We start from the raw sequence: 144,179 nt of genomic DNA, 5'->3' as shown, positions 1-144,179 counted from the left end.
CACTTATTAAAGCCCATGTGAAAAAGAAAGTCCTTAAGCAAATGTCCCAGGTAGGGCTGGATTCGTGGGAAAGTAATTGGAGCGGTTGTCTGAGACTCATGCTCAAGGTGCTTTGCTTGAGTTTCACACAAGATGTTGCTGCGGTCTTGCATTTCTTAATTCATCTCTGTTTTTGTGTTTTATAAGTGAAGTCTGATGGGACAATGGCACTCAGCTCACCTGTGGTCCTCCACCCCACCTCCAGCCACTGGTGACCCAGACCTTACCTGACTGGTGCCTGGAGGTGCATTTCATTTAATTTCATTTCATTTCCCCACACCACAATTCTGTAGCCAGACCAAACACACTCCAGCGACTCCCTGCTGTACACAGTCCAAGAAGGTCTTGAATCGCCATAATTAAAAAAGCCAATCCTGACTTCCTACCAGTTCAATTATGGCAAATTAGATTCTGTTCCCATTTAAACCGTAACCCATTTAAACCATAAAAATACCAAAACTAATTATAAAAGTGAAATGTGAGTCCTATGAGGTCACCTCATAAGTACATTTAATATATTTGAGATTTGTAATATATCTCAAATGTATGATCTTATTATATGATGTGTATAAAATGAGTTCCACATCCTAAACGCTTACAAGCCCTTGTTTATTATGGAAAATCAAGCGCAATGTACAATTGACATCATACGTGTGCCTTGTGGGAGATTTTCCTGCAGAGACTGGACTGACTGAAGCTTTGTTCTCAAAACTTGGGCAGACATTTTAAGTGTTGAAAAGTGTCATTTTGATGACGATTTCTTTCAACACTCTTCTGGCTTTGGAAAGGAAGAGTTACAAATAAGGCATAAGATTCTCCTCAGAGGTATATTTTTAGCAAAATAACACCTTGTAAATTTTCCTCTTGTGCTCAACAGCTGGGCGGCTGTATAGAAGGTCTGTCCAAGCTGACACATGCTCACTGGGAATCTGCTGTGATAGGAGTCCAACCCCAGGCTATGGGCAATGAGGAGGAAGTAGAGAAAAGTAAGAGGGTCCTTGCCTCTAAGAAGTGTATCAGCTGGGGAAGACACATAAATTTGTAGCTGTGGAAGGGAGCTGGCCTAGATCTTATGGGTGGTTGGCAGGCCCTACTTAGCAGCTTCCTCCACCCTGAGCCCCATATTGTCAGCAGAAGCCTCCTGGCCCAGGCTGACTGTGGATAGGGCTTGATCACTTACAGGCCATTGGGAGTTGCTGTCCACAGCCTGACACATAGAGAGCCTTCTTTTCTGTTCTCTCTCCAACATCGACATTGCTTTTGGAAAAGCACCATTGCTTGGGTCAACATGAAGATTACCCTGTGGAAGACCCTGGAAATATTAGCTATAAGTAATATCTTTGAGGGCTTGCTACATGTGAGGCACCACGCTGCAGTCCAAAAATATAGTCCTTCCTTTCAAGGTGTCAATTAGAGGAGGTGTATAGGTAAGCAAATGACAAAATAAAATATGCATTGAAATCAGGCATGGGAGAGTGACAGTCAAAAGACCTAATCTTAAATCTCAGCACTAATGAGCTGGCTCAGTGGCTCTAGTTAAGCCCCACAATGTCTCTGAGCTTTGGTTTATTTGTAAATAGGTTTATGGTTGAGGGGAGAGAGGTTGTCTATTTGGTTTCCTGTTTTAAAATTGTTTGTCTTTTTGAACCTCCCAGAAAAAATCTGTGTTCATAGGCAAGATTCTCTTTGACCTGTGTATGAGTTTTGTAGGGCTTCTGTGACAAAGTATGACAAACTGAGTAGACTAAACAGAAATGTATTATCTCACAATTCTAGAGGCAAGAAGTCTGAGATCAAGGTGTTGGCAGGTTGGCTCCTTCTGAGGGCTGTGATAGAGTCTGCTCCGTGTTTCTTCTCTTGTTTCTGGTGGTTTGTTGGTAATCTCTGACCTTACTTGGCTTATACAGCTCTATCTTCATGTTCTTATGGTGTTTTCCTGAGTGTCTCTATGTGCAAATTTGTTTTTTTTTATAAGGTTACTAGTCTTTTTTTTTTTTTTAAAGATTTTGTTTATTTATTTGACAGAGAGAGATCACAAGCAGGCAGAGAGGAAGGCAGCGAGAGAGGAGGAAGCAGGCTCCCTGCTGAGCAGGGAGTCCGATGCAGGGCTTGATCCCAGGACCCTGAGATCATGACCCGAGCAGAAGGCAGTGGCTTAACCCACTGAGCCACCCAGGCGCCCCTAAGGTTACTAGTCTTAATAGAGGAGGTCATATACTTCAGTATAAACTCATCATAACTAAATAACCTCATCTTGACTAGTTGTTTTTGCAATAAGCTTATTTTCAAATAAAGTTTCATTTTAAGGGCAAGGACTTCAACCTATAAATTTGTAGGGGACACAATTCAACCCATAGTAATAGCCTGTTTTACCTTTTCTACCTTAGAATCCTTGGTCCATCCTTACTCAATATGATAAATCTTTTTCATTTCGGTTGTCAGCTCTAATCAATGGGAGTGATTGCCCAGAGTGTTGCACAGAAAAGGGTTGTGAGTTGACATCCAAGATTAATGGGAAAGATGATTGGAATTGGACCAGGTTTTTTTTGAAGGGTACAGGATGTAAGAAATAGGGGCTTGTCATGTGTCTGTTCAACCAAGGAACAGAAGACTTTAAAATCCTGCTGTTCATTCCTAAAGAAGAAACCTCATCAAAGGGTGAAAAACCTGCCAAAAAAACAAAAAAACCCTGCTTTTTTCAGATCTCTCTAATTGAGATGATCCCTAAAAGGTGGTTGCCAGCTTTCAATCTTGATATGTTCAATAATCCTTGTAAGGCATTTTAGTCTAGCCCATGAAAATGGATCAAATCTGCAGTAGGACTTGGCTAGTTGAAGATGGGAGTAAAGGGAGTTTAACTTTCAGCCAGGCATAATCAGTCTAGGATTCCTGAATGTTTTCCCTGTTGAGATTGAGAAGTTGCTTTGGCTAAAGAGTTGCCACTGGAACCAGATAGGAAATGAGCTTCTGGAAGCACCAAAAAATGAGTCCTCACCCCCACTCTTGACACCTACTACATCCAAACCACCAGATGATGACAGCTGCTGTAGAAATCTAAACAAGTGGAAGGATGCCCATCTTGGTACAAAAGCCAAGGGATGGGGAGCAATAGGAAGCTGGTTTTCTGTGCCATGTGGATATAAAGGAAGTACTTTCAGGACACAGAAGGGAAGTGATTGGGGACCCTTGACTCTCCATTGAAGTCTTTTATTTTTACTTCATCTTTTGAGGTCCTTGAGGGAAATCTAGCAGACCAATCAAGGCCAAAGCCTGCTCAACACCAGAGGGTGTTTCAGTTGAGGTCTTTGTTCCTAAGATATTCATCTGAAGTATGACTGTCACTGATTTGAAACTTTTCCCATCATGCAAAGGAATAAGGATTACATCCAGGCACTATTTCGAATATTTCCCACTGGTGAAGGCTACATCCTCTTCCATAGTGTGGTAGGATTGATGCATTCATGACCCATTTTCATGCCTCCCTGCATCTTCCCCTTTATTAGTGTCCCCTCACACTGATTCTTGGTTTGGTCATGTAATCAACTTTGACCCTAACAGAGGCTTGAAAAGCACTGGTTCATTTCTGCTTACCCTCTTTGACCCTGGCCCTCGTAATGAGAACATACCCAGGCTAATCTACTGGAAGTGAGTCAGGAATACATGGAAGAGAGCCAAGTCATTCAGCTAAGACCATCCTAGACCAGATACCCCCAGTCACCTAACAAACTATCCACAGGTACATGAGTGAGCCTAGCCCACATCAGCCAAGCCCACCCCAGACCAATAGAACCACCCAGCTGACATGTAGACTTGTGAGGAGTAAGGAATGATTATTTAAAGCTGCCAAATTTGGGGGTGGTTTGTTATGTAGCAATAACTAACTGTTACATATGATCTCCCACATGCAGCGCTAAAGGACAGGAAAAGATTAGGTATAAGCTATTGGAATTCAGTTGTGACTAGGAAACTTTGAGGAACTAACAGGGCAGGTCTGTTCAAAGATTATTTGCATGAAGTACCTCCCAGGGGGGAATTCATCCCAAGGGAAGAACAAGTCAAGCAGAGAAGCTTGGCCTGGGAACAAAGGCTTAGTCATCAGAGGCTGAGAAAATCCACCCCAGTATCTATTATCTTACTGGGTCTTCTGGTTTAAGCTCAACGGAGTCTTGTCTGATTTATATGGTGGAGGGTACATGGAAGGTGTAGGCAAAGGATTATTTCACTAACACATCCTAGGACACTGAAGTACAAGCTCCCCAGCTTTGGGCTCAGCGTGGAATATTGTAGAACTAAAGTAGCAGGAGAGGATCTACGTGAACAAAGCACAAGTCTGGTACCCAGAAAACTCTAGCACCTCCATCAAAGATAGGGTACACTGAAGAGGACTAAGTCACATCTTTCTAAATAGCTACCTTAATTCACTATTTCATTCATTTATGCATTCAACAAACACTGAAGGCTATCTGGACTATACCAATCAGGTTACATCGAAGGAGATGAATGCATTCGTAAAGTAGGGTCCCTCCCCGTAAGGAACACGCAGACTGGTTTACATTTAAAACTAGGCCTTCCCTTGTGTGCTCTGATTGATTCATAATGGCTGCTAAGAGCATTCTCTTGAGCATTTGAGGGGTCACATCCTGATTCCAAGGAGTGCTGTGATTGCCTAGCAGTTTCTGCTTTGGCCTGGTATTGGTCATCCCATTGTTTGAGTTTTCTGTCCTGGCTCCATAGTCACATTTAGCCATCAACCCAGAACGAGGCCTCTTGCTTGTATTATGTGAAAAATCCTTCTGTCGCTTCCTGTTCCTGCTTTAGCTGGGTGACAAGGGGCTGAACGGATACCGAGGACATGGTGAGCCAGCTTTCTTCTTTTACAAAAAAAAAGGGGGCATGATATTTTCTCTCTTATCTGTTTCTGCTCCTCCCTGCAAGTCAGAAATGTAATCCCCCGGGCGCCTGGGTGGCTCAGTGGTTAAGCCGCTGCCTTCGGCTCAGGTCATGATCTCAGGATCCTGGGATTGAGTCCCGCATCGGGCTCTCTGCTCAGCAGGGATCCTGCTTCCTCCTCTCTCTCTCTCTGCCTGCCTCTCTGCCTACTTGTGATTTCTCTCTGTCAAATAAATAAATAAAATCTTAAAAAAAAAATAAAAAAGAAATGTAATCCCCCAAATGGGGATGAGGTGGCATGAATTATGGAGTGAACACCTATGCACAGTGTCAAAAATTATGCTACCTTCCTCCAGCGGAGTGATAAAGGCTTTGTAGATGTCAGAGACTGTAACCTAGCCTTGAAAATAAGCACTGAAATATTACCAGCCCATACTGACTTGGTGTCATATGGGCAACAAAATAAAGAACATCCTAGAGTCAAGTCTTTTGTATTTACTCAGTATGAATGTGGTTAATCTCTTGACATCATTGGAAAGCTGCAGGAACAGGAGAGTGCCAGCCAGAGCTCTCAGTGGGCATTTCATGAACACTGTGGAAGAGTCCCAGTAGCTTAGCTGAGCAGCTCAGCCTGGATTTGGATGTACAATCCTTAGATAACTGTAAGGGAGACAAAAGGTTTATAAGTTACTACTAAATTCACTGTTCCTACAGGTCTGTTTGTTTTGTGAGCCATCTAGAACTCAAAAGGCCAGGTACTTAATGAGTGTATAATTGAGTATGGCTTTCATAGTCTGCAAGACTTGTCCTCAAATCTCTGTTCTGCTTAACTTTGGGTAAGTCCCTTAACCCATTTTTGTCTGAAAAACAGGGATAATAATAATAATATCTATTTCAGGGTTTCTGTTCAAATAGAATGAGTATGGGAAGGGCTCAGTAGAATGACTGGCATATACTAGGTACTCAGAAAATGATAGCCATAATTATTAGCAGTGAAGTTCTGGGCTCTTTTGGATGTCTCCTGCACCCCCTTTATGCCTTCTCCTTTCTACTCACAAGTGGGATTGGACTCCAAACTCCATGTGACCTGAAGCTCTGGGAAAGGGCCCTCAGTGGGCCTGGATCTCCCCTCTTCTTCTCAGCCTTGCCTCAAGTCATCCTGCCAACACAAGCCTTGGGGCTGTGTGCATGTTTCCAGAAGGAGATGCTGTCTCTCGGAGGCCCAGTTCCCATTTCCAGGCCTCTTTTGGCATGTGTCACATCGGACAAAGCCATGTGTCTGCAAGGCCCAGGCCATTGTGACACTGCATAATGAGGGGGATTGCAGGGGACGAAGAAACAGAGCTTCTACTCCAGTCAAAGCCAAGAGCACCCTGGAAGCCACAGGGACTATTTACACTCCCTGAGGACAGTGCCTGCTGCCCAGAGCAGGATTCCAGTACCCGAAGCCACAGTGCCCAGGCAGAGCCACGACCACCAGACTGCCTCTCTGGGCCACCATGATCTGGTCACCTGGCACAGACAGGGTGTTGGGGGACATGCTTTAGAGAGAAAGGTTGTGGGAGAGAAGGGTAGGAAAGATGCCTTCTGGCTTTACTTTCCTTTACTGTTGAGGAAAACAGGACAGGGAAACAGAGTATCTTGCCCTTTGTGTGGCTGAGTGGGAAAAGCACAGGATTTGGTGAACAAGTCCCTCCTTCAACACTTGCTTCTGCTGCCTTCTGCCTAATATTCTTGGGCAAATCCCATAGTCTCTCTGAGTAGCCTCAGCTTCCATATCTGTAAAATGGGGACCATCACAAGGGTGATGGGCAGAACATACAGGGTAGTGTATGTCTCAGTGTTTTTAAGGCAGGCAATTATATACACAAATATTTCTTTTGCTTATTTGTCTTTCTGTGCCTCATTTTTCCTCTCTACTGCCTCCTTCCCACCTCTCATTTCTTTCCTTTTTTCCCCATACTTTACCTTAGGCTAGGGATTTTCAAGTCATTTCCACCAAAATGCCCCTAACTGCCAAAAAGAATAAAAAGGATTTAGCCTCAAATGCTCCATACAAGTGTGAGATATCATTGGCATTGGATGGTGAACTTGTGCTCAGCTCCATGAACTGTGCATGTGCAGCAGTGCCCTTTCTTGGCTGAAACAGCAGAGCCCATTTTGCTAGCTACAGCAGAACCAGACATTGAGGGCAACTATGAATTGGGAAGGCAGATCAGAACGTCATGCTCTCCTTACATGGGAAACCTCCTCAAACCAGCTGGCTGGGGCTGCCCCAGTGAATCCCCAGTGGCATCAGCCTTGAACACAAACACCACAGCTCATTCCAGATGGGGCTTCTCTTTCTGATTGCACTGTAGAAGACACCAAATACCCAGCACTCCCCATGTGGAAAAGGATGCCTCTGCCACCGTGTTGCCCAAAGGTGGATTCCTCAAGACCCCTTCCTTGGATGGCTTTCTGCCAAATTGAAATCTTGTGTGAGTGTCAGGGCCCAAAACACAGACCATAACCTTGCTACAAGAGAAGATGGAAGAGTGAACTCCAGTGGGACTCTCAGTAGAGGACATTGTCCCAATTGAGAAAGACTGTCAGAACATAGGAAATGGTCATCAGTGGGCCTCATTGATGCATAACATTATTTAACATTATTTTAATGCATAACATTATTTATACATACATAATGCATAACATTATTTGTAACATTTCACATTATTTTTTAGTTGCTGATCTGCAAGTAAAAACAATGTTCCAGAAACATATGCCCTGTTTTCCTAAACCTCGTGTACTAGTCATTGTCCCAAGGAACAGGTACTCCAGTTTGAGAAGCTCTGGGTCCTCCCAGAGGCACTGCCCAGTCTCATTGAGTGTACTGTCAGTTAAAAATGAGTCACCCTGCCTGGAAAGAAAGGCCAGTTTCCATCTCCTAAAAGTGGAAGCACTTTTGAAACATTTTGAATAATGCCAGCTATGTCACTGTCCTATTGGACCAACAGAGCTGACTTCTCTTGATTGTCCCTGTCTCACTGCGAAGATCTTCTAGTGTTTCAGTTGATGCTGGTTTCTGTGGCTCCCTCCCATCCACCCTTGCCTGGGCAGGCTGAGATCCTCTCTAGTCCATGCAGCACATCTTATGCTCAGTGTTGTTTACAGTAAAGCATGAAATCCCTCCTCTGTCACGGTCCATGATTCCTCCCGGAAATGGAACCAACTGGGAGAAAGTCACAAAAGGGCTGAGATTCTTCTTGGAGCTCTGATTTTGCCTACTTATGCATTCTAAAGTTGCATCATCTTCATCAGCAGAAAGCCCCAAGGCCATAGTTGAATCTCTTTGAGAAACAAAATACAGATTCAAATTTCCCATGGCGGAAGGTAGTAGTGTTGGCGCTAGGAAGGTTAAGGTCTTCTGGGAAAATACAGGCTGACATTCTCCTAAAAGCATGGCCCCGTCATTGTTTGGAATGGATTCTCTCTTGCAAACTCTCTCCAGGGAGTGGACTCTGAAACCACTGGCCAGATTTCAAATATGTACATGCAGAATGAGAGAAATTTTTCCAGTGGGTCACTAGAAATAGAGCCCAGGCAAGAGCCCTAAAATTGGAAAGTACATTTCATTGCAGTTTTTTCCCCTAAAAATAGAAAGTTAGCTTTGCCATTGAAGAGGCAGAACTTGAGGCCCAAGCCTGGGGAAAACAGGAAAGTAACCCCTGCCTAGCAGGCCATCAGGGTCTGAACCTGGTGAGACCTTGCTTCCCTGTTTGTGGGGTAGCCCCATCTCTTGAGAGCTGACTCCAAGACCCTGAGCATGGCCCTCCTGTTGCCCCGCCTGGCTGTATTTCACAGGAAATATATGACCCTTCTGTCTCTCATAGTCCCGCCCAGACCAGCGTGCCAGGTTGCCAAAGCTTGCTGTTGGCACAGGTCTGGGGTCATTAATACCATGTGGACTCACTCCAAGACAAACCAATATTTTGGAAGAGGCAGTAGATAGATATTTAAGGTGGTGCCATGTATTTGCTGAATGAACAAGGGTATGGGTATATATATTCTCAGTCGAATTTGAAACATGACACGTGTTTCCTGAGAGCACACCAGACACGGTGATAAAAAGGGGATGCAGTTGATAGCAATAAATCATGTTTCACTGGCCTCACCTGCCAATACATACTTTGCTCTTCTCAGAGGGTCACTGAGGAATTTCTGTGCTCTCTTAGTGCTTTATTAAAGGCTCTAATAACCAAGCCCTCATCACTTCCATTTGGTGCCTGCTACTGTCCTCTTGTCCAGCTCTGGCCCCATGCACTAGAGTCCCATGTCCATGACTCTTCAGCCAGCAGGCACTGGAAGAACAAGCGTGCCCAAGGCCACGTCCGCTCAGTCAAGACAGCTGTTTGGCTTCATAACACCAGGCAATCTTCGCTGCTCATAGCTTATGTCTCTACAGAACTCTTACACTGAAGTCCATGTGGGGCTGGGCTCACTCATCTGGCCAAGTGACATCACCATCTTGGATCCAGAATCATTCTGCCCTTCCTACAACGAATGCTTTGTTATCAGGCCAAGCTTCTCTGCTGATATTCTCTCTCTTTAGGGTCCATGGCCCGGTTCTGCCGCTGACTTGCTGAGTGATCTTGGGCAAAGTGTTTAACCTCTCTGGGCTCCAGTTCACTCGTCTCTAAAATATGGGAGATGTGCTAGCTGGGTTCCCGTGGTCCCATCCATTCCTGAATTTGATGGCTTTGGAGGCACAGTGCCTTATCAACCGATACACAAGAAGGTATTACACACCGCCGTGAGCTAAACACTGTCCAGCTTCTCTGTAAATAAGAAATCACTATTCTCTTTCTTGTCTCTGACAAGAAACAGACCTCTCTGATCATCACTTTCCATAAAACCCTTCAGTGGATTCCCGTCATACTTGGAAGAACTCCAGACTCAGTGGCCTCGTACCTTGGCGACATCACCTCAAACGTCTTCTGCTCTGGTTTAACACACTCCAGACACACCAGCCTTCATTCTGTCCTGGGAACATGCTACGTCCTCTACCCCTGGGCTTTTGCAATTGCTCATTGTCATATCTGGACAGCTTTTCTCCCGGGCCACCCAGGACTGGCCCTTTTGATTATTATTATTGTTATTTTGAAGATTTTATTTATTTACTTGACACAGAGAGAGAGAGAAGGAAAGAGAGAGCACAAGCAGGAGGAGGGCCAGAGGGAGAGGGAGAAGCAGGCTCCCTGCTCAGCAGGAAGCCTGATGTGGGGTTGGATCTCAGGATCCCAGGGATCATGACCTGGGATTAAGCAGATGCTTAACTGACTGACCCATCTAGAGGTGGTCCCCTCTATTATTATTATTATTATTGTTGTAGTTGTTGTTGTTGTTGTTGTTATCATGGTTGTTATTGCTATCCAGGTCCCCAGGTGCCTTGTTTAACATCTTTCCCAAGCCTCCCAGCTTTTTTATCCCAGGGCTTGGCAAATTATGGCCGAAGGGTCAGATCTGTTCACTGATGTACATACTGCCCGTGGCTACCTTTGTACCACAGCAGTAGGGGTGAGTACTACGCTCGAGAAGTAGCAACAGAGACCAGATGGAGCTACCATCTGACCCTTCATGGGAAGTTCGCCAGCCCCTGCCCATCCCTTAGCCTCTTTATTCACAGTGCCTGTCAGTATCCGAATTGATGAATCCGTCTGCTTCCTTGCTTTCTGTTCTTCTCCCCCAGATCGACAGACGTAAGTGCCAGGCAAGCCAGTAGAGTCCTCTGTCTTGATCTGGGTGCTGCCCTCATCCCTTCGATGGCTCAGCCGGTGGAGTGGAGGACTGCAGTGACTCCTTAGTTCTTAGCACACAGCCTGACTCCGAGCCAATAAACAACGGCAACCCAGATGGATGTAGGTCTATTTCCTTTTGCTTTATTGCAGCAACAATGAAGTTTAGCACGAGTCCTAAGATAAGTCCCACCACCTCCGTGGTCACATCCATACCCTCAGTGCCTACTGCCCAGCTCATCTCTGCTGCCACCTCTCACCCCCACTGTCCCTTTCTTATTCCACGGCGACACCCAGGGCTGCCAGTGTCCGCTTACCATTGCCCCTGCATTTTCTTTCTTTCTTTCTTTCTTTCTTTCTTTCTTTCTTTCTTTCTTTTAAACTCAGCTCTTGCCCTCCGTGAAGCCAGCAGCCCTCCAGGGAACGTTGCTCATCACTAAGAGGTCAATCCAAGGGTGGCACTGCATTCCACTCAAGATATTTTGGGGTGGGGCTGAGGTGTGATGGGCTCACGAACTCGAATGCATTCTTGAGAGCGCTTCACGCCTTCTCATACCTGAGCTTTTCCATTTGGGGCTATGTGAAAACTGAATCCGGGCTCGAAGGGAGGGGAGCTCAGGGGCCGGGAGAAGTCTGAACCTGAGGAACTGTGGTGGTGAGATATGGAGGTGTTCATGAGGATCTTTTAGTGCTTCCTGGATGTTTCCCCCAAAGCCCACCTGGCGGCAGGTGGGAACGATGCCTTTCCTCCACAGAGAAACCTCACCTCCCTAAATTCGCTGTAGTTCAACAATACATTAGACACACTGTGCTCTATTTCATAATACATTTTTAAAGAAATAATTATTTGTTTTTCCAACCTTCAAGCATAGTTTCATCCATCCCTGGCCCACCTCCCCTGGTACCAGGACAGCTTGGCGAGCACGCAGACTCCTCCTTTGGCAGGTGGGACACCAAAGAATTGACAGAGACGATCATAGAAGAGGAGCCTCCTGACATTTAGGCCAACTCCATTCTGACCTTCTCAGGAGGATGGACTACTCGGCAGTGGGATGAGGCATGGGCTGAGTGGTCTCTTTGGGACCCTCCGGATCCACCTGCCACCCTTGCCCCCGTGCTCTGTGATTCTGGAGGCTGACACATAGGCAGCTTCAGCAGTCTCTCTTGCCCTCTGGCTTGGGGTTGATGGCCAATGGCGGACAAGGCCAGGGACATGGAGTGCAAGATGACAGAGTGTTTCTTCCCCAGCACCCCCTCTCAACCAGGCCTCAACAATAGCTGTGCTCATCTGTGGAAGCCAGCTGTCTCTTCCAGCTAGAGGCCCCGCTAGATCCTGGGAATGACTCCATTCTTCTCTGTCTCAGATGGAGGAGCAGTGATGGCTTCCACATTCGTAACCCCAGAGCGCTTCACATTCCCGGCCACACATGGGTGACTAGTGCCCCCACTGAATTCTCTTCAGTGAGGACTCTGACAAGTCCCCTTGTCAGAGTGCCATTTGTATTGTGCCAGGACCATGGTAATAAACGGCACCAGATGCAGCCCACAGAAACAGCCCCTTGAAACAGGATTCCGGGATCAAGTGGCTCACACATTTATTAAGCAGACATACAGCTACCTTGTGGGAGGAAGGGCATTGTTTATTGTGGTTTGCTGTGGCCTTATAAATACTTACATCATTTCCACAGTGGCAGTGGAAGCAGTGAAATGCAGGTGGAAGGTACTGTTTTGAGATCAATGACTGGGGTTCTTAGTCACTTAAGAGTAACTAAGCTGACCAAGCTGACTAAGGTCACTTTGATAACAATGGTGATTATAAAGATTAAAATGCAGGCTGACTAATGTTGGAGACCCTAAGAGTATTCACAAGGTAAAGAACAAGTTCAAATCTTTCAATATCTGAGTGAGAATGCACAAAGAAAATCGCCAAGCCTGTGTAGTCTGAAAGGCACAAGAGCTCTGTAAAAGCAAGTAGCTCAGACCCCCACGGCACTTCCTTTCTTCTCCTCCTTGCAACCCTATGTATGATTTCATGGAAATTTGTCATGTTAGTTAAAGAAGAAAAGACAATGATGGACCAAGTTTATGGACAGGTCTACATAAGATCCTGGCGCCAACAGAAATGGATGGCCACTATTACAGACATACTCAAGGGTGGCCCTAAGAGACAGAGGTGACGAGCAACACCCTGAGTAGAACTTTTTGATAGGTCAGGGACTTAGCAAGAGCAGGATTGGAAGACTGGGGTCAAGGAGGTTGGGGAGAAGTATGTGGATGGGTCTCTGGGAACAGGCACACAGTGGGGGGATAGCTGTCCTGTATATACTCACTGAAGGGCATTTACTGCAGTTGAGGCTCCCAGTAATCAAATGGGCAAAATGACCAGTCGGGGGGATGTCAGTCTTTCTTCCAGATGACCCTGTGCTTGCTCCATGTGAGAAGGGGTCATGGCAGCAGGAGCGGGTGACATACATGGGCCCAATAACATTAATGTCCCCTTACCAAGGCTGGGATAACTACCACCACTGCCAAGACTGCTCTGTCCAAAAAAGAAACCCTTATAAGCCTGTAATGTGGTTCCATTCTCCAGGGACCAGCCTGGTGGCAGGATGATTATATCGAGTCCCATTTATTATGGAGAAGACTGGGCTTTGTCCTCATAGGAAAAGATACCCATTTCATTTACAGAATTTTCCTTCCTTACCCTCAATACTTGGCTCACACTGTCTTTTGGGATTGTGTAGAGAGCTTTATTTATGAGAGTGGTGTTCCCATATAACATTGGCTCCAAGCAAAGGGATCATTTTAAAACAAAAGTATAGCATGGAGCGTAACAAATAACATGGAGGACAAGGGGAGGTGGAGAGGAGAAGGGAGTTGGGGGAAATTGGAAGGGGAGGTGAACCATGAGAGACTATGGACTCTGAAAAACAATCTGAGGGGTTTGAAGAGGGGGTGGGTGGGAGGTTGAGGGAAACCAGGTGGTGGGTATTAGAGAGGGCACGGATTGCATGGAGCACTGGGTATGGTGCAAAAACAAGGAATACTGTTATGCTGAAAATAAAAATAAATAAATTAATCCTAAAAATAAATAAATAAATAAATAAATAAGAAAGTATAGCATGGCATTCATGATTATAGAATTTACTGGTGTTCCCACATACCCCAACATCCAGAAGGAGCTGGCTGGATATATTATCTGTTGCTGCTTAACAAATTCCCTCTAAACTTAGCATCTTAAAACAACAAATATTATGTCCAAGATTCCATAGATTAGGAATATGGGCATGGTTTAGTTGAGTACTTAGGGTTGCTTACAAAGCTAGAATCAAGATACTGGGCAAGACCGTAGTCATCTCAAGACTTGACTAGGGGAGGAGTCTCATCCACATGGCTGTTGGCAGGCTGCAGATTCTGGCTGACCATTGGCTGGAGATACCAGTTTCTTGCCACGCAGACCTCCCCAGAGAGCAGCTCACAACAGAACAGCTGGATTCCATCAGAAAAAGCAAACAGGAAAGCGAGAGAGAGAGAGAGAGAGAGAGAAAGGAAGACAGAAGCCAGAATCTTTGTGTAACCTAATCTTAGAAGGGATATCCCATCCCTTTTTCAATATTCTATTCATCAGAAACAAATCACCAGGTCCAGCCCACATTCAAGGGGAAGGGAATACACAAGGGCATGAATACCTACAAGCAGGGATCATTGGGAGCCCCTTTAGAAGCTACCTCTTACACTGGAAATAATGACAAGATAACCCGCTGAAGCTTCAGTTATGGGGTTATCTGGCAGGTAATATGCTGTAAGGTTAGGGGTGCTATCCCACAATCAGCAGCATATGACTTAAGAGTCAGCATGTGGTCCCCGCCTGGAGAATGCACAGATCTGGAAACCCAGGGTGGAGGTAAAATGTGTCCCCTCTTACTATTATAAGGAATAACCTACTTAGAAGAACTTTTGGCTCCTTTCCCTGTGTCCTTGAGCTTAATAGGATTGCAGATCCTAGAGTCCAAGGGTAGAGTGCTTCCCCCAGGGACCACAACTATCATTCTAATAAATTATAAACTTGAGCTTGCTGGTGCCAGTATGGGAACCTTATACACCTGAACCAAAAGAGAAGAGAGTCCCTGTATTAGTAAGGAAAAACTGGGCTAATGCTACACAAGAGGGTCAAGAATGACTATGCTTGAAACTTGGGGAATTTCAGACACAGAAGACAAGAGGCATCTCCCAGCACTCTTTGTGTTTTAGTCCTGATCATTGACTAACTGTGGCATCCAAATGAAGAGAATCCCAACCAGGTTGGACAACGAAGGTTTGGTAAAGGTAAAGGACTTCATGCAAACATGATGCTGGCAGAAGGCATAGAAAACATAGAATGGTGGTAGAAGGAAACTATAGTCATTACCTTAGACTTAATGGCTAGGTATAGAATTGGGGTCTGTAGACGCTAATTTTATATCAATTGTTTCTTTGCTTCTACTTTCCTGCACTACCTTATAAGAAAAATTCTGGTGGGGGCCTAAACTTTTAGATCTCAGGTGATAGTGTGACATAATTCATCACCTGAAATGATACAAATTATTGAGGGACTTTGAAGGTGCTAAGGGATAACAGGGTTGAGTTGAATAGTTTTGATCTGTTTCTGTAATCACGTCTACCTTTCTCCACCTATCTGTCTCTGTGCCCTGTGAGACTGATGTCTACAGACCACATCAACTGGGTTTTCTCACCTCTGGCTTCCAAGAGACCTTGGCTTCACCCACCTCTGGTAGGGTGGAGAGAGATCAATATCCTTATTTATTCCCTAAGGTCTCTTCATGTTAGCTTGCAGATTGGTAGTAATCATGCTTTCCACCCAAGATTGGCTTTCTGCATCTCAGTTTGGGTTCCCTTGAAAGCAGCACCTGAGAAAAGAACTTGAGTGTTGGTGATTTACTTGGGAGTTGGTCCCAGAGAGCATAAGGAAGGGAGAAAAGCCAGTAGAGTGTTTATTCATAATTGGGTAATCGCCATGGATGACTAGAGTTCAGTCACCGCGGGGGCTCCCTAAGGAGCTGCTAGCATGTGCCTCGAAATGATTTTCACAGAGGTCAAGGGGTTTGGCCATTTATCCATTGAATCCTGTTTGTTTGTTACTGATTGAAATTGCTCCTAGGAACACAAACTTCATGAATTTCTGTTTCCATGTACCTGTGTTGACTAAGTGACCTTGGAGAAAGCCAAAAGCAGTGAAGCAGAGATATTCTTTGAATAGTTTCTCTTTGCTCTTGAGGTGGGACCCTGGTAAAGTGCATGGACCCGCCCACCACGTGGTGCTAAAGCCTAGTGGACTGAGTGCCTGGGGTGTAGTAGGTCACCTCTCACTCTCACAGCTGCAGGACCCCGCCCTGGGCTGCCTTCTTCCCTTTCCCCCTTCAGACCTAATCATCCTCACACCTTCTTGCCCTTATAGCCCTGGGGTGTTTCACTATCCCTTGTTTGTTTCCACTTAAGTGGCCTACACCTTTGTAAATAGCACTTCCTGAAACTCTTCAATCATCCTTTTGAGCGGCCATCCCTTTTGTGCCAAAAATCCAGCAGGTAGAATGAATGAGTCTCCAGAAGTGAACATACAACAAGCCAAAATCCAGACAACTAGTCTAGACAAGGTCTAGTATTTCTACACCCACCATGAACAAACTCATTCCTTACTGAAATGTTCAGAGCCACAGAATCCATTTTCTGGATCCTTAAAATCCAGAGACCTTGAGAAAGCATTTTTCATAAAAAGAAAACACATGCTTTCTTTCAGAGAACTAACATGCCAATTCATTATTTAAAAATAAATTTCTGTATGACTTTGAAATATTCAAGAATAAAATTTTTAAGGAAATGAAAGTTATAAAATGTTCAACATCCTAACACCAGCTAAATGGACCTCTATTGCTCTGTGACTATCTAGCATCTCAGCCTCTTTGCTGCATTTGGAGAATTTTCCATCTTACAACTCTCGGTGAAACAGAGAGACGACTTCCCAGGCTCCTCTGCAGCAAAAGCATTTGCATGTGACCTAAGCTCAGCTGAGCAGGCACACTCTTACCATACTTTGAGCAGAGACGGGGCCAGTGAGCCCAGCAAATAGGAATCCTTGTGGCAACAATGGAGGGACTAGGGGCAGCTTCATCAGTCTCTTCAAATTGCTGCCCCAATTAGCAGCATTGCCCATGCCCAGCAATGGAGGCAGAAGCAACCAAGTGCCCATCACCGGCAAGGGAAGTGTCTGGTTGAGACCAGTCTGGGCATGATTTTGTATGTTGTCCTTGGCCATGTAGAGTTTAATCCTAGTTTTTTGGCAGTTGGAGTGTTTTGTGAGCTGATGGATGCTTTTAAAATTACCCCCTTCCCCCTTTTTTTCTTTCTCCTCTTTCTTTCTCTTTTTCTTTCTCTCTTTCTTTCTTTCTTTCTTTCTTTCTTTCTTTCTTTCTTTCTTTCTTTCTTTCTCTCCCTTTCTCTTTCCTTCTTTCTTTTTCTTCCTTCCTTCCTTCCTTCTTTCCTTCTTTTTCTATACTACCCAGAATCAATGTCTGTGTTTTGCAAATAAGTAATCTCAAGTAAGAAAGAGGTTTTCATTGATAGCTCTTTGCAGGTATATAATGCCTTATCAAAGTAATTATCAGATTGAGTAGTGGAGCTGATAAGTATAAAACAAATAGTGATAGCAATGCTAAGTGCAAAGTCATCCCTTCCACTCAATTTAAAAAGCTTTATTACCATGAGGATCATTTATATCATATGTGTGCCTCTTTCTATAGGTATGTATATACATATGTATATAAATCACAACCAGATAATTATAGGCTAGTGAGGTCTATCTGCGTGGAAGACTGTAGGCTATGGCACGTGTTCCATTTAGACCACTGATAGGGTTCTCATTTCCTTTTTGGAGAAAAACAGGAGCTTCAGATGATCAAGGAGTTACAAAAGGTCATCAGGCTTCCTTACTTCAACTACCATTTATTCTGTGCCTCTTGAGATACCAAATCTGATTCTCCCACTTCCCCTAAAAATTGAATGTGTGTGTATGTGTGTGTGTGTTTGTTGATACTGTAGGTCATTCCTCCTGCAGACACTCCTTCCTCCATCTTCTCCTACTGCTCACAGTCACGGATGTCTAGAAGCCCTCCCTCTTCTCGAAATCTCCTGTAACTAAAGGAAAAAAATAGGGAGAGATCGACATGGTGCCTATATGTCTATAGAAGGTACTTACATATTCACTTCCACATACCAGCTCAAACCCAAGCATTACAGTCCCTCTTCCTGTCCTGTACAGGGTTCCGGTTGGATTGCACGACTAAGCAAACAAACTCAGTCTATTGAAACCCAAAGTAAGAAGGGTCACCATATCAAGTATAAAGGCCTGCATGTCTTCATCTTCAAATGAATCATACACTCAACTACTAGCAGCCAGCTTTTGCTAAGTGTTGATGGTTGTTATTGATGAGGATTTACGAATCTATACCGGTAGTTCTCAGAGTGGAGTCCCTGAACCAGCAGCATCCACCTCATGCAGGAATGCATTAGAAATGAAAATTCCCAGGCTGTACCCCAGGCCTGCTGGATCAGAAACCTGGGGGGCAGGTAGTGAGCCCAGAAAGCAGTGTTTGCACAAGTCTTGGGTGTGTTCTGATGCATACTCAAGTTTGAGAACCCCTATTCTAGAACTGTGGTTCTTAACTCTGGCTATCCTTTAGAATCAGCTGGGATGCTCTTTCAAAATAGCAAAGGCTGAGTCCCCCCACCAACAAATTGAATCACAGCCTCTTTGGGGAGGCCTAAGTACTGGGAGATTTCAAAAGCTCCCCCGTTACTTCTGTTGAGAACCATTGACATTCAGTAGGGCCATGGATTTTAAGTAGCTTTAGTACAAAGTAAACTGAGACAGCATTTTAGCACACAGACACAGAAAAGGGGTAACTGATAAGTAAAGAGTAATATATAAATAATGCTGGCTGTTATAATAGATGCAGTTCCAAAGCACCCGTTTGGTATCATTAAATTTATTTCATGTTTGTGATAGCCTAGTGCAGATCTGCAGCTCTCTACTTCACATGGCCATTCAAGAGGCTCAAGCTTCTTCCATTTATGGCTTCATCCTCCTCCAAGTCTTTGGAGCTCTTCCCATTCATCTGGTCAATGAAGAAGAGTGAGGATCCCAGGTTATGCGGCCCCCTGCCCTTCCTGGGAGGGTGTGAACACAGAAAGAGGAAACCAAGAGGTCATTGGCAGGCAGCCCTGTTGCATCATCTGTAATTTTCTTGGAGTGACTGTCAGCAAACATCTTGAACTGATGAACTCCAAGTTTGGAAATAGATGGACTTTGTATTCTCATTATTAATATATGGACTTTCCATGCTTTTCTTTCTTTTTTTTATTTTTTATTTTTAAAGATTGTATTTATTTATTTATTTGACAGAGAGACAGGGAGAGAGGGAACTCAAGCAGGGGATGTGGGAAAGGGAGAAGCAGGCTTCCTGCTGAGCAGGGAGCCCCATGTGGCACTCGATCCCAGAACCCTGGGATCATGACCTGAGCCAAAGTCAGACACTTAACAACTGAGCCACCCAGGCGCCCCCTCCCTGCTTTTCAAAAAGAAGGAAGATGAAGAAGTTATACAGTTGGATATTTAAGTTGGATAACTTGGATACAGAAAAAGTGTGAATGTTTTAGAGACATAGTAAAAATAGCAGGTTTTGAAGAGAGAGTCATAATAAAGGAAAGAGGAGGAGGAAACTGTCAGAACCTTCCGGAAGTCATGGAGAAAGTAACCGTACATACAAGTCTAGAAATAACCGAGATGTTTAAGATAGGAAAGCAACCTGACGAGTATGTCTGTGAAGGTTTTCATATACACATTTATGTACATTCAGTCAAACTCTCAAACTCTCTGTATGTTGTGGGGGGTGGTGGGGTGCTGCTTCTCAGCTGTGATAATCATTTGGCCTCAGAATCTGCCAGAGCATTTGTGTGAGTTGCCTTCTGGGTCATATAATGGCAAGTTGGGGGCAGACATGCGGGGCTGAGGGTGGTTAGGAAAAGCAATGGTTCTGTGGGAGGCTGGGAGTTTTTTATGAAGCTTTCGGTATTTTAGGCAAACCATTTTAAGAGCTGACTTTTTCAAAGATGTGTCAACAGAGGTTTCAAAACTGACCAGGCATAACGGTTCCTAGGTCTAAGGCAAGTAAGCTACATCTCCTGGAATCAGAATTACAGAGTTCTTTTATTCACGGATTTAAGAAAACCATATAAAGAACCTAACATTTGCCAAGAATTGTCATGTTCTGGAGATACACTCATGATCAACACAGAGTGGGGGGCCCTGTCTTCCCTGAGCTTGCAGTTTGGTGGTGGTTGCATATGAGTAACTGGGTCTCACAGTTAAGTCTTTTGTGAAGTCTTAGAAATTGCCTGAGGTGGCCCTGACCTAGTCTTTGGAAGGAAGGGTGTATTGGTTATAAGAGTGCTTGTCTACAGATTGAAGACTCCACTCACCGACCTTAACCTCTTTTCAGGGGAAGAAAACAGCAGCCTCAATAACTGGGAAGGTTATATTTCCGGAAGTAAGTGGTCCAGGATTATATGGCGGTTCCAAGATGCCACCAAGGCCTTACTCTTTCATTCTTATCATATGGATCATGTCCTTATGGTTCCAAAATGGTTCTTAAAGTTCCAATATCAATTCTACATTCTAGGCAGTAAGAAGATGAAGGACAGATGGCAAAACACCAGATGAACCTGTTGGATGTTTTACAGAATCGCAATCCAACACCTTATCTTTTTGGCCACAACTGTGTCCCATGGCTATTCTAGATACAGGGGTGGTAAGAAATGTAGCTTTTGGCTTCACCAACTCAGACTAAACTGGACTTCTGTCAGTCCAAGAGAAGGCAAAGTGACTATAGGGAGTCAATTATGACAGCTGGTTGGTGGGGGGCTGGGCGCAGTGTACATGGAGGAAGAGGGCACCATGTTCCTTGTAACTGTGTTGTTGCCCCAGGGATTCCTCTGGTAGTTTTTGAAGGTGCAGGTGATCACAAGGTTGGAGCAGGTTGGGGGGAAGCCTGAAACACTTCCCTTTCAGTCCTGCTGTTTCAAGCAGAACCACCCCCAAACATGTTAGGTGCACTCAATGTCGGGACGCAACAGTGAGCCAGAAAAATTCCTCACCCCCCAGGGACTTCACACTCAGGGAAGGAGTCAGAAAACACAATCCTTCACAATTAAAGCCCTTCAACGTGTTTTCACGTCGTTCTTCCCAGCAAACTCTAAGGGAAAGCAAGTATATGGTCTCATGATTTGGATACAGAAACAGAAGGCCAGAGAGGGCAGAAAGTTGCCCAGGGCCAGACTGTTGGCTAAGGGCGAAGACTGGACTAGGGGCCAGGGCTTCTGCTTCCCAGGAGAGAGCTCTCTCCTCTCCAGGGCCATGTCCTGCCCTGGGTGTGGAGACCTGCTGGCTGCCGGGGTTCAGCAGCACTGAACCGAAGCCTCACCGGGGTGGGAGGAGGAGAGGAGAGGAGGCTGGATGGCAGGCATCGGAGCAGCCATACGTGTTCTCTCCCGGCGAGCTGATGAGGCCCGCTGCCTGTTCTCTCCAGCTTATATGAGAGCCAAGAGCGCTGTTTTCCCCCATGATCAGAGGTTTCAGGAAGGAATTTCCAGGCCAAGACCTTCAGGGATGGCACCTCCCTGGACTAGTTCTCTTTTTGCCTCCATCAAGCCCATCTGGTTCCTTTCCCTCTGTGAGCCATTTGGGAAGGTTGGCCTTATGACTGGAAGGTTGGCCTTTTAGCTCTCTTGGGGCCTCCTTGACCTTCAGTAGCCTGTCCCCTGGGTTCAGGGTGGAGTCGCTCTGAAGCAACCCTTGGGGAAGTGAGGCCTGGCCTTACCCCCCATCCCCACCCCCACTTTCGCTTTCCCTTCATTCCCTCCCAGCTGGGGCATTTGCAGGGTTTCCCTCTTCCTGCCCAGTCCTGGCAGCCATGGCTTCAATGTCAGATACTAAAAGGAACTTTCATGTTTCCCCCATGGATCAAGGTCTAGGTACTTCTTGGCACCATGGTGGGTCTTTAAGGAGGCTGGTGAAGGTGGCTGCATGGACAGGGTGTGCTAGGCCCTGTCTTTCTGCCACTGTTTCTGCTGCCTGCAGTAGTCTTCTGGCTCCTCCTGGTCCTGTGCATAACTCAGGACAGGGTTCAAGTTTATCTCCTTTGGTGGGTCTTCCCTGCCCCCTTGCTTGCCCCCTCCACCACTACACAGCCCTGGAGTGGAAAGATCCCTCCCCACTGCCCACAGGTCTCAAAGCACTCAAACCCTGACTCAGTACAGCGCACAGATCTGTCTATGTGTCTGTCTACGGGTCAGGCTGCCCTTGACTCTGAGATCCTTGCACTCTCCAGGACTAGACAAGTGCCCAGCACTTAGTAGGTCCTCGATACATACCGGGACACATTATGGTGCAGACATTCTAGAAGCATGTGAAAAGGCCTTTGTCGTGCTGTTAAGGTAACTTAAGCTAAAGCAGCTGCCAGGTGGCAGAGAAATAATAATGACCACTGATAATACATGCTAAGCCCTTAATAGACGCCAGGCACTACCTTAAGCTTTTTGCATGCCTCACCCCACTGAGTGCTCACAATAGCTCTATGACCTATGTGCTTGCCCCACTTTGATCACAAGGTAAGAGATGCGCAGAAAAGCTGAGTGACTTGCTTAAGGCCCCACAGGCAGGAAGTGGTGGAGGGATTTTGACCATGGGAGCTCCAGCCATTGACCCTGACATTGGAAGCTGCTTCTCTATGTGCCTGCCTCCCTGCCGCCCGAAAGCCTGTACGTAGCATGGGCAAGATATCCTCATGTGGATCAATTAGACAAAAAGGCAAGAGCCAGCCTGCCCCAACCCTCCACACTCGATCCTTGTCCAAATCGAACGTGGGCGTGAGAGGCGGGAAGAAGCGCTGAGACCGGGAACCGAGGGCGAGGGCGGGCCTCAAAAGCCTTCCACAGAGAAAGCGGGCCCTCACCCAGCCTGGAGGGGCAGAGGGACAGGCCCCGCACTCCTGGGTGACCCACGGGCAGTCCCTCAAAGATCTGCCCGAGGTGGGAGACTCGCCACCAGCTGCCAGCCTCCAAAGGAGCAAGGCGACTCCTGTTTCTCAGTCATGGGTCGACTGAGGTCCACTCTGAATAAGGCATCTCTGTGACCTTTGGAGCAGCGTGGTCGTCTCTCTCCCTGGTGAGAGAGCTGGGAAACATGAGCCATCCGGGAAGGGCTTGCTGTCACCCACAAATGTCTCCTTGCCACCATTCTAGTGCCACCATGCTCTCCCATCGGGGAGAGATTTGGAAATTTTACCCCTTCCTCTTCTTCAAGATGGAAAGGGTTTACGGTCTCATAAAACCCTAAAAGTGTCAGGTTCTTATCTCAGTGGAATTTCCCCAGACACCAGGGAAGCACGCAGGGCCCTGTTAAGTCGTGCTTCAAACGCCCAGTGACGAGGCTATTTGAATCCCACCTCTGACCGGCTACAAAATCTGAGATGACTCAACCTCCGGTTGCCTCAGCTTTTTTTTTTTGCTAGAAAGCGGGGTGATGACAGTACCCATCTCCTAGAACTGTTAGGATTGAATAAGTGACTGACGAGATGGGAACTATGCTTCACCTGTGGCAAGTACTGTGTAAACACTGTTACCAGGATCCCATTTTACAGAGGAGGGAAACTGAGGCTCAGAGAGAGAGGAAGTGGTCTTCCCCAGGTCACACAGCTGGTTGGTGGCAGAATGAAGATCCAGTCTCTGTGACATGGCCTTCCAGCTTCAGGGAGCCTGACAATCCCCAGTGAGGACAGAGCTTCTTCTTTTACCCTCCTCCCCAAACACTGGTACTCCTTATCTTTTGGACAAGAAAAACAGGTACCTGGCAGAGAGAAGTGAGAAGAAGATCATGAGAAAGGAGTGTCCCGCTTGCTAACACTCTGCCATGCACTAGACCGTCGGGTCGGGGCTCAGCAAACTTGTTTCTAGAAAGAACCAGCTAGTAACTGTTTGAGGCTTTGGGGGCCATCTGGTCTCTGTTTTGACTGCTCACCTCCTAGGCTTGTGGAACAGAGGCAGCAGCAGGAATATGTAAATAAAAGGGCCTGGCCCATGGCTGTGATCCAGTAAACTTCATTTCCGGACTCTGAAATTTGCATTTCATATAATATTCATGTATTGTGAGGTAGGGCTCTTCTTTTTATTTTTTAGAGCCGTTTCAAAATGTAAAAAATCCCTTCTCACCATACAAAAACAAGTGGCGGGCCAGGTACCTGAGGACAGTAACCTGCTGACCCCAGATGCAGAGATAAGAGTCGGTTCATCCCGCCTGCAGCTCTGAGACGCATTTTACACACGAGGAAACTGAAGCTTGGGGGAGACTTGGGGGGCGGGAGGGCAGTGGTCCATAACCAGCCCAGGTGACAGCAGATGGGAGAGCAGAGCTGGAATTCAGGTCCTCTGCTCTGCCCGTCTGCTCCGTGATGCCCTCAGAGCTAGAGGCTTGGGTTCTCTCTGCATTTGTCACCACAGTGTAAGACCCACCCTTACTGGGACAAGGAGGCACTGTCCTAATGGAGGTGCCCCTTCAACGTGTGGTGGCCCTTTGGGGAAGCAGCGTCTCCCAGCCCATGTTCCAGCCAGGACACCAGGCCGCCACCATAGTCCCAACTTGGTATGAGATGTGGGGCTGTGCTTCTGTCTAAACATACCCGCTCTGAGCTCTGTGGCACTGGTAACAGGCTCCCTGTTCCCAGGGCTGTACTCAGCAAGAGGCTTGGGAGGTCCCCATGGCATCATGGAATAATCCAGAAAAGTGACTTGGTCTTGAGGACATCACAGTGGGCAAGTGGCAGAAACTGTGAGTGAGATGGGCATGTCTTCAAGGTGACACTGGACCACGAGGTTTCCTGGAGGGTGTGGCCCGGGGCTGGGAGAGCTCCTCAGAGGGCCCTCTGACCTTCATCTTGCCCTTCCTCATTCTCCACACATCAGACCCCAGGCTGGCGTCTGCCTCAGCCCGCCAGCCACGCTCAGCTGAGCCAGCTGTGAGGCTGTGAGGAAGGTCTGGCCCTTCCTCCCCAGGGCACCCCGGACAGCCAGGGGTGCCCTGAACCCGAGCTGCGGCTCCCAGTCTGCCACAGAACCGCAGCTGGGGCTGCCTGTGTTCAGGTCTGATCTTGTTGAGGATTCGCCGGAAAGGAAAGCACCACGCCTTGTGCAATGGGTGCAGTCTGTTCTGGGAGCTTCTCCGAGCCGGCTCGAGGGAGGGTGACTGGGGACCCGGGCGTTTGTCTGTTTAGTTTGTGTCTTTTTAAAACAGTAGTTACAGAAATAAACATTCTCAAAGTAGAAAACTTAGGAACTCTGGGCAAGACAAAAGAAGGGACACATAAAAAACCACCCATAAGCCGCCCTCCCAGAAGTAACTTTGTTTTACTAGTCCTTCCAGTCTTTTTTCTGTGTGTGTGTGTGTGTGTGTGTGTGTGTGTGTGTGAACTCCTTACCCAAACAGGATTGAGGGTCAATTCTGCTTGGGAACCTCTTGTTTCTTCTTCATTTCACACTGTAGGGTGAGCACGTTTCCTTGTCAAAATACATTTTTCTTTCCTCTCATTTTTCCCCACATCCGTTTTTGGCAAGTCTTCTTTCAAAGGTGTGTAGCCCATAGATTGGGGTCACAGGTCCCAACCAGATCTCAGGATCCAGACCTTTTTAGGTAAGAATGCTGGGGCGGGCTCTGTGGTTTCGCGTCATGGAAAAGCCCCAGGCTTGCTGCCCTTCGCAGCCAGAGTTCCTGCCCCAGCCGCACCCTAACTCATAGAGCCGTCTTCAACGAGTCACTTCACCCCTCTGGGCCTCAGTTTCTTTACCTATAAAACGGGATGGTTGAATTAAGGGCTTTGCCAGCCTTAATGCTCCATGACTAAGCACTTGTGGACTCACGGGATTCTAGATGCTTCTGGAAAATGTTAGCTGCTGAGAGGAAGTTGCTTCTCCCCTAGTTCTAGACTCGCCAAGCTGAGAGTCATGGTCCAAAAGATCTGAAAACCCCTCTGCGGTAGCCAGTGCCCTCTGCTGTGGGTCCCAGAGCCTCCGGGGGCCACCGGGTCCTCTCCACCCTCCTGCTCCCCACCGGCGTGGAGAGGGAAGCGACTGCTCGAGGGCCAGCACTGATCTCCCAGCTCTGCTGCTCTGGGTCATGGCAGTAACAGCTGGAACCAGTGGCTACCGGCTGTCAGCTACATTTTGAAACACAAACGATGTGTCTGGGTGGAAAGCACAGCCTGGGTGAGGCCTGGGGTCATGCTTGGGAGCTGGTGTGATCTGGGAAGATCCTTGGGTGGGCAGGCCTTCTCCACCCCCTCATCGCATCACCCCACCCCTGCCCTGCTCTTTGTCCTCCTTCCCTCCAGAGTTGCAGCTGGCTTCTGTCCGTCTGGTTTGGAGAGATCCCGCCATGACGCTTGGAAGGCAAGGCAGCTGCTGTGTGGAGCCTTCAAAGGCGCAGGAAGGCCATCAAACAAGCAGCAGACTCCGTCCCCGCGGAGGCTCCGACTGTGGGCCTCCCACGTTCTCTTGCAAACATCACCATCGCAACAACCATCACGGCGACATGGCTACCCTGTCATACACATTTGCTCTATGCTCGGCAACGAGCCCAGCATTTCCCTTGCTTCATCTTCAGTCCCCGTTACGCAGCTCCCCAGGGTGGGGTCTGGCTATTAATACCCCCATTCTACAGATGAGGACATTGGAGCTCAGAGGTGGAACCCTTGGCCCCAGAGTTCCCCAGCCCACTGAGTTACAGGACTGCAACTGGGCTTTGGACCGTAAGCACCCAAGCCTGCCCCGTAAGCACACTGCCCTTCCAGCTCCCCCAGTTCCATGCCTCAGTTGGTCGGGATTCTCCCACTGCAGCTGCAGCTTTTTCCGGAGTGCAGACATGCCCAGAGACCTCACAAGTCTATTGGTTCCAGGCAGCTCTGTGCCAGGTCCCCTCCAGGAGTGTGCCCCAAATGTGGAAGACTTGGTCCCCATGCTGGAAGTGTAAAATTTCACCGATGAGACGAGGGATGTAGATCCTGGGGTCCTAGGCTGCATTTCTCTTTCTCACAGTATCGGAGGCAGAGTGCATGTCTTTGAGCTCCCCTTACGGCAGTTGGAATGCCACCTTTGCTGTTTACTAGCTGTGTGGCTCTGGTCAAACCTCTTACCATCAGGCTGCACTTCGTTACAAGAGGGATAATACTACCCCTTTTAACTGTTGACTCAAGGATTAAAGAGAATGGATAGAAAGTACAGTCACAAAGTAGGTGCTTAATAAATGTTAGCTACTCTTATAATGATTGAAAGAACAAGGTCCAAAGTCAGATGGCCTGGGTTTGATTCCCCCTTACGTACTTACCAGTTATGTGATCTTGGATTATTTAGTTTTACCACTTCAAGCTTCAGTTTCCTCCTCTGCTAAGTGGGGATATGGGATTGTTGTAAGAAATAAACGAATTCATACATGTATCAGAGGAAGAAATGTTCACTAATTATCTGCTAGGTGCCTGACATATACTGATGGCTCGAGAATACTAATTTTATTACTAATTAGCATCACATTATTATTATCACTGCGATTCGTCACGCATCTGATTTATGGATTCAAGATCACCTCACTGCCTCTCCTAGATGATCGTATTTCTACTCGCCATCTTTTTAAGTCATCAATTCACAACCTCAGAATAGTTTTTAATTTTTCTTTCCCCGCCTACAATCATCCTGTCCTGTCTGAAATGTTTCTTCCATTAAAATCGTCTTGTCCATCCCCACTGATGTGGTACCTTCTTAGTCTCTCATACCTGATGTGAATGAGTGCAGCAGCTTCTTTCCCATAGAGATCTCATCCCTTTCTGCCTTACAAAGCAATGATTATTTTTGTTACCATCATCGGAGAATGGGTTATCATTTGTACTGAACTACATCATGATGTCTCACTTATGTGATGTCACATACTTAAGTGATGTCTCCCTTATCACCACTCTCCCTTTAGGTATCCAGACACCACCTCTGATTCGGGGAACATAAGTGTTCTCGGTTGTTGTGAAGAAGTTTGTCAACACATTGGGTTATATTCACCAATGATCTCATCTTCTTTGCGGTTGCACGAGAAAACTCCACTTCTTGGATGTCTTGCATCTAAGGGCTGCCATGTGACCATATCTTGCCAGTAGGATGCGGGTGTGATGATGGATGTCACTTCCAAGCCCAGCTCCTAAAACAGCCTGTGCAATTCTCCCTGTTCTCTCTAGGCTTGCTCTCTGGCTGAATGCAGAGCTCCGCTCCAGGGGAGACTCTGAGGAGGGCTTAGGACATAACAAATCCACCAGATGGAAGAAACTTGCATCCCTAGCTTGGATGAGATCTGCTCCAAAAAAAAAAAAAAAAATCTGTATTGAACTTTCTATAAAAAAAGAAATAAAGCTCTATTGTGTTAAGCCACTAAAATGTTAAGGGTTTTGTTTTGTTTTTGTTTTGATTTTGCTGTTTAGCCATCTCTGCCTAATATGGGTGGTGAAGAGAGGGCTCGGCAAAATCTCTGGGCCTAGGTAGAAGGCAGTATTACCAAGATGACCCGTAAATCACAAGAAAGAGACCTTTACCTGATGGCCAGGAGAAAGACACTGAGTAGAAGCTCTCACCACTCGGAAGGTTCAGTGTGCCGTCGACTGGCAAGGGGCAGTTTTCCCAGTTTCCTGATGTTGACTGCAGATGGTCCTCACTAGGCAGAGCCTAGGCAGCAGTCTGGAAGCTGACTCTGCTCCTCTTAGGGTCCTATTATACTCTGATCCTTCCTGCAGGCCTCATGGACCTCCACCCTGATAACGTCCCCCCCCCAACCTCTCCCTCCTCTGCCTTCCATTGCGGTGGGTAATTCCAAACCACCATCCACAAAAAATAAACCCACTGAAAGTCCCACTGACTGTTTATATGGTGTGGGTAAGTGCCTATTTCTCGATGTACTATTCAGCATTGTGTATTACCAAACTTTAATGTAAGAAATGGTAAAAAAAAAAAATACACAACATAAAATTTTCCATCTCAACCATTTCTAAGTGTTCAGGCCAGTGCATTAAGTATATACACATTGTGGTATGGCCAATCTCTAGAACTTTCCTATCTTGTAAAACTTAAACTCTTCACCCACTGAATAATTTCTCATCCCCCGGCGCCCCCGGCAACCATTACTTTTCTTCTGTTTCTATGAATTTGACTACTCCCTAGAGACCTCACAGGAGTGGAATCATACAGTATTTATCTTCCCATGACTGGCTTATTTTGCTTCGCATGATGTACCCCAGGTTCGTCCATGTTGTAGCTTGGGTCAACTTTCCTTTCTTTTAAGGCTGAATAATGCCCATTGTATGTATATTCCACATCTGGCGTATTCATTTATTTGTCAATGAACTTTTGCGTTGCTTCCACCTTTCAGCTCATGCTGCTATGAACATGGGTGTGCAAATATTTCTTCGAGATTCTGCTTTCACTTCTTGTGTCTATATACTTACAAGGAAAATGGCTAGAGCAGATGATAATTCTATTTTGAATTTTTTAAGGAACCACCATACTGTTTTACATAATGGCCTCACCATTTTACCTTCCCACCAGTGGTGTCACAAGCGTTGCGGGTGTCCTCACAGCCTTGCCAGCAATTGTGATGGTAGCCATCCTAACAGCTGTTAGGTGACATTTCCCTGTAGCTTGAATTTGCATTTCCCTAACGATGAGGGAGTGGTACTGAACATCTTCTCAGGCTTGTTGGTTTAATCTCCTTAGGTTTGCATTTACATCGTTTCGCTCTGTTTGGAGGCCAAAGAGGAGCTCTTAAGGCAGTGGTGAGATGTTTCCACTCTCTAGTCTTGTAAGGACTTCCCCAGCTTGGCAAACAACTAGTCAGTTCTGGAAGGAGTCACATCTCAGGGATGGCAGGAAAGGCTCACGTTCCGATGGTCATGCTCGTGGCAGGCCAGGTTTACCAGCGCTCTGTCGTCATGCACACTATCTCATCCAACATAGCAGCCTTGTCCCGTGCAGAAGGTAGAGGAGATAGAAGTTCAGAGCTGAGAACACAGAAATAGGAGACTGTGTCTTTAAAATCACAACCACTGAGGGGCGCCTGGGTGGCTCAGCGGGTTAAAGCCTTTGCCTTTGGCTCAGGTCATGATCCTGGGGTCCTGGGATCAAGCCCCACATCAAGCTCTCTGCTCAGTGGGGAGCCTGCTTCCTCCTCTCTCTCTCTGCCTACCTTTCTGCCTACTTGTGATCTCTGTCAAATAAGTAAATAAATAATCTTTAAAAAATAAAATTTAAAAAAATGACAACCACTGATACAAATACCTAGTAATACGCATGAGACACGGCAGGCTGTCCACCCAATATCCATTCTCCCCTTTTCAGAGCCTTGATTTTCTTGGAATGTCCACCCCATCTAGCTATTAGGTCAGAGACAATAATGGGGGCTCTATCCTCTTGCTTAGAGATTGGTTTGGTAATGACCAGCGCAGCGTGGAGGGCATTTTCAGGAAGAGTTCCTCATTGAAAATTGTAAATCAGAGAAGGCATGGTTCCTTTACTTTTTCTGGATGAGGTAATTCGCAGAGGGGATGCCTGGAATGGCAGCACCTATCTTAGGATCCCAAGCAGGACCAGTGTTAGGATGAGGTCAACGGGAACTTGACAGAGCAGAAAAAGAGAAAGACCCTGAGTTCATGATCACTGAGTAATAGCGGTAATACCACCCTCTTGTCGTGTGAAATAATCAATCTCTAGTGCTTGAGCCTGTTTGAACAAGGAAATTTGGTTTTTGTTTGAGGATTCCTGTTGTTGTTGTGATTACTGATGTAATCTGACTGAATAACAGATGGAATCACAAACTGACAGAAAACCAATGTGAAAACATGAGGCAAGAGCCGCGATGCCAGAGCTGCACCCCTAATCTTGGGGGTGCCAACTGTGGGCCCACACAGGCCCCCGGGGCGGGGATTGTTCTGGGCGGGGGTTGTGTGTGGCCATGGGGAAGGTCAAGAGAGCAGGAGGGAGAGAGTGGGTCCAGCCATAGCTGCGAGACAGCAGTACAGGTCCAAACAGGGAGAATAAACCTGTTGTCACCATGCCCAGCAGGTCAGTATGGGATCAGATAGGGGGTCCAAAAGGAAACCTGTTGTTCCCTGCCCTGACAGTCCCATGCGGAGGCGCCGGAGCTAAAACACTCTTGGCCTCTCTGAGCATCCTTTGTGTTCTCCTTTCAGACAGTGAGTTTGGAGAAAGACAGAAACGTTTGCCACGTGGCTCGTTCCCAGCTCCTCCTTCCCCTCTCTTCTGGAAGTGCCCACCCACTGTGGTGGTGTCCCCTCCAGGCTCCCATGCACTCCCCAGCAGGTGGGGGAAGGAAGCCTGAGGGTATTTGGGTGGTGGTGGGGGTGGGAAGAGCTGCAAGTTCATTCCCTGAGCAGTGTTGGAAAGTCCCTGTGGCTGCGAGGTGAAACCTTATTCTTTTCTTCCACTGCTCTTGTGAATAAAGCCGGTCCCTTCACTTCCATCTACCTGACTTCCGAGTATATTTCCGGTTTGGTTCTGAACTCAGGAAGAAAGGTGAAGGCACTCTTCATCGGACCCAAACCACACAATTAGTGAGTAGTTAATTTTTAAAAAAAAGATCTTATTTAATTATTTGAGTGGGGGGGGGGCAGAGGGAAAAGGAAAGAGAGAGAGAATCTCCAGCAAATTCCCCACTGAGCACAGAACCCGATGTGGGGCTCAATCTCATGACCCATGGGATCATGACCTGCACTGAAACCAAGAGTCAGACACTTAACTGACTGAGCCACCCAGGCGCCCCAGTATGTACTTAATTTGATACAGAAGCTCACATTACATTCACTAGTCTCCTGTTCCATCTAATTATATGTCCAGCAAGATAGGGAAGGGGGGGGTTTAATATAGCTTTGGTCAGCTGGGGCCAGGGTCCCACAAAGGCCTTGAAAGAGATCAAGCAAAGACAGGTTTGAACAAGTCTCAGACTCAGGATGGACACATTTGTGACGGGAGCAAGTGGCACAGTAAGAGTTATTGGTGAAGCAAGAAGATCTAAAGTAATTTGACCTGCTCAATTATTGCAAACCAGGTTGAGTTTGCCTCTAGAAAACCTTTTCACTTTCAGCCCCATGGTCTTAAGTCAGCTTAGTCTAAAGGAACAGAAAAATAGTGTGAATACAAGGATAGTCACAGCAACCATGGGGTACTTCCTCGTAATAGCCAAAATATATGGAATACATGGTATTTTATTTAAGTCAGCCCTCCCTACAACCATATAGATTAGGGACTATGCTTGCCTTATTTTACATCTGAGAAAACTGAGGCAGAGAGATAGTTTGTCCAAAATTACTCAGCTAGCAAGGACCAAACCTGGGTTTTTAACCCTATGGGGAAGCCTCTCTTAATACTAACTCCATATTGCAATCAAATCATTCCAACCATTTTTATTCCTGATAACTTTTTAAAGAAATAATTCAATGGAAGCAAAAAGTTACACGCTTAAAAATGCCCATTAGAATGTTCTATATAATTGTGACCAGAGGAAGCAATTTAAACATACACCAGCAAAGAAATATATTTTTTAAAGATATTATTTATTTGACAGAGAGAGACACAGCGAGAGAGGGAATACAAGCAGAGGGAGTGTGAGAGGGAGAAGCAGGCTTCCCGCTAAGCAGGGAGCTCAATGTGGGGCTCCATCCCAGGACCCTGGGATTTGACCTGAGCCGGAGGCAGACGTTCAATGACTGAGCCACTCACGCACCCAGCAAAGAAATATTTTAACACACTAAGCTGTATTGGATCAATGAAATGCTGGACATAATTTTGAAATCACAATTTTGGAGGTGCCTGGGTGGCACAGTCGGTTAAGTGTCTGACTCTTGGCTTGGGCTCAGGTTGTGAAATCCAGCCACAGTGGGGCCCAATGCTCTGTGTGGAGTCTGCTTGAGACTCTCTCTCTCTCCCTCTGCCTCTACCCACCAACCAAATAAATAAATAAATCTTTAAAAAATAATAAAATGGTAATTCTGGAATGTGTGTTGAAAAATGAACACTACAGAATAAATGCTAGGGTAACAAAGCAGGAAGGAGAATGCTGTGTATACCACAATGGCAATAGGTAGGAAAAAACCTTAATGTGCCCATATGTGATCCAAAAACTGAAAAGAAAATACACAAGAGCAAAATAACTTTTAATAACAAGTGGAATCTGGGTGACTTTTTTTCTTCCAAAAGTATTTTCAGCATTGCAGAGGCACTACCTTGTCAATAAAAGCAGAACAGATCTGCATGGGACACTGAAGTAGAATCACACTGGAGGGGAGAGGGGTCACTGGGCATATCTTGGGGAGTTTAATTCGGCTCAGCCTCCATCCAGCCTGCACTTATTAGCCTGCCCTTGAGAAGGTCAGTTGCGTAGGATTCTCCTCTCCTGCTCCCAGGTCTCCTTTACCTTGAAGCAGACCCCGAAGTCACCCGTGCAGGTTGCTGTAAGCATCCCACAAGGACAGGAAACTTTGGCCCTGACTCCAGACAGCTTGAACCCTGAAGCTCCACAAAGTAGAGAGGTTCTCTGGAATTGGCCCACGGGGCTGGTGACATCACAGAGACGTGGGCAGAGAAGCGGGTAGGGCAGGACAGCGGAGGAGGCAAAGACATAGACACCATAAACTTTTCTAGAGGAAATGAGATGCAAATCAGTAAAGGGCAGGAAAGAGAAAAACAAATGCTCAGGTGCTGGATGATGGTGAGAGACTTTCTCAGATGGTTCAGAGGGGAAAAAGCAGTCCGTCAGCAGGGCTCTACAGTCTGCGGCAGCCCTTAGTGTAGTAGACAAAACAAGGGCTTGACATGAGGCCACGTTTTTGTGCTAGCTCCACTGCTGTATGACTATGAGCAAGTCACTTAACCTCTCTGATTCTCAGATTTTCTAACTTTCCCTGACAACAGCCGTTCCTACAGCATGGAGTTCAGAGAGATGCCCTGAAGAAACCCTTCTCCTGATAACTGGTACTTTCCTTGTTCTCACATCTCTCCTGTGGGGAGGGGGCTCTGTAATCACTGAGTCACCAATGCATTCCCCGTGCCCTCCATGCCCACCCCACGTGATAACTTCCTGCCATTCTGGCTTTCTCTCTAACAAAGGACTAGAGAAGCCTGTCACTGCTTCTTAGCGGAAGAGAGAGGTGTGAAGAGGAGCCATCCTCCTGCTCTGAAGGTGAGTTTCCAGATTGCGTGTGATGAGAATGGAAACACGAGAGAAGTCTAAGCCGGGCCGCCAGGCACTAACACTCCGTGGGTGGGGAAGAGAGAAGGGACAAACCCTGGTTGAGGAGGTGGCAGGTGGGCTGACCAAGGTGAGGGGAGAGAGATCGAAGTTTTAAGGAAGAGAATGTATATGGCCGGTGGGGGGCGAAGCCAGTCAAGAGGCAGGAATGAAGGGAGGCAGGGGAGAGAGGTCGAGCAGCAGGAAAAGGGAAGTTAAAAGGAGACGGAGAGAATGGGGGCTGAGAAACACGAAAAAAAGCATCGAGAAGCTGATAGGATTCCCAACAACCCCCTGTGCATTCTGCTCACATCCCCACCCCACGCACCGTGCCCAGCGCTGGTGATTATGAACGCAGCTCTAAGAGGAGCGGGCATCGGCTGCTGGACATGGGGCTCTTTCCCCACGAGATGAGGCAGCAGAAGTGCCATTGCTGGTGGGTTTATCTGTGGAGATCCAGGCCCCCTGTCCTGGGAGTCCCCCAGCCCCACGAGCCTGGGCCAGAATAAATAAATTTTTCCATCCTCGAACAAGTGTAAGCCAAGGCTTGAAAAGTGCCAACCGTCCTTGGCATTGCACCCCTCTAGACTGGGAAAGGGGACAATGGTTGCTTCTGAGGCCAGATCAGGTACAATGAGCACCAAAGCCAAATACATCTTCGGTCCATCCTCTCTCTGGGGTCTCCTTCTGGCTTTTCCTGAATGCTCAGAGTTCCCGTGCTCCTGCCCACACCGACTACCACTGGGCCAAACTCACTCGTGAGGAATGGTCTTCAAAATGTATTGATGCAGAGGCTAAAGTGACCGAGAAGGCTGTAGAAGGTCAGATGGTAGACACTGGAGCATCAGCTGGCTGGCGGAAGAAAGACTGATAAAAACTTGTCTGAACAATGTCATATTGTGGCCCTGCCTCCAACTGCCCAGATTTGGTCACCCTCCCCCATGTCACTTGTCAGAGGCCACCTGACAGCACTTGTAAGAAGGGACCACATCCCCCTCACCCCCATTTCCCATAGGACTGGGGTCCGTGAGGATGGGCAGAACTTCCTTCCCAGCTCTACTGCCAGCAGAACGGGTCCACCCAGTGTGTGGTGGAGACTGCCCTCAGGACTAAGGTGTTTCCTTGGAGATGATGTCACAGCTACTCCGGGTGTGCATGTGTGTGACTGCGCATGTGCGTGTGCACACACGCCCATGCACCTCAATACGCCAGTTACGTAGATTGCATCTTAATGTATTTTTCAAACATTACATATAAAAACTTCTGGAGAAAATTTGAAATCACCAATGACATAATAGTATTTTACTTACTTTACATCAAAGAGCCCTTATCTTTTAGAGATACATATTGAAATATTTACATATAAATAAGATATGATGTCTGGGATATGTTTCAAAATAATCAGGTAGTGGGGAAGGAAGTAGGAGGTGCAGATAGATAAAATGGGCCCTGAGTTGGTCATTGTTGAAACTGGGTGATGGGTGTATGGGAATTTATTATACTCTTTACTTAAAAAAAAAAAAAGTGTCTGTGGTCAAATAATTTTGGGAAAAGCTGAATAACATGGCCCCCTCTTGGAGAACTACAGTGTGTATTAGTGTTAGGTTTTATGTTGCTAGAGGATAGGGATTACATGGGCGTGTTGACCACGGATCCGCAGTGCCTAGCACGGTGCCCAATGCTAGCAAGTGCTCAAAAAATGGGTGATGCAGGAATAAACAAGGAAGAACACTTACAGTGAGGAGACCTAGTCCCCTGTTTCAACCTAGTGTTTCCCAAACGTATTTGCTTATGAAAAGCCTTTTATTGAGGAGCACCCTTGAAATTAATATTTTGGGAAATGGTCTCAGAGCAGTTTATGAATAGTATTAAAACCAGTCTCACAATGTCCCAACGAGTTGGCAGAGGAAGCCACAGGTTTATAGCCCAGGACTACATGGACCATTTCCTGCCTATAAACTGTGCTCAAGGTCCCAGATAGCTGGGTTTGGAATCAAGACAACCCATGTGGGCAGCCCATTCTCTTTCTTTTTGCCCCAAGCCTTCTCCTGATGTCTGCAGTTGAACTTACCCAATGTTCGAGGGGAAGACGAGAAGAAAAGTGTGCAGGGCTCTTGGAAGATGGTGGCGTGTTCAGTGAGTGAGGTCAGCGTGGTGTCTTCTTTCTCATGGCCGTGGCCTCGTGGGTGAAGTAAGCCTTGCGAAAAAGTGAAGAAGCAGATACAAACCTAGGCATCTACTTGAGGGTGTCTGCATCAGGAGAAGGAATGCAGGAAAGAGCTCACAGGAAGAGCCAGGGCGCAATTCAACTCCACTTTCTCCCCCTTCCCTGGACCCACAGGGGGAGTCCATTTCCCAGCTTACCTTGCGATTAGGCGTGGCTAGAACCCAGTTCAGTGAGTCCTGAATGAAAGTGATGGTCCCACACCCGGCCTGGCTCATAAAACCCCCACAAATAGTGCTCCTCCATTCTCTTTTTCCTTCCACTGAGTGAATGAGGAATGCCCCAGCAGATTTGGAACTCATGTGTTGAGAATTACAGAGCCTCCATCACCCTGAATCCTCCATCCTCCCCACACTATCCTATCTATCCAGAAACCCCTATCTTATGAGTATTAGATGATTCAAAAATAAGTTTCTATGTATTTGAGCCATGATGTATTTCTGAGTTGATTTGTCAGTAGCTAAAATTAGACTACAAGGTACAAAAAGAGAAATCTGTCTGAAACATAGAACGAAAAATGGGCTAGGGCAGTATCTATAAAGCCAAGAAAGGATAGAATTTAAAGGAAGGGAGGGTGAAAATAATTGTTAACTACATCTGGGTTTGAAAACCCAGAACCTGAGACATGAAGAGGTTGGCTGGGGGATGATGAGATTTTAAGGATAATTTTTCTCTTTGAATAAAAGAGAAAACCTGTGATGAAAGATCTTTTTCTTCTTGCCTACCTTTTTTCTTCAGCCTTGGACATTGACAAGTGAGGATATAATGCCTGGATCTGCAGCAACTATTTTGTGACATGAGGCAAAAAATCATTGAGAGAGGGAGCTGGTATGTTGAGAGTGGTACAGAAAAATGAACAGATTTTGTGTCTATAATACTATTATGCTATGACTGAGCTACTGAACAAACCCTTGAACTACTTTTTTTTCTGTGTTTTTTTGTTAATAAAAATTAAAGGCTTTCTTTTTAAAAATAATAGTAACTACAATTTTTTGGACCCTGCCCTATTCCAAACCCTAAGTTAAGATAAACAAATACATCATTACATTATATACTTCAATTCTCACAATAATTATATAAAGCATTAAATGAGTAATGAACTCTAGGAACCTGAGTGAATTTTCCAAGGTTACATAGCAAATGAATAACACTCTTTAGCATCCTACGTTATTGCATCCAAAGTGATAAGTTTAAAGAGTCAGATAAGTGCAAAGACTCTCTTGTAGACTAGCGGATGGGGTTGGACCAAGAAAAGGGTGGGATCTAATGGGTTTGGAGTGGGTAAGATGGAGCCGGAGGGTGACCTTCTAACAAGACTATATATTTAGTTGAAAGATTCTCTATAGAAACTTTTGGAACAAGACCTGGTCACTCTCACTACTTTGTAAACTCCTTTTTTATTGACGGTTCCTGAGCCAGTTCGTGTCAAACTGCATCGGAGGGTTACTGGACTTTCTTTAAAGTTGACTTACGTGCTAGATTTTTACTCCTTGCTTATGCTCAGTTCTTCTGCACCTTTGCGCTCCTGGGCGAATTACCCTCCCTCAGCTCCCTTGCAGTTAGGTGGGGTCATGTCACTGGTTTTAGCCAATGGCATATGAGCAGAAATGGCACGTATTATTTCTGTGCCAAAGTGTTTAATTGCTGGTGTCAGATCCTCTACTGTTCTCTTTCCCTGATGCAGCGATTCTGTTAATGTGGAGATGCCGTAAAATCAAACCACTCAGAATCACTGAGTTACTGCCTGGAAGACAGCTGCCTTGAAGAAGTGCCTGGACCCACAGGAGATTTCGCATGGCAAGAAGTCACTTGGAGGATTGCCTTGATTCACAGAGATTTTAGTGATGTTGTTCCTGCAGCATAACCTGGGACTAGCCTGACAGATACAACTTAATATTCCATCCAGATCCGAGATGGGGAATGTTGATCATTCAACCATTGAATGCCTCATCTCAAACATGCGACATATATTCTTAACCCATCACTGAACTCTTACCCACTGAGTTGTCAAACCTCAGAATCCTCGTCATCACAGTGACCTAAGCAGTCCCGGCTAGTTAATCAGAGCTGGAAAGTGAAGGAAAACCCACGGGAATCATACCACTGAAATCAGCACAGAATCTGACTTCTCCCTGTGGTTTGCAAAGCCACGCAAGAGCGACAGCTCAGCTTCCTTTACAGTCTCCTTTCTGATCCCTTGACTGGCTGGCTCGCTCTCTCCCTCCAGCCTCACTGGTCCTCTCTCTTCTTCAAACACACCAAGAGTATTCTCATCTCAAACCTTTACATCTGCTGTGCCTTTTTCTTTGAAAGCATTTCTCTAATATTTTTATGTGACTCAAATGTCCCACCCTCAGACAGACTATCCTGTCAACCATATTAAATGTACCCTCCCCCAGCTGCTCCCTCCCCCAGCTGCTCCCTCCCCCAGCTGCCTCAGTGACAATAAAACACTGGACTTTTTTTTTTTTTTTTTTCCTGTTGGATTCCTACCACTTAGAATAGAATTTGGTGCAAAGAAGTGACTGGCCAGTCCCTATCTAGACCTCAATCATTCTGAGAAGAGAGGTCAGGTCCTGTTCCTCTTTGCTTTTTCCGTGGTTCTAGTCCATGTAATGTATACAGTAGAGGTCCATTAAATTCCTGGTGGATGGTTAGAAGACTTTTATTTCCCTTCATTTTTTTTGAAAGTTTGTTATAACTTTATTATTATGCCCAAATTATAATTGCCCCAAAGCAGAAGTGACACAAAAGTCCAGTAACAGATGAATGTATAAACAAATATGACACCCTCGAAATCCTGCCCAGCAATAAAAATGTCATGAGATATTGATGCAGGTAGGAATATGGATGAATTTATTTTCTTTTAAGATTCTATTCATTTATTTGACAGAGAGAGAGAGCACAAGCAGGGGGAGCGGCAGAGGGAGAGGGAGACGCAGGCTTATTTCCCTTCATGTCATGGTGGGTTTATGTCTGTATCTTTTGTCCTTCCTCTACCACTCACAGACTCAAGATGTCTCTCCTTTCTCTTTTCCCTTCCCTTGCTGGTTCCTCCCCCAATTAAGTTCAAGTTTCTTTCTCACCCACGCCATGCCTTGCAAAGCCGCGGTCGACTGTGGCTGAGCAACAGTATCCACCAATCAAACGGGTTTTGGCCTGGCCTCACATCCAAGTTCAGTACCTATATCCTTTCCTTCAGGAGTTAACACTGAGCCCCATCCAGACTTGGCCAGCATGTTATGCCCTGACATCGGAGCCCAGAAGTTTTACCCTTTGGGTGTTTTGAAGAGAAGCAGCTGTTACCGTTTGCCAGCAGAAAGGTTTTGCTTTTGAAATCGTCTATGAGGCAAGTTCAGGCAGAAAGGGGCTTTCTGGAGAAAGCCTGAGGAGACCCACCACTCGTTGGAATTGCCATGCAACTGTGGGCAGATCATGAGGGATGCCTAGTTTCTGTAACAGTGAAGGAGAAACAGTGGCATTCTTTGGATATAAGTGGATGATAAAGGGGAGGGTTCGTAGGTGAGGTCAGGTAGAGAAAAGAGCATGGAACTTAGAATCAGAAGACCTGAGATTTAGATGCGGAGTCCTGAGTTCAAGACCCAGTGGTAGGCACAGTCCCCAGCCCTCTGAGCCTCTGCTTACTCTCTTGTAAAACAGAGTGATGCCCTCCTACATTCCTCAAGTCTCTTTGGTTGCAACAGAAACCAGCTTAAGTGAACACAAGGAAACAAAAGGGGCATATTATGAGGACATCAGAGTAGGTCAGAAAAGTCGCAGGCAAGAATGCAGTCAAGTGTTAAGAATGGACAAGGCTCTGGGGCGCCTGGGTGGCTCAGTGGGTTAAAGCCTCTGCCTTTGGCTCAGGTCATGGTCTCAGGGTCCTGGGATCGAGCCCTGCATCAAGCTCTCTGCTAAGCAGGGAACTTGCTTCCTCCTCTCTCTCTGCCTGCCTCTCTGACTACTTGTGATCTCTGTCTATCAAATACATTAATAAAATTAAAAAAAAAAAAAGAATGGATGAGGCACCTATATAAAGTCTCACACTACTAATTCAAATTTCATCTTTAAAAATTCATGTTAGCTACCACCAAACTGTGGGACTTGACCTATTAGCATACTATCTTAGCTTCAAAAGTTCTGTAGAAGACCATTTTGTACCTGACATGGACCTTTCTAGAATCCAGAGGCACCTTGGCCTCCTTGGCGATTCTAGGGTGCACCAGCCACATGGGCTCCCTTATTTGCCATAATTTGAAAGCCTTAGTTATGCAAAAGGCTCGGCTCTGTAATCACACCTGGTTAGCTCTAGACTAATGAGTCGTTCAATGTCATTTATGTGTCATGAAGATTGTTTCCCAAATTACCAGTTTATTTCGACTTCACTAATAATTATTTCACAGGAGCTTTTTAAACCACTGTTCATTTGCATGTGTAGAACTCACATGTTGAGAGTAAACTAAGAAGGGATTTTTTTTTCTTAAGTTAAAGTCAAACTGGAATGGCACTTCACTGTACCTTGGCGGCTCGCCCCTCCTGCGGTAAGCAGCCCCATGCAAGAATTGACTGTTGTCCCTTTAAAAGCGTCTGGTGGCCGGCTGTGTTTATAATCCTGGAATCTCATGATTTGGTCCCACCTCCCGGCCTTGCTCACACACTCCTGCTCACATTTGGTCTAGATTTGACTTTTCCTTGCTTAAGAAGAACAAGATTTATTGCCAGTCAGAAGCCAGCAGGCCCCCACATTTAGGAAAAATAAATAAATGAATCCTAGTCTGCCAGAGCGAACCGCACTCCGGTTCCCCTGGGTCTTCTGAAAACAGTCACGCAGATCAGATCCTGCTGCGTGTCTGCGTCTAGAAAGTGTCAAGTCGTCCCAATGCTTCTGTCTTTTGGCTCATGGGATTCCTGAAGTTACCCTCTGAGGTGTTTGGGGAGGAAAAGGAACAGGTCGTTCATACATTATTTAATGCTTTTTTATTGAGAAATGTGTACCTGCCAGAGATGGGGTATCCCCAGGAACTGAGGCGGTGCACACCCTGTCTAAGACAGGGAAGTCCCCGTCCTCAGGTAGCTTAGTGGTTGAGGGGTTGCTGAGCCCTGCCATGAGTCTCGATGCCTTCTTTCCCTTACTAGTCATAGCAGGCTATGAGACAAGCCTTATTAACCTCACTTTGTAGATGAGATAAGTAAAACTCCCAGAGGTCAAGTGACCTGAGTAAGGTCACCCGGCTGATGAGAGGGTGAGCCACAGCTCAAATGTGGGCTTCCTTAACCCACAGGCTATGGATTGGGTCCTGGATTCTTACCTAATTGTGTGACCTCAGGTCAACTCAGATCAACTCAAGCTCTCTTTTCCAGTCTCCCACAGCCCTGGGTTGGGCTTAGAAAGGTAACCCATGCAACACACAACAGATACTGGGCATCTCAACTTAGTAACTTCAGGGATTTAAAGTTTATAGAGGCTCCAAGGGGAGGAGGGAATGTCTTTGTGAGACTGGGGGCTTAGGGGTGGGGTGTCAGAGACGTCTGGGCTGGATAGATGATGACAGGATTCTCTCAGAGAGGTGGTCCAGGAATTCCCAAAGGTTGGCCTTGACTCAGGCAATCGCTCTGTCAGTCTGAAATGAGTCACTTGTGGCATGGGGGCGAGCAACCTCAGTCCCTCGCTAAACTACCGGGAAGACGGCCCGAAATGTATTTCCTTCTGGGAGAGAAGAGTAAGTGAGAGAAGAGTCCTAATTACAACCCCTAGAATTTGCATGGCCCTCCAGAGTTTGTAAAGCACGTTCACACCAGTTACCTCATCTGCTAATTGTTAACAGTCCAGAGAGGCCGAGGGGACCAGGGTTCGAGAAGACTGAGTCAAGTGGTCTTCATATATTTTTTTCCAAAATCAACTACTTTGTCAGAATGAAATATCACTCAGAAGTCTAGGGTCTACAGTTGATGAGACTGGATGTCACCATTGGGATAGGGATAGGATTGGGGGGGGGCAGGGCACAGCCTATGCTGAAACCTTTGCTTGGGCCCCTAAGTCTGTTCCTGAAGGGTCTCCCCAGAATCTGCAACTTCCGTGAAACCCAACGAGAAACATTATTGCAGTGAACACCCATTCCATTTTATTTGCCTCTCCTGAGAAAAGAGAGCTGAAGGCCGGGGAGCTAACCAGAGAAGTCCAAGGTCACTCTTGAGCCAGTGCCCGCTCCTTGCAACTCACCAGGGCTGCTTCCTCAGGTGGTTAGAGTCTGAAGATCTTCCTGGGGGGTCACTGGGCACCCAGGTGTCTCAGAAAGGTGTCCTCTTGGTGACAGACATCTCTGCTATGACTGGGAACATGGTTCAAAGTGCCTGCTTTGCAGGTGGGGCTCAGAGGCATCGTCTTCTTTTCAGGAATCATGGGGCCGGCGGGATAGTGGTTGAGAGTAGGTCCAGTAATTTTTCAGTCCCCAACACTCTCCCTGGGAATGCAAGAGGCGCAGCCTGCTGTCAAGCAGGCTTTCCCCAGCTCTAAACCTTACGCAGAACTAGAGAGTGGTCGTTATTGGCTGAATGTTTTTCCCAAAATTATATTTTAGACTCTTAACCCCGAATGGAATGATACTTGGAGGTAGGGACTTTGAGAGATTATTAGGTCAGGAGGGTGGAGCCCTTATGAATGGGATTAGTGCCTTTTTGAGAAGGACCTGGGAGCAGGCTTGCCCCCTCCCCTGCCCCTGCAATCTCGGTCTCTGTCTCTTCCTCCCTCTCACCCTCTCCCTTCCTGTCTCTCACTCTATCCCCTCTGGGTCTCCCGCCCTCTCGGTCTCGCTCCATCATCATGTGAGGATAGAAGACAGACATCTGCAATCCAGGAAGAGTGTTGTCAGCAGAATCCAGCCCCGCTGGCCCCCTGATCTGGGACTTCCCAGCTTCCCAAACCATGAGAAATAACTATCTGTTGTTTAAGCACCCCGTTTGTGGCATTCAACTGTAGCAGCCAGAACTGGTCAAGAATGTCCTGGAATGGTTGAAATGGTAAATCTTACATTAGGTGTGTCTTAGCATAATAATAATAATAACAACAACAACAGCAGCAGCAGCAGCAACCACAATAATTAAACTTATATTGGCTCCCTATTTCCTAAGGGTCAAGTTCAAAGTCCCTGAAACAGTCTGTGACCTGAGCCGGGCCTCCTGTTTGCTATCCTCTTCTCAACATCTTCGTCTCGCTGAATCTTCAAGGCACACTAAACTGCTCTCCATTGCCCGAACAAGTCATGTGCTTTCACTTTTCCACACTCACTCACAAGTTTGCTTTTAGTCATAATAACAAACACTTCTACGGCACTTACTGCATGCATATTTATGCATATATCTAGTGCTTAATATGTACAGGACATCTGAGTCATTTAATCTTCCCCAAGTCTATGAAGTAGATACCGTTATTAACCCCATGTTAGATGTGAGAAAATTGAGGCACAGAGAGGCTAATGTGCTTGCTTGCACTATGACCTTGTGGTCACCAAGGCAAGTAGGAAGCTAGGCATTCCGACTCCTGAATCCTTGCTTTTAGTCGCTATGGAGTACTGCCAGTGGGTGGATGCCTTGTCCTGAAGAATTCCCCCTCCTTTAAGACCTGGCTTATATACCACCTCCACCAAGAAGTCCCCCTGGGGTTCCCCCAGGAAAAGGTGGGACTCTCTTCTCTAGGATGGATAGCACTCTGCCCACAGGGATTCTGCACTATATTTCCTATTGCATGCTAATAGCCAGCTTGTAAGTCTGATTCTCTACCAAATTGTGGGGCCCCTGAAGGTAGGGCAGATCTTACTTATCTTGATATCCCTGAGCACTCACTACAGGTTTGGTGAATCAGGGACAGCTGCATACGCTTTTTCCCAATTTTTCAATTTCTTCGCAAAAATAACAAAATCAAAGAGGAATTGCTTTGGTCAGAAATCCTGGCACGGCACCTTCAGGATCATGTCAAGGTCACGGACAGCATTATCTTTTTCTGTGTACCCCACCGGGCAAGAAGGCCATTCAGTTACACTTCTGGTGGTCCACATCAACAATAAATACTGCTCTTGATTTTCAAATACGAAACCACTGTCATGCTATAGGTAGATATGAAATTATAATGCGAAGGGTGATTTTTTTTTTTTTAACTCAAAATGCCTCTCTTGAAGAACAGGACAATCTTCCTTCTCTTCCTGAAATGTACAGGGTAGGACGGAGGAGGGAAAGTAGATGAATGTTTGCATCATTGGAGCCTAAACAGGAGCAAGAGAGGATGGGTGGATGTATGGATGTTTGTGTGGTGGCTGGATTTGTGGACGATGGGTGGATGGCAATGGACAGATACACTGATGAACAAATGTGACTGGCTGGAGAAGAGGATAGTATATAGATGGATGGATGGAGGTTTATGAAGACACTTGGAAAGGGATGTATGGGAAGGTGGAGAAGCTGTATAAGAGAGTGATCGGAAGAATAAGTGGATGGATGGTTGGATGGATGGAAGGAAGAATGTGTGGTTGGATAAGTAGATGGAAGGGATGGATAACTGGGTAGACAGGTGGGTCGAAGGACGTTTGGGAAGATGAATGAGTATGGGTGACTGGATGGATGAGTGGCTGGATGGATCCACGTGCCAGTCTGAGGCTGGAAGATGACTTGTGGGTTGGAAGAGGGAAGTAGCAGTCCCAAGACTGGTCCTCTTTTGTTTTCTCTGAGCAGCCCTGATAAAAAGCAAAACTCCACCTGAGCCAGGAGAACTTGGCTTCTCTTTCACTGGGAAGAAGAAGGAGCTCATCCTCTTCCCCTGGGAAGAATCACAAGCTCCAGACCCCTCCAGTCCAACATAAGCACCGGAACTCAGCTCTCCAAGCAGGACCTCCTTGCCATGAGGCCATCCCCCCTCCCAGAATATCCAGCTGTCTGCGAAACCCAGAGACACCACTCCCCAGCCCGATTCCCAGAGAAACTCAGCGGAGAGGAGGGGTCGGAGGCTGAACCCAAGGCAGCTGGGTTTGGGGATCCAGTCAATCCCTTGCGGGTCCTGAGGCCGCCCTCCCGGCGGGCCCGGAGAAGACCCCGGCGCGTCCCGGGGCGCACAGGCACCCCGGCCCTCCCGGCGCCCGCCCAGGCCGCCCGGATTTACGGTCTCCCCAGAGCATGGGGCGGGGGCGGAAGGGCCAGCGCAGGGGAAGGCTGCTACGTCTTTAAACCTCTGTCGGCTGCTTAGTCACAGCCCCCTCGCTTGGGTGTGCCCTGCGCTCGCTCCCTCCTCCCTCTTAGGTCACTCTTTCAGCCCTTGAATAAAAACTGCACCCAACTTCCCAGGCGCCCTCATTGCCCAGCCGGACCCCAGCCCCTGATAGGTTCCGTCCGGCCCGCTCGCCCCGTGTTCCGCCGGCCCCTGCCCAGTGCCCCCGACCCTCCGGCGCCCCGCGCTCACTCTCTCGGTTCGCTCACACCATGGACAAGTTTTGGGGGCGCTTTGCCTGGGGACTGTGCCTCCTGCAGCTGAGCCTGGCGCAGATCGGTGAGTGCCGCGGGGGGGGGGGGGGGGGGCAGCGGTAGGGAGTGGCCTGGGTGGCCCGGAGGGACCCGGTAGCCACCTGGCTTAATTGGTCCCGGGGACCGGGGACCGGAGGCAAGTGGGAGGCGGACCGCGTGGATTTGGTTCCGGAGAGTGGAGCTAGGATTTGCGCTAAGCCGTTGGAGAGTGTGCTGGAGGGAAGCACCGTTGGATTGAAAGGAAAAGAGAAAGAGCGAGGAAAGTTGGCCGGGCAGGCTGCCGGCGCGCGGTTTTGGGTGAGGTCGCTGGTGCCGCAGCACAAGGCAGAAAGTAACTGTACTCCTGGGTGCGCGCAACCGGTGTCTGGACCAACAGGCTCGTGTGCCCACGGGCGTTGGAAGCCTGGCTGCGCTGCGGCCGGGCAGGGCAGAGCTAGGCGGGGCCGGGGCTGTTGGCCAGGTGGCCCTAGAGATGGTGGTGTGAGGACTGATGGCCAGGAGCTTTCCAGAAAGGGGTGCGGGCGCCCTGGAGCTCCCCACTGGGCCTGGGTTCCAACGCTCTTGGAGCTGGCTCCAGTCACTGCCTATCTAGCGCTTGTGGGAACTTGAACCAGCTCTGTGAGGTTCTGGGTTTCCATGAGGTGCCAGCCTGGGGCAGGGAGTGTGAGGAGGAAGGGCAGTGACTGAGCCAGCTACTGGATCCTTGCGAGCCTCCTGCTTCTGCCAATCAGTTAGGGAAAATCCAGACAGTACTGTGCCTCACATTCCCTGCCTGGCAGCCTCAGAGCAGGGAGGGGAGCCTGGGCATCGGGGTCGTGTTAGGGACCCTGGAGCTGGGGCTGCCCTGCCCCATCCAAACAGGGTCTGTATCTTCAGTGGCTTTGGAGTGCAAGATGGCTGGTGGGCTATTCTGGTGAGACTGAACTCCAGGAGTTCTTTCTTTTTGTCTGTATGTGTACAGATAATTACATGGCTGATTTGCTTATTGCTAGCAAAATTAATTTTTCTTTTAAGAAGTGCCAGCTGGGTCATTAAGACAGCTCAGCCTATGGTTCATTCTACTCAGCAAGTCTTTATTAAACCCAGCTCTGGGGGGAACAAGAAAGTAAAGACACAGTCTTACCTGGGTATTTTGGGCTGGGGATGAGTGAGGATTGAAGAGTTAGATTGGTGAAACAGAAGTAGTAATAGCGATGATAATCATACTAATAGAAGAAATGCCAGCTCCGGCTGCCGTTTGCTACATGCTTTCAGGGGGCCAGATGCCGTGCTAAATCTTCATAAGCGTTAACTTTCTTTATGCTCACGGTGGCCCAGGGAGAAGTGTCCTGTTACTAGCCCTGTTTTACAGGACGGAAATAAACAGAGAGGTTAAGTAACTTGTCAGTTTTCACATAGCCAGGAGGATTGGTGCACGTGTGAACCCAGGTCCATGAGCCTGTGCTTAGTGGGAACATGTTAGACTGTATGGATAGTCCAAACATCCTTGGAAGGAGTTTGGGGACAGAGGGCTCAGGTGGATCAGAGGCCATTGAGGAGGACTTTAAGGTGAACTGAGCTCCAGCAAGCCCTTGAAAGGCAAAAACGCTCCAGGTGCCAGAGAAGAGAAAAACTGGAGTGCAGGGAGAGCCCTGGCCCAGCCTTCTCTGGGACCTCCCGAGACATCTCTCTGTGTATTACCTTCCAGCATTTCTAATGCTTTTTTTCTGAAGATCCTGATTACTGACTCCTTCCAGCTGGTCTCCCTGATTCTTCTGAAGGGCCCTGTCCCCAAATATTTGGGGCTGTCCTAACCCTTGAGGTTCTCCCAGAGACCAGAAGCCTCACTCCCTGCCCCGCATTTTCATGGTCCTTATGGGCAGCATCATTTGGAGGAAGCACGATAAAGTGCCAGTAGCAATAACTGTCAGAGCTTTGACTTTCATGAGCTTGTAACGTTGTTTGGAAGGAACTGAGACTTGGAGACGTGACTTAACAGCAGCTCGCCTGGGCAGGCAGAGGGGGAAAGAGGAAGAGGAGCTGGGGTGGGGGTGTGGGCAGTACCTTTGCCCCAGTTACCCCCCCCCACACACACACACAGTGTGGGTGGATTAGTAAGGAGGGACGCCTCCAAAAGACAACGAGGAAACTTTGGAGAGGAACAAAGCTTTGGGGAGGAAGAAGGTCTCCATCCTCCGTGTCAGAAAGCAAAAAGTATAGAAACGGCCAACACGGGACCCAAAAATTAAGTTGGAGAATAGACACTTTGAACTCAGTGTCATAAGCAGGGGAAAGAAAGTGGCCCCGGGTAGAGGGCAAGGGGGTCGAGCCCTCCCCTATCTCCTCTCCTCACTGCTTGGGAATTGCGCCCCTGGTGTTGAGAAAAAGGGGTGCATCTAAGGGCTCTGGAGCTTGGGGGCCCTTCTGCTCCCTTTGGAGGTTAGAGACCCCTCTTCCTGGGAATTAAGGCTTTGGCTGAGTTTTCCCAGGTGCAGAAGCAAGAAATCCATCGTTGCTGAGATTAGCATCAGTCAGTTCGGTTGCTCCCCAGATACGCATTGGACATCTTATTTCTTGCAAAGGCGCAGGGCCAAGTAGGTGTGTCTGAAGCTGGCAGCCAGTAAGAAAAGGTTCCATTTTCTTTCAAATCACCCCACGCAGAAGCAGCACAGGCAGCATGAAATTCTTAACTTATGACAGATCCTCTTCCATTCATTCAAGAAATATTTCTTGACTCATTGTCATAGACTCAGCAATGGGGACTCCAAGGACCATTTAGAAAAATCCTTTTTTCCCATGGAGGAAACAGATCCTGAAAAGGAGGGAGGAGTGACTTTTTCTCTTGCAGATGGACTGAGGGCTGGGCATTTTCCATCCACGGGTCTCTGAAACACCTGTACCATCCAGGACAGTGATGAGCCCCAGCCTCTTGTCCCTGCAGTGGGCACAACAGTTGTTTTACACCTTAAATGCTATATGAAACACCCACTACATTTAAAAAATTTTACTCTACAATATATCCTCTTTGAGCTTAATAGAAGAATAATGATATATATTTCTTCTCGAAGCCTCACGCTGCTACTGCAAAGAAGAATGCTAAGTCCCAAGGAAGTGCCGTTTACTGAGCACCAGCTCTGCACTAGGCACTCAGCCGGGGGATTTGAATAGGTTATTCCGTATAAGCCTCATGACCGTCCTGTATATGTTTAGCACTTTCTTAACCCCATTTTGTAGACCAAGAAACTGAGGCTCAGGGAGGAGGCGTGACTTTCCCAAGGACACACAGCTGGTAAACGGTGGGGATGGGGTTTCCCATTGTCTAACATTAGAGTGTTAGACTCCAATGCTTATGCTCCTTTGATTCGTTACTTGGGAAATTGTGTGTGTATGTGATTCTCCTCCCTTCCCTGTCCCATGTGACCAACTAACGTGAAGCCTGGTGTGAATGGCTTCTCCCCCCTGGCAGGCTCTGTGGACTCTTGGCTGCCCTACCCTGCCCTACCCTGGACTGTTTCTCCCCAGGGTTGGCCACAGCTGTCAAGAGATGCCAACCTAGTTATTTGTTACTAAAATAAGTCAATTGCCTTATCAGAGTTCAGCTGCCCTTCTAGACATGCTCTCATTTGCAGGCTTGGAAAAAAGGGAGAGGCTCTGCTTCTCGTCTAAGAAACAAGTTAGGGCAATTCCCTCCTGCCTGAAAATTAAAGAAGAGCCCCTGCAGAGTCCCTCACCCTAACCCTGTAAGCATTTTAGATGCATTAACCTAGCAAGGCCCTCATCACATGCTCCGCGGAGGCCCCCGGTGTTTAGCAGGTTGTATGTGGCCCAGCGAGGGCAAGCCTTAAGGACTTAGGTGGTGGGCTGACATGGTCTTCTACAAAAGTCAAGGATCTTGAACTGAAAGCCGTATGGAACTCGAGGTGACAGGCAGCCACCCAAGTGAGATTTCAGATCTGTCTACGGCTTCTGGGCTGATGGTTCTAAGTTGGGGTTCCCTGACAGAGAAGAGATGGTGGGAGGCAAGCTGGGCTTCCCCAGCAGGGGTCTTGCCTAGGGCTGGGGCAGGGCTGGGGCAGGGCTGGGCTGGGCTGGGCTGGGGGCTGTCCTGGGATTGGGGCTAGGTTGTGTTGGGCTGGGTCTGGGCCAGGGCTGGGGCTTGGTCTCGGTCTTGGCTAGGACTGAGACACAGGCTGGCGAGTTATGTCTTTCTAGCACCTCGATTCAGCCAGCTCCACCCAGAGCCTGAAAAGGAAGTGGCTCTTGTGCAAGGGTGAGCAGAAGCAGGTGGCAGATGCTGTCGGACAAAGCATGGTTCTCGGAGGGGATCTTTTCTGCTTCAGAAAGAAATTCTGGGGGATTGCACAGCAAGAGGCTGATGACTCAATTTCCTTTGTGTCTCTGCTTGACTAGGAAGTACACGAATGTTCTTTAGAATGATCAGGGTAGCCTGGTGCCTCCTACTTTAAATTCGAACCCCACTATCCACTCACTTGGCAAGTTCAAATTTTTCTTAAAATATGTCCTCCCCCCTGGGCGCCTGGGTGGCTCAGTGGGTTAAGCCTCTGCCTTCAGCTCAGGTCATGATCTCAGGGTCCTGGGATCGAGTCCCACGTCAGGCTCTCTGCTCAGCGGAGAGCCTGCTTCCCCCCCTCTCTCTGCCTGCCTCTCTGCCTACTTGCGATTTCTCTCTCTGTGTGTCAAATAAATAAATAAAATCTTTAAAAAAAAAACAAAAAAACCATGTCCTCCCCCAAAGCTGGTCATCCAGGGTATAGGAAGCCAGACCAACCTGACAGAGTTAGGAAGGAGTGTTTTCTAGTCTGTGGTTGTGGAATCTGGCTTGGTATGGATAAAGTGATTGTGTATGCCAAATTTCCCAGGAGAGTCAGGATTTCAAATGTGCAAACACTCTACCACTTCACGCATAGTATATATTTTGTCTAAGGGTCTCTATTTTTCTACCAATAAATGTATGGCTTCGTGTGATTAGGAGTCAAAACCTTTGCAAAGCGTTTTGCATAAATGAATTCACAGCTTGACAATGCCTTCTTCAGTTTAGGGTCCGATTAAATTGATATTTGGTTCTGAAAACAGGAGAAGTATAGGGGAGAAACATTTCATATGCCTCTGCTCTCCACGTCCTGATCACCCCATATGTGAACTACCAAGACAAGCTACATATTTGATTCTTTCTGGCTGTGTGTGGGCACACATGTGGGTGTCGGTATGTGTCTGAGCCCATGCCTTTACCCCTCATGTGGGTATCGCTCACCCCTCCTTAAGCATGTATCCGGTGTCTTCTATGGGCCCCACACTGTGCTGGGTACCACGGGGGAATTAGGTGTATGAGATCGGCACCTCTGGCCAAAAACTTTGTGGTTCTGTGTGTAGAATATGGTGCACCCAACTGACAGGCTAATGACATTGTTGAGCTGACACATGATAAGCAGGGCTGGAGAGATCCACAGAGAGGAGGTGGCAGTAGGGACCAGATAGGATTTGAATCTACGAAAGAGCGGGACTGAAAGCAGGGCGTGTCTCTCTATCACCCTGCTACTTATCTACCCACTGTGGAATACGTTAGTGAACCAGCCCACAGTGTCAACAAACATTTATCCCATCCCTGCTGGCTGTTGCTGCCAGTTAGGCACTGAGGGTGGGGGGGGGGGATTCGTGGTCAGAAGATCACCGTCCTCACCCCTAAGTCGCCAGCGCGTGGTGTGGTATGGGGTTTCCTGGGTAATGGCTGGCTGTGTGTCTCTGGCTTCCACATACTAGATTCAGGTCTTGCACGGTCCCCCTCAAGTCATGAAAACCCATAATGCCTCCAGACATTGTCAAATTGGTGGTGGTGGTGATGGGTAAAGTCACCTCGCGTTGAGAAGCTGGGGTCGTAGGATGGCAGCCATTCCAGGAAGCTCACTTCTGACAAGGCAGGATCTGCTTCTCATAGGGCCCCACTGGGCTAAAATTAATTAGCCTTGAAGCTGCACAGTAAAATCATGCAGAGGGAGGCCTTTTTCCCTTTGTGGGCCAAGGGATGCTAATGACTTTCTCACTTCTCCCGCGGGGGGAAACCCCAAACCGGACATGCTCTGTCTTATCTATCTTCTGCAGAATGGTGGGAGCCCCCTGACGTCAGGGATCATGTCACATTCATTGTATGCATGTGTGGCCCCAGATCCAGGCATTGGCCCTGGTTACCAGTAACTGATGAACTCAAGTGAATATCCAGAATCCAGAGTTAACCTGGCCCTCTACACGCTGCTGGACAGCATACGTAACACAGCAGATACGTCTGTGCGTGTATATAACAGTTGGTGATGGCTGTTTTGCTGAGGGCAGGGGTAAGAAGGGCGCTGGGCTGGTCAGCTGCCCAGCACAGGGCTCATGTTTGGTCTGCCCAAACAGGGAGGTCACCCGTCTATTTGTGGTTTTGGTGGCTGCTTGCTGTGGCTTGGGACGTCTGTTTCAGGACAGGGTTACTACCTTCTTGGGCCAAGAAGGGGGTGGGAGCCACGCAGGATGGTGACACTAACCCCCAAATTTAAGCCTCAAAATAAAACCCTCCCCAGCAGCAGCCCACTTGGAGGTCTGGTTATTTGGGAGATGCTGATCTGAGGTTGGACTCCTTGAGCACCCTTCTGATTCTCCTCCTCCCACCATGCCTGCTTCTGGAAGGTGGTGGCAGCTGGGAGAGAAGCAGAAGAGCTTCACAGAAGCGTCTCACCTTCTCTGCGGGTCTCCTGCAGCTCAGGAAAGAATAAGTCTCCAGGGAAGCCTGCTGTCTGCGGGGGAACCCCACGGGCAACAGCAAACTCTGTCTCCTCTCCCTAGAAGCTTGCCGAGTCTGGAGTTGCCCATAACTGGGGCAGGTCCTGCCTCCCTAGCCCAGGGATCATCTGCCCGGTGACGCTTGGACACAGGGAGTCAAATGGGGAATGAAGGGACAGGTGTCGCAGGGGAAAAGACCATCCCGAAGCCAGATCTTCCTGAGCGTGGTGTGCTCCGGCTGCCTGGGTGTGTCCACCCGAGGCAAGTGGCTCTTGTGAGTGCAAGTGTGGACCAACTGGCCTGGGGGTGGGAGGGGGCTGACTAACCAGAAGGCGATTTGCAAAACTGAGGCCCCAGAAATCTTCTTCGAGGAAGACTTTGGAGTTTTGGAGTTGCGGAACTCCAGTGGGGAGATATTTTCCACATTTGCTCTGGTGTCTCGGCCAGTGTCCTCTGGAGGTGCCTGTCGGTTCACCTTCCTTCCCCACAACCTTCCTTGACAGTTAGAGAGAGCGCCTGTACCTTGTGCACTTGTTTCTTTGCAGTTGGCTGGATATTTTTGAGGTGACGATCGCCACAATCAGTAACAATAGTGAATACTTACACAGCGCTACCTCTACACCAGCCTTCTAACGTACACCAGCCTTCTGAGTAGTGTGAGTGTTTGCCCTGTTTTACACATGAGAACGTTGAGCCATGGGGAATTTGAGTAACTTGTCCAAGGCCACAGAGCTGGTACATGATGGAACTGGGATTCCAACCTAGGTGATCCGGCTACTGGGTCCAAGCTCTTAGGCACTGCCTTAGTGTGCTTCTCTTAGTGTATCAAGCGGTCAGAGCCCCCAGAAACCCCAGTGGTGATGCCTGGTGGTACTCTGGTTGTTTCCATAAACTCCATCTGGGAATCAGGTGTGGGTTAGGTCATAAGGTCCACAGAGCTGGTCTTGCCCTCCCTTTCTCCTTATGATGCCAAAGGAAGGGGATGGAATTGCAAATATGAAGGAGAAAGAAGTTGTCATGGAAACTTCTCCCCATTCATACTCTGAGTGTCTTGTTCATTCCAATTCCTGGAGAGAAGTTCTCCTCTCTTCTATATGGTGGGAAGTTGGGGGCAGGGAGTAGAATTGAAAAGGATGGTGGATTGAGTTGTTTGTTCATCATCACTTCATTACTTGTCCCCTGGAGGAGAGGTGGAGGTTGCTGATGGGGGATTCTCCACCATCTAGGGCTTTGGCTGGTGAACGGACAAAGCTAGGAAAGGGGTCAGTCAAATAGCAAGAATGTGCTTGCCCTCAGTGCAAGGGTCCTTGGCCCCAGGGCCTTCTCTCTACCAGCTAGAATTGATGAGGGAAGAGAGAACTGAGAGATGAGGCCATGAGGAGTCAGGCTACACTCTCTGGCTGGCGTAAGGACCTGAGCAAATACTACAAGTGGGCCCTTCTTCCTGAGCCTAGCCTACACCTAAAAGTGACCTGGCTTCTGTGTGGCCCAGCAGGTGACTTGTGCAAGGGGAGGTGGGGGAGATGGGCAGTGTTTCCTCTGGGTGCTTTGCTTGAGAAACAAGCCACCAAGGAAGTGTAGAAACAGAGCCCCCTGGGGACATCTGCCTTGTCTGTGTGTGTTTGGCCTGGGCTCAGAGACTCATCACAGATTCCTTACCCATTTGAATTTCACTTGAGCAGGTCTGCAGGGCCTTCTAGGACCCACACATTAGTCATGGATCTAGGCAGCATCTTTTACTACTCCTCTCTCAAAGACAACCTGCTGAGGTATTAAGGTGATGACAATAAAGCCTTGTAGGTGTTCGTCATTATGCAAATTGAGATGCCAAGGAGAAATTCACAATGCCCTGCAACCCATACCTGGTCTCCTGCCTCGGGTCTAGAGGGTGGTTTCTGTGCAAGTCCCTGGCCCCAGCCTTCACACAGTCCAGAAGTAATAAGTGAGGATCTCTTATCTGCCCATCACAAAATGTGACGGAAGGAAGCAGAGTCCAGCAGAGCTGTGCACTGTCTTACAGCAGGCGGGAGACCAGGTGAGGTCACTGAGCCAGCCTCCCGAGACCCCAGCTGGTTGCACGGTCACGTTTTCCTGCAAGGAGAAGACAAGTATTCAGGTACTGACCAGAGCACTGGTCACACAGAGGTAGACCAGAGAAGTGATGCTGGCATAGAAATCTCTTACCTGAAGTTCATCTTCTCTGTGGACCTTCTGTGGTTGGACAAGTTGTCTTCCCAATGTCAGCCTTAGAGGTCAAGTACATCCCTCCAGTCTCCCCTGAGTGACTTTTATTCGCCTCTATTGTCTTGTTTCTCCCTGATAATTCGTAACCCCCCCAGGAGGGTTAGATGAAGTTTAAGGGATGCTTCTGAGCTGTGTGTGGCCATCTGTTCTCTTTCATTGGTGAGCAGAGGAGCTCCTTAAGGAAAAGTTCATGCTTTATGTGCATTGTGTACATTTTTGTATTGCGGTAGCCCCCAATTTTCAGTTCCCCAATTATAGTAGATGCTCAATAAATTTTGGATGACTGAATGGGTGAAATTTCTAGATTTGGCAAAGCAATCTTTATCACTTACCTTTGGTGATTTTTTATAGATTCTGGCTAATTCTTTTTTATCCTTTTTTTTTTTTTACTCGTCTATAGAAACATTTTACTTTTATTTATTCTAGTGTCGCTTTTAGTGATCCTCAAACCTCCTTGAAATTGCTTTTCTCTGCATTCTCCCTAATGTGAGTATCTTTCTTGAAGTTTGACGTGTCAGGCAAGGCAGGGGAAGTTCAGAGCTCATTAGGTTTTGTCCAATAGGACAGGGATCATGATTTCCTATAAATCTGTCTGCCTCTATGCCCTAGCACTTCCTTCCAAATCTGGTCTCCTGCACAAAAAACCCCAAGCCTCAAAATCGTATTCCCGATGACACTTAGAGAAAAGATGTTGTCTTTTGGTCACTCTGTTAAAAGAAAAAAAGAGGAAGTTGTTTTTTTCAATGGTTTAAAAACCTCCTATTCCAAAGATCACTTGTGGGAAATCAGAGGTTTCTTGTGGTTCCCTGGGAATGAGGAGGTTTGGCTTTGGAGGAGGGCTGTGTAGAAGGAGCAGAGGCTGTGAAAAGAGCCAGACCTGAGGCTGATTTCCCTCTTTTCCACTTCGGAGCTGCGTGAGCTCAGACAGTGCATACGTTAAATGTCTTGGACAATGTTTAGCATGTGGTATCTTGTGCTAAGTGTCTAGCACATAGAGGTGCCTCAAGAATAAAAATGTCTATTACTTATTATATTTTAGTTTGCTGAAAAAATCATTTCACCCCTATTTACCTCCAATTTTCCATATATAAAATGAGAGGATTGGATTCTAGTTGATCTGTAAAATCTCTTCCAGACCTCACGTTCTATAAATCCACCACTCTGTAGGCCACGAACACCTAAGCCTCATAAAACTTAATGGAAAGAATAACATGACTATAATGCAGGGCCAAAAAAAAAAGTGATGCCTGGTTTGTATTAAATGTCAGAGGTGAATTATTAATCCATGCCAGAAACAAGTCTGTTGACTCGGTTGTACTCTAAATCCCAATGGCAGGGAAGCATGACTCTTAGGAACAAGGTGCTTTGTTCAGAGAACTCAACTGAATCCTCTCAACCACCTTGGAATGGGCAGATGCAGAAGCTGGGGCCAGAGAAGTTAGGAACATGTCTGAGTCACACGGCTAAAACTGCAGGAAACCAGTCCCGAGATTACTTATAGGATCTGAATGCAATACCCTTTTCCTTAAACTGTACATTGGAAGAGACATTGCTTCAAGTGATCAAAAAAGCCAAGCTATTAAGAAAAGATTATGTCCTTTACTCTCAAAGCTCCATGAGTAACTTGGATTGTTCCACTTCCCTTAAGGGAATGCTGCAGTATGTTGGTACAAAATGAACCACACTACTCAGCCAAAGCAGTGTGTAGAGGGTGAGCTGTAGCATCCTATGGAAAAAACTAGGGTGACCGTGAGGGGGGAAAAAAGCAAATAAGACAAACAAATATATTATTTTATTATTTATGTATTATATACATTACATAATTAATATATATAAACTATATAATCGACCTATATTAAATATATTATATAATTAACATATGAAAATATCACATAATTAATATTGTATAATTATATAACAAATACTAATATATGATTAATAATAAATACATAAATATGCATGTATTTATTATAGCTATTATAAACACACACACACACACACACACCCCTACCAAGGCATTGGGCACGACAGACCTTTTAGATGGCAAGTTGCTTCTTTTACTGAGAACCTTCCAGATTCCTGCTAAGATACTTCTTTTTCATAAACCCAGAGAAGCTCTTTTTGTTGAGGAAAAGAAAAAAGGAAGGATGGGAGGGAGAGGGAGAGAGAGAAAAAATAGGAAAAAGGAAGTCCTAAAGATGGCACTACTTAAGAGTTTGCCCAAGTGGGTCAAGGACTAAATGCCCCGCCAGGGTCCTGACCTTCCACCAGTCTCTCAAAATCCTTACTGAGATCACATCCACCCTGGGTGTGCCCCTCTCATATCCATCTGGGATCCACCAACCAGAAACCGAAATAAAATACCAGATGCGTTCTGTTCCCTTGTCACATGCAATACCCTCCATTATGGCTTGGTCACCGTGCCTCCAGCTCGCCACGCAGACATGGCATTCTAGGACAAAGGACAACCGCGTGCAGCCCACGGATGTCAGCCCTTCTCCCCTTGGTCACAGGACTGTGGGCCAGATTCGCCCCTTACAGTTTGCCGGCTTCCCCAGTTGTAACACGGTGATCAATTCCCTAATTCAGTTCACTAAAGAGTGTAGTGTGGCTGGCACGGTGAGAAGTAGTGAGGGAAGAGGAAGATCTAGATTCTGTCCTTGGAGAGTTTATGGTTTGGGGGGAGAACAAGCAGGTGACAGGGCTCCAGGAGATGACCTATCACCAAGCGCCGGAAGGTGAGGAAAGGCGGACAGCTCTGTGAGCCGCAACCCTGCGGGCTTCCTGCAAGGGGCGGGATTTGAGGACAAGGGGGACGAGCACATGGAAGAGAAGATGGACAGAGAGGGAGAGAGTAGGGGGCAACCTACGCAAGTGCAGAGCTTGGGCTGGAAGTTTCCAAGGGGCTCAAGGAAGTGTGGCCTGAGGGGCTCAGGAGAGGGCGCAGGCTGTCTGAGGAGGAGGCCGAGCTGCGGACGGGTGAGGGATGACATCGGGCAGATTCCAGGCGATCAAGTGTCAGTGGCACGGGCGGCAAGATCCAGTTCTTCTGCCCCAGGGAAGTTCCCACGACACCCTCTTCGGAGGCTGCTGGACAGAGTTCAGAAGTGAGGCAGCTGCTCCTGCCCTTCTTGGGATAGATCTTGAGCAGCTCTGGCTGGGTTGGAGAGTGGCAATGGAAAAGAACCCCAGGCAAGCCCTGCGGCCCCGGTAGCAAATAGATTTCGGCTCACGTACCATTTCCCATTGATTGCTAGAGGCTGCCTGGAGGGCTGTGCTAAGGAGCCAAACCTTGGCTCAGCCACAGAGGGTGCTGTGATCCATTAGTGATGTCTGCCACAGCATGGTCTGGAAGACTCAGCTCCTGTCTCACTACAGCAGAGCAGCAGGCTTTTCTGGTTTTCCATTCTGGTGGCTGCCTGTCACTAGGATGTTAGCCACTCCAATCAAGTGAGCAAGTCATTCTGTAGACTCCACCTCCTTCCAGAAGAGTATAAATTCAGTCTCCCACCCAGAGGAGTTTGGTGGCTTGAGCCTCTAGGATTCCTTTGCACTGTTTTCCTGTCACCCCAAGGGAGGTTAGATGCTGGGAGCCAGGAATCTCCTCTGTTTGAACCAGAGCCAGGCTCCTTGGCAAAGGGCCCCTTCTGCACATCGGCTTCTCTGTCTGCGAACTGAGAAGACAAAAATGACGCCTCACCCATGGGAGTGATAGGAGGAATAACTAGCTAATGGGAGTAAAGCCTTTGAAGATGAAAGGGTTGTATGTGCACGTTAATTACAACTTTTATCAGCCCTGGAGCCTCTGTGTTCTCAGCTGCCACTCGGGGCTCTTCGGTGCCTCCCAAGTGCAAACGGCAACAGCATTCCACAGACTGGCCCCTCTGGGTCCAGCTTGTAGCCTGCAAGTCACGTAGGCTGGATTCTGAGCTCAGGCCGGCAAGCCCATCCTGGGACACTCAAGTTTCCCACTAGTTACGCCCAAGAGAGAAAGCCAGCTCACTACCTGGACAGGTAAGATAAGATAGAACCAAGGTATAAACAAAAGGCTCCACCAGGAGTCTACTAGAAATAGCCCCCAGGTGAGATTAGGACACTGTGCTCTAATTCCCACCATGTCAAAGCCTAATTGTGTGACCTTGGGCTACTGGCTTTATCTGTCTAATGCTTCAATACACTGTGTGAACCACCTGGGGATAATAATCCCTCTGCCTCCCCGGGACCTCTCCACCTTGGCCTGCTGGTGTGAAAGTGTTTTGTGCTGGTTGGTAGAAGCACATGGTGTGGAACTACAAGGTCCTATTATTACCGGAGGTAACTTTTGCCTTTATCTCTGTCTCCCGTTGCTGGTTGACCCCAATCGTTGAAATTGTATTCTTCGGAATGTTTACCCATCTCTTCCGAGCTGCCATCCCCTCCTGGGCAGTGCTTATCTAAGAAGACCTGGTATGTGCTCAGGCTTCATGGTCGTGCCATTGCCTGAGGTGTGCAGATACAGTTGGGTTGGCAGGGGACTGGGGTGCCCTGTCAAGGTGAATCACAGTACCCTCGCTAGGGTAACTCAGTAAAAGCACTGGAGGCAGGGGTAGGAGAGTTTTCAGAGGCTTTGCGGGGGCCTAGAAAGTGCCAGCTGGCCTGGACCCTTACAGCAGCACCAAAATGTGGATCCAAGGAGGAAGAAGAGGAGAAAGGGAGAGAGGACCCTCAATGAGAACTTGCCATGGGCTGGTGACTCAAATCCAAAGACAATGGCATGTCAGAATGGGAAAGGATGCTAGAAACTCTGTAAAGCACATGTTTATTGGACAGGTGAGGGAATGGCAGCTCAAAGACTGCAAGTGACTTGCCCCAGGTCACGGAACTAGTTAAGATCAAAACCCTGGTCTTCCAATGTTCAGTCCAGTGCCCTTTCCATTTCGTGCTTTGAGATGATAGGGGGAAGGCATTAAACAAGATGAGGCTGGCAAGAAGACTTGGGGGGACAAAGAGAGGAGGCTAAAAGGGTACTGGGTTTTGTGGCACAATGGGAAATAGTGTAGGTGTTTACACGCTGTTACTGTACTTGGACCCGGTTTCCTGTGACATACCATGTATAGCCATATTTGGAGTTCATCTCGATCTTTTTTGACTTAATGAGCGTTTGGAAACCAGAAAGCCCAATGCAACCCAGCCTGGCTTTTGCCCAACCTCCCCGAGCAGTTCTGTGAGCTGAGTCAATAATTGGTGGTTTTCAAATGATTCATTTGTTCATACAACACATGTGTATTGACATATAACATGTGCCTTGTGTTCTCCCAGGCACTGGGGACACAGTTTCTACTCATGGAGCAACATGTCTTCCCAGTCTATCTGGGAGGATGGAGAGTAAATACATAGCAATGACCTTAGTGAATGACAGGGAAGAATGCTGTGATAGGAAAGCAAAGGGTCTTTGAGGCCACATCACGGGGAGATCTCTTCTGATCTGGAGCATCAGGGGCATCCAGGGGGATGAAGAGCAGGAACTGTGTTTACAGGATGTCCCCAGTTCCTTGGTGGCCCTTGTTGTTGAACTTCTCAACCCCACCAGTGCTCAGGACCAAGAAGCATTCTGATGAGTGGGCTCAAAGCCCCTCAGCAACTCCAGCCAAAGCAGCCCCTCTTCTGCTGCCTCACACTTGGTTTACTGAGGAAGAGAGCAAGAAAAGAAAGTTCTACTCCTCACAATTCTGAAAGCAGCTGGTTTATCATGTCTTCCTAGAAATAGTGGTGAAAAGGGAGCCACGGGATTCTCCAAGCTGGTTGAGACATTTTAGTTAATTAATTAATTAATTAGTTTATTTATTTATTTTACTGGATGAGATCTTAGGAAGTATGTGTTGGAAGAGCAAAGAAACCCAAATTCTGGGAAACAAGTAGTGTCATTTGATGTCAGAGTTATTTTAAGCCATGGGAAAAAATTCATAATTAGGAATCTCGGTTGTTAAGCTTGGTTGAGGGTCAGATCTCATTGATTTTATTAGAGGTTTCTTGGTCTTTTGGGGAGAGCACTTTGTTGATTGGAGCTTAGCCTCCAGGTACGTATATAGGGAAGATTTGCAGGATAACCTCCAGCAGTCATGCCAGTATGTCTCTTGGGTCTGGGCAGCAGGAACAGGCAAGAACCCTGGGAAACAGATGTCCAACCATGTGGCTACAAGGGCCTCACTCCTTTATCTCCTTTGTTGCTGGGAACTACTTGGAGATGACCTGATGAAGTGTCCCCCCATGTAATTACTATCTGTCACATATTTCTTGGTGTACTCATATCAGTGCACCTGAACATCTGAAAATCTCTGAATAGCTGAATATCTCTGGAAGGAATAGAACAGTGAAACAGAAACCCTCATAAAATGCTATCTCCCAACAAGAAGTATGGAGGTAGGATGATTTTAGGAGCTCACTGATGTTGTCAAAAACCCAGTTTTTTCCTAATTTTCCTGTCCACCATGCCCATCACCTTCTTATAGGTTAGCCCTCTTCATAGTCTGACACTAACTCCCAGAGTTCCAAGCATCCTTTGAAAAAAATAATAGTATCCAGAAGCAGAAGGAGGAATGCTTATTTACAAGTGTCTCTTCTAGAAAATTGGAGGAATGGCTTTTCCAGAAGTCCTTAATTGACTTCCCTTTACTTCTCATTGGAAGGATGGGGTCACATTCCATGAAATGCTCATGCAGAGCCAATCATTGGCTAGGAGACCTTTGACCACAGTCCTTGATTTAGACCGGTCGTGATTCACCCACTGGAGGTGGGAGTTAGGACCTCACACCCCCTGAAGCACAACTTAGGGATTTTGAACAAAATCAAGATTCAATTAGGAGAACTTTGTTGCACTAATAACAATGTCTGTTACAATGAGTAAGGCCCGGGAGGGTGTCCACCTACCTGGTAGAGTTATGGTCTGAGACCATACATTGAGTAAAGAAAAAAAGCAAAGCTAAGTTCTTGTGTTCCTAAGCCACACCCTCAGCCTTTTCTTGGGAAGACACACCTAATGGTTAGAGTTCATGTGGGGGACACACTGCATTTAGAGACTTAGATGGACTGCAGCTTACACTCAATCATAATAGCTGTAACCTTATCCTTTTCTCTCTCCCCCCAAAATAATATCGGGGAGTAACCTTAACACTGTTATAATTTACAAGAGGTAATCAGTTGTGTGCGTCCTTGAGCACTTTACTATTAGAAACTCGTGACTGCAAGATATCCCAGGACTGCTGGAGCCACACCATGCATGAGGACCACTAGTCTGTAGTGATCCCTTTTAAAAGAATGACTATGACCTTGAATGAGTATCTCTTCCTGTAAATTATGAGACGATCACCCCCAAGGGAGATGGTTGGCTTTCCTTTTCTATAACTACACTCCTCAAGTGTTTTAATGTGTGTGAAGTGTTTTCAGCTCCATTATATAACCTGGCCCTCACACTAACTTCATGGTAAGTATTATTATCCTCCTGTAGAGGAGATAAGTTTAATGACTTTCTGAAGGTCGGATAACTAATTAATGCAGGTTTGGGATTTGAACCCTAATTTCCTACTCCTGGAGCTGATGTCCATGCACCACATGGTGTTGGCTTCCGATGGACCTGAGTTCCTTTCAAGGAGTCTGAAATCGACTCTTGCATTTTACATTAATAATGCTCTTTCATAAGCAGGAATGAAATGGCTATTTCATTCCTAATATAGCTTCTTTGAGTCTGAAGTTCAAGGTCTAACATCTTAACATTTTAATAAGCCCAACGATGAACAGGAGGGCTTTCTGGGACAGTACTTTGTCTCCATGCAGCTGGCTCATGAACATAGTGGTATGTATGGGAGGGAAACTTTGGGAATTTGTTTGTTTGTTTTCCATTCTTTTTTTTCCATGTAAATATCATTAAAGAATTTATGATGACTGCATCCAGGGAAGAGGAGCTCAAGGGATGTCTAATGTGGACCTCAAGGATATGGTCCTTTCTTACACAGGAAGGGGACCACTTGTTTTTGTTATCTAATGATGAAGGAGCTAGAGGAAATGGATTCTATTAAACCAAATGATTTATGGCTTATTCTGAGGGTGAATTTCCTGACCCTGAGGTTTGCTGACCATGAGACTGGCTGGCTAGTTCCAATCCACCTTTAGTTCTCGGCTGAAATGGCATTTCCTTAGAGAGACATCCCTTGGGGACAGCAAAGACCTTGGAGAAGAGGAGCTTCCTTTTGGACTAATCACTCAGCACCTTATACTTGTGTTACAACATTTATTGTATCATGTTGTTGACTTGTTTAATGTCTGTCTTCTTCTCTGGGCCATAACTTCCACTGGAACAGTGACCTTGCCTACCTTGCTCAGTGCCCTGGTTCCTGTGCCTAGCACATGGGCGCTGAATGATACTTTGTTGAATGAATGAAGTTGGGGCTGGAATTCTCTTTTCTGAAGGCCTGTATCCACTTCCCTGTTGGGTGGTTTTGTGGGATTATGGTTTACCATCATGGATTCAGCTGTAATCTCTAAATTCAACTTAAACAACAACACTCTGTATCTGTCTATCATCGATATACCTATCTATCTGTGTATCTATCTGTCTACTTACCTACCTATCTGTGCATCAATTTATGTATCTGTCACTTATCTATTTACATCTCTATCATCTATCTATCATCTATTGAAATAACTTTCTATTAGAATAAGAGACAAGTGCTTAAAAGCAAAGGAGGGTCATCAAGTAGGTCACATTTCTCATTCTCTCCTACATACTCATTCATGGTACACACCACCCCAATTACCACTCTCCCTCCTTGGCTGGCATCATCCAGTCTTGACCATGATTTTCTGCAAGGGCACCAAAGGGAAGCCGAGTGTGTGGGTTGTCTGGCCACTCAAGGTAGATGTGAAAGACGAAGGAGAAACATTTTCCATTTAGACAGGAAAAATGAAGCAAGGCTTGGGGGAAGCAAGCCTTGGGTCCTCTAGATTCTTCTCTCTGCACTCCCTCTGGGACATATCTGGGGAGGCTCTCTCAAACAAGTGGTACCAGATAAAGCCCAGCCTTCCTAAAGGATTGTTTCTCGGGAATCAGGAAATGTACCCTATTATCTGTTTGAGCTTCCTGTTCTTTATATTGTTTGGGAGGCAAAAGTCAACAACCACGTTTATATTCTGCATTGTTTGCATTGTTAAAAACTGGAAAATTAATTTGGTTTCTTCTCCAAATGAGCTTCCCATACCTTCTGGAAGACATTCAGAAACAGACCTCACTTCAGACAGGCCAGCAGGAAACATTGTGTCTTAAAGCCAGGTTTCTGACCTGCTTCTAAAGGCTGCCTTTGAGGATGTTTGCTCCAGTTCCCAAGGTTCAGGGCCCGGGGCAAGGGCCAGCTGTCAGGGATGCCCAGGGAGAAGCTGAGTCTGGTGTCCTGCGGCTCAGAAAGCAGTATGGATGCTAGAGGTAGACCTCCGTTGGAGTCCTACTGCTCATTAATTATGTGGCCTTAAGCAATTTACATAATGTGTCTAAGCCTCAGTCTTCTCATCTTTACAACGGAATAACAATACCTACTTGACCAGTGGTGTCAGGACTAAGACAATCATTTGCACAAAGCCCTTGACAGAACCACTGGCATGGAGGGAGCGCTCAGCAGTAATCCTTGTGATCATTGTTAGGATTAGACCTGGAACCCCTCCACCATGCAGCCCTCACTTCGTTCCTGCTGCTACCTTTGGGAAATACATCCAGCTGCCTTTGGAAGGTTTTCATTCCATTTCTGGGCAAAACATCGGCCAGGGGACTCACATTGACTTTGGTGAGGAGGGCACCCCAGAGATCTGGCCCCCATGTGAACTGACTGCAACAGCCATGACTGAGTCGATCCAGCCCCATGGGATGTTCCGGGAACCTTGGCTAGTACGGTAGCTGGTGAAAGTGAATGGGGAAATGCACCGCAGGTCTGGTCTTGCCTCTCGAAATGACAGCCAGTCTCCCAGGCTGCATGTCTCAGCAGGATCGGCCTCTTCCTGCCTTAGGTCCTGGGAGCTGGTGGTGGAACCGGAGGAGGAGGGAGTATTTTCCTCCTTCTCAGGTCCAAGCATCTTGCAGGGCTGTTCTCCAGCCTCACAGTAGAGAAGGGCCCTTTGGGGCGGTTTAATGCAGGAGCTTCCTTCTCGTTCTGGAAATTTTGGAGTTTCCCAGTTTCCTTCCTCCCTAGAAGCCCAAGCTTGGAATTTCCTGGTTGTGGTTGGGGGGAAAATTCAAATGCATGGAGGGAAAATTCTAGGTGCATAGAGTGTCTGGCCATCAGTCCCGGGGGGGGGGGGGGTAAGAATGGTGGGGGCTTGCTTCTCTCATCTCCAAAAAGGCCTTTAATTACCTTTAACTGCTTAATTCTGCTATCCTCTAAAGAAAAGAAGATTTGGCCACTCCCAACCACACCTGAGGAGTGACTAAGGCTCTTGCACCTTTTAATAGGAGTATTTGCATTTTTGTTGGGTTCTCATTTTGCTTTTAATTTCATGAGAGTATGGCCATGGACTGTTGTTCAGGCTGAAACAGAAGATTATAAAAGCACAAATGGTTTTTCTTGGTGTCAGGACATCATAGTTTACAGCCTAGGAATGTCCACGGTACTGGGGAAAGCTGTGGCCAGTCGTCCAAGATTTATATCCCTGTGGGAAAAGTAAAAAGATTGACATTTACTAAGCACCTGTTAGGAACCAAACCCACACCTGTTAGGAACCAAACCCAAGGCTGCTGCTTCATGCATATTTATTATATAACTCCCACAGACTCCTTTTTGAGGTATATACATAGCAAATAGCCACTGAATAAATGATCGACTGGTTTTCATCAGAGCCATTTTATAGGCTGAGAAACTGAGGCTCATCAAAGTAAAGGAACTTGCCTAAGATGGCTCAGCTCTTATGTGGTGGGGCTGGAATTCAGTCCAGAGCTCTCCTCTCCCTTTCAACCTTACACCACGAGCTTCCACTCCGCTTTATGGGGAGTTAATCCTGTTCTTCCATCCCCGTAAGTGGAGGTCTTGAAAATTCAAAGCATCTGCTTTTCCTGAGAGTCTGGGTTTTTCTGGCTCCTTAGGAAGGGCCTTGAAACAATTTAGACCTACTGGGAGCTATCTTCAGGAAAGGAGGTGGTGGGAACTTCCCTCCCTTCCCTCTTGGCGGGGTAGTGGGACCTCCGAGACCACCAAAGATCGGGGAGTGCCTCGTCTCCCTCTTGCAGAGGTGGGGCTGCTGAGAGTGCCTTGCTTGAGGATTGTCTCACGACTGAAGAATGGTTTGAATTGGCCCTTGACACTGAAATTCACAGTAGGGAGCACTGGGGCTGTTTGTAGTAATTTGGGAGGAGTGTCTCTAAGGAAATCAGTAATTCTGCTGTTTCTCTTAATTGAAACCATTCTTTCCCTCCAGCTTCGATCGGGGAGGCTCTAATCTCTGAGTGCTCAAAGGCATTTATTTGGTGTAATTGGAGAGCAGGATGCTGGTGACACTCTCTTGTGTTGTCTATTGTCTCTTTCTGCCGGCCGATGTACCTTGCCTGACACATTACTGTCAGCAGCTCGGTCACACCACTGCTGCCTGGATTCCAGGATGCAGAGACATGGTCCTGCAGGCAAGAAGGAGCCACTCAGGTTCTGGGGGTCGGGGAGGAGAAAGGTCAGGGGAGCAGGGGAGTGAGTTAGAAAGAAGCATAGACTTCTCCTAGAGACGGGACTGGGTCAGCTGGGGAGCTAGAGGTCACCAGATCCAAACTCTTACTTGTCTGATAAAGAAACTAAGGCCCAGGGAAATAAAGTAATTTCTCCCAGGACTGACAGTGTATCAGGAAGAAGTCTGGCTCCAGACCCCAGGTCACTGGATTCTCAGCCTCATGCTTCTCCCACTGAAACCAAAGGGACATTTGTCAGACACCACACTGTATATCAGACACTGGGGATACAGAGATGAATTGGGGGTCATCCCAGTGGAACCCACTTCAAGGCAGGCTCCTTCCTAAGATGAAGATTTATAGACAGACTCTCTGTCAGATAGCACACGATTATGTAGAGCAAGAGACATGTGGCTGGAGAATTAGGCTCCTGGTTCCTGGTTAACTGGAGGTCCTGAGTGGTTGTCACCAAGGATGCAATGGGTGGTTGACCAGCTAATCAAGAATGAAGCCAGAGTAAGAGGGACCTTATATTGGAACTACCTTATGATTGGATAATATTGACAAGTACCAGGCACTTGCTAGGTGTCAATTCTGTTGCTAAGTGTTTGGTGCTTTCCCTTATTTAATTCTTAAATCACCCTGAGGTAGGCATTACCTTCACTTCACTAGCAAAGTAACTGAGGTTTAAAGATTAAGAAACTGTGGGGTGCCTGGGTGGCTCAGTCAGTTGAGCGGCTGCTTTTGGTTCAGTTCATGATCCCAGGATTCTGGGCTCATGCATCCCCTTCTTCCAGCTCTGTCCCCAGCTTAGGACCACAGTGGAACTCTCATCTCAGAAACTAAATCATTCAGTTGCCGGAGACTGGAACTTCCAAGCTTCTCTTGTCTTCCTTCGAAAGCCCAAATCCTAGGGATGTCTTGTGTGGACCCTGGAAGACAAAGATGAATTCTGTATCTAATTTTATCTGTGTGTGTGTGTTGTGGGGGAGTAATTTCCTTTGGCTGGATATCTGATCACACCCAAAGCCCCATAAAAATGAGTAAAATACATCCATAAGTTTATAGAAATGTCAGACCACACAGACTGCCTGACAAAGTGGCCCCACATCACTATTTTAGAACCCCCTTTTATTTTCTAAGAGGCACTATTAGTACCCCAAATTGCCTTATTATTAATCATTTACCCATATACTGTCTGCCTTCCCACATTAAAAGCTAAGGTCTTATGATGACATGGACCTTGTATGTCTCCCTAGCTCCTAGCTATCGGGTACGTAACACTTGTACCTTCTAGAAGGTGTTTTGAATTCATACCTTGCACCATGCCCTGGGGATACTAATGGTGATTTGGAAGGCCAAGATCTCATAGGAAGAGGCTCAGTTATCCTCCCCCTGATGTTTCTAGAGCACTTCTCGAGCTTTCGCTTTCACCAGGTATGGTCTCTTGCCATGTCCGACGGTCATTTATTTTGAGGAAAATCAAGTCCTATTTCTTTTAGCAACTTCACAGAAGAGTCATTTGTTACTTCCTCTACTTTCAAGGCTCCTGGTTCTGTGCGTGGGCCCTGTTCCTTAAAAGCAGGAAGTTGTCTTTGGCCCACCAGAGTTGAACATGAAGTGGTAAGATTTTGGTCCAAACCCCGTGGCTTGAGTCAGATTTAAAAGCTTGTCAGCAGTAAGTTCTCTGGAGCCTGGCATTCAAGACTGGCATCTGTGGTTACAGATGAGATTTCACAGATGGAAAGCCCAGGAAGAGGTGTGAATTACAAGCTATTAGCTCACGGGGCAATTGCAACTATACCGATCCTGGAAATCTGTTTGGCGCAGATTTTTAAAAATATCCTACCATCCAGCCTCTCCCTCCATAGGGCTTCTGCTCTGTGACATTTGTGTTACTCTTAAAAGCATGTGAAGAATTAACAGGAGTGGGGTTCTTGGACTGGGAAGGAGAGCCTGCGTCTTGTGCGTGCATCCCAACAATGCCCACAGCTTCTCACTTTAGCACCTGAGAGGGAGACAGAGCCAGTGGGAATGAGAGGAGAGAGAGAAAGAGTTAATAAAATGGTTAGGTTAAAGCCTAGCAGTCGAAGGGGTGTGTGAACTGTCACGGGAAGAGTGGCGGTAATGACCTACCCTCACAGCCAGGTGGAAAGCCAGGCCGCTCATCAAGCTTATCTTGGTCCTGGGGTGGTCAGCTCTGTTTAGGACATGGGCTCCCTAAGTCCCAGGGCAGGGCCAATTTTTCTGTGAAATCCTCCCCAGCTCATTTGGTCCGTGAGTTACCCCCTTTGGAGGAGCCAGTAGTAGGAGCCTCCATCCACCTGCTCTATCTTCCTGGTACTAATAAATATGAGCCCAGTGGCCTGCAGACTCTCTGGCGAGGGGTTTTAACTGGAAACTGGCCTGGAAGCTCCTCGAGTCAAGCAGTGCAGTGGCAAAGAGACGAGGGGCCAGGCTGCTGAATCTGCTGCCCATACAAACATTTCCCAACCTCACCCTACAGCACACTTGCGTTTCAGGCCCCCAGTGTGGTTCAAGAATACTGACTCATGTCAAAGACCAGGTGTCATCCCCGGGCTTGACTACTGCCCCTGCCACTCAGGTGGGTCGGTTGTGCTCTGAATCTCACTTATTTCATCTGCAAAATGGGGATGATAATTTGACTTCTTGAAGATGGTCTGGGGAGGTCATAGGTGTAAAGTCTCTTATGTCTCCTGGACTAAGGTGTGACTCAGACTAGCAGCTCTGTAAACTCCAGAACCTGTCCTTCAACACTTGTGAAGATGCTCAAAGAGATAGGCCAGAGGAAATCAAATCCAAGTTGGAGAGGCACCAGGCTGTGTGGTGAGGTTGGGTTCCCGAGGGACTGGTGGCCATCTTGTTCCCCTCTATCTGAATGGCGCTCTCTTGAAGGACAACAGTTCACCCTCATGTCTGACTCTAGAAATCTTGTGGAGTACACTGTAGACCAATCCCATCCTTGTAAAATAGCATTGGAAAATCAGACTGTGCTGTCTCCTCGCTACTGGGGGAGGAGATGAGGGTGGCTTGGGACAATCTCTGCCGAACTTTAAAAAGCAAAGTAATTTTATTCTTGAGACTGAGGGGGAAAAAATACAAAAATAGTCATACTAAGCCTATATCACTTGTAAAGCATTTTGACACAATTGCGTTTCACTTGGGCTGCAGCCTTTGAGCTGTGAGCCTGTGCTAATTACTTAGCGCTCCGACTCTGTGTTTCCATAGCTATCACGAGGAGTGACTAACCCTCTTAGGGCTCCAAATGCTTTGGAGCTGCTGGCACATTGCTGGCCTTACCGATTGGTTAACATTGCTATGAGTGGTTTCCAGAGAATTCCAGAGTGAGCCTCCCAGAGCGTTGTGGAGGGCGTCAGGGCCACTGGTAGGGTGGCAGGGGGGCTGGGCAAGAATAAACAGCTGGTGGGTCAAGGATCTGGGGTCTGCCCCTCCGCCTTCACTCCCGCTGCCCCTGGAATAGGTCTGGTTTCACCTGTCCTAAATACTGTGGCTCTGCCTAAGACTTCATGGTAAGGGACAGTCTGAAAACGATTGTTTCTCTCTAGCACTCACCTTTTCCCTTTGCTTGTTGACAATCTGAGATGGAAAGGTGAGCCCTGCCAAGAATGGGGGGAAACCGGAAGAAGTTGACAATCTGAGTCAAGGTCTGGGTGTTACTCAGGCTCTGTAAGACTTGGAGTCTCTGAATCTCTTGTTCCTTAGTTTCTTCATCTGGAAAATGGATCCGTGGCATTTACCTGCTGGGCCTCACAGAACTGCTTTGGGAAGTGGAATTGGAGAATGAAGCCACCCACATGGCAAGATCACTAAGGCTGGCTTATACACTTCTATCTGTCTGTTCCCCAGGGCTTGGAGCCCAAATGCGCCCGAAACTAATATTGGATTTTTGAGAAGATATCTGAGATTTCAGTACTGTCCCTGGAGTGCGTACCAGCCCCCCCCCCCACCTTTTATCCCACAGGCGCCAAGTGTTCCCTAAGTCCTTATTTGGTCCTGGGAGGGAGGAAGGTGAGGTGTGAACCTGGAAGCTAGCGTGAGTTACTCAAGGTCATGCAGCTTATAACTAACAGGATTTAAGCTAAAACCAGTTCCTCCTCCCAGGTGGGGGCCCTGGGGCTCAGAAGCGCATCAGCGACCCTCGAACCCCCTGAATGCAGCTCCCACCTGTGTGTGACAGCCTTGGTCTGCCTCGGCATTCATGAAGGGCCTCCCTTGAACTAAGTACAGTCAACCAGTTCCTCAAAGTACGGGCAGCAGACCGAGCAAAAGCTGAACCAGAACGAGGTGATATAGCCAGAATCATAACTACACCAGGACAAGCAAATGTAGTTACCAGAGTGGGACCCCTTTTTTCCCCTCCTTGCATCAGGAAAAACCCCGTGTGGGTCCCAGAGAGGCTTTCTCGTTTCATTTTACCACATCCTGGCTTTGTGTTAGTCAATCTGCTAAAACTGATATGATCAAAAAAAGAAGAAAACAAAGGTTTCAAGGCCAGACCTGAGTGTTTCCTGATCGCCATGGCAACATGCAGGTGTACACACTGTGGTTTCTCTCCCTCTCTCTTCCTGGAGACTCACTCACTCACTCACTGAAGACTGCTTGACCTTCAGAATTGTGTACTGAAATGACAGTGTTGGGACACACACTCTCCTTTGCCGGAAAGATTCTTTTGGATCCAGGATCCAGGCTTTCTCCACCCTGTCCCCTTCCCTTTTTTCCATCACTCTACAAGGAGGCAGGGGTGGGGTCTTTCTTCAGACTGCAAAACAACTCCAGAGCTCCGCGGGGTCAGACCTGTGGAGGCCTCCATGGAAAGGCCAGGATAGTGACTGAGAAATCCCTTTGGACTCTCATCTGAGAGGGCAGAGGTAATGGGCCCCTGCTGGTTTGGTGTTGGCGGCCATGACAGGCTCTATGGTCCATGGACAAGAGGCTGAAAGGTCAGGGGGTATAACCAAGCGCCAAGAAGTTGGGGTACATTTCCTTTCTAAGTGCCAAGAGATGAATAGCTCAGTTGAAAGCAACCCAGGACACATTTCTGGAGGAAATTCTCTGGGTATGATAGTGTATGACTATTTTCTCTGCTCATTAAACCCTCACCCACCTCCGGGGGCAATTCCGGGAGAGACTGAGTCACCCAAGACTCATGGTCTGCACTGGGCAGCCAAAGGCGATTCGGCCACTGAGTGTGATTTTGGCCTCATTCAGAAGTGGATCCTGAACAATAGATCCTTTCACCAGGCTCTCATCACATGGGCGTCAGGGGATGGGGGCGAGTGACGTGGGGGCAGCAGGAAGGCTGCCAGCCTTCTGGCCTGGCGGGCCTGGGTGGCAGCAGGGGCCCTAAGAGCTAGGAAGGCTCCTGGATAGAAACTGGGGGTCTTTAAAGACAATGACGGAAACAAAGAATAGAATGGTTTCTTCGTGTCCTGTTAAGACAGTAGATTGTGGCTTTATTGGGAACAGCTTGCTCAGGCCTTTTATAAGAGCAGTTCAAGAGTGAGAGCACTGAACAAGGAGTCAGGATTCTAGCAGTTATGGACCTCGAAGGCCCTGCTTTTCTCACAACGGGCTGGGGAACGATGCTCAGTTATTCTGGATTTTCTCTTAGAAACTGCCATTGCCCCACCTGGCTTTAAACATAGATGATCCAAATAACCATTATGCTTGGGGAAAAAAAACTGGCCTTTTTCCTCCCTGCTTCTAATCAGAATCAGTTCGGTTAGGTTTGTGAGTTGTGTAATCTTTTTTTAGACATGAGCTCAGCAAATCAGAAGACAGAAACAGAATCCTGGCTACTTCAAGATAAACACTATGAAAATGAAAAATGTGGGGGAATCCACCAGCGCTTCCGGCTGCCACTACCCGAGAAGCTTGCCTGCCACCTCCTCCCAGGAGCTCATGGTGTTAGACACAGTTAGCCTGAAGGGCCATCCCTGGCTTGATTGGCTTGACATTTTAGCTTGATCTGTTGAGATTTCTGGGCTGGGCAGAAAACATCTCAAAATGTCACAGGGACAGCCTGTGGTCTGGTGTCCCAGCCCTGAGCCAGCCCTAAGTCCCAAGATCCTCTCTTCATTTGCCCTGCCTGATGGGCCAGAGGCTGTAAAGGGCAGGGGAAGCCTGAGGCTGTAGCTCAGGTTGAATTCTCAGCCCCCAAGGGGATCACAAGACCAGCACAGGTAGAATCAGTAAGAGGTAGGCAGCCCACAGTTGGGGCAAGCCAGTGAACAGGGAGACCTCCGAATCTCCTCCTGATGGAGAGGGTGGACGTTCCTTGGGGAGGGCCTCCACTGAAGCCTTACCTGTTCTTGAGCAAACAGGTTCTTGAAGAACCTGTTTTTGAGCAAAGGCCCTGACCTCTTGAGTCTCATGGCCCAGAATCAAGGGACCTCTGATCTTACAGTAATATTCAGGAAGCTCCAATTCCTCTTTCCAGAGCTCTCTTATAGAGCTCACCTCTCTGCACTTGAGAAACCTCATGGAGGATAAGTGACTTCCTATAGTTCTAGCATCTTCTTCACACAGAGGGTGCTGTTCTCACCTCAGTGTGACTGGCTGGACTGCCCAGTCTGAAACATAGCCCCTGCTTACAAGCTCCGGTTCCTCCTGTCTTCTCTGTGAATCACTTACCTCCTGCCTAAAAGGGGAAAATGAAGGTGCCGACCACATGGAATGGTGGCAAGAATGAAATGAATTCTGAGGTGCAGAAGCTGAAAAGCTCACACGGCTCTGTGTTGGCAATGGGGGAGTCATGACGCTTGTCTTTGTGGTCGTGGGAACTATTCCAGGCACCAGGTCCCAGGAGCTGGCCCTATTGCCAACTTCAGGAAAAATCCACTTCCCCCAGACACATAGCCGACTCTGAGACCAAATTAGTAGGAAAAAAAAAAATCCTATTCTGCCTTATCCCTCTTGGGGAGATGTCAAATAGGGATGAGGCACATCTGGGGGACTCATGATGGAGAAGCAACGAATTCATTTAGGACTATCTGGCGAAGTCTGTTTCAGAGGACCAGGAGGCTCTGGGCATAGGATGACTATGTGTCATCTTCTGCTGGCCTTCACCTGCCATGAAGCATGACTGTCATCCTCTCCCAGACCTGACTGCAGGAATGGTCCTATGACAGGATGCCCATTGCAGAGATGACAGCCAGAATTCAGACCGATAAAGCCACTTCCAACACTGAAAGTGGCTCTCTGAGACCCTTCCAGGGAAAACGGGAGAGATTCTCAGAAGCAGGTGCTTCAGGGGAAAGACGTTTTAAACGTCTGACAGGGAATTCTCAACAAGGCCCAGCTGGTGATTTTCTAGATGTCACTTGGGGACTGGGCCTGAGATGTGTTCTTTGCACCTCCCAAGTCTGCCTGTCCTGAGTTTTGGGGAGCAGGCTAGAGTATCTCCATATTCATTTATTCATTCACTCATTTAGTCATTCGTTTGTTCAGCCTGTGCCTACTCTAGGCAGTACTGTGCTGAGTACTGGGGACACAGTGTGGAGGGAGACATACAGCCTGGGCTGTCACAAGGCCATGAGGAAGTTCTGAAATTCCAGAATCCTGGAATCTCTCATTACTGAAGAAACCTGGGATGATCCTAATTCCTTGTAATTCTTTACCTGTTCATTTCACAGACCTTTTTGAGAAACCAGTGAAACCTAGGGAGTCTGTCCCACCCAAACCCCTCTACAGGTACACAAGTGCACACCAAAATGTACATACACACATAGGCTTGCACACAACATCGCAGGCTTATGGACACCCCCTTAAGACCAACTGGTGGATTCAAGGTGGAAAACCTCTTGTCACCTAGCACCATTGCTAGTCAACTGTGAGACCACCCCTGCTCCACTCACCTCTCAGGAAGGTTTGCAGGCATATAGATAATGGCATGTTAGGGAAAAATTACACAGTGCTCTATTCTCAGCAGATGGTGTGATTTTCTCCCACTTGGGGGGAGTGACTTGGGTAAACCATTCTTCGGTCTTGCAATCTTGCTTGGCAAGGTTTTGAAATGTGCTGGGCCGATTTTACTAGAGAGACCTATTTTCCTTGATCTGTGGCTTAGTGGAAAATATAGGTAAGATTAATGGTATTATATGGGTCAGCTAGGATTTATCCAAGTAAGAATGAGTTTACCCCAGAACCCTGCATAGTTAATTGGCAGCCCAGCACTGAAGTTAGATCCCTGCCTCTCCCACCTGGATGACTGGAGTCAAGTTATTGAATCTATTTGTGCCTCTGTTCCCTTGTCTCTAAAAGGGTTTGGCCGAAGTGCCTCCTTCATAGCACTTTTTGTGGGAATTAAATTAGCTGGAGTATATAAGCTGCCTAATAGGTATGCAACCATTGACTTTAATTAATTGCCAATCACCTATCAAACCGGAATCCGGGGGGGTGCCTGGATGGCTCAGTGGTTAAGCCTTGCCTTCAGTTCAGGTCATGATCTCAGGGTCCTGGGATGGAGCCCCGCCTTGGGCGCTCTGCTCAGTGGGGAGTCTGCTTCCCCCCGTCTCTCTGCCTACTTGTGATTACTCTCTTTCTCTGTGTCAGATAAAAATAATTTTTTAAAAAACCGGGATCAGTTGGTATCATCATCCATTGAGAAAATTGAGTGTCAGAGAGGGGAAGGAACTACCTAGCTGTGTAGCCTAAAGCAAGGGGCTGTGTCAAGATTCGAACCCAGATGTGGGAGGTCCTCAGTATGCCAAAGTCTGGTGCCAGGGATTAGGTTAGACTCTTGGAGAGCACCTTGTTCTAGACTTCCTGACAGGTCCCTGGCAAACCTCTTGTTGAGAAACCCTGAACACTGGACCCCATGACCCCTCTGTCCCTCCTATAGTCATAAGCACTCCAATGGCTTGGGTGGCCCTTCTCCCTGCGGAGAGACTCCTCCCTGAATGCGAAAGTGGCTTTGAACAGTTAATGTTGCCTGTTGGGTCTCTCAGAGGGAGGGACTTGGGACCGTTTCTTTGTTACATGACGCAGGAGATTTATGGGAGACCAGAGGGCTCAACGGAAAACATTCTTGACTTACTTTCAGCTGGAAATGCTTGTGTGAGACATGCAGTTGGCCATGCTGTATTAGCCCTCTTGAGTCACCACAGATCCTGAATCACAGAAGCCTCTGTTTCTCAGGAGAAAGACACACACGTGTTAAGCCCTGCTTCTCTGGAAGGGGTTCGTGGCGTGGCCCTGGCCGGAGATGCTGGTGTCTGTCCAGTCATCTGTGGTCCACAGCTACTCACACCTCGATCTTGTTCTAACTTTCCCTGAACCTTGGAAATATTCTGGAAAGACTATGCATCGGGGAGGCTGGGAAGTCATTAAAAGTTACTTCAGTTGGAGTTGGCCGTATTAGCCCAGTGGGTAAGTGTGTTGCATGCATGGCGGCAGACTGACTGGATTTGAATCCTGGCTTCATCATCACTAGTTCTGTGAACCTGGGCATGTTTCTTCCCTTCTCTGTACCTCGGTTTCTGTATCTGTAAAGTGGGGATAATAATATCACCTACCTCATAGGGTTGTTTTAAGGATAAAATGAGTGAGTACTTGTGAAGTGTGTAGAGGGGTGTCTGCCTGGTCTGTATTTGCTATTATTATTGCTGCTGGTATCATTAGTAGCCTTTGGAGTCATAATTCGGGTTTGCGTCAGTGTGAAGGAAGCGTGTTGGAAAGTCTTCATAAATTATGAAAGGCTACACAGCCTTGAAGGCTTGGTCCCTCTCAAAGGCAAGAGGGAGGCAGAGGGAGGAACTCAGAAGGCTCGTGAGGAGAGCTGACTGGCAGCAAGTTTCGGGCGCCATCTTTGCATATGCCCTGGTGGCGAACTTCCATCTGGCCTCGTTCGCTGAATGAAGCTTAACGTGAACCGTGGGGCTTCCCCTCTGCCCAGAACTGCGCATTCCCTGGGCAGCCCCTGCCAGCTACCTGCCATGTCGCAGGCCCTGAGTAAGCCGCCCCACGGAGGGCGGCCGCAGGTTGAGGTCCCCTGGTCCTTGCTGTCCCGGCTGACCGCAGGCACGCGCAGCCACGCACGCGCAGCCACGCACGCACGCACGCACGCACTCCCGCCGCTCACGCGGGCTGGCGTGCTCACACGGCACATGCGCGTCGGGTCTCTGCAGTCACGCAGGCGGCTGCCTATGGAACTCAAGGCATTTTATTCAAACGTCTCGGTTCCTTCTGCATTTGCATGTTCTGGGTGCCAGCTGGTAAACGAGAATGAATTTTAATACGACAGAAACTGCCGTTCGGCTCCAAACCACCGTCTGGGCCTCAGACTTTATTTTTAACCCGGGAGTGACAGCGGCCACCTGGCCACACAGTGACAGGCCGATCACCCCGCTCCCGCGGCCTCCCCTGAGCAGCCTCGCCTCCGAGAAGCTGCCTGCGAGGCTGTTTTCCTTTTGTATGCTGGCCGAGGAAAGCCGCCGGAAGGGCCGTCACCCGGCCTGACAGTTTTCCCACCGCGTGAAGACTGGCTGACAAAGGCCAAAACTGAAAATGTCAGTGAGAACAAACAGTATTTCAAAAGAGCCTTGTGCAGTTCCCTCCTGGCTGTCCTCCTCCCTCATCAGCCAGGCATTGTGTGAGCTGCTGGAGGACACCCCCAAAAGGAATGAATCAGGCAAAAACACGCGCTCCCCAGGCCCCTCAGGACTGCTGCTTTTAAATATTTTTTTTTTTTTAAAGATTTTATTTATTTATTTGGCAGAGAGAGATCACAAGTAGGCAGAGAGGCAGGCAGAGAGAGAGAGAGGAGGAAGCAGGCTCCCCACTGAGCAGAGAGCCTGATGCGGGACTCGATCCCAGGACCCTGAGATCATGACCTGAGCCGAAGGCAGCGGCTTAACCCACTGAGTCACCCAGGCGCCCCTGCTGCTTTTAAAATGCACCTACGTGCTAATGACACAAAAAGAGAAGCAACTGATGGAGGCTTCTGTCTTATCGAAGCTCCCTTTCTTCTTCTTCATTTAGTATTTTCCGAGGCGAGGAAGATCATACAGAAGTTTCACAGTTCTCTCATCATCTTATTTTGTAAATCATCAGACACCGCTTCCTGGTGGTTAGAACCTGCTTCCTGCGCGGAAAGGAGAAAGCGGTTGTTGTCGATTCAGTTCAGCAGCACCAGCCGAGTGTTTGTCCTTCTATGGCCCTTGTTTTGGAGCGCTTCTCCCCTTTAGAGCCGATGCTTGCTCTAATGACCTGGAAGGATCCCAGTCCACAGCAAAGTGGTTTGGAGTGGTTTGAGTTTCAGTGCTATGCAGACCGGAGATGGGATTCCAGCTCTGCCATTGGCTGACTTGGGGAAATTAATTTTTCTGAGCTTCCGTTTCTTTGCCTATAAATAACACATACACACATTCATACATTCACTGCTTGGCATTCGTGGAAGATGGGGTTCCACAGAACCCCAGAGGTGCTGGGGACCCAAGGACATTGCAGTAACAGGCCTCCCCTCCCCTGGCTATCAGCTCAGAACTGAGGAACAAAGCAGCTGAGATTCAGGAAATCAACTACAGGTTCTAGATAGAAGTGCTCACTTCCTGGGGTAACTCATTTTTCTGAGCTTCAGTTTTCTCACTGATTCATAAGCAAGATCTTCTGACTTTATTTGGACCTGCCCCATTGAGGGATAGAGTCAGTTAAAGCCAGTTCTGTCTGAATCCAGAGCTGGCTTCTAACTACCAACATGGTGCCCGGCCTGGCCCGTGGTCCACCGTATGGTAGGCCCAGCAGAAACGTCAGTGAGCTTCTTTGTCAGCCAAGGACTGCACTTGAGGCTCAAGGACGTGGTCAGGAGAAATCACACTCCTCCAGGACAGTTTCAATGACATCACCTTTCCATTTTGGAGTTCACTGGAGTGCCAACTAGGGATGATAACCCAGCCCCAGAAAAAGAAGGAGTTTTCTAGTAATGGTTTAGAAGCCTTGTGAGATGGTGTCACAGAATCAGGTAGAAGCAGATAATTCTTCAGCTCCTTATTGAGATTTTAGATTCATGTCTGCAAAATTGACAAGAGCCCTTGGATTAAATCATGCTTTAGGCAGTTGATAGCCATTAGGCTTCGTTTTAAATGCCATTAACTCTTGGGAGCCAACCACTGATCTTGGCTCTATCTGTCAATATGTGGAAGGTGTGTTTTGTAGGAAATTTTAAGGAGCCATTTATTCATTCAGTAAATATTTATTGAACATCTACTGTCCATCACACTATTTTAAGAATTAGAGAAACCAAATAAACAGGTAAAGGGTCCTTGCTTTTCTTGGAGCTTCTATGACAGGAAGGGCAGATGGATAATAACTGAATGCACAAATAAATAAACAAGTTGTTGTGGGGACACCAAAGCAGGGTGAGTGAGGGAGATGCGTGGGTTGGGTAACAATGTTCAGGGAAGACCTCTAAGAGGGAGTGATGTGGAGCTAAAACACAAAACGTGATGATCTGAGAACAGAACACTCTAGACAGAGGGCATGGTAGATAATGTGTTCTAAGGTGGCAAAGTGCTCAGAATGTCCGAAGGAACTGAAGGCAAGTTTATGCCTGGAGCAGAGTGAGCTGCTGAGGGTTCAAGAGGGAGATAGGAGCCAGCTCCTGTAGGTCTTGTCAGCCATGAAGAGGACATTTATTCTGGGTGCAACCAGAAGCATTAGAGGTTACAAGTAAGGGAGGGATAGCACATGATTGTGGGAAAATGCTCATGGTATAAGATAAAGTAGAAAAAAGGATGCCCAAATCTAAAACTGTACATTTAATACTGTTTTAACTATATAAGTACAGAAGTATACACACACACACACACACACACACACACACACATTCAGAAAACTGAAAGAAGATAAAACAAAATGTTTCAAGTATTGGCAGTAGTAATAACCTTGTTTTCCTTCATTATTTCCCTGAATTTTGTCAGTTTTCTACAAGTTGTATTACTTTAGGAATCAGAAAAAAGTCATATGCTTTTAAAAAAACTTGTTTATAGGGATGCCAGGGTGGCTCAGTCAGTTAAATGTCTGCCTTCAACTCAGGTCATGATCCCAGCGTCCTAGGATCAAGCCCCACATGGGGGCTCTCTGCTCTGTAGAAGTCTCCTTCTCCCTCTCCCTCTGTCTGCCAATCCCCCTGCTTGTGCGGTCACTCTCTCTTTTTCTCTCTCTCTCTCTGTTAAAGAAATAAACAAAATCTTAAAAATTGTTTGTAGAGCACCCAATGGAGACAATGCCAGAGTGATGCTCCTTTACTGTGTCTTAGCTCAGAGTTGAGCTTAGTGTGTAGTGCTTTGGAATGCTGGAGTGAATGTTGAAGGCTCTGGCCAATGGAGATGTTCTGTTTTGTTCTTTTCTTTTCTTTTTTTAAAGATTTATTTATTTATACCTTTTAAAAAATTAACATACACTGTATTATTAGCCCCATGGGCTGTTTTTGTTTTTAATGAATTTACCATCAGACAGACTTCTTAATCCTTCCCAAATAAGTTATGCAAAAGTATGTACCATTTCTGTTTCATCCCACAGATTTGAATATAACCTGCCGATATGCAGGTGTGTTCCACGTGGAGAAGAATGGTCGTTACAGCATCTCCAAGACGGAGGCTCCTGACCTCTGCAAGGCTTTCAACAGCAGCCTGCCCACCATGGACCAGATGGAGAAAGCCCTGAAAGTCGGGTTTGAGACCTGCAGGTAGGAGGAGAAAAGCTGGGGGTGGGGCATTGGGGGCGGGGCCTAGGCCTCAGAGGCTCCTCCCTGACAGCTGATGGATGGTTGCCTGAAGGGTGGGCCCCACCTATCAATTTGGCCAAGTCAACCTGGAACCTGTAGGACAACAGGAATTTAAAGCCAGCTAAAGACACGTTTGTGAATCATAGTGGGGTTGCCCAGAGGAGGCCCTTAAGGGTCAGCAGCTGGAATCCTCTTGCCTAAAGTGCTTCCACAGCGCTCTCCCAGCTTTGAAGCAGCATGCAATATCATTGTCGGAACCACAAGAAAACATAAACCAAATAACAGTGTTTAAAATAAATATGTGCCTGGTGGAGTCTTGGCTGAGCAGACTTGGCTCAAAGCAGCGTTTTCGAACAACTCCCTCTCTCTGTCTCTCTGTCTCGCGTGTGTTTGTTTCTCTTCTGTGTTTCTCTGGCTTGACCAGAAATAAAAGGACATGAAAATTATTAAGATGTGTTATTCTAAGCGAGAGGGAAGTGGTCAGAGGGACCCAGGAGACCTCCTGAGAGACCTTGCATGGGACATCACAGAGCTCCCTGGACCCCAGTTCATGCCATGCTGCTCAGGGCACTCACAGCAGGCAGCGGCCCTGTGTGTTTAAATTTCCTCCGACCCTGTGGTGAGCGGGAGACACTAAGACCTAGTAGTGGTGACAGCCACGGCAAAGTGGTTTGGTTGGTTTGTTTTCACTAGAAGAGCTCTGGGTAATCCGAGCAACTGCTCTGAAGTTTCCAGCCTGCTGGCAGCTCCCCCCTGTTTTTGCAATGTAATGTCATTAGATAAAGTGGTTCCCCTTCCTCTTAAACATACACACACACATGCAAAAACAGGCTGCTCTTTCTTTCTTTTTTTTTTTTTTTTAAGATTTTATTTATTTATTTGACAGACAGAGATTATAAGTAGGCAGAGAGGCAGAGAGAGGGAGGAGGAAGCAGGCTCCCTGCTGAGCAGAGAGCCCAATGTGGGGCTTGATCCCAGGACCCTGAGATCATGACCTGAGCCGAAGGCAGAGGCTTAACCCACTGAGCCACCCAGGCGCCCCACAGGCTGCTCTTTCAAAGTCAAATCAGGGAAGGCTTTATTCAGACCATGAAATGTAATGTCAACATGCCTACCCTGGCCCTTGCTTGCAGAGGACGCACACACGTCAGGAGTGGCAGCGGGGTCTCTCTGCCTGAAAACGGAAAGAAAAATCTTTACTCCCACACGGCACTGAGAAGGTAGCCACTAGCCCCATGTGGCAATTTGCACTAAATGACAAAGAAAATTCAGCTTTGGTTCTTCGGTAACACTGTTGACATTTGGTTGCTCCGCAAGCCCCAGGTGATGAGTGGCTGCCAGATTGGAGGGCGTAGATTCTAGACAGAACATTTCCATTCCTGTAGAACAATCTACTCAGCGGTACTGCTCTGAAAAAAAGGGCCGACGTGCACGCACATCCGCGTGCGTTCAGAGCTAGGTCTGGGAGAACCCGAGAGCAGCAGAGGGAGAAGCTCTGTCCGCTGCTCCCAGCGCGGGCCAGGGAGCAGATCCATGCATCCCCTTCCCAAGGGTAATTGCTTAAATATGGCCCTGACTCGGCCAATAGTCTAAGAAAGTAGACTTACTAGACTGAATTTGGGTTGTGAAATACAGACAAGACATACTTAGGAAACACAGAAATGTTCCCATCTGCTGAAAGCAAGGGGAGTTCCTCAGACTCCCACGGGCTAAGCTCCGTGCACTTAGAGGTGGGACACGCCCTGCTGTCCACTTGCCCACGTCCCCTCTATCCTTGGACGCACCTGGCATTGATCTGATTTCTGCACTTCATGGATGAAGCAACTGAAGCTTGCAGACATGCCAGAGCTCCCCCAGGGCCATGTCGCTTGCACCAGGAGGGGTCCAGAGGCTAATCCCGCTTCATCTGAGCCCAGGGCAAGAATTTCATGACCCTCCCGAGGGTCTGAGGGCGAGGAGGAGACAGAAGCATGATGCGTGGATTTGCTCAGCGTTTCCTTCCTCCCTGTGAACAGCAACTTGCTGGGGCAGTATATACACATATATAAATTTTAATATCCCAACTCACGTGTGGTGGGACATCGACAAGCGGCAGTTGGCTCATGGTGGCAACAACTTGGGCATAACTTAAAAAGGGAATGTAGATTCTAGAATGTCAGTGTGACACAGATCTCCCAGTGTGATGCAGGCGGGGTAGGGAGTAGGCTCACCAAAGAGTGTTGCCATTAAAAAAAAAAAGAAGAAAGAAAGAAAGAAAAAGAAAAATGGTGCCAAAGAAATCTATCGTTCCACCCATAGCGGGCGTTAAGTGTTGCAAAACGCATTTCCATAATTTCACTCAGGCGGCTGTGAATCAGATCTCTGCCAGAAGACAGGTGGCTGAGGCTTGTAGGCCCCAGGAAAACCCTAGCAGCCACTCTCTTCTGTCTGCCCCACCCTGATTAGTAGCATTTCCCAGATAGATGGAAACTTATTAACATTTAATTGCTCTCTCTCTCTCCCCACCAAATTAAGGAGTCTTTGGAGAAACCAGTCTGTCCTTTCAGAGGAGGAATTAGTCATGGGAGCTACAGTTGCGACACAGACCTGATGAGTTCCCTGTGCTTAGAAATTTCAAACTCACAGCCATTTCCGTGGGTCTTGCAGGATGATGAACTGTGAACTGTTACCTCTGGTAGCAAAGATTAAAAAGGCTCTCCGCCATGCATTTTAGCCAGCATTGCATTTTCAGAAACTTGCTGGTCCTCTAAACAAACTTTAGCTTGCTCCTCTCTACCGTACCCCTGCCACCAACCCCTTCACCGCACATATCTTATTTTTGGAGGCATTTTATATTCAGGAGACATGGTGCAGTGAGTGAGTACTTAGCTTCCGAGATGCGGACTGAAGAGGTTGGGCACTCTCTGTTGTATCCCACAGGGCCTCAGGCTCCATCATGCTCCCAGAAACATCTTGGTGAGGGCAGAGGGGGCTTACACACTTCGCCGACTGAGCTGCCTCTGGAAAATTCCTGAGCTAAATGAGGCACCGCTATCTACTTACTTAATCACTATTACTCCCATTTTAATGACAGTCAATTTACTTCCACTGGTAATGAAATTATGCCTGCGATGCTCATGAAGAAAATATACTGTGTTTCTAGCATATAAACAAGGCTTCGTGTTTATAGTAATGGAGTCAGGAGAGAGGGAATCACAGGGAAAGGTGACACAAAAAAGGAAGAGTAGAGGATGGGAAATAGGCAGGTCAGACCTGTGTGGACTGAAAGGAAGAGCCACCTAGCCCTAGCTTATGGGAACTGGTCGTCTGATGTATTTTCTGGAAAATGTGAAGGTGATAGAGAGCCAGAGTGGATCTCACCTCAGTGACTCAGGCTTCCCTCCACATGTTCAAACTGACTTGACACTGCTGCCCACATAATTTATTTGAAACCAGTTTTCTTCTCCTGGAGCACCTGGCTGCCTCGGTCAGTAGAGTGTGCGACTCTTGATCTCGGGGTTGTAAGTTTGAGCCTCACGCTGGGTATAGAGATTATTTAAATAAAACTTTTTTATTTTTAAAAAGCCAGTTTTTTCTTCCATGAATTTTTTTTTTCTTTTAAAGCTCTTTACAGAGCTCTAAATAAAATCACCTTGCCACCCTCAGTGTTGATCCCTTTCCTTCTCTCTCTCAGCTCTTATTTCTGGATTTCATGTAACGAGTTGTTCAAACCTGTATCATCCCCAGAGGTGAACCAATGACCCCGGGTGCTATGTGAGATGTCATCTGATGGCATGTCACACAGTCCCCATCACAGCCTCACAGGGCGATAACCTCTCGCTTTCATTTTGCAGGTACGGGTTCATAGAAGGGCATGTGGTGATCCCCCGTATCCACCCTAACTCCATCTGTGCGGCCAACAACACAGGGGTGTACATCCTCACATCCAACACCTCCCAGTATGACACGTACTGCTTCAATGCTTCAGGTTGGTTCCAAGGGGATGGTCTTTGCATCTGGGGTGGCCTTGGACATGCATCAGTCTTGGCTTAAGTAGGGAGTCATGCAGCTTCCATTCACATAACAGATGCTCACTGAATATCTCCACAGCTGCAGCAGAGACAGGCTTCCTCTCTCCGGAGTGCTTACTTGCAAGGCAGGGAGGCCAACAGGAAAGAAAGAGTCAATACCTCATATGAAGTCAGAAAGTGATGAGTGCTATAAAAAAGAAAGCCAAAGAAGAAGCTTCTGAGCGCTAGGGAAGCTTTTCTCTGAGAAGGTGGCCGGCGAGGCTGCCTGTGAGCAGGTCCATTTGAGACAGAGCCCCAACCGGTGTCAGGGAGAACAGCCATGGGCAGAGAGGACAGCAGTGCCAAGCCAGGCATGGAGGAGCACTGCGACTTATTCTGAGGACACCGAGGAGGCCAGGGTGGATAAAGCCCAGTGATCAGAAGGGGGAATGCCGAGGAATGACGACGTCAGAGACGTGAGCAGGACCCGGGTCCCATAGGGCCTTGTAGGCCATGGTAGAGAGTGTGGATTTTATTCTCAGTGGGATGGGAAGTCACTGCAGGGTTTTGAATCAGGAAGTGACATGAACCTAATGATGGTATTGGGGTACAAGCCAAGTGGCTTGGCTTAGAAGTATTTATTCTATGTTGGGCCTGGAGAGAAAGCTGGGAGGATATACAGTAGGCCTTTGACCTTCTTGAGTTTCCTTTCCCAACAATTGAGAGCCTTGACAACCAGAGAACAAGAAAACCAAGTTAAAATGTGTGTGCTTGGCTGCAGGCCAGGCCCCTCTGCCTGTCAGAGGACTTGTTTCCAACCACTGCCCTAGAAACTCATGTTTATTAGTCTAATTCAGGCTCCAGCAGAATTCAAGAATTCTCCACGTTGTGTATCTTCAGGGTCTCTTGAGAAGGGTCAGACACACAAATGTCAGGCTTTTGAATGCCAACAATCAAATGTTGTTTGACTACTTCCTTCTCAAACTGGGGCTTCTGTTCCTCAGGAAGGTCTGAGATTGTGTGAAGGGAAGATGGAACCACAAGGTAAATTGGACACGTCTTCCTGGCATATCTCTTTTCCTTAGAGATGGGAAGGAGGGTATTAAATTAGCTGAAAGGTGGTTAAAGAATGTTGTATGAGACCAACACAGATGTTATTCAGTGATGACTTAAGGCATTGTTTGCATGAGAAAAACACAGATATCACATGTGGGAGAGTATGAAATCTGCACGGGGTTTTCAGTGCAAGTGGAGGCATCAAAGTAATTGCGAGATTACGTCAGTAGCTTTCGGCTATGCCGGCCACCCACTGTGGCATGAGAAGTAGGGGTGGAAGTAGGAAGTTGGAAGAGAAATCTAGAGATGAGGAGAAAGAGAAAGTTTCAGGGTTGATAGTTGAAATGGTGTGTTTTGAAGCCAATACATTATGTCAAATATAGGCAAGTCCCTAAACCTCTGGGGGGAAGCTCACAACAAAGAGAAGAAAACTATAGATTATTTCTTAGTCCCTGGTATATGAGCAAGGAATGCAAATGGAATTTAGCCAAAAAGAGGAGAATCCCCATGAGGCAAAATGGTACATGGCCCCCATCCAGTTCCCATACCCATATACCCAGAATGTCTGTTCTAAGGACACGATATTGAGGAAGACCACATGCAAATAAAGGAGAAGTAGACATAGAGCAGCATGTGGTTTCAATAGCTTATCTTAGTGCCAGAGGTCAGAGGGGGTATTTGGGAAGTCTTTGTGTTTTAGAGGAAGGGGCTGGTCTCATGAGACTGGGCTAGTGTGGGACGCACACTTGAGATTGTCTGGGTACTACCCCTTTCTTCCCCCACTGAATCTTGCTGAGGGCATGGATACAATAAATTATGTTGTTGTGAATCCACATTGTCTCCCCTCTTTTAAAAGTTAGTATCACTTCCTGGAAAGAACTTTAACTCCAAAAACTAGAAGCTCCCACCGTTTTACCGGGAATGGCAACCATGTGGACAAGTTACTACTGAGACTTGTCTCCCTACCTCTTAGTTGTCCCTGCAGGGTCGGGTCTAGCCTCAGAGAAGGAAGTGAATCCTCCTGATTAACTTTCCTCTTCTTTGCGGGGAGGTGTTAAAGCAGCTGAAAAGCTGGAGAATTTCTGGGGGGGGTGTGTTCATACCCAAATGGCTTAAAGTAGTTTAAGGAGAAGATTTTTACCTTTTCTTTTATTCAAGTTTACTTAATGGAGATAAACTGCTTTTATAAGTTTTTCTTTAAGTCTTAAAAAGAGTACTTTTGGATCAATTATATGCAGTCAGGGCTCTGCTGGGGAAGTAGGGTGAGAAAGAACCAGTGGCCATATTTCTTGTCTTGGGAGGTAATCTCATTGAAATGATGAAACAAAAGAATAAAGAAGCTGGAGAAGAGTGTTTATCTAAGGATAAATAAATTCTGAATGTCTTGGTGATGAGAGAGGTGCTAAGCAAACTATGGATCTGGATAACCTTCTGTTCCAGGCAGAGCATCCCATCGGAAAGATCCAACTGAGAGTTGCAGGCAGGTGGTCAAGACCCAATGATGTGACCCCCTCCAAATCCTTTTGGTCTACAGGGACCAAAGCCAGCACAATCTTAGCAGATAGGTTCCATATGCTTACAGTTTCAGCAGTAACAGGTGGCTTATAGATGAAAATAAGGCAGACCCTGGAAAGGCCCCATGATTTTTATTTTGATTGCCTCATGTCTCAGGCCCAGCACGAGCCTGGTGACTTCTGTGTTAAGAGCCCAGAGAACTGGCTTGAATTAGTTCATTTTTGGAGTTTGCCTCCAGTAAAATGCCTCATTCTTTTTTGAAGGTGGAATTTAGGAGAAGATGTTACATTCATTTGTCTACTCATTTGCTCATTTACTCGACAAATATTTATTGGATACCTAGAATACACAGGCATTGAGGAAGATGTCTTTCTATCTGGCACAGAGTCACTGGCTAGACTGAGTAATTAACATTGCTCCTGGCTATTTTGGGGCAATGGAGTTACAATTTAGAGGTGCAGCCCACTAGGAAGCCCACCTCAGAGGCTTTCTAACAATTCCTTAGGCTCAGGAAAAGCTCACCAGGCCCTATGCTCCCAGCAGTGCTGTGTTCATTAAACATTAAATCATTAAAATAAAAGATTGTCAGTGAGGCCCTGCTGTCTGACATGGGAGCCTGAATATATTAATTGCACAATTGGGTCACCATTCATCATATTGTTCTTGCCAGGTTTGGTGTTCTTTTTAAAAGTTAAGGGGAACTGGAGCATGAAGAAGGTCCATTTGAACAAAGGCTCTAATGATTTCCAAAACTGTCTTAGTGTTTTTACATTGTATCCCATTCTATTACAACCTAACCCTTAGAAATTTCTTCCCAGGGCACTACTGTTGCCTGAATTCAGGGAAAGTGGTTCCACCCCTGCCACGAAGAAGTCATAATCCAAGGCCTGTTTTGGGGCCTGTGCAACATAAAGTATCGGAAGCTTTTCATGGATCAGGCGGGTTTCTGGTGGTGTTACCAAGCAGACAGTATAGATACTCTTCACGATCTCCCAGGGAGGCAGGCTATCTACCCTGCTTTTCAAATGAGGAAATTATTGGGAACACTTTTTGAAAACTGTAAAAATCTAAAGAAATATTAATTGTTATTGTCATCCATGACCTTGTGAATTCCTTAAAAGTAGAAACAGGAACATGTTCATCTTTTTTGCTCCTTTTTAAAAAATCTGTCTCATGAGTAATGCTTAAAATGAATAAATGAACTGATATATCTTAAACTTTTTAAAACAGAATTTCTTATGGCATTTCCATTCATGGTTCATCTAAACATTTCTTGACCTATTCATCACTGTAGACCATTTTGGGGAGGTGGTTAACATCATAGGTATGTTTCCTGGAAGCATGGGCCTGTGGGAATCATATCGGAACTTCCTCTTTCATTCATTCGACAAATATTTGTCGAGTGTTTTTCTGACCCCATCACACATAAATGTTCTGGCCAAGATGAATAAGGTCACTATTCATCGCTACTCAACTTCTATAGCTCTTTGGAGGTGAGGGGGTTGGGTAGCAGGGGTTAAGGGTTGAGAGATGCCATGAACAGCCATCATGTAAAATGAACAAGATAGTGTGAGGTAGCAGTAAGTCAGAAGGAGAACTGTAAGCAAAGATGTGATGGTGATATGTGTGGGGGATTGGTAAGGGGCTGGTTGAGATTGGTTGGTGAGGAGAGGACTTACTGAGGAGGTGACTTTCTCTGAGACTCTCTTCTGGGATGTCTTTTACTTAGCCTTTGCAAGAATGGCTTTTCTTAAGACCTGGTTTTCTCCAGGTGAATAAATAAAGCTGCCGGTTGTTTTCACAATGAGTCAAAGAAATAGGCAGGTCAAGGGACATGCCCTTTACCTGTAGGAAAGATGCTTCTGGGACCTGGGAAGCAACAAAGCCCTGTTTTGTTGAACTGATGTTTCTGTCCAATGTTATGAGGACCTCGCGATTTATGGCAGAACACCTAAAATGCTTGTGGTAACAGCCTTCCTTGTGATAGCCGTCTGCCGACCTGCCTCGATCCATCCATCCATCCATCCATCCATCCATTCATCCATTCATTCATCCATCCCTTTCTCCCTTCCTCTTTGACAAGAAGCAACAATAAGAGAAATCAGTCTAAGAAATAAGTTGCCATCTTGCGCAGAGACACAGGAGTGCATGCACATACACGCACACACACGGTATAAAAGTTATCCACAAATGGATCCATTCTCCCTGCAACAGCAAAGCCAGTTGAAAGCTCTCTGAGTGTCTAGATCTCAATACAAGGTCTAGTTACCAAATAGAGCTTTAATAAAACCCCATGCTGACTAATACAAGTGGACATCAGTTTTGCTCCTATGTTTTTAAAGTTCTCATGGTTTTTCTCTTTGCTGCTCCACAGCTCCACCCGAAGAAGATTGTACATCGGTCACACACCTGCCCAATGCCTTTGAAGGACCAATTACCATAAGTACGTATCTCTTCTGACTTCAGTGGGGTGTTCCCATTCTTGGGAAGGGAATCAGGTGTACTTTCTGTGTTTCATACTTGAGTAGAAGAGCAGTCATTTCCCCCAGGCGAGGGACATTGGGTGTGATTCCCTGTCCCTTCCCCTTTTCCTGCAGTGGCTTGAAACTGCTATTCCGTTGACCACAACACATTGTTCCTCAAACTGCAGTCATTTGAAAACCTCTTTCATCTTTTTGGGCACCTCTGTGTACACAGCACAATCATTTACTTGATATTTTTCACTTAATTGGCCTATTCTTTTCCGCTTTAAATAAGTTTATTTAAAAAAAAAAAAAAAAAAAAAGCCTGCAGCAGTGCCTGGGTGGCACAGTTGGTTGAGTGACTCTTGATTTCAGCTCAGGTCGTGATCTCAGGGTTGTGGGATCGAGCCCTATGTCAGGCTCCATGATCACCGGAGAGTCTGCTTGGGATTCTCCCTCCTTCTCTGCCCCTATTGCTCATGCTCTCTCTCTCTCTCTCTCAAATAAATAAATCTTCAAAAAACAAAACAAAATAAAATAAACCAACAATCCCCTACAAATGGAGAACAAAACCCCCAGTCATAAGCAGAGGGTATCCTTAAAAATACACTTACATGTAGGACAAATTAAATAGTCTTCTTAAACTCTAGCTGCTGGAAGGTTCTGAGTCTGAGCCATGTTCTCCCTCATGGAGAGGGATTAATAAGGGTGAGGGGGAGATGCATTCCAGCCCCCTAAATTTTCTGTTTGATTATTTGTGTCCTGGAAGAGAATTCTATTTTAATTCTAATTCTAATTTAATTCTAATTCTAATTCTAATTTCAACATTACTTATACCGCGTCCACCTGAAATCATCTTGATGATCCCAAGATGTAGGCGTCTGGCACTATATGAGAACAAAAATCTCAACAAAAATTTTCACTCTTGTTTTTTTTTTTTTTTTTTATAAAGATTTTATTTATTTATTTGATAGAGAGAGATCACAAGTAGACGGAGAGGCAGACAGAGAGAGAGAGGGAAGCAGGCTCCCTGCTGAGCAGAGAGCCCGATGCGGGACTCAATCCCAGGACTCTGAGATCATGACCTGAGCCGAAGGCAGTGGCTTAACCCACTGAGCCACCCAGGTGCCCCTCAACCAAAATTTTCAAAGAGGTCAACTTATTAACCCTGATCTTATGGCCTCTGAACCTCACCTTTTTTGAGAAGTATCATAATGTTGAGGAGGCTTGACTTCTGCCTCCTAAAGACAGACCCCTTACTATGCAAGGGAACAGAGGTGGCAGGCAACAGAAGGATGAGAATCATCCTGGCCACGCAAATCCAGCCCCATAGTGTTAGGCCAAAAATTGTCCCCGACCTGTGCCTCATGGAAAGGGAGGCTCACAAGTTCAGATATGCTGTCTCAGTCAGGCTTGGTTTGAATCCTAGTCCCTTGCCACCTGGGTGATCTCAAAAGAGTGACTTTGTCTCTCTGAGCCTCAGTTTTCTCATCTGGATAATGGAAAACCTGTGAAATGAAAATGAAGAAAAATAGTATGTCCAATGCATGTCAGGACCATAGTCATGTTCAATAACTTCCCATTTCCTTGGTCCTCACCAATACCTTTCAAAGTACAGATCTGTACAAATTTGGTCATATATATATATTTTTTTCATTTATTTATTTTCAACATAACAGTATCATTATTTTTTCACCACACCCAGTGCTCCATGCAATCCGTGCCCTCTATAATACCCACCACCTGGTACCCTCACCTCCCACCCCCCCTGCCACTTCAAACCCCTTAGATTGTTTTTCAGAGTCCATAGTCTCTCATGATTCACCTCCCCTTCCAATTTACCCCAACCCCCTTCTCTCTTTAAATCAGATCTACATCTGGAGAGATTATCAGGATGTTTTGAGACTTTGCAATTTTTTTTTAAGATTTATTTATTTATTTGAGAGAGAGAAAGAGAGTAAGCAATGGGAGGGACAGAGGGAAAGAGTCTCAAGCAGAACCCCCTAACCCCCGCCACTGAGCACAGAGCCCACGTGGGGCTCGATCTCATGACCCTGAGATCATGATCTGAGCCAAAACTGACTGAGCCACATAGGCACTCTTGCAATATTTTCTAATGTATGTATTACTAATAGTTCTACTTGGGCAAGCCAGATAGGTAAACAAAAGGAACATTTAGTCCAGTGCAATATAGCAGAGGATAATTTTAGCTAAATGCACACTTGTATAGTGAGTGGCCCAGACTGGAAGGCAGCACATCCTCTCAGGGAGGAGCAAAGAATGAATCTGCTTTGCTTTTCCTTCACCTGTCCATTCTAGACATTTCCTTGTTTAAATCAAAGATTCTGATCTTTATATACCTCCGTGCCTCTTAATTTCAAGACCGAATCTCACAGAGGATGGGCGGAGGCTCAGTCATCATTTAGGCATGCTGATTTCTTAGCCAGAGTAGGGGTTCACGTAGACTGACAAAATTTGCTCCTTAGAAGAAAAGCCTCTTTCTTCATGGATGTGCAAATATATATTTCTTGTTGAGACTGCTAACCTCTTCATGTCCTACTTCCAATCCTTTCTGGAAGTAGATGGAATTAACAGCAACAGATTTTATATGTACTTGGAAGGGAGAAAAGGAACCAGTGGGAGAACTATCGTTTATTGAGACCAACTCAATATAGGATCCTGTGCTAAGCACTTCACATACCACGTATCATATAGGGCTCTGAGCAAAAGGGAGTAGCATCCTCATTTTACCAATGACAAAACCGAAGCTCAGTACCAGCTTTGTCTAAGGGCACACATAGCTGGGATTCAAACATGGGGACTTCCAAACACACCCTCATGCTCCCTCCCCATTTCCAGCGGGTGCAGGTAGGCAGGGGAGGATAGACTTTCTTAGAGCATCCCCTGCTCCCTGCCCCCCCCCCCCGCCACTTAGATACATAGTTAGGTGTTGTTTTGCTTGATAATGAAGAAAAATAGCTTTGAAGTCCCTGTCTTATGTGATAACCCACAGTCTTTCCTATACTCAGCAAACGTCAGCTGCCAAGTTCTGAAAGTGCCTTCTCTTTCCCCCAGCCATTGTCAACCGTGATGGCACCCGCTACAGCCAGACGGGGGAATACAGAACGAACCCTGAAGACATCAACCCCAGCACCCCCGCTGACGATGACGTGAGCAGTGGCTCCTCCAGCGAGAGGAGCACTTCGGGAGGCTACGTCTTCCACACCCTCCTTCCAACTGTGTACCCGACCCAGGACCAAGACAGTACCGGGGTGTCTGACAACCCAGAGAATACCCCCATTACCAGTAAGGAGAATGAATCACTGTACTTTCCCATGGTGATTTGTTTACAAAACCGTCTCTGAGCTTCCTGGGTGATCAGCATTCCCTTGTGTGTTGATTGTCTCCTGTCTCTAGAAGTTGGGGACACTATTTGGGGAAGAGGGATATTATGGTAACCAGTGCCCTGTAGTCATTGCCTGCTGTCTACAGTGGTTTTTTTGTTTGTTTGTTTTGCTTTGTTTTGTTTTGTTTCCATCTACTCCTCTGTTTTGCTTACCTCAGGGTAAGAAGCACCATACTGGAAGATTCTTTAGAAGACTTTCTTGTTCTTTTGTCCCAGGGATGTGGTGACAATTCAAGCATGCTACAGAAGCTGTTTTTACTTTTACATGTTTCCTTCTTGTTCTTTTCCACCTTTGGATAAGATTGTTCTCATAAAGTTGGGATCCTAACAGATGCATACCCTCCCATTTGCTTTCTTCATCTTAACTCTACATTTTTATGTTTTAACTTGATTTATGCGGTATTATTGACGGTGCGATATTCTGTCCTATTCATCCATGATTTACTAAACAATTCCTTTGGTTTCAGTCTAAGGAAGCATATCTAAAGGAGTTACCTGATCACACTCAACCTACTTAAAAGTTGTCTCCTTGAAGCCTCTAGGGGAAAGCTGTTAATACTTGCTTGGTAACATGGATAATTCATTACTTGGGGACTGCGAGAGTGGAAATATGGCAACATTGCATTCGATTTCTTTGGGGTTTTGCCCTTCGTGCTCCACTGTCCTTGGAAAGTGTTTGCATCTCCCTCTGGCCTCCTTCTTTGCTTTTCACTTGGCTTTTTCCCTGTGGTTTAAAACGGGTTTCCAGATTGGCTGCATTCCTTCTGTGGAGGATTATTCGAACTGAAGTAGGGCATCAGCGTGTTGGGCAGCTTTCCTCTTATGGTGTGGATTTTCTTTTGTCCAGGCTCTTGCTCTTTTGGGGCAGGACTCTACTCTCCCAAGGGTGTGGCCGACATTCACTGGTTTGGGAATGCGCCCGGTAGGGCCTTTTTCTGTGCCTTGTCACCCAGAACTCAGGGCGACCTTCAGAGCACTATGATTTAGCCAAAGGCTACTTGCTCAACAGTGTTTTAAATTTTTACGAGCAGCTTGCTAAGGGTGGGGAAGCAGTACCAATGGGCCTGAAGTCTGGTCGTTCTCTGCAGATCCTTTGAAACATTTTCAGGAAGCAGACGTTCTCAAATGGCTGATGCCTTCCCAGACTACTGGCTCTCTGGAGATTGGGTCACCTCATTTCCTATTGTCCCACAGACAACCTTTCTGGAAAGGAACTTCTGTAAACCCAGTAGGCCCTGTTGCTGAGGGCTGGCTGCCCCTGAGCTCCCCGCCCAGTTAAAGTAACCATGCAGAAGGCTCCTATCATCAGAGCATGCAATTTTGTCAGATGTTGGCAAACATAACAATTAGTGGTCTCAGCAAGAGGAAGATCAAGTCTATTCCAAAGTACTAGTTCCCACCAAAGAAGAAAATCATGGCAATCCTTTGAGGAACTAGATGAAATTCACATTGAAGTCATTATTAGTCTATATCAAACAGTGAGTATTACACATGTACTTTAGAAAGGCAACAAGGACATTTAATGAATAGTCCACACATCTTTTAGGGATTGCACATTTCCTGCCCAAATTAGGTAGTCAGCATACTTATTTTGAGGACCTACTATGTACCAAGCCTGTTCTAATGCTGGGGGATCCAGTGGTAAGTACCATTAGAAAGTAATATGGAAGGGAAATAAGGATCAGTAAGCTAGTAGCCAATATTTGCCAAATGTTAACCAATATTTGAGGTCTTCTCTGTGCCTTTGCCCTAGTTACTGGGGGCTCAGAGTTGGACTGACGTTCGTGGAGCCCATCCACTGTTCAGAAACCAAGGAGAAGGAGTGCTTTGAGATTTCACGAAAGCATAGTTCGGGATTTGGGTTGAGAAAAGAATCTTACTTTCCTCTTTTCAAAGCACTTAGCTAAGTTTCTCTTAGTAGTTTGGAAACAGAGAGACTCACTGGTCCAAAAGAGTGAGTCCAGGGCCAACCTGAGAGTCACCGAAGTGCTCAAACATCCAAATGGCCAGTGGCAGCTCCAGATAAATCCATTCATGCAAAGAAGAGTGTCCAAGGGAAAAAAAATCAGGTGGAAACTTGAAAGCAACCCATGGCATACTAGAAAAGATTACCACTGGTAAATTCCTGAATAGACCCCGGTTTCTGAGCCCAGTGTGGAGATTCCCAAAGCTTCATGACTGTTGGACTGAAAGGTGGGTCTTGATGGGGAGGAGTGATTGCAAATTCTCCCTAATGCATGCAGAAGGACAGATGTCAAGAGGAGGTCTGGCTGAGGACAGAGAAGTGCATCTTTAGCTTGGCAGCTCATTCCTTCCGTAAGGGTCCTTGGTGGGTGGCAATAGGAAAAGCCAGTAAGAACAAGCATCTGGGTAGGTTTTGACTTCCAGCAGGCTTTTTATTATAAATGTTATTTTTGGAAGAGACTTTCTGGGGGCATGTCATCAGCCTCTTTTTTATTGGTGATCTGGAATTCTCTAGAATCCAGAAACCTACACTAATTCAGGAAGCAGAGACTCCTACCTTGGAACACTCCATTTCCTTGTCTTCTGGGTGTCAAAGAAATATATACATATATATTTTTGGTCTGGCATCGCCTACGTGGGTGGGGAAAATTGGAAACTCTGCTGACTAGACAGTAGATCCTTCCATTTTCCCCAAATCTTATATGACTCCTTTTGGGAAAGTAGAAATAACTCCTATTTCTTTCTTGCTCTTGTATGTTTACTTCCTGTTGGTCTCTTCTTGGCCTTCTATAGGGTGAAGGTGGCAGGAACTCTATAATAAAGTTTCTGAGGGCAGAATGGGTGCCTGAGAATTTTTCAGGGAGGATGCTCAGGTAGATCTGGGGACATTGTTGGTGAAATTGGCTCCTGTGTCTTGTCTCTATTCTTAGCCAGTTCTTGGCTAGCACAGAACATACTGCAGAGGTTATTGACATTTGGTGAATATAGGGTCAACGTTTTTAACCTGGTGTTCATGGACCTCCAGTAGGCTCAATGATGGGCCCTAAGGCATTCAAGAACCTGAAATAATATACAAAATTTTAAGAATGTGTATGTGTCACATCAGTCTTTTGAGGACAGAAGTCATAACTTAGATCAGATTTTCAAAGGGAGGTAGAGCTCAAAATGGCTTTTAAAAACCTCAGCTTGTTTAGGTTTAATCCTGATGACCTTTGCTATTCTTCCGCAGGCAAACATTCTGGACCCAAGTCCTACTTGAGAGGCAAATGGGAGATTTCAAATTGCAAAATATCACTGATTGTCCTTTCTCAAATTTGAGTAGTGTCCATAATTTCTCTAGCTTGGGCAGTTTTGTTTATTTGCTGGAAACACATTCCCAATTAAGAATTACAAGTGACAGAAGGTGATGGAGGGAGACTTGACAAAGCCTTATCTGATTTTGACATTTTGTATACACACCCTTTGCAAAGTTCCTGCTCAAGCATTAAGCTTGACCTGAAGTTAATGAGTGTGTGTGTATCTTTGAAATGCCAGTTGTTATCATATGCTACTGGCGTGAAGGGATAGGCCCAGAAGACCCAAGCCAGCATCTCTGAAGACACTCCAAACACAGATGAATGAAAGCAACTTTATGAAATGTTGCATCAAAGACCCTCAGTCCATGGCTGGGTCACCTCATCAAGTAAACATAAAATCTATTTTCCTTCACAGGTTGTTAAGTTCCTACTTTATTTTGCTCTGAGCCTATGTTCAGAGGGTTCCGTCTGAAGTTTGAGTAGCTCTGAATTGACACCCATCCAGAATTTGCATCGCTCATGTTGTTCTAAGATTCCAAGACACTTCAGGAGATTGGAAAGATAAAGCCAGGCCTCAATCTTTCTTTTTCTAATCTTTGCTCTACAATAGAGACAGATGTCACACATACATAGAGTGGAGAATAAAGGTTTGTAGAAAGATCTCACTAAATGATATTTTCATAATTGATCCAGTTACCTCAGCTATGCACTCAAACAGCCAAGCAGCAGTTCAGGAGCAAATGCATTGGATGTGGTCCTGGTTTGGTAACTCACAGCCTAAGACTCAGGATCACACAACAGCAGCAACAACAGGTAAACTGCTCTGTCTTCTGCTTATTCATTGTCCTGAATGCCAAGTTTTTCAGCATCAAGGAGAAGAGTATCCATGATCATGTCCAAGTTTGGGACTGATGTCCTGTCTCCATCCTTAAGGAATTGGTATCTGATACCATTTTGTTTATCAGAGGGGCCTATAGATCTGGTGATACGGTTAGGTACTCCTCTGTGTTCCATTTGATTTTCTTTTGGCAGCATGCTTGTAGAATCAGAATTAGCTTTCCTTCAGGAACTTCAACCAGGAGATTCATTCAGAACAGATCCTCTTGAAAGAAGCCTATTAGAAAATGCATTCTCCTACTTTCTGCTGGTCTACTTATCACAGTCAGTAATAATAGAGGGAAATACTGACTTATGGATGGGAAGTGTAGGTTCTGTGTACTTGTTTGGACACTCAGTCCTCAGCTCTAAAGTGGAGGGGTGACCTGTTGTTTTCCATGAGAATCTAGACTGCCTGAATGTTTGACCATTAACTCTAAATCCCTGCAAAGTATTCTGGACTGAGAGCTTATGTGTAAAAAGAATCCAGGTCCAGAACAATGGGAGATTACAAGCATATCTTCATTTATTAGCTTTTGTTGATTAAGGATATGGTCATATTTTAAAATAATTGGGCATTCTTTCTGCAGAAGAATAATAAAAATGGTCCTTAATACTTGCTTAGTCAAATAAAGTATATTTTATTTTAACAAATATTCAGCTTAGTTGAATAAAGTATATTTTATTTTAACAAATATTCCCATAAGGGAAATATTGCTGATGTTATGTTGTGATTTCATATCATGGCAATAAAGGTCATGGTGGAGGGGGGACGCAGAATAAAGAAGATGCTACTTTTAAATGTTAAATGTTTACAATGTTTATCTTCATAGAACAAACATTGGGAAGAAAAAGTCTTCTTGTCAATGCTGTATCTTGGGCCATTTCTGGGCTTTCTTGATAGCTGAAAAAAAGAAATCTAATCACCTTACTTTTGTTTTGGGGGATTTAACGATGGTTTCAGCCTCTCTGCTTCAACTTATTTTTGTTTTGTTTTTTTTTTTTTTTTTTTTTTGTCCACTCTTTAATATTCTTCTGGTGCACATTATGGTGGCAGAAAGGGCGGTTTGGGGAAGTTTTCCAACCAGGACTCTTTACTTCTGATCTTATTCGTGAGATCCTTGGGTCACTTCATTTCTGTCCATCTTTCCTAGCTGATTACCTCTTTTCAAAAATGGACTCAAAATGTCCTGTTCTGCTTTGCAAAATATAATGTTGATATAAAAAAGTGACCATGGGCAAAATTGCTGGAGGATCTGGACACTAACTGGAAAAAGGTGGAAAGCCATCTTTTTCCAGCTTCCCCTTCATGTGGCATTCTTTTGTGGGTTGGGGATTGCTGGGATTAAGTGTCTGGGACTGCTGGCAGAAATATCATACCCTAAATTCTTAGAGAATGATATTGGTTGGCCAAGATAGAACATGAAGGGCTAGGACCCTGGAGAGCTTGGTTTCAGAATCATAGACTCTCAGATTTGGAGAGCATCTTCAATAGTCTAGCCCAGTCAACACTTCCAGTGATTTGATCTACATAATTTTCCTGCTAAGTGATCTTTCTGATGGTGAGGAACACAACTTTTATGAAGAAGTTCTTTGTTGGATAGTCCAGATTATAACCTTTAAATTCAACATTTGGGAAAATATTTGTTCCACTTAAAATGAATCACCACAGGCCTTGGTTTGGCCTTTGGGAGCACACATAAAAATTTAATCCCACTTCTACATTACAGTTTTTTAAAATTCAAAGACTACTGTCACACTCTCTGCCATTTGGTCTTTCTTTTTTTATATATATTTTATTTATTTGACAGACAGAGATCACAAGTAGGCAGAGAGGCAGGCAGAGATAGAGGGGGAAGTAGGCTCCCCGCTTAGCAAAGAGCCTGATGTGGGGCTTGATCCCAGGACACTGAGATCATGACCTGAGTCAAAGGCAGAGGCTTTGACCCACTGAGCCACCCAGGCGCCCCTCATTTGGCCTTTCTGACTACAGACAAGGCAAGCTCTATCCAGCACAGTTTTTTCCTCTTTAAGATGAGAATTATGAACAAGATGATATTTAAGGTCTTTCCATTTCTGACATTCTATGACCTGCAGTATGGGCCTTGAAAATAAAGTGGAACTTCTGTGCTTTTTCTGTTTCTTCCCACCATCTATATGAAATATAGATGACTCTCTTGAGTAATAAAAGAGTAGAAGCATATACAGTGCTATTTCTTAAGGGCTGATAATTAACCTTTCAACCGTCAATTCCATTGTGGTTACAACAGCTTTGATGAGCACTAGTGGTACAAGTCCCAAAACAGCAACCAAGAGGCGAGAAGCCCAGGACTGGCTTTCATGGTGGTTTCAACCATCAGAGTCCAAGAATCATCTTCACACAACAACGATAATGACTGGTAATGAGTTATTATTATCTCATTTCATAAGATCTCTTGACAGTTTACAATAGTTCATTGACCTCAGGGATACTGAGTCTGAAATGCATTCCAGTTTCACACATGTTTTTGATGACTTTCAAAGGGTCATGAGCTCAGAGACCCATATGTTTGATTTGATAACACTAATAAGCAGATTTCTTCTTTTATTCTATAGAATTAATATAGGCCTGGAGAAGGCTATTAAGAGCACTATGAAAAGGGGCCAGTCTTTCTTGATGACAGAACAAAATTTTGGATCTGAAGGGTATTCCAAAGAGACAAAAGTCATTAGAAATTCCTGACTTTCCAAGAGGAAATAAAATGACATAGCTAGAACTAGAAAAATAGAGACACTCTCCATCAGTGGAACTATTCTTGGGGCAGCCACTGGTAGTAAGAAAAGACAAATGGTCACTCCAAAAGATAGCATGACTCTCAGTCAAATGATAGGAAACCCCTTTTCAGGAAAGAGACATCTACAGCAACCACTGAGAAGAGGCAGAGGATCACCATCTTCTTTCCTCTGATGTGTCCGGAAGGGAAAACATGAGAATTTCTCAAAATCTTGGCTCCAGTCCACTTTAGTCCACCCTTTTGGTAGACTGAGAAATGCCAGGCTTGATTTCTCTGCGAATTGACTAACTTTGCTGGGACTGGATGCTGCACTGTTGTTGGGATGGTAGCTCAGCTTGTGTTCAGAGCTCTGGTGATGTGATGCTGGAGAAGGCCAGCAGATGAATTAACAAATCATGAATACATCTATGAGATTTAAAAAATGGTAGACATGTGTTTAGATTCTGAAAGTTTTCTGAAGGTGGCTGATACAACAAGTGGGCACATGTGACACCTTTCCATTCTAGTCTTGACACCTTTGCTTTAATGGCACATGCTTGATAAGTTAATAATCTGAGAGCATGGGGTGGGGGCAGTGTTTATTGGCCTGTTTTTCTTTTGTTTCTTTGGTGGGGTTATGTCTATATTTATTCTTTCGACTTCCTTAAGGAGATCGTTCTGTTGTAAAGGTCATAGCCAATTGTTTTTAGATCTATGCCTTAGCTTCAGAGACCAGGATATAACAATCTGGGACTACACAAATAAGATGTCTCACTCTCTTCTTAAAGTGTTGGGAACTCATTATACATTCTGTGCCTGATTTTCTTCCTTTGTCAAATGGGTTGCTTGGCATCCAGTTCAGCCACTAACATAAGTCACCACAACAGGTACGGATTCAAATATCATCTCAGCAGGCTGGGAACCAACTGAAGAAAATGAAGATGAAAGAGACAAACACCCCAGTTATTCTGGATCAGGCATTGATGATGATGAAGATTTTATCTCCAGCACCAGTAAGAATAATCAATTACAGTAGAATCATTTATGCAAGGCTTACTAATTAAACTGAGTGATGCCCAATAGTGTCTACCTTGGGAAATAGTTCTTGTGGAAAATTAGCATAAACCTATGAATGACCACCTTGGTAAGAGTATGAAGGAAGAAAAATGACTTTTTAAAAAAATGGAAGCCAAAACATATTTGGAGGAGAAATGTGGAAAATATCTTTTATAAAACTCCTAATGCCTCAGGTTTTCTGTTTTGTTTACTTACGTGGTCTGCTGCTGCAGATTCTTCTTGAATTATTGAGCTTTGACAGAGAATGGCTTATTAAAACATTACAACAAGTATTTATTGTCTACCTACTGTGCTAGGTGCTGGCAACACAAAGATGAAAAATGTCAGAGCTTTTGCCTTCAAACTCTGGCTTACTGAAGCAATAGAATGTGAGTGGAAGGATATTAATTAAAACTTGCAGGTGATTCTACATTAAAGACTTAGATGGCCCTAAAAAGGCTTAAAAGTTGGGTACAGAATTCAGGAATCATCCTAATCAAAACTTTGTTGAGACCAAGGGAACAAATCTAGTTTTAACAAATAGGGCACAAATACAACGGAAAGACATTGAAGGGAAGGACGAACATCAGCTGAGCTTTAACTAAAACAGTGCCTATTATTAAAAATGAATAGTGAAAACACTGCGTAATAGTATCCAAACTTGTGACAGTTATAAAACTTTTTGATAACAGAGATGGAAATTGAGCTGAAAAACCCCCTTTATTTTTTTAATTTTTATTTTCTTGAAAAACCTCCTTCATTTTTAAAAAAGATTTTATTTATTTATTTGACAGAGATCACAAGTAGGCAGAGAGGCAGGCAGAGAGAGAGAGAGAGAGTAGGGAGCAGGCTCCCTGTTAAGCAGAGAACCCGATTCGGGGCTCAATCCCAGGACCCTGGGATCATGACCTGAGCTGAATGCAGAGGCTTTAACCCACTGAGCCACCCATGTGCCCCCAAAATCCTTTAAAAAAATATGCAAAGGTCAGTCTAACATTTAGCCAATGACTGGGTTTCCTAGATATATCGTAATGATGTGAAATGTTGCTGAGCAGAGATGAGAATTCTGAACCTGATGCCACCATATCACCTGTTCTTAGAGAAGGTGGACCTTTGCAGTGTGACTGGACCCTTTTAGGTCACTGAAGTTCTCACTGTCCTACTGAAACCTGAGAGGATTGTCCCCACATAGACAACACCCAGGAATGGAGGAGTCCAAAATAATAGTTTGGGCTTTGAGGCACCTGAGTATATGGCATCAATACCACAAATACTCAAAATGAACTAGACACTTTATATCTCAGCTTTTAAATGGCACATTCTTTAGCCCAGACATCTCTGCAGAGTCTGGCCTATAAAACAAGTAAACTCTTCTTAATAACTTCAGAAAGAAAACCAAATAACCAAAAACACTGGAGCTTTACTATCACACTGTCTTCTGGGTTCAGGATGTGGCCCCATCTTCCAGGTGGGACCATGTGGTCTTGATACTCGAGAAACATAGCTTTCTTGGGTGGCAACACAAACAGAGCAACCTGAGAATTTCACTTGCGAAATCAAGCTGAGAGTATTACAGTTCTGAAAGGAATTTTGTGTTTAGTTGGGTATCAAAGTTGAGTTTGGAAGAATTAGGATGGGTTTGCACATGATAGTTTCACTAAAGCAACCGATCCTAATTTTGTCAGGATCCTTCTTTCAAGTGCATCTCCTACTCCAGCTCTATCATTTTGGGTGAATGCATCAGGCCTCTGGTGGATGTATGCCTCTTTTTTTTTTTTTTTTTTTTTTCGGGGAGCTTCATTCATGGTGGTTAGTGACCTATGGTGCTTTTCTACTGAATGTATGAATCTTGTTTTTCTCTCATTGGCTATGAATGGCTTGCTCATGAAATGCTTTGTATTTGATGAGAATACCATAGGTGTTTGCTACACATTCAGAAATGTACAGCTAAATCATATCACTGTTAAAGGTAGATGTTCTTTCTTAGAACCATCTATAGGAGATCCGTGGCTGCTCAGAGTACACCTTTCCCCACTAAAACTAGCGAAATAAATAAAGTGATCATATCATCATGGTATAATCTTCAGGAATCTACCTCTTCAGCCTGAGGGTCTTGCTTTAGCACACTTGCCAATGATACCAATCCCTTGGGCTTTCAAGTGCACAGGGCCGTTATGGACTGAATGGATGGGTCAAAACTCTGATGTTCTTGGTTCTCCTCGGTGGAGGGCTGGTGTTTGCAAAGCTGTTCTTCCTTCTGCTGCAACTCCTTTGGCTGCTTTCTCCAGAAAATCTCATGTTCTGACCCCAGCGTCTCCTATGACAGAAGGCAGAGGATACTGAGGTGCTTAACAATATGGCTGAACCAAGCTGAAGTCCTCTCTGCTCTCCCTCCGTTTCCACTCAACCATCTATATGAGCTGGTATAGATGATTCACTGTGTAGACCAAAGAAGGGAGAGATGTGCAGAACCAGTGGTGAAGGCTCATGAACTAATATTTTCCTAATTGCTTCAATCATCATTATAACAGTTCCAACCACACCACGGCTTTTTAGCCACCCAAAACAGAACCAGGATTGGACTTCGCGGAGCCCCAGTGAATCGAATCCAGAAGTATTACTTCAGACTACTACAAGGATGACTGGTAATGGGTTTTGCATACTTCATTAAAGATTTTTTCCCTCTCAAAGTCTATGATGCTGCAAAGGTCAGTCATCAGGACACGGTGGGAACAGTAGTTCATGTCTCATCACAAATTCTTAACTTTCATGAGGAAACTCAGTTCAACCTAGGAGTCATTCGTCAGTCACTGTCTGGGCACAAGATACTTTATGTTGCTTTATTATAAAAATAAATACATTAGCTCAGCTTATGATGCTGCCCTTGACAAAGTGATCATAGTGGAACAACAGGTAATCATTAAGAAATTTCCCACCCATTGATTTTTTTTCTTGGGAGAGATGAGTGGAGTCACTCAAAAGCATTGGGCATAGATGCTCGGAGGTCCTATGTAGGCATGGCACTCTTAAATAGCGTGCATTTCAATGGAAGAACACAACACCAAAGTTTGGTTGATAAAAAGTCACAGCATATATAACCATCATCACGGCAGATGTGGACCAAAGTGGCACCAGCGCCAATGGAGAGAACTGGCCCCGAGAACCACACTCTCCTCTCATTCACCATGAGCATCACGATAAAGAGGAGACCCAGCATCCTGCAAGCACAAGTAAGGAGGCTGGAGGTCAGCAGTGCTGGTGTCCATGACTTAGTGAAGTCCTTCCAAAGAATAGGGAAGACTTTGTTTTAGACATTAGCCACATCTTCTGTCATTTCTTTTATCCACAGAGCATGCAAAGCTGCCAAATCTACACACTAGTTTTAAGAAATTGGGAGAAAGACACCAACTGGTCAGGTTGCATGAAGGGCCAAAATGGTGGAAAGCTTAAAATGTTGTTGTTTTTTTTTTTTTAAAAGGTCTGAGATACATATTTGTGTGTGTGTTAGAGATTCTTCAAGGTTCCATTTGGGCGATTTGTGTGTGTTTATAGAAATGTGTGAGGAAGAGTGTATCTTTTGGTGCCAGGCAGTGGGGTCTGGAAAGAGCTTGACAAGTGCAATGATCTTTGGAATCCTTCTCTTCTGTGAAGATCTCTGATGAATCCAGTTTCTTTTTTTACATTCTGTTTCTTACTGCACTGTAGGAAGGCATCCCTTGTACTCTCTGCAAGAAGGTCAGTGGCTCATAGAGACTATGTTTGAATTTCTGTGACTGTTCTTTTTCTGTTTTTAAGCCCAGAGTAACTTGGGGAAGGCTTTGATGCTGTTATTCCTACTTAAGTGCCAACATCTCAGGTTTCCCCAAACAATCTCAAGTCTCACTACAGGTCTTGAGGACGGGACCAAAGAAAATAAGAACTATATACACTTCTTCTTTCATCTCTCTCTTGGCAATATGCCCATCGTATTTGGAATAAAAGAAGCTTTAATTTAGGATAACAGCTTGTAGCATCTTTAAAACTATGATTTAACTATCATTCCCTTACTCTTGGATACTCTTAAAGCAAGAATGTAAGAAGTAGCCACTTAGAAACCAAAGGGAGACCCCAGAGTTTGAGGGAGGCCTTCAGACAACAAAAGAAACATTTCAGACATCAACTAGGACATAGGTTTTAAGTGCTGGTCACTGTACTGAATACATCAAATAGGCCTGCATCTCATTACTTATCCCACCTGATTTTATTTTTGTGTGAGGACTATGGACTGAACAAACAAGAGTCTTCTGATAGAAGGAGGAGATGAGAAGCAGAAGTCTCTTCGGAATGGGATTCTGTACCAATCCCCCTTGGAACCTAAAAGTACATCTTAGAATTTAAGACATTTGTACTTAAAAAAGAAGATAGCTACATGAGAGGCTTGGAATTAATAAGCCCATTGTCAGAAGGTTGTGGGGGTGTTGGCAGGGGCACATCATTCCTGGAGGGTGGTTGAAAATCCAGATGTGACAGAACCTCACAGAGGAAAAGGGAAAGCAGTAACCACTGCTTTTGTACTTGCAATTCTCTCATTTGTACTTGCAAACATAAACAGATTCTAGTTGGTGACCTCTGGGCTTTATCAAAGGACATTACAACTTCTAGAAGAGATTCAACCTTCATATTTTACACTGGAAATCCTATATTCTGCTAATCCATATGTTGAAAACAGCGGGTATTTAAACTGGATATTCAAAGGAGTGTTATGTTTATGAAGATAGTGTAGTGTGTGTGTGTGTGTGCGCGCGCGCACACGCGCGCACACAGATATTTCTGTCTTTTTCTTTTCTAAAAGATTTTGAATAGACAGTTTATGTTTGGGTTACTTTCCCCTTTTTGGTAATTAAGTTCGTAGTTTTTCTAACTTCAATATTTGTCAGGAGGTAGTGATTTAGTCAGTGGGAGGTAAAACTGAAGATTTGAGACTTCTTTTTCTTCCCTCTGGATAACCAGTTAACCCCAGGAATGTTCTGGCCAATGCAAGGGTAAAATGAGGACACAAGTTGTATTTTTTAAAGATTTTTCTTATTATCAAATCACACATATCATTTTCTAAAATTATGAAATATAACCGGTCTTACCAGTTGCAAAAAATACTTTGGCTTGGCAAGTTTATAGGCTCTCATTTTCTTGTTGAACTAAAAATTTGCTGTTAGTTGCTGTAAATGAAAATGACCCTGGCTTTCTGATTTTTCCCAAAGATACCCTGACACAATTTTATTCCATTCAATTTATTCTTTTTAAAACTGAGCAGTTAAAACACCGAGGGGTTGAAATTTTTAGCTTGTCACACGTTCCTATTGTTTATATAATCCCAAACATTGGCTAGAATAGTTTTATTCCATTGACTTCATTTCATTAAAAAGTAATTTTGGCGGTTTTAGATCCCACATAGACATAACCTCATAATGTGCCCATCATTGTCAACCTATTTCATGCTGAGTAAATCCACAGCTGGTGCATTTCCAGTGCATGTGATCATGGATTATGTGACCACCATTTGAGAAGGCCTCCCACCATGCTGATTTTGTCATCAGTTGGTATATGTAATACACCCCCCCACCAATCACAGGAGCAAAAAGGTTAATTCTGTGAACACACAGTGCTCTCAGACAAGGATATATGAGGCCATAGAGTATGGTAAACCAAGAATCGTACTGGAAATTCATAGATTGTGGTCCAGTCCTAACTTTGTGTGTGCCAGTCTGGCTCTAAGATTATGAGCAAAACTACTTTGGATCCCAGTTTTCCTATCTGAAAAATTGAAGGATTGGGCCACTGATTTCTAATATTTCTTTCAGAATATCAGTGATCTCTCTCCATGCTGCTTTGCTTTTCTACCTTTTCTCCCATGTGTATATGGCCTTAAAGTATTAAAATATGTGTTGGTAAAGAAGTTGAACAATAATGGCTCCCAGCTGACATTCTTCTCACAGCTCAGGGAATCCCTAGTAGTACAATGGAAGAAAGAGCTACCCCCCAAAGAGCAGTGGATGGAGAAAGGGTGGCATGGGGAATACTCCCAATCACCTAAAGAAGACTCTCATTCAGCAGCAGGGGCAGCTGGTAATGGATTGTTTAACTAGTAGACTTGGGTGGAAGCTTCCTCTTGGGTTGAATATTGAGCATTAAGGACACTGAATAGAAAGACATTTAAGGAATTATCACAAGATATTAAGGTTCCTTAATAAATTATAATACGGGCAATACAGAACCAACCCTTAGATGCGCAGAAAAAAATCACTGAAACAGGAATGGATATAGCATACATAGGAGACCTAGAGAATATGTCTTTTGTGTATGTCACTTTCAGGTCTCGTTTTGGGCATCTCCCAGTGAGATTGTGGCAGAGACTCTGATCTGACCAAATACTCCCTCTTGTCTTGTGACGGAATCTACAACATGGCACATATTGTACTGGGCACATTAGAATACATTTGGTCAGAATCCTAATGTTGGAAGAAATGGAGCCAGATCATTAGGAAAATACCTGTCTGATGTCATTTAGCACTTTGGTCCTATCTATTTGGAGATTTCTCTTTCAAAGAACCATGCTTTCTTCTTACATTTAGAAGCACACTTTCTTTGTTGTTGGTGGGATTGTGGAACTTGGACTTGAGCTCTGCCATCATCTCTAAGTGGTGCCAGATGACTTTGGCTTTGCAAGCTGCTGTGCATGATTCTTTTGTCTGTGTGGCAGAAACATGGAGATGCATCCTGTCTTGTAAAAGAATATGAATTCCGTATTCTCACTTGGTATCAAAATAGTCCTCTGTTTCCATGTGCGACATAGAAGGTAATGCAGAATGTCCTTGTGGGGCGTGGCAGCTTCTGAATGCATCCCTGGCAGAGATGTGGATTCAGTGAGTGGCTAGTGGTTGGTACTAAGGGGCTAGAACTGGACTCTTCTCTACGTATTTATCTCCGCTGGCTCAGAATGAAGCAAAAGCATGTGCTGAATTCTTTTATGTCCCTTGAGCTGTGAATCCCATTGTTAGAAGGTAATGCTTCTAATGGATTCCATTCATGCTTTTGAGATGAATGTTACTTATTTCAGGTTTATCTGGTGGGAAGCCTGATTCCTCCTCCAAATCACTGCCAGCCTAATGTGCATTTCCCTGGGATGTGGTTGTCTCAGAATGACATCATGTGCTCAGATACTTTCTCCTTTAGGCGATGGTGACCATATGGCATGTGGTTCAAGAACTACTTCTTTATCTTCACATGATGACTATAACTCATCCTCTATTCATGCAGGGATCATTAATGCTTTCATAGCCTTTGGTTCACATGCTGAATGCTAAGTAAATGAGCATGAACAAATCCATACCTGATAAAACAGTCTGTGTTTACACAACTTCTTGACCCTCTATACCAGCAAGATGCTTTCATTGTCTTATCTAGAGAGTAAAGTCTTTTTAACACTATCAGTGTATGTATCCCTGGCCAGATGTCAACTAACACTTTAACACTTGCTTGAACTACATGTTCAAAACAGCCCCAGCCCAAGACGGCCATCTAGATCAAAGAACGACAACGCAGAGTCAAGAAGACAGCTCCTGGACGTATTTCTTTGACCCCATCTCACATCCAATGGGACGAGGTCATCAAACAGAAAGATGGATGGGTAATAGCCTCTGAGATTTTTTATATGCTGTTTTTGAAAGCCACCCAATAGCTATTTACCTAGAAATGTGCCCTTGGTTTTAGATCAGTCTGCTTCCTTAAGGAACTTGAAGTTTCTTTAAAAATTAGTTTTCTCAGTAGAGGTGATATGGACATTCATCTGAATATGAAATCCTAGACTGAGACTGAAGAATTCGGCCAGAAGGTTAAAAAAGAATTAGTTCTAAGATGGTGGGAGTGGAAGTTATTTTCTCTGAAGAAGGAGCAGTCTTAAGATTTCTTTTACATCAATTCAGTGACCCAAAGACATAACTTGTCCTTGGTAGAGAAATATTGGAGGTCAAAAATTGGCGAGTACTCATTTCAAACAAGTAACTGAAAAACTCAGAAAACATTATTATTCACTCTTTCTACATTTAGAGAGAAATACAGCACCCAGTGACTTAGGATTTAGACCACCCTTGGCCCTCAATAAATGTTTTCAAACGTAATGAATGGACAACTTTTATATACAGGATGGAATCCCCATTTCCTTAAATACCATTCTTATTTACCTATAAGCAGTTAAAAACAGAAATGAAAGAAAGTAAAAACGATACTAGCTATAGTTCTGCAAGAATGGAGGATTGTGGTTATATTTGACTAATTTTCATATTCCAAAGGAATTCTTTCTTTATCAGAACAGATGACAGCTTTCCTGAGAGAATCTGTAGGCGTTGGCAGCAGGTGGTACCATCCCTTTTCTCAGTCTTTACCAGACTGAAGAACTGATGCTCCTTACTATACCCATGAATTGAGTTACTCAAGTTTTTTTTTTAATTATTTGACAAGATGTCTTGATCACAGAAATGTCACATTCCAAAAAAGGGAGATAAACCAAAAGAGTCAATAGAAGGATGTGAATTTTCAGTCATAGCATTGAATATATTCTCAGTCATAGCATTGAATAAATTATCTAGATCCAAACAGCCAAGGGTATGCATAACTGAGACTGTATTGAAATGGGTTCTAAGAGCACAATGATGATGTCCCTTGACATTGAATTGAACAAAATTATCTCCAAAATGAATCCCACAGTTTCTATAGCCTCATTTCTTTAAAACATACTATGCTATACCCCAATATTAATGATTAGATATCCCTTAAGCTACAGTTGTATTAAATATCTTCTAATGTGCAGTGCATTGTGGATACACCATGTTCCATGCCCTTAACTAATTTAAAATAAAGCTAGGAAAATAAAACACTTATCATCGATGATAAATCAGAATATATCTAACAATACTGGACAATAGGTAATAGATGGCAAATGAATGTTGCCAACAATAAACACATATATTCAGAGGACCCTCCAGAGAGTGTCAGAGAAAGATGGATCTAACCTGGGTTTTTCAAAAAATGGAAAGAAATATGGATAGTCAGAGAAAGGAAGTTGGGGAATATTTCATAGGAAGGAGACTCATGTAAGGAGAGGGATAAAGGAAGGGAAACCAAGGAATGAATTTTTCAGAGTGACTGGGTCCATTTGTCATAATGGAAGATGAGTCTGAATGGCTAGGTCATAGCCAGTAGGTTGCAGAGTTGAAGTACCACATGCGAACCCAACATACATGTCCATGGACATGACTGCTCGGGGTTCTGGTATATCCATGGTGGAAAGCCAAGCCAGTAAAAAAATGTCTTCTGGATCAATCGTAAGCCTCCATACTGATGAATAGAAAGAGTCTATTGAACTGAACATGTCAATGGGCTTCAATACAATGGGCTTTAACCATAGAAGAGTGCAAAATGTGTTGTAGGAGTCTAATTTACAAAAGGGAAGATGAGCAAGAGTGTTTAGAGACTTTCAACAGACAGGACTTTTCTGGGAGAATATCCATTTGGGGTTTTGATTTGGGTTAACTAGCCTTGCCTCCTTGTTGAAACCTGGGATAATACAGTCAGCCCCGTTTTGTCCTACAAAGATCTTTTCTTGTATGTGAAGGTTTCACTGTAGATATGCGAGTGCCCAGTATTCTGGCGTTTCCCTCTGGAGTCATCTGGACCTGATTAAGTCTGTCCGGATGTAGCAGTGTGGGTGAACTTTGAGCTAGAGAGCCAGCAACAGTGATGGAGCTCTTGGATTGTTTGGCCACTGTTTCCCTCAGGACTTGTTATTCCAGCAACACTGATTCGTGATATTTACTAGAAACAGCACATTTAAATGTTTCAGTGACATTTGTGTATCATTCAACATGGTACATGTTAAATTCCAGAGAGACCTCATACTTGTGTTTATGGGGAGAATGATTCACTGACCTCTACTGCTTATTTCTTGCCCCTAAATGCTTCCCGTGACTTCCACATAAGTAGTTTGGATGATAATTTTATGCGTTATATGCACGTTCACTTTGGGAAGCAGAAAGGACCAAAAGAGAGAAGAGGATTATAAAAAAAAAAAAAAAAAAGGGAAGAAGGAAAAGTTCTTTTGCCATGTAAGGGAAGAAGGTGTGAAAAAATGGTGCTGAACCAGTACACTTTATCTTTTCTCCATGATCCAGATCACATGTGTCTGTAAGGGAGGCAAGATGTATGGCATGGGACAAGTCACGTACAGGCTTTGTTTCTGGTTTTTTTGCAAGGTTTGAGAGCCACATCATATGCTTATTTAGTGTCCCTCCAGACTCAGCAAAAATAAACAAAAATTGCACCTTTTGTACACTTAGTATTTAAAAGAAAGCCAGTTACTTCTTATAATACTTTTTAAAGAAGTCATCATTTGTTCCAGTTCTGGAGACATGAATCAGTACGTACTTTTTTCCCTCTAGTCCGGGTTTGGATTTGAAAATAGTTTGTCTAGAGACCATGAACCACCCTCAGGGAGTGGCTTAGTAAATCGAGCATTAACACTGGTTTGATTCCTTCAGATATGGACTCCAGCCATAGTACAACACATCAGCCTTCTGCAGATCCAAACACACATTTGGTGGAAGACTTGGACAGGACAGGACCTCTTTCAGTGACAGCTCGTAAGGATATAATAACCCCTTTGCTGGCTTGTAGTCCCGCTTCAGTTCTTGTTCCCACTGGCCTGGAAGCAGAGCTTGGTGGTAGGTTGGTGCAGTTGAGAGGTTGAACCCTGGAGTATAAAAGGGTCTTCGTTATCTGTATTTTCTTGGTGGGCTCTTTAAATCTGGTTTTTGCCTACATTCTTGGTGATTTCCAGACACATGACTTTATGTTAAGAAAAAGAAAAAGATTGTGGGATTCTACCCCACTTGATTTTCCTTCCCTAAATAGTTACATGAGTGAAACCCAAAACCATGCCTAAGATAGTGGTTTCTCTATGTTTTAACCATCTCCTTTTGGTTCCCATCTTTCCTCCAATCAAACAGAAGAAGAGTAGGTTCGCTTTCTTGGTTGTAAAAAGACATTTCGGGGCCAGATAATCATGTAAAATTGGGAAATTTTAGCAGCCCACAGAATAGGGGCAAGACATGCTGTGAATATTAACAAAGGTGCCAGGGCCCGGGAACAAAAGAGGAACATTTCCTAATATTTCTTCCTACTACTAAACATCTGGGAGAAGCAATGCTAAACTCTTAGTGGCCTTAATTGCCACTGTATGGACAGGGCTATCCTAGAGATCAGCCTGACAGAGTATGAAAGAAAGAGTATGAAAGCCTGACAGAGATCATACTGACAGAGTAAGAAAGAAATCCAGAATTAAGGGCTTCATTTCACTGCTTGATGCACATACTGGGCAGACTCCTTCATGTGAGCGCAAGCATGTCTTGATCACCAAGAATGTAGGTAGCACAGTGTTAAGAATCAAAGGAGATGGAGAGAAGACTAAAAAGGTCCCCTCCAGTGGAGGGCCTTGTGTTTCTACTTTATGTCCCTTCTGACTTTTATTCTGGTACTGGGATGGGGATTTGGTGACCGTCTTTCTCCTGGTTGTCATGTTTACTTGGTGGTGGACGTGGCTTATGGATGTGCTTTATGGAATGCTTGCACCTGTAACTCAGAGGTCAGTCCCTTCCTTAGAAGAACACATGAGAAATCAACTCAAAACAGTCAAAGTGATTTCAGATATGGGCAGTGGTTCAACCTCAAATTGGTATATGTCAGCGGGGGCCCTGTGTTTGCCCAGGCAAGCGTTTCCTGACGTTTCGGTGCAGTGAAGAGAATCCTCATTCATAGACAAGATCAAAAACTTAATAACAGAATAAAACACTAACTTTAATTTAATCTTCTTTAGAAGGGACTTAAGATTTCTTTGTGTAAATTTGATCTGAGTTACTTGAGCAGGTTATTCTAGATTCTAGAGCTTCTTTCCCTTTGGTCGTGAGAAGTGTGCTCTCTGCTATCCTGGTGTTTATTTCCCTGCAGTCCCACATCTGAAGCCACAGCTGGGTGCCCTTAACTGTGTACAGGAACACCAGAATTCAGCCATTCCCTTTTCCCTGTCTCTGTGTTCCCTGGTTTTCCTAAGTGCTACCCTCGGGCCAGGATGATCTGGGGGGACAGAGTGTCGGCTCAGACTTCACCTTGGCACTTTACCTCTCTTGACTGTACTGAAAAAGAGGTTCTTAGGAGCCAATTAGACACAAAACAATTCCATTGTACATTTCTAGCTATCAGAGGAGAATGGTGGACACAAACTTGGGCATTCTTAGGCACCCACCCATGGACACTAGCTCTAGCCAGTTCCTCCCTCCTGGCAGAGGCTTTATTTCATGGCTCCAAATTAACGTTGGATTCCTCCCTCCTTGAAACAGAGCAGAGTCAGACTCATAGCTTCTCTACCTCACACGGAGGCTTGGAAGAAGATAAAGACCAGCCAGTGACTTCTGCTCCAACATCTAGCAGTAAGGATGGTAAAGCCCTGCAGCCTTCATCTCTGTATAAAAATCTGTAAATTATGGATGTTTCTGCAGTGTCTTTGGTGGAGGTACATTAGGTGGCTGCTGTTGTGCTGTTACTTCTGATCAGAAGGCACGGCTGGTGATGGTTCTTTGATTTTTCTGCTTTGTAGGTCTCTTAGAAGCTATTGTACATTCAGTGCAATGTGTATTTCTTAATCTTAAAGGTCAGGTTTCTTAAACTCTAGAGTTAGTGGCATGGTTTCAAAATCACTTATATATGATTTATAATTGGTGTGAAGGTCTGAATTCTGTCACTCTCTGTTTTCCTTTCATCAACATGTTATTTTGCCTTCATCCTCTGGACATATGCCCATGGTGCTGGTGACTAGGAAGCAGAGCCCTTATGGCAAAGGAACGAGTAATGAAAGCCTCACGGTTTTGAGCCCTGGCAATTACGGTTCCATATGCAGGCAGCAGCAGTTTACTTGTTAGTTCAATGATGTGTTTTCTTCACTTCATCAAAGCCTGGTCCAATTGAGTAAGAGCTCAAGACTATCTAGTACCTGAGTTGACTTCAAGGTCACAGTTGTGGTGGCTAACAATCCAGGCAGATGTTGTGACAAATGCCTCTTCTGGGTATTGGGATCACCAGAATCTCTTCCACTGAATCATGTCCAGGTGGTGCTTATGGCAAAATATCGCTTCTGTTCAATAGTAGGAACGAACTGCACTGTCTTTTGCTCCATACTCATGAATAACAAGTGGAAAGCTTTTGCAGCACTGGCACGTTCTGAAGAAAAGCCCCCGATGGGGGTTGGCCTCACAATCATGGGCTTACCATTGGTCCCACCTCCACACAGATAGAACTGATGGCAGAGGCGGAAGAAGAGGTGGACATCTTCCTGAAGACTCAGCTACTTCAGTGGAAGGCTCTACTTCTCACTCACCTGCCACGGGGGAATACAGGACCCTCATCCCAGTGACCCCTGCCAACACAGGGTCGCCTGGAGTTACTGAAGTCATTATTGCTGGAGATCCCAATTCTAACGTTATTCATTTCTTTTCAGGTAACTTGGCCCTTTGTCATCCGGTTTGATTTCTCTACAGAGAGAAACAGCGCATACTCTCATACTACAGGAGGATGTTTTTTCTGTGGGCTGTGATTAGACCGATTTGTGATTTGGGGATGGCCTTTATCACAGGTCATCATTCTAGTGCCAATAAAGTTAGATTTATTTTAGATAAATAATGCTTTTATTTGCCAGTATAGTCTCTGTTTATTTTTGTGACTTGGTTGTTATGGTAGAATTTCTTTCTTTGTTCCTAATCTTGTGATATCTTGACTTGAGCCATTTGAAATCAATACTTTTGTAGGTCAAAGTCTTTAAATATTAGCAATTTCATTTGATTCAACTCAGATATGCTACCTGTTTCTTACGGCTTTACCCAACATGTGAATAATTTACATATGCTAATATCTTTGCTCTGAAATTATTATCTTTACTGGTGATGGGTTGGTGAATTTTACTTTCGGTGAAGGGCTTGTGGCTAAACCTACTTATGATTCATACCTCAAACTTTATGATTTAATCTACTAATAATAAATAGACATGATTTCTCTTGTTGCAATGACAAAGGGGTGATTAAAGATGACTTATTCAATTAAGTTGGACATGGACCTAAAAGGAAAGTGAGACTTCTCAAATAACCAGTCTCCCTACTTCTCCCTTTCTTTGTTCCCTCATTTGCATTAAGAAACTTATATTGAAGAAAAAAGAACTAGAAATATTACTCTGACTAAGAAATGAGAATTGAAATCTCTCCTCCTCATGACAGTGATTCAGTGATTCAAGTATTTCCTGCCACTCAACCATTGAATTATATTAAAGATTTGTGATTTTAAATATATATATTTATATCTGTAGCAAGGTCTGCCTCTCTTCCGCCCACAAAATGAATAAGTCTTATAAGAACCCAGTATATAAAACAGATGACATCTGTGATGCTCTAACTGAAATGGGGACAGAAGACTCAGAATGCCAAGTGCTTGGATTCTTTCCTCTGTGGTGCTCACCCAGAGCTTCCAGAAAAGCAGCTTTTAAAAGTACTCACTTTGGTGATATTGGCAAGACAAAGTTCCTCACACCCTTTGATTAATTATTCAGCATGGTTCTGCCCTCAGTTAGGAAACATCCCAAGTAACATTGTTCGTTTTCTTCCAAAGAAATGAATCTTAGAGCACTGCTCTTTTCTCTGGGCAGAAGGACTGTGCTTCAATCAAATGAATTTAAGTTTCAAATGGCAATTTTCAAAGTAATAGTATCGCGAAACGGCTACATAGCCTATTTGTTAGTAAATAAAATGCTTTCTACAAAATGGATACACACATATGTGGATTCCTTCTGTTCCATGGTCAAACAGATTTTCCGTGGTTCTTCATGGATTAAATGATTAGTAAGTGATTCAGCTGTCATCCTTGGTTTTCTTCCAAGCCACTCAGATAAAGCTTATTTCTTCCCATACATTTTTCTCTGTTTTGATGCTTAATGTTAAGAGCTAAAACATTTGCCATTGTGCTGGTGGTGGTGACAATGGTGGTGACAGTGGTGGTGGTGGCATTGGGGGTACTGGTGTTGGCATTTTAACAAATGCTATTTTTGAATATTCTAACTAAGGAACAAAACAAGCTGTCTCCTCTATACAGTTACATGAGAGGTGACAGGATGCCTACTTCTGCCTTCTCTAATCAAGGAAATGGTGATGATCAGATTACTGTATTTTCCTTACAGGTCTTCATAAGAGGTGACTATAGCCATTTATGAAACCACTGTCCCTTTTTGTTGTTATTATTGTTTGTCTTGTTGTTGTCTTGCTTTTGTTTTGTTTTGTTTTGTTTTAAGATTCCAGCATGTTGGAAAATATGTGGGGAAGAGGGAGAAGAGGAGGGGTTTCCATAGGCTGAATCCCAGATTTGACCTGTGGACCCTGATTTGAGTAGTTCGTAAGCTTGTCTCAATCTAAAATCTTTTGGTGATAGATGTTTGGGACGATGGGATTATATTAACTCTTGGTGTTGAAAATACAAATTTAAATTTTGAAAAATGTTATTTTTTAAAACATAGTCTAATAGCCAGGTCCACATTTTTTACATGTTAGCTCTCATCATCTTACTCCTTTTTCACTTATCTTCAGGCTCTTTTCCCCTAAATAAGCAGTTGACCTTTCCCTTTGAATTTTTACATAATTCAACACCAAGATCCTTTACTGCACACCAAAACCATTTTCTATTTCCTGCCTCTGAGAAAGCTCTTTAAGTGGCTCACACTCTGAGTCAGAGAGTACACATACTCCCAGTAATCACATTTGTGTAATTCAAAGCATATAGTCTTTATTTCAAAGACACAGTATCAAGTTCCAACCTCAGATCTGTGAAGACATCATAATATTTTTGTTAGAGTGTTATGTTCTTAGATTTCTACCAAAACCACACTTCCTGTGGTCATCCTGGATGGTTTGTGCTGTCCCAGTTTCTTTCATTTTGATTAAAATCCCTAGCCTACTCACCAGTGAATCCAGCAATGAACAGTAATTAGTACCATAGAGCCATTCAAGGCTCCTTGCCATTGGTTTTTTGATGACCTTTAAAACACTAAACTTGGTGATAGGATGTCTGAAATTACAAAAGTGAGGAAATGCAGACTGCAGTGGGGAACACCCAGTAATGAGCCTGTTCTGATTACTCCTTACAGAAGACCAGGACTCATCGGTTCACCCCAGTGGAACATCCCATACCACTCATGGATCAGAATCAGCTGGTGAGTTTGCGCTACTGTAGTCATTTGCTATTATCATCTTTGAGCCTGCTGATGATTAATAAAGCATGAGTCAGTGTCTCGAGAAGAGTGGTTCTCAGACTTCCTTAGCACGCATCACAATCATGGAGAGTGCTTATTAAATCTCACTGCTGGGCCCCATTCTTCAGGTTTCTGATGTGGTAGGTCTATTTCTGGTAAGTTCCCTGGTGCTGCTGGTGCTGCAGGGATGGGGACCGCACTTTGAGAACGACTGTGTTGGAGAGAAGTCTTCCATGTGGAAGGATCGGGAAGAATTCAGGCAGGGTCTCAATTTCGCATTATACTGCTCCAGCCTGATTAAGAACGTGGGTCTTGGAGTATGAATGGCCTGGGCTTGACCCCAGCTCCTGCATATACTAAGGATGTTGCTTAAGGGATTTGAGACTCAGTTTCCTAATAATTAAAAATAAGATAATAATAGTTGTCACAGGGTATTGTTTGTATACTATATATAGTATGCACTATGTATACTATATATATATACTAATATATACTATATAGTATATAATACTATATACTATAATATAATAGGGTGATTATTCATCCTACAAACCCTGTGACCTTTGAAAGTATGGTTAGCATCCCTATATTCCAGACGAGGACACTAAGACCCCAAGAGGGCAAGTACCTTGGCTGGGTTGACATGACTGGTGAGTTGAGTGGTGGAACTGGGTTTCAAGCCCTGGGGTCTCATATTGCCTCTATAAGTATGTTCTGGAGAAAACACTCCATAATGACCATAATTACTGCCAGGCACATATTATTAAATGGATACATGTTTGCTGTGACTCAGATCACAGCCCTGGAAACATTACTGCAGGCATCAAAGTCTGACATGAGGCAGGTTTACTTGTGACTGGTAATGCTGGGACCACTGAAAGGTTCTTCCAATACCGGTGACCCTGATATCATTAGTCCAGGTGACCCCATGAAAACCAGGGAATCCATCTGGACCATGGTCTTCCCCTCATGCCCAAGTCAGGGCTGCAGTTGCCTCTGGGCCTAAAGATTCACACACTTAAAGCAAATATGTAGACGGTTATTTACAAGGTGGCTTGGTAATAAGCTTTCATACAAGAGCACGGGATAGAAGGGTTCATTAGAAATGCTTCTAAAGTAAAGACAAAAGTCCCAAGCTCTTTACGTTCCTTGGATGGGCCATTTAGCTTTTCCCCAACTCAGTTTCCCTTTTTAGTAAAAAAGAGGATCAGGACACCTGCCCCTGTTACCTCCCAGAGTTTTTTTTTGAAGAATGGCAACTATCAGGAAAATGAAAAATTTTGAGAAATGACAGGGAGTTATTATTACAACCATGCTCTCTGAAATCAAGAGAGAGCTAATCCAATTGTGGTCCTTGGACCAGAGCTTGCTGAAATGCAGAATCCTCAGCCATCTCAGACCTACTGAATCAATGTCTGCATTTTATTAATTAGGTCTCCCCCAACACTGGGTATTTTGTATGTGCCTTGAAGTTTGAGAAACTCTGTCCTAGACTGTTTTTCTCACAGTCAAGGCCAGTTGAATTATCTCTGTGCACACGTCTCAGGTTGTATCTCATCTCCAAATTATAGTGTCAAGTGTCCGTCTTGGCCGAGTTTGCTTTCCCAGCCAGCCCTGCTCTGGCTGTATTTGCAGACCTCTAGGGTGCAAGGTGAGGCCTGCTCTATCTCGTTCATCTTCTCTGGTTTTCGCTTGAAGTGAGAATCAGGTGGGCGGGAGCGGTCTCTTTTGTTTGACTCCTGTGCAGGTGTGTATTGTTCAAGTGGGAGGTTTCATCTTGTTGTACACACACCCAGATCTTTCCTTGCTGGGAGCACTTTTTTTGAAAACCAAAATAAAGAGATTATGATCCATTAGTGGCCTCCTTTTCAAATATCAAAGGCCGCTATGAGTCAGAGGAAGACCAGGGAGAGAGACTATACTGCTTAGTGGGCTTTCAAGCCCAAAGATCTCCAGTGTAGATGGCCAACATCCCATGACCCGTGTGGGTTAAGACATGCCAATGACCAAGAGCCCTGGGGGCTGGGGGCAGCTAGGAAAAGCACTTTGGATTCCTGAGGTTTGCAAAGTTTAAGGCTACTGTCCTAGTGGCATGAGGTGTGTTGAATGGCCAGAGGTCTGTTAAGAATTTGCTTTGTTCCATTTTGAGTTTAACAAAAACATCAGATGGCATAAACGGGAGTCATCCTCTCCAGAACAACCACCATCATCAAAATTTCACTGTCCACTGTCTAAAGTTTGACTTTTCGCAGACATCATCCTTTCTTCCACCCCTGGGCATCTTCATCCCTTGCTTAGCCAGACGGACTGCTCTGATTTGCTTCTCCTTCCCTTGGTAGACCTGAGAATATTGCAGTGGGTTCCCCATGGGTAGGAGGGAGCAAGTTCACTTTTGTGGGATATTTTCAAATTATGTTTTGAAGCAGTGGAGGGAGCATAAAACACAAAAGACAAAGCTTTAACTTAGGTGAGTCTCTTCACGAGAGGGTTAGAAGTTTCTTTTAAAACACGACGCCTCCCTCATTTTGATGAGCCAGGCTCCCGGGAAGACTGTGGATTTTTTTTTTTTTTTTCGAATGTTCGGTTAGCCAACACATAGCACATCATTAGTTTACGATGTCATGTTCAGTGATTAGAGTTGTGGGTTCTTTGTCTTGAGACGTTTCCTTCCAGTTTGAGATGCTTTGTTTCTTTATTTTGTTTTGTAGTGGTAGAAAATATTCATTCCTCTGAAAACAAGCATGTTTCAATAAAATATTAGCAGGACCTCTAATAGGGTGATTTTTTCCCAGACAGAAAGGGCCATTGCCCCCTAAACCCTTATTTTTTAATGTTTATTTTCGTGTCTGTGAAGACACTGGATGCGATTATTAGATTTGCTTTGGACTTCCTAGAGCATTTGAGTCCTCTAGGGATCTTGTTAAAATGAAGATCCTGACTCAGTAGGTTTGGGGTGAGGCCTGAGATTCTGTCTTCCCAGCAGGCTCCCGACTGATGCCAGTGCTGCTGGTCCGGGGACCACACTTTGAGTAGCAAGGTCCTAAATCAGAAATAGGATGGAGCAACTACACACAATTCCCATTCTTTTTTTTTTTTTTTTTTCTCCACAATTCCCTTTCTTGTGTACTTCTTTAAACTTCTGTGAAATTGTGATGAAGTAGATTTTTACTCTTCACTTGATCTTAGCCAAAAGGCCGAGAAGCGATGGATTTTTATCCTTATCCCCATTTTCTGAGTGAGAAAAGACCTGGAGAGGGTAGCTTGACTCAGCAGACATCACTAGCAAGAGACAGAAGCGGACATGAATCTAGGGCTGCCCAGGCTCTGGGAACCCAAGGTCTTATACACTGCACAGCACTGCTGGTGAGATTTCTCATGTTCTTGATGAACAGTGACATTTCCAGATGCTGGATTTAATCAAACCAATTCTTCTGGCGAGAAATCTTTCATGTAACACTTTATAAATGTCTGTGGCTTGAATCTATAAATAGCTTCACAGTGATGCAGGAGGTAGAGAGGTTTGCTGTGCGTGCTGCTCTGTAAGGAGCTCGTCGTTAGGCATTCCAAACTTTGTTTGAGAGATATTGTTTTTTCCCCCTTAGGACACTCAAGTGGGAGTCAAGAAGGTGGGGCAAACACGACCTCGGGTCCTATGCGGAAACCTCAAATTCCAGGTAAGTTTCAAGCTGTGTGGCAAAAAATAAATAAATACTAAAAAAAATCATTCTTTGCAAGCTAAAAGGTGAATGAGAGCACTTGGTAGGGAAAAAAATGGAACTTTGTTTTTTCCGGGTCCCATAAATAGAATGAGCTAAGATTCAGACCTGTTCCTGGCCTGTCCCAAAGAAGGGACACGTTAGCTACTAAAGCTTCCTTCCCACATGAGTGATCTGTCACCCAGGGTCATACCTGTCCCATACCCAGGTCCTTCCTATCCCAGCCCAATTTCCGCTTTATGTCTGGGATTGGAAGACAGCATATAAGTTTCACACTGCAGACACTGGGGAGACATGAGTGCCATGTGTGTAGGGGGAATAAAAACATTCTTCCGGTCCCTAAATGACTGTTTCTCGAGGGACAGTCTTTCCTGATCCAGACAGAAGTGTCCAAATGAGTCATATCATGTGATAAGAGGGCCAGGACACCTGTCTCTCCTGGGCATCGAGGTTTAAGGCACTCAAGGCACATTCTTTATTTGACTTGGGGCTCAAAATGGAGCATTTCTAAGGGGCAGTAGGGTTACAAAGAAGAAAGCTTTCTCCTAGGGTTGTAAATTCTCTTTTTAACTTTCGCCTCTTCAGAAGCCTCTGAGCTGAGCCTCCCTCGGGGAAAGGGAAGAATGCAGGGTGCACCTTGCCCCCTTGCCTCAGCTTGCCTGAGCACAGCTGGGACAGGAGCAAGTTGAGAGAGGGAGTGGGCTCCCTGGGAAGAGGGGCGGTGGAGATGCGATTTGCAGTACTCTTCCAGGCTCTAGTGAGTCTGAACAGGAGAGACCAGAGAAAAGAACGGAAGTGAGGCCTCCTGTTGGCGTGCCCACCTCCTGACTCCATCTCCCGCCCCACCCTCACCTAACCAGGTGGAGGCCAGGCAGGGGCGTCCTGAGCAGGAAGTGGGAGGAAAACCAAGACTCCCAAGGGGGAGTGGCCAGTCCATGACTTCCCATCCTTCTCCGGTCCTGAGCTTCTATCTCACTGCACAGATATACAACCCATGTGGCAAGAGAACGTATTTAAGTTGTCAAGTCACATTTTTATCCCGTTAAAATTTGATTGTAAAACCCATATATAACATCTTAACGGTCCACAAGTGATACGTGGAGACATTTGAGAAAATAGAAACCAAAGGACAAAAATGTAAATCATTTGTTAGCTCCCCCACCGTCTGGAAATGCCACGGTTCCCATTTTCATAGATGTCCTTCCCATCATTTTAAAATGTAATTTATCTACAAAAATGTAATTACAGCACGCATACTGTTTAGTGAACCACCGCCACTCCCAACAGGTTGCCTGCAGCTTTCCACTGTCAGTAAATATTCTTCTCCTGTTCTCACTGTGCAGAATAGAGTGGGTATGACCGAATTCCGGTCACTGACCCCTTACTCTTACATTAGTTGTTTCCAAATTTTATTATTAGAAACAGCACGCAATGAACATCTTTCAAAATGGATTTTGAGGTCCTATCAATTCCCAGAAGCAGGAATCAAAAGCTGAATCAAAGGCATGCACATGTTGAAGGATAAGATTTACCAAATGACCCCCCACACACACACCGTTGACCTGTTGAATGTGCAGAAATTCAGCCTCTTCCCACCCACTAGGGCATGGCTCCCATTTGTGTTTCTTAATAAAACACAAGGTGGAGGCTCTTATATAGAAGAGGAAAGTTCCTTCTGAGGGAAACATAAATTTCCTTTAGTCTCCTTAATCTCACTGCGCCAAAGGCATTTACAGGTTTCTACAGGTCAGTCTATGCTTTTTTTGGAGACATGCTTCTCCTGGAGGAACTTGAAAATTCTGACTGGTGGTCAGAGTTCAAAATAAGAGGCCTGTTGGGCAGACACCTATAGCAGAGTTGGTCTGGTGTTATCTGCCAGCTGGCAGGGCCCTTTGGCTGAACTCACCTGTGGTACTGAGTATAGCTCTTGTTTGGACCAGATCAATTTATAAAGTGCATTTTTGTTTTTACCAAATGTATTTCCCAAGCTCATGGTTGTCTGTTGGTTCACTCTCACCAGAATGGCTCATCATCTTGGCCTCCCTCCTGGCCTTGGCTTTGATTCTTGCCGTTTGCATCGCTGTCAATAGTCGAAGAAGGTAAGGGGATGCACCTTGGGGCCTTTGCTTTGAAAGGAGATCCTTATGGGGCATCTGGGAGGCTCAGTTGGTTGAGCAGCTGCCTTTGGCTAGGGTCATGATCCTGGAGACCCTGGATCGAGTCCCACATCAGGCTCCCTGCTCGGCAGGGAGTCTGCTTCTCTCTCTGACCCCTTCCCTCTCATTTTCTCTCTCTCTCTCAAATATATAAATAAAATCTTAAAAAAAAAAAAAAGAAAAGAAAAGAAAAGAAAAAAATGAAAGGACGTCACTTATGTGTGGGCTCCATGAATTTCCAGAGTGTAGCCCCTGGAACCAGCAGGCTCAACACCCTGGGAACTTGTTAAAAATGCAGAATCTCAGGCCCTATCCAGATCTCTTAAATCAGAATCTGTGGTTTTTGACAAGATCTCAGGGACCCATGTGCATGGTACAGTTTAAGAAGCCCTGCTCTGGCACGTTCTTTAGATAAAAGAAACCCTGTGTTTATTTGGACCATCACTTTTAGGTAATGTTTAATCTTTCAAGGTTCTTAAATACTTCAGAGTTAAACCCATGGAGACACTATCTAATGAAATTTATAAAATATCTTACCTGGAAGGCATAAAAGTATGTACCTATTCATTGACTAATTAAATAGTATTTAGTAAGTGCACTCACCATGCACAAAAACACTGTAAAAAGATCTAGGAATTGGGCATTCCCTTTAGCCTGCTTATGGCCCATGGAACCTTCTAGAACCTTTACCTAAAATAAGCATTGGGTTTCTGTGGCTTTCTTGCTGTTTGGGTTGGTTTTGTTTTGTTTGTAATGATACTATTTTGTATTTTCTGGAAACTGTAGTTGAAAGGATTCAGGTTATTGCTTAGGAAGAACTCTCTGACAAGAGGTCTATGAAATGATGAAGAATTTTCCTTCGAAAAGTCTGAATAAAGTCGATCAAACAGCATGTGGGCTGCTGTCATATTCTCAGAGGTCCCTCTCTCTCTTCACCCCAAAGAAGACCTGTCATGTCGGAAGTTACTTAAATAGTGCCTGTACCTGACTGAGCTGTGTTAGTCTCAGACATAATACCACCTTATTGAAATGAAGGAAAAACTTCATTCTAGCAACACGAATTTTGACAGGGCCCTCCAAAGTGTGAGTCTCAATTTCCAGGGCTCTAAATGTGCCCTGTCTTCCTCTGAGCATATGCAGAAGAATATTCCACCTTTTATAAATGTCCCTGGAGCTTGCTTCTGACGAGATAAAAGAATTGTATTTCTAAGGAGGGCTCCCTTTATTGTATCAACAGATCATCTAACAGGCCAGAAGGGGTTCTTGACTGAGGAGAGGATCCGGACAACATGCTAGAATCTTTCTTGTTGGCTTTTGGAAAGCAACTGCTAATTATGTGGCCATGTGCAGTGCATGTGCAGTATCTCTGAGGTTACTGGTTATCTGAGGAAACTAGATGATGTCACTTCCTGCTGGTACAAGTTAATAAAAGTGCTATCTTAAAGTCAAATAGCTGTTGTTATCTGTACCTTTTGAGAGAATGATAAAAAGAAGTAATTTTTTATCATTGATAAATTGATTAAAAAATGGTCATTGATAAAAAATGATAAAAAAAATTACTCATGATAGCCAACTGTAAAAGGAACAAAAACTAGAAAAGGAAATCTGAAAGACCTCTTAGGAGGCTCTTATGACTAAATGGAAAGAGAATTTGTTTGCTGAATTTAAATAACGTGACTTGAGGGAGCCCTTACAAAGCGTCTTTATACTTTCCCTCAGCCTTCTTGTTTTCTCTTAGATTACTTTTGCCCAATTAAAGATGAATTTCCTATTGTTGGAAATGAGTCCTTTTGTTCCAGGCTCTAGACTGCACCCCCTCTGCTCACATACACCGTCCATAAGGTTTGCACACGTCGCCATAGAAACATTGGCCCCAGAGGCTGTCCAAGTGGGAGACTCCTCCGAGAAGCATCTCAGCTGTCCTGAGAGCAGCTGGAGTCTGCCCAGTGGGGCTGGTTAGCTCGTACGGCGCTCCCCAGACTGTCAGTCGCAGAAAGGGGCCCAACGGCTGCCTTCCTCCCCCACCCCCGCCCAATCCCAACACCAGCCGTCACCCTAGCAACAGGCAAACAGGGACACGCGGACCGGCACAGCGAGTATCTCACAGGGAAAGCAGCTGCTTGGATGCCATAAATCACCATGTCCCGATTTGATAATCGGAAACAGATTTGCCACACAGCGACTGGGTGGTTAACGGCTCCCTGGGCCCCTTCATGTGCGCTGCATTTCTAAAGCCGAAAGCCCATTTCTAATCCTCTTAAAAGGCTGGGGCCTTTTTGCTTTGAACATTACATTTTAGAGAGATCCAGAATCTTATTTTCATCAAAGATAGTTTGGTGGAAAATAAGGACTCAAGGCCAGCTTCCGTTTGTCCAGCAAACGTCTTTTGAGCGGCTCCTACGATCTGCACTGGTGAGGGAGAAAAGATGAAACACGGAAAAGATGCCATCCCAGCCCAGAAGAACCTTGAGGTTTAACAGCAGCATTGACTTACTGGATCTGACTCAGCTGATCTTTCTGAGAACATACTCTGGGCTGGGCTCTGGTGTATGAACTTTGGTTAAAAGACGAAAGGGAAAAGCAGTTACTGAAGTTGATGGGCAAGGCTTGCCCACGGGCTTCCAGGACAAAGTGACCCATGAGTCATGCATCGTAAAGATGCGGATGGAAGGGCCCTGTTGTTTCTTTAGCTTTTCCCATCCCCGCCACGCCCCACATCATCTTCCCTTGCTGTTCATAACCAGAGTCCTTGATTTTCCACTTTCCAGTGAAAATCCTACTTCATTCCATTTCCTTAAGAGCAGACAATTATCTTAGGGGTCGGTTGGGTTGGTAGGTATCAGATGAGGCCCACGAGGGGTTAAGTGCCTCTGCCATAAGGATGTGATCTGATTTGTATGAAGATGGAGGGAGGGAATGTGAGCACCTTACAAGAGGAGATTTCACAAAGCTGGAATGATTCAAGGGTGTCACTATATGGCTATGCAGAAAAAGCCTTCACCAGCTGTCAGTCTGATGGGGAATAGTCATCTTTTCTGTGCTGCCGCTTCCCAGAGGGCAGTGGTCCCCCCTCTGCTTGGTAAGCCCCTTCTGTAAAGCTCCATGGTTTAGCCACCTTCCTTCTCTCTTCAGCTACAGTCAAGCTCACTGCCTTGTTCACCCAACCTTGTTCTGTCCTCCAGAACAAAGTTGTCCTATAGAACTTTCATCGATGATGCAAATGTTCCACATCTGCACTAACGCACAACCACCTGTGGATCCTAGGCACTTGAAATGTGGCTATTTGACTGAGGAGGTGACTTTTTAACTTTCTTCCGTTCTAATTGGTTTAAATTTGAATAGTGGCCCATGGCTAGTGGCTGTCATGTTGGGTGGCACAGCTCGGACACAATGCAAAATAAATCTCTAAGTATCTTTAAGGAGTGTTGGGGTGGCGGAAGACAGAAGAGCCCTTGTTAAGTTTCTCCCCCAAACCTTCAGGATAAATTCCTCCATGCCCTAAATGTGTGCCACCTGGTTTCTCGCCCCACCCAGGCTGCCCACTCTGGAGACCTGTTGAGACCCCCGCATGGCTCCTTCCACTGCTCAGCTGACTGATGCCTAAGATTTGAGGAGAAAGGAGCCTAAGAAGGGGTACAGTTTGCTAGAGATCTCTGTCTGCCCTTTGGAGTCTGAAAGTCTAAGTTGCAGATACTCTGTTTATTGCCGTAACTTGTGTAGCCTCAGATGATACCCTTGGCTTCTTGGACTCTGTCTCTGGTTTTACGTAATGAAGAGGTTGGCTGGGCGACCTCTGAAGTCCCCTCAGCTCTTGTGTTCTCTCTGAAAGTTCTGTAACTAAAAAGAATGAAAAAAAATTATAACTTGTCTTTTCAAAGGTACTTATTAACACTTCTGACCTGGTGACCATGGGGAACTTTGGGGAGGCCGGTGCCCTCACAGGGACGAGGCCACTCCGCACCCTTTCCTCGGCCCTCGCCCTGTGCATCTCTTCCATCGGGCTGTTCCTGGGTTATTACCTTTTCTAATAAGACAGTGATATAGTAAGTAAAAAAAAAAAAAAAAAAAAAAGAAGGAAGAATGGACAGACAGACGGACGGACTTACTAACTAGTGCCTGGAGTAAAAATATTGAACTAGTTATTTATGGGACTCATCCTGTCCTCCTGAAGAAACTCAGAGCACAGACACAGAAATCCAAAAGGAAATGGGGGCAGGACAAACCCAAGCACAGTATTTCGGTGCCCCATGGGTTCAACGTTATCCACTTTTAAAATCAGCTTTGCTTATGGGGTACCTGGGTGGCTCAGTCGTTAAGCCTTTGGCTCAGGTCATGACCCCAAGGTCCTAGGATCAAGCCCCGCATGGGGCTCCGTGCTCAGCAGGAAGCCTGCTTCTCCCTCTCCCTTTTCCTTTCCCTTTCCGCCTGCTTGTGTTCTCTCTCTATCTATCCCTCTGTCAAATAAATAAATAAAATATTAAAAAATAATTAAATAAAATCAGCTTTATTAGACAAAATAGCAAGAGTCCCTATCCCCCACCCATGCACCAACATTTTTTGTGATTATGAATCACTTTCCTACAATGTGCCATTCAACTTCTAAACTATCCATTAGGTCAGCAAATGGGAATTGCTTTAGTAAGGCACCTTCCCTCCAAAGAACACCTGAGATACCCACTGGAGAACTTGAAAAAATACAAGCAGACTTCCGCCTTCAGCCTTCTGGGCCATCTTCATAGGAAATATAATGACTGGTTGGGAGCAACCAGAACACAAGCAAATCCCAACTCATATGGCTCTGGTTCTGTGAACTACAGCCAGCGTTTCTCGAACCTTCACTGTGTTCCAGATCCTGTCCTAAGTGCTTCTCCAAGGCCTTGGCTGCCCCATCCGCCTGAGAAAGAGCAACACGTGGTAATTGCGGTTACACTCATGTGTCAGTGCTGGGCTGTGTTTCAAGGGCTTTCCACAATCCCATGAGACTGGTACTCTTGCCCGCCTGATTTTATGGATAAGAAACCTGAGAATCCGAGAGGTTGAATGAGTTGCTCCAGGCCACACAGCAAGAAGTTCTCAAAACCCAAGCCTTCCCAGCACCTACCCCTAACTGTGCGGACTGCACCCATAGTCCCAGCTCCACGGACATGCTCCAAAGTTCAAGCGACGACCCCCTCCACCCCTCCTCAACATCATGCCAGCGGGGACAGGATCTACCTCCCATTGAGGAGGTATAATTTCTGCTTCCCCAAATAAGAGATTAAAGTTTATGGCCTTGGCAATTCTAAAGGGAATGGCCCATAATCGTGAATAATAGAGGCTTTGTCTCTACAACTCCAAATATCCAGCGGCAAAGTGAACAATTCCGACTTCACACTGTTTCCAAATCTCCAGATGGCTGGCAGCATGAATAGAGCTGGGCAGAGCCCAGGCTTCTGGTCATAAAGGCATAGATTTGAATATTGACTCTGTCTTACTAGCTGTGTGACCTCAAGCTAGTTATCAAACATCCCCAGACCTCAGTTTCCACTGCTGTGTAACTAGAATAACAGCTGCGTTGCATGATTATTCTGCGGATTTCATGAAATTATATGTCAAGTGCCTTGCAGTCAGGAGGTGTCCAATAAATGCTAGCCCATTTCCCCCTTCCCCACCTCCTTGTTGCCATGAGGCTCTGCAGCTTTGCTTCTGTTAAGCAATCTGACTTCTAGATGTGCAGCCGTAGGCCTGGGATGGGACAGAGGAAGCATTGCATCAGGCTGAGTGGGCCAAGACAGTGCCACAGCTATGACCTGGAGATACCATCAAGGTCATGCTCTCCCATAGAAGACCTCCTGAGCTCGAATTTTGAGCAATGTTACTGAGAACCCTTGCAGTAACGGTGAAGAGCTTTCTTTACATAGTTAATTAAGCCTCCTATGTGCAGAGTTATATGGAAGTTACCCAATGTTAGCTGATGAAAATCAATACGGCCTTACATGTCCAGAATAATGTTTCATTTTTCTCAGGCCATGCAGTCAGAACCCTGATAAAGCCAACAAAATGTCCACTGGGAGAGGAAGTCAGGGCCCTTGGTTGAATACACAAATCAGAATGATTTATAGTCCTCATGTCCATGATTTATCTAAGTCTGCAGGAACTGCTGAAGTGCCTAAAAAAGGCAAACATTGCCATCGCCTAGGATGAGGAAGGAGAATTAGAACTTAGGAGTCAGACACCAAAAGGCTTGAATTCCAGTTCTTTTATTACTTGCCAAATAAACGGGGGCAACTTACTGAATTTTTGGAGTACAATACTAGCCCTGGCGTCCCTGAGTTGGGACTACAGTTTCTCAAACTTAGCTGTGCATCAGAACCCCCTTGCAGGCTTGTAAAAGCAGAGATTAAACCCACTCCGAGACTTCTCCTACTCGGTACCTCTGGGGTCAGGCTGAGAATGTGTGTTTCTAACAAGTTCACAGGTGATGCTTTTGCTGCTGGTTCAGGGACTCACTTTGGAGGGTTAACCATCGGTCGGATGAAAAATGCTGTCGGACCATCCAAACCTGTCGTGATGACCTTGAGGGTGGTGGTGACAATGATGATCTGTGTCATCAGAGCGCCTTCTCATGTGCTTTTTTCTCAATCATTAGGTGTGGGCAGAAGAAGAAGCTGGTGATTAATAATGGCAATGGAGCGGTGGGGGACAGGAAGCCAAGCGGAATCAACGGAGAGGCTAGCAAGTCTCAGGAGATGGTGCACTTGGTGAACAAGGAGCCCTCGGAGACCCCCGATCAGTTTATGACAGCCGACGAGACGCGGAACCTGCAGAACGTGGACATGAAGATTGGGGTGTAACACCCATGCCGTGGTGACCTTGGAGAGAAATAGCACTTGGAGACATCACCTTAAGAAGGAGCTGGGACACTTCACAGATGTGACGTGCTACTGATTGTTTCATTTGGGGATTTTTTTTTTAGTATAAAATTTTCTACTCCTTTTTGGTTTTTTGCATTTTGTTTTTTAAAGTCAGGTCCAGTTTATAAAAACAGCATTGCTTTCTGAAATGAGGACCCAATTGATAACCTGCAAGAATTTGACTGTTTCAGGTCCCACCTAGAAGCCTCCACCCCGTAGGGCGTGCTCTGGATGCCTTCTAACAAAAGCCACAAATACGTCTTCCTGATCCCGGCCATCCCTCCACTCCTCCTCCCAGGCAGCAACCACCTGCTATACATGTCCCCCAGAGCTAAGAGGGGTTGGTCCCTGGGAGGATATTTGAATCAGTCCACATCCCCGCCCCCCCTCCCTGCAGCCCATCCCTGGGCATTTCTTTCCAGTGGGCTAGGGGTCAGAATGTACTGGTTACAAAGCCCCTTCTACAGAACCCCTGGAAATTTTTCATGTGCTTCTGGGAAATACCCAAAAGGTGAAGCTATTTATCTGTAGGAAGCTATTTATCTGTGTTTTTGAAATATTAAACCCTGGAGGTCCTTTGATTAGTATGATTTTTTTTTTGTTTTTTTTTGTTACTTTGTCAGAGGCATAAAGGGTTCAAGCTGATTCATAATAAACATCTGTACTTCTTCCACCTTAACCCTTGGTGCTGTGATCCTTCACTTGTTTTCACCAGCCAAGTCTGGTTCCCAAAAACTCATCAGGAAGATGTGAGAAGGCCCTCCTCGAAAGTCTTCATCTCAGAGCCACTAAGCCCCCATTCAGGCTCACTCAACCAAATCCCAAAGAGAATCGAGGAAGACAGCACTATTTTATCTCTGAGTCTCCAAAGACTTTGTCCCGTCTTAGCACCTGAACTGCCAGGGGGAGGAGCCTCAGCAGCTTTTACATGAGAATGACCACCAGTTCTCTGCCCTGTAAGGCTCTGAAAAGCCACATTACCTCGCAGGAGCTACCATTTGGGGCGTCCCATTTCATAGACGCTGACCCTGCTAAGTCATGTCCAAAAAACATTATGGGAGAATCTTTTGACCTCTTGTAATAAAAAGAGAAGCCAATGGAAATGAAAGAGAGCATAGACCGTAGCCAACCGGTTGCCACAGATTGGGGAGGAGGGGAGCAGCTGTGTCGATCCTGTTTGAGTGTTTTTATGACCGTATTTGTTTATACTTTAACAAGCCAGCTGTCCCCGATGCAGTTGCTTCTCAGGGTAAGTTAAGTACCTGGGAAGTCCCTCAGAAGGTTACAGGGCTGCCCGCCATCGGAGTCTCGGCAGCAGATAGGGAGGGTTATGACCAAATGAGAGAACAATGGCTTTATGCCTTGCTTGGCAAGTCCTCGGTCTTTATTCCTTAGTTCAGAAGTCCCATTGGTCCTGGAACTTCCAAAGATGATTTGTAATAGAAGAAATAGAATCTATAAAGTAAGGACTCTTATGAAACGAGACCTTTTCCTTATGCCCCCACAAAAAGTCATCTGTGCCTAAACTGATAGGTTTGCTAAGACTGAAGAGGAAGAGAGTTGGAGGAGGAGGAAAAGAAGAAGAAGGAGGAGGAGGAAGAGAAGAAAATGAGTCCCACATTAGTCAGGGCTGGTCTTATACATGGGGTGATTAGGAAGGAACTATTTTTAAAAGAGGGGCCTGCTTTCTGCAGTCCTTTCCAATTTCTGTTCTCCCCTATCCATCCTCATGACCACCTCTCAATCATCATCTTTGAAAACTTCCTTCTGTGAACTTCCTCAGCCAGTTCTATATCCAGCGGTCCGGGTTTCTCTTTATTTTCAAGTGGATAGCAAAGAAAAGGACATCTAGCCACTCCCCTTCACAGCTGCTATGTCCAAGTGCTCCCTACTTTCCAAGAGCTTTCCTGGTCTGCTGCAGACACCCTCACTCTGGTTCTTTAGCCACTCTAGCATTTGTTTCAAGAGGGCTATTCCAGGTTTGATCTGTCCCCAGATTCCTTTCAGGGTCATGGATAGTCTTACAAGTCTCACAGTTAGGGATGGTTTTCTTTTTCTAGAGATTTTCAATAAACAGTCTGAGATAGGTGATTGTTTTCTATTTTATTTTAGAATTTCATACAATCTTTCCTTTTATTACTGTTGTAGGCCCAGAGCATCCAGCCCTTGAATGTAATAGCCCTCCAATATTGCCCTGAGTTCATGGAATAGGAGGTATTCTCTTCCATTTGAAATAATGATGTAATTCCAGTAAGCTGAGAGTTTAAGATGCAATTTTTCCTATAATTGTAAATCTTTTGTGTCTCCTGAGGTTTGTCTTTAAATTAGCACTGCGTGAAAAAAAAAAAAAAGAAATGGGGCAAGAGACTCTTTTATATCGATATTTTGTAGATTCTGGCCTAGTAGAATGGAATTCTCCAGCAGAACCTCTCAAAGTTTTATATTGAGACCATGATGCCAAGAACTGATTCCATAGCCAGTGTTCATTCAATACTAGTACAGCCGAGGAGTGGGAGAAATGAACCTCTGACTTCCCTAGAAATGTTACGTGTTGTACTTAAGAATAAAAATAACGTGGCCCGTTAACCTTTATGTAATAGGTATGCCTTTCTATAAATCACTTTTGTTGAGTTTTCAAAGAATAGCGCATTGTTCATGCATGTACAGTGACCATTGTTACTTTGATTTGTCACAGCACACCCTTCCCCTGATTTTTGTATACTTACTGATGGACCAGTAGTAATGAGGAAAGCATGATATGTATATTGCCCTGTTGAAAGTACTTATTGGAAAAATACCGAAAGGCTACTATTAAAAGGCTAAAGGAAATGGACTCGAGAGTCTCTGATTTAAAGAGAATGGAAGCCTTGGAGGGGCAGAGCTGTGGTGATCTGGCTGTCTCAGTAATTTAGAACCACAAGGTTAAAAGTCTGTGAAGTGTCTGAAACCTTACTCTCATTTTCTCTTAAAAAAAAAAAAAAATCACATGGACTTCTACCACTTGAGGGTCAGTCTTCTTTGGGAGAAAGTTTAATTCTCTCTAGAAAATGTATGGTCTACATAGCTCAGACTAAATAAGACATCTTGAAGCGTTAGTTCTTTAAAAACCAAGTACTACTGGACTCCCACGCAGAGAGAGAAGAGTAAACATACTCACCTCCATTCTCTCATGCAAACCTCTGAAAAGACAATAAAGAGATATCCCAAAAAGGTGTAAACCAGGGGGATCAAAAAGAATGGAAGAAGAGACAATAGGAACAAAAATTTGAAGCTGGAGAGTGACAGTTCATTGGTAACAGCAAATCTGGAGAAGCTGAATCCTAAGCCAGCAGTGGGGAAGTGAAAACGGGTCAATTTCATGTGTGATGCAGAACCCCCATGAAAGGCTCAGAAATTGGCAGCATTAGCTACCTCTGGGATGTGCTGAAGAAGATGGGGTTAAAAATAGGAGGATGGCTTTGAGGTCTATTTAAGATGCAGTTAGAACCCCAGATCTCCCTCTTCACTCCAAGTAGCTAAAAGTCTGTTCTTTCTGAATCTCAACCAATGACCAGAAATCCATTCTCTGAAGAGGGCAAAGCAGAAGGTCTATGAGGGGCAACAAGTTATATCCCATTGACATTAGAAATAGCATCCTGAGAAGTGAAAACATACATAAGGAATGTTGAGACTCCCTTGCCTTCTCCCCCCAAGCCTGGCTTCCAGAGTGCCAGCAGCCAAGCATGTATCCATCAGGCAGAAGTTCAGTCTTTCTGGGGAGTCTGATAAGATTGAGAGAAAACTCTGAAGATACTAACATGAGAGTTCTGCCAAGGAAATGGCCCAGCAAACCAAGCTGTCATGGAGATCACATCTCAACCCCCACCAGGGACACAGAGCTCTTAGCTTCCTTTGGCTCCCTCTTACACATCAGAAGTGGAGATGATTTATAGAGAGGAAAACTTTAAAAAAACATCATAAATAACCACCTTAAGATAAGAGGAGATCATATATCAATGAAACAAGAACACAACGCTAATATGAAAAGGAACATTGAACGAACACCTACAAAAAAGGAGGTCTTTAAAATTTAAACTCTAGGGGTGCCAGGCTAGTTCAGTTGGTTAAGTGTCTGTCTTCAGGGTCCTGGGATGGAGCCCCTGCATCAGGTCCCCTGCTAAGCAGGGAGTCTGCTTCTTCCTCTATCTCCCTCCCTCCATGCTCATGCTCTCTGTCTCTCAGAAATAAATACAATCCTTTAAAAATAAATAAAATAAAATTTAAACTCCAAACCGCAAATTGAAAAATAAACTCAATAGAAGATTTGGAAAAATAATATTAAAGAAATATCCCAGAAAAGAGAGAAAAAAACAAAGCAAAGGAAGCAGAGGAGAAAAGATAAAAGTAGGGAACCATTCTAGGAAATCTACCTTGTGAATAATAGGAGTTGCAGGAAGAGCAAATGAAGAGGAAGGATTCATTTAAGAATAAATCAAGAAGGTTTCCCAGAACTGAAGAACACAAATATCTAGACTAAAACAACCAGGTGAGTGCTTGGCACAACGGGTGAAAACGGACCCACATTAAAGCACATCATCTTAAAAATTCATCACAATCGAGGCAAAGAGATCTTTTAATATAACTCTGGAGAGGGAAGATTGATAATACAGAGGATTAAGAATCAGAATAGAATGAGATTTCTCAAGAGCCACATAGAAGGCCATGAAACAGTGCCCTCAAATTTGTGAGAGAAATAGTTCCCAGTTGGAACTTGAATTTAGCTAAACCACAAATTAAGAGAAAGGGCAGCATGAAGGCATTTCAAATATGCATTGTCTCCAAACCTATCCACCCGTTTTCAGGCAATTCCCACAGGATGTACTCCATCAAAACAAGGGAGTTAACTGAGAAAGAGGAGGGCATGGGACTCAGAGCAAAGTAAAGGGAATTCCTACAATGATGACAAGGGGAGATCCCAAGATGGCAGCTGCACGAGGACCAATCCGTCCAAACTGAAGTACTGACAGTAAATGAATAGAGCTCTAATTAAGAAGAAAATTAATTTTTTGGTTCTAGCAGTTAGCTACCGATGCATTAAAAACCACTCCAAAAATGCAGTAACTTAAAACAACAAACATTTATTATTTCTCAGGAGTGTCCCCATTGACTGGGTGCTCCTGCTGACCCAGGAAGAGCTCAGCTGGCTGTGATTGTACTCACACATGTGTCTGTGGTTAACAACAGGTCAACTAGAATCTCTGATGGCTTCATCTGGCATGGCTGGGAAGATAGGAGGGTGGTCTCTGCCTGTGTGTCCCTCACATGCCCCCAGCTGCCTGATCGAGCCTTGGCGGCAATCCAAGTGACAATAGATGTCCATAAGGCTTCTTGAGACCTAAACCAGGAACTGGATCTCCATCAATCCACCATGTTCTACTGACCAGACAGAGCATAAGGGCAGCCCAGACTTGAAAGGTGGGAAAGAGGTTTCACCTCTGAATGGGAGGAGCTGCAAAGTGACATTGCAAAAAGTGTGGTTACAAGGAGCCAATGATCAGGGTCATTAGTGTAATAGGTCCTTGAGTGATATGTTGAAAGTTGCTTTGGTGCTTGGAGGCACCTCTCATGTTTACGCGTAAGTACACGCACTCTCTCGGCCATGTTGGCTAGAGCATTAATTTAGAAAACTGTAAACAACTTCATAAATGCCGTGTTTATTGGAAAAGGAAGAAGCAGTGTCCTGTGTGAATCTACATTCATGAGATTATCCAATACAGTAGAAGGAGCATGGGCTTCGAAATCAGACAAACCTGGGTTTTAAGACTGACTCTGTCGGCTAACTTCAACCCTGTCCACACATCCTAAATACTTGGAGCCTTCATTTTCTTATCTGTAAAAGAAGGACCATGAAAATTCCACAGGGCCACTCTGAGGATTAAATGAAGTCATAACACCTGGCAGGGTCTGGCCTCCATCAGGTCCTCGAAAATACTGATTCCTAAGTGAATATCAATTCATGTCCCTTATGCACACAGTAGGCACTTACCCTCTCTCTTCACCATCCTCTCTGGTTTCCAGAGCTCTAATCAGCTTTTAAGCTCTTAACTTAGGATGCTTGGAACCAGAATATTTTGGGCTCCAAGGCTCTTCTATTTTCACAGCAAGGTCTTCTGCTTCCAAAGCCAGGCTAAAGAGCAAGGAGTCTAGCAAGCAAGAGTAGCAGGCATCCCTTGATGAAATCTTGGCCATTCAAGCTGTGGCTGTGGATTAACCAAATTGGTGGTTCCACCCACAGCTTGGATCAAGATTCCCAGAAAGTTGCCTCACCACATCCCTCCGCAGGCCAAGTCCCTTCCTCTCCCAGTGCCACCCCTTTACCTTGTCCGGGTGTCATCAACACACGTCTTACTGTGCCACCTAATTAATTGGCTCCTGGGTCTGTCTTTTCCACAAGGGAGCAAGCTTGAGGGCAGGATCCGGCTCTGGATCTTGAGTGCACATCAGAAGGCCGAGATCAATAATGGCCCCAACAGCCCTCTACGGAGTGCTTACATATTCCTGGAGTCACACTCCTCTGAGTCGTTCCTATTAACCCATGAAGGAGAATTCGTGTCCTATTTTTAACAGGTGAGGCACCTGGGGGTTGAAAAGGAGTTAATTATTGTCCCTAAGATACGCACGTAGAAAGGGGTAGAGCCTGGAACGGAGCTCAGCTCTGTCCAGAGCCTCTGACCTCCTGTGCTTTGCTGCCCGTAGTCTAAAGTTTGGTAAATTGAACTTGTCCAAGTTAAGAGGTCAGCTCTGAAGGCTGCAAACCAGGTCAGTGTGCCCTCATTCTCTGGGTCTGGTGGGACTGAAGGAGGCTTCCAAAAACCACAGGAAGGGCTTGGGAATGAGTAGGTGAAGGTACACTCACCATTTAGGCCACATTGGTGATAGAATTAACTTCGGAAACTGTAAACAACCTCATAGATGCTGTGTTTATTGGAAGGGAGAGAAGCAGGTCCTATGTCAATATGATTTCTGCCATGCTGCCTGGCAAAGGGTCAGGGGAGCAGGAAGTCTGGCTGAGCCGTCCTTCTTTCTCAATAACCAGCTCTACAGCCTCCAGCCCCATTTCTTGCCTGTGTTGACATCTGGGCTTCAACACCGGTAGCTTGCCCGTCAGGGCTCCCCATAACCCGCCCCCTCAACCTACGCCCTCAGGCTTCCAGACTGTTTGCCTCATCATGTGATGACCACTGTTTTCCAGAAGTCTAGTCCAAACCACTTCCTCTTTCCTCACTCCCTACAGAAGAATGGCAAGAACCTCAGGAAAGGCAGCTCAAGTTGAATTAGAAAATGGCTGTCTTTAAAAGAAAATTCTGAGTACAAATCTAACCCTACCCCTTACTCCCTATGTGCCCTTACATGAGTTTTTGAATGGCTCTGAGCCTCGGTTTCCTCATCTGTAAAATGGGAACCGCCATTACTACCAGAAAGACAGATGATCGATTAAATGAGTTCATATATGTCAAAATGCGTGGGGTACAGCAGATGTACACGGGTTTTTTCCCCATTTTTCCTCCCATCTTCAATGTTTTTTGTTTCAGCTTTTGGATGAGGAGAGAGAGGAGATGGGGTTGGAATTCTAGGGGCCTCACTCCCAAGACCTAGCCCACACTGGGAACCCTCCTATGGAGAAGTGGAGAGACAGGTTTTCAGCTGTAAAGGCTTACAGGCAATTCAAACTTCAAGCGAGGTTACTAGAGTTCAAAAAGAACGGTACATTTTATTTTCTCCTCCTCCAAGGATTCTTTAAATCTCATTAAGGAATGAAGAAAGAAAAGGCAGGAAAAGCTATCGGAAGGACAAGAATAGAAGTAAGAGGAATACGAAGAAGTTCAAGACCTGAACAAAGGTAGTAAAAGCAAGTTAGTGCTCATTTAATAAGGCCTTTCGTATTTGGCAGAGAGAAAATCCCCCATGAGTCCCAATACGGACAGCGTCTCTCTTCTAATTCCCAGTGAGGCTGGCTGGCTACTGAGTCCAGTGCAGGTTGGGTTGGCCACACTTGGCCTGCCTGCTGTTCCACCCCCTTAAGCCAGTCTCCCTGGGTGCTGGGACCCAGCATCTGCATCACCCACATGGTCTAGCCTAGGGGGCAGAGTCACTGGACTCTGTCTCAGGGCAGCACCGAGCTGGGACATCTCTCAAGAGGACATCTCTCAACTCCCTGACCCTCTGTTGTAGATCACTTTCTCCTCCGGCACAATTTCGAGCGTTATGTAAAACCCAATCAAGAAAAGTTCTGCATGTTCACCTGGCAAGCCAAGGATGGGATCAATGGCAATTTTCCCATTGAGGTTCATGTCCTTTGAGAAATTGTTCTTTCCCTGTTATTTAACCAGCTTGTTGGCCTTCTCTGGCCCGTTGATAATGGTGCCCCCTAGTGGACATTCCAGAACATTCCTCCGGTCCATGAAGACGTTGGATCCTGCCACCTGACTTTGGTCCTTGGCTCCTCCAAGTAAAACCCGAAAGAAGAGGCTGAAGGATGTCCTTGCACTAAAATCTTAGTGTAGAGTGGGAGTGGACTGGGTTGCCTTTATGGTGGGACAAAGGATCAGGGTACACGGGTGATCCATATTTTCTCTTTTTAATCAATACCTTGTGGTTTTTGTTTTTGTTTTTTTAAGATTTTATTTATTTGAGAGGGACAGTGAGAGAGAGCATGAGAGGGGAGAAAGTCAGAGGGAGGAGCAGACTCCCCGTGGAGCTGGGAGCCTGGTGCTGGTTTCCATCCCAGGACCCCAGGATCATGACCTGATCGCTCAACCAACTGAGCCACCCAGGTGCCCAATACCTGTGTTTTGAAAAGGATTCAAAAGATCATAAAGAGAAGGAAATATTAATTACCAGCCCTTTAATCATAATACCAAATACCTTCTACGTGCTGAAAACCATGATGTGTACTGGGCTATACACCTTCGCCTGAGAGACACAAACAAGTGTTGTAGTACCTTCCACGATGGGGCGGAGGGGGGGCATGGGGATGGAGAAGAGGGTGGCCATCTGCGATAGTGGACATTGACTAGACACTTGTTACCTTCCAGAGACTGTTTAAAACCTGCTGAGCTCAGTAACCCAATTAATTGATTTAACCTCTCTGTGGTTAAAGAGATGATAGAACACAGTCCATAGAGTTAACAAACTAAACTAATCAACATCTTGGGCTTTAGAGCAAAGCCTAACCCAGAGCACTCCATAAGCATGTGCTACAATTGGAAAACAAGACTCAGGAGATCCACATGGAATAAAGTACTTTATTATCTTTATTTGACAGATGGGGAAGCTAAGACACAGAGAGTATAGTCACTCAGGAAGTTGGTAGGATGCCAACATGAACAGCACAGAGCCGGGGCTGCCTCTGAGCCCCTACACCATACTGCTTCTGCTCCAACACACCGATCCTTTTAACAGGAATGATTTTCGTGACAGCTCCTAGAGAGGGCTGGCTTCAGTGTTGATGAGTTTCAAATGAGTTTCAAAATCATCTGGGACTTCAAAACGGACTTTAAACCGTTTTGAAGTCCCAGATGATTTTGGTTCTAAACGCAGCACATATTAAGCTATTTGGTGTTTGGGGATGAGTTCAACTCTATACCAGATTTTGTCTCTATTTGATTTGGAATTATCCCTTTGGTTAAATGGATTCACTAGAGGAATCCAGGGCTACTCAAAGAAGAGATTGGATTATTTGGAGCCTTTTATTTTTCCTTAAAAAGAATTTAACATAAAAAATACAAAGTTAGGGGCACCTGGGTGGCTCAGTCAGTTGAGCACCAGCTCTTGACTTCAGCTCAGGTCATGATCTCAGAGTCGTGGGATCAAGCCCTGAGTCAGGCTGCAAGCTGGACTAGGAGTCTGCTTGAAGATTCTCTCTCTCCCTCTCCCCCAGTTCAAGCTTGCTCTCTCTCTTCCTCTCTCGTCTCTCTGAAATAAATAAATAAATCTTTTAAAAAATACAAAATGAGGGACGCCTGGGTGACTCAGTTGTTTAAGTATCTGCCTTTGGCTCAGGTCATGATCTCAGGGTCCTGGGATCAAGTTCTGAGTTGGGCTCCTGCTAAGCCAGGAGTCTGCTTCTCTCTCTCCCTCTGCCTGCTGCTCCCCCAGCTTGTGTGCGTTCTCTCTCTATGTCTGGCAAATAAATAAATAAATAAAATCTTTTAAAAAGTACAAAATGAATGATCTACTCCATTTCTAGAAAAAGGTAAATAGACAGCCAAACATCTATTTTCTGTAAAATTCTTTATCCTGAAATTTTAAGCTGGAAATATTTTCTCTCCCAAAAAGTATCCTCTAAGTTTGGTAACTAGCTACACAAATGAGTTGAATTTCAAGACATATCAGTACAATTGGATAAACTGATTTCTTCCTGCTCCTAGAATTTAGGGAAACATGATTTGAATAAGATGTTCTTTGTTGTCCAGTAAGAGTAAGGTGTCTGGTAAATTACACTAGTGGTAAGGCAGGTGCAAATATTCCTCAGGCATATTAAGTCCAGGGTATTCATTCTGCTAAGAGAACTGTCAAGATGAATGGAGAAACTGGTATTTGTTATTTAGGTCAGGACAGGGGTTTCTGAAGGAAATCAAGCCCGGAAGTGAAGAGATATGTTTGATTTTGGGTAATCGAGGGGAAATCCAGCCACCACCCAGGGTGGCAATTTCTCGCCAAGTTTTTCCTTCCATTCCTCCAGATTTCAGAGACAAAGGCTCATTTCTGGAGAATGCAGAGGACATGCAGACAGAGCCCACCATTCCCTGTGGTGCAATTATAGCTTGCAGGAGAAAATCAATTGACATCCAACAGCGAAGGTTGGGAACGCTGAGAGAATTAGACCTGAAAGGGGCAGAGATTTGATTTTTTCTGTGGGCAGAGCTGTCAGGTACCAGGAGAAAGGATTGTGGGGATATCAGAAATAGATGGGGTTCATGGAGGAGAGATAAGGAACAGGAATGAAGAGAGATAAAGAGAAAATCTTAGAAAGTTGCATTTCATATTGCCCACCCCAGAATGAAATTCTATCTCTCTCTATCTCTCTCTCTCTCTCTCACACACACACACACACACACACACACACACACACACACACCGGCTTATATGGTTTGGGAATAAGGATGGTAGATCAGTTCTCCTGAAATCAATATTACACTATATGTAAACTAACTAGAATTTAAACTAAAATATGAAACAAGAAAACAGGAAGGTAGATCAAGTCCACAATATTTCATCTCCCTCTCCCCACTCCATTCTTACAATTGTGTAAGACTTTCAGATAATTGGGAGCTGGTTGTATAACCTTCTTAGTAAGCCTCGTGTTTCCAGCAGTGGCCTCTGCACCTAGAGGAGCGCTCTGGCATACAGTAGGTGCATAATGATATATGCTGATTAAAGACCCACATGAATCATAGAAAGAGGCACATCTTATATGAGAGAAAAAGAGGAACCAGATTCACTGGTTATATTTTGGAAGCTTTTCCAGAATATCTGCCTAAGAAAATGATATCTGATTACTTCCAAACCAAGTCACAACCTAGCATTAAGCTGGGATTACCAACCAGGCAGGCTGCTAAAGGGTTAGCATGATGTCACCAAGATGTCAAAGGGAAGCTGGCCAGCTAGTGGGCGACGGTGCACCTTAGAGTTTCTTCCACGATGCCCTATCTAAACAAGGGATCTATTCGAGTCAGTGTAGTGGGGCTTGGCCCCGTCTGCTGGGAGGGGGTGCAGCATGCACAATGGCTCCATTCGAGAACGGATCTTCCATCTCAGACTTTCGGGTTGAGTCAACATTTATGTGTATTTCTTCCTAAGACTCATTTATGTCTCTTTTTCATTTATGTATATTCCTTCCTAAGACTCATTCAAATGATAGCCAATGTATTGGAAGAGTATAGATCTACAAACACAAAAAGCATGGAAAGAAAGCACATTAATAGAAAAAGAGAGTTCAGCAGATTTGGGAAGAAGGCTCATAAATGGTGGCAGGATTCCTGGTCTCGCCAGTGTGGAAAGCTGGAAGCCAGTGGGGGTGTCTCTGCGAGGAGTTTCCGCAGAACCCATGTCCCATAGGAGACGCCTGGTTCCTGACTAAGCAAGTGGACAGAGTGGCACTGAGGAGCACAAAAGCATGATTTGAACTTGAGCTAGACGAGCTTGGTGAAAAGGACCCCCAGGACTTGTAATCTTGAGTACACAGCACGCAGATAAGTGAGAAGTGGAGACAGGTTCACAGCTGTAGGAACGTGGCAGCTGTGTCCGGTAGTGGAGCTGGGCAAGGGAAGCCTTGATGGCAGTGTCCTTATAAACTTAATCTGCCTCCTAGCCTCTAAATACCAAGAGAAAAATAGAGGTGGGATATCTTCCCCTTCCCGATACCCAACAACTGAATAGATACTATGCCTGAGGGCCCCTTACTTAACATATTTGGGCCTCAGTTTCTTCATCTGTGAAATGCAGTCAGTGGGTCCCCCACTAGGCAGCGTGAGCTTTTCCCCACAGCAAGACTCTGGCTGGACCAAGAAAAAAGTCCATCTTCCTGACTCATCTCTTCAGATAACAGCTGGACACCCATTCCGTGGGGGCAGAAATAAAGATAATGTATCAGTTTGGGTTATTTTTTTTTCATCATTTAGCTTTCAGTAACACAGCTGTTTAGAAAAAAAAAAAAAAAACCCTCACCCCTAATTTGAAATTGGTGCAGAAAAGAGAATTAATTTCTTTCTTTCTTTCTTTTTCTTTTCTTTTTTTTGGAAAAGAGTAATTTCTAAACTCTCCACACCTTGACCTTAGAAAAATGACACTCTTAGATTGTGTCAGCCGAGACAACTTTGGTGTGTGTTGTCTTTTCCTCCAGCCTGCCTTCAGAAGCCTCTCTGGTGACTGAGTTCCCTTTCCTCAGGACGGACAAACATATATCCTTTCCATTGGCATCATCAGGTAGTAACTGGCTCATAAGGAGGGTTTAATTTTGCCTCCAAATGAGGCTGCCACAAAGAGAAAACATCTAAGCCGAAACCCCAGAGTAGGAGATACGTTTCTCTAATATATCAGGTGATTGTTTGCAGTACAGACAACTGCAAATTTTCTGTGGCCACAGATGACAAAGTTGAACTCTCCCTCCTGCTATGTGGCCATCACAGGTCCTGACACTCAGAGACCCCAAATGGGTCAGTGTGCTGTCACAACCTCAAATATTTTCATTACTTAGATATTCTAGAAATGTGAACATTTGTAGAGCCGAAAAAGACAACTACTTCTGAAATCCAAAAATTAAAGATAAAATAGACATGTTATGCCCTAACTCAGTCTCAGAAACAAAATCGATTTGAGGACATGGTCATCCTATCTATTGCTAAAACCACTGCAGGAGCTAATGGGGCCATCCAGCATATCCTTTTATTCTTTAAAAAAAAAAAAAAAAAGGCTCAGAGAACAAGAAATCTAATGACAGGGCTTTCTGCCTCAAGCCTGATTGGCTCAAGGTCCCCACAATTACGAGAAAAGGATGTGTTTCTAGGAGGGCTAAGGGTGTGGCTCTTGGCATGTGAGGCTGAGTAGTGTCAAACTTATAAAGCTCATGAAGATTTTGAGTCAAGTTGCCCAAGACACTGTGGACTTCAACTAGAAAACTCTGTACCTAATGGAGAATTAAAAGGAGCCCTGAACCCTAACTTTCTATGAACAGAAAGCAGACGCTGTTGCTGCAAGAGACATTATTCCTATCTGCTCTCCTCACATGAGGCAACTGAGTGTGACGGAGAAGGAGGGGCTTCTGAGGGTGGAATGAAATGTCATGGTGGGTGGGGGGAAGGGGGGAGTTGGGGAAGCCCTCCCAGGGAGCCAGATTAGGACCTAATCAAGAAATGTCCCTTATGCGAAGGGGGCCCTCTAATGTCTGCCCACCAGGATTTCTGAATGCCATGACTCAGTGACTCAATCTTTCATTTGTCCCCTTTCCAGATGGGAGTATGTTATGGTAATTAAACTGTCCCTATTCGACCACTGGAACATCTGTATGTGAGGGATGGAGGGGACGGGTGGGGTGGGGCTGCAGAGAACTTGCATTTTGTTTTCACCGATTTCTGGGGCAACAAGAGCTACCTCTAAACTGTATATAGTAACTTCCACGTGACACTCTGAGATCCTGGACTTTGAGCTTGATGCCGTGAATGGATGAGACTTTGTGTAGGCCCCCTTGGGGGAGGGGCTCTGAGTACATTTTGCACGAAGTATTGGGTGACTGGAGACTATGGTAACATATTGGCACAAGTGTTTCTGGATCTCCTCCATCCTGAGAATGGAGGGAGGCAGGATTGCATTTCACTCTCCCTGGAAGCTGCACGGGACCATGTGGCTCATTCTGGCCAAT

The 144,179-nt window shown here is 45.4% G+C and overlaps 1 protein-coding gene and 1 long non-coding RNA gene across 12 annotated transcripts; both read left to right on the top strand.

Moving 5' to 3' along the window:
• Positions 1-33,917: 33,917 nt before the first annotated feature.
• LOC132010637 (uncharacterized) lies at positions 33,918-38,795 on the top strand. The gene is made up of 4 exons (XR_009402246.1): positions 33,918-34,077; positions 36,167-36,270; positions 37,088-37,177; positions 38,034-38,795. It is a non-coding gene; the product is annotated as an uncharacterized LOC132010637 (long non-coding RNA).
• A 6,784-nt stretch (positions 38,796-45,579) lies between these two features.
• CD44 (CD44 molecule (Indian blood group)) lies at positions 45,580-130,460 on the top strand. 11 transcript variants are annotated; one of them, XM_059405829.1, is made up of 15 exons: positions 45,580-45,878; positions 80,076-80,241; positions 84,114-84,247; positions 89,215-89,283; positions 92,378-92,608; positions 100,485-100,610; positions 103,185-103,298; positions 108,188-108,316; positions 111,222-111,323; positions 113,076-113,174; positions 114,023-114,229; positions 116,912-116,977; positions 120,619-120,690; positions 122,753-122,831; positions 124,126-124,304. In XM_059405829.1, exons 1-15 carry the CDS (start codon positions 45,812-45,814, stop codon positions 124,157-124,159), a joined length of 1,695 nt encoding a protein of 564 aa, XP_059261812.1. In that variant the 5' UTR covers positions 45,580-45,811; the 3' UTR covers positions 124,160-124,304. The 11 variants fall into 11 exon arrangements, with proteins under 11 accessions (XP_059261812.1, XP_059261785.1, XP_059261775.1 ...); XM_059405802.1 differs by lacking the exon at positions 124,126-124,304 and adding an exon at positions 129,517-130,460 and having other exon boundaries at positions 45,595-45,878; positions 113,076-113,165; XM_059405792.1 differs by lacking the exon at positions 124,126-124,304 and adding an exon at positions 129,517-130,460 and having other exon boundaries at positions 45,595-45,878.
• Positions 130,461-144,179: the final 13,719 nt, after the last annotated feature.

Source organism: Mustela nigripes, chromosome 1 (genome assembly GCF_022355385.1).
Source record: "Mustela nigripes isolate SB6536 chromosome 1, MUSNIG.SB6536, whole genome shotgun sequence".
Taxonomy (NCBI): domain Eukaryota; kingdom Metazoa; phylum Chordata; class Mammalia; order Carnivora; family Mustelidae; genus Mustela; species Mustela nigripes.
The sequence above is the reverse complement of the archived record's forward strand: the minus strand, read 5'-3'. Positions and strand labels throughout refer to the sequence as shown.

Bases quoted from the DNA above. Each gene is read 5' to 3' on its own strand.
- CD44 (XM_059405792.1), top strand. From the start codon at position 45,812: ATGGACAAGTTTTGGGGGCGCTTTGCCTGGGGACTGTGCCTCCTGCAG. The intron at 84,248-89,214 runs GTTGGTTCCAAG...GCTGCTCCACAG, and splicing joins GTACTGCTTCAATGCTTCAG to CTCCACCCGAAGAAGATTGT. The intron at 100,611-103,184 runs GTAAGAATAATC...TCATTATAACAG, and splicing joins AGATTTTATCTCCAGCACCA to TTCCAACCACACCACGGCTT.